Source organism: Rattus norvegicus, chromosome 1 (genome assembly GCF_021556685.1).
Source record: "Rattus norvegicus strain SHRSP/BbbUtx chromosome 1, alternate assembly SHRSP_T2T, whole genome shotgun sequence".
Classification (NCBI taxonomy): Eukaryota; Metazoa; Chordata; class Mammalia; order Rodentia; family Muridae; genus Rattus; species Rattus norvegicus.
Genome location: NC_141534.1, coordinates 166,530,879 through 166,674,052, shown reverse-complemented (window position 1 = coordinate 166,674,052; position 143,174 = coordinate 166,530,879). Strand labels below are relative to the sequence as shown.

Sequence of the window (143,174 nt, the reverse complement as noted above, 5' to 3'; positions counted from 1 at the left end):
TGGGGACTGGTGTCTGAGCAGGAAGCCTGGACCACGGCCAGGTGGTCACAGAAGCAGTGGTAGATGTAGGCGATGTTGTCAAATGCCATGTGGGAAGTCTGTACCACTGCTGGGATGGGCAGGAGGAGGGCGGTGATCCAGGCACTGGCTGCCAGTGCAGTGTTTGTCTGTGGGGTCATGTGGACGGGGTAGTGCAGAGGGCGGCAGATAGCCACATAGCGGTCATAGGCCATGACCACCAAGATGAAGGCTTCTGAGCAGGAGAAGCTGTGGAATAGATACATCTGCAGGAAGCAGGCAGGGAAGCTGAGCAAGCGGTCTCCCAGCAGGAGTAGGGACAGCATCTTCGGGACAGTGGTGGTGGTGAAGAGGATGTCTAGAGCTGAGAGGTTGATTAGGAAGAAGTACATGGGCTTGTGGAGGCTGGGCTCGGCCACCACAGCTACCAGGATCAGAGTGTTCCCCATGAGGATGAGAAGGTAGAGGAGGAGAAAGATGAAGAAGACAGGAAGGAAGAGGGATTTTTGCAGAGAGGGGATGCCTATAAGGTAGAAGCTGGTCTGAGAGTCCCCTGACCCATTACAGGCTATGTTCTCCATGCTGTGTTAAAGCCAGATGCTCAGGAGATTTCCACGACAATCTGTAAGCAGAAGAGCCCAAGGTTCTGAGATGAGAATTACATAATCTGGTCAAGATAAACAATTCATTTACTGTCAATTCCAGAGGAAGGACAGGGGCTCTGTCTTGTGCCAGATTCCTCAGCCTATGTCAAAACTCCCTCCTTCCTTTAAAATCAAGGATGGGTAAAAGCACTTGCAACTATACCTTATAGAATAAACCATTTACCATGTAAGAGCCACTGAGGTACCCTGTAATATAACAACCGCGTGCCATTCACTGAGTACACGGAGATGTGTTGATCAGGAGAGAGGTTTTAGCCCTCACAGGACTGAAAGTCCCCTGATACAGAAAGGCATGAAGGGAACAGTGACATCAGTGTGCCACTGCCGTTGTGCTCAACGCTACGGATGAACTGGGCTCCCCTTGCCATGCCCATTGTGATTCTTTTCGGAACGTTAGATCTCTCCAGTCAGTTAATTCATTTACTTTTTACTTGAGATTTGTCTCAAGGTTTTGGTTTTTGGTTTTGGTAGCTTTGCAGTTGTGGATGGTAGATGTCTCTTTTGTGGAAACATCCTGTCTTCTCAGTGTAACCATTAACCCACCACTGTCTTCCTTCTCTCTTGTTTGCTTGGTCCTGTCCTCTCCTTCTAAGCTGACACATCTGTCCCCCATCACAGTGTGAGGCTCTCTGTCATTGTAAGGAAAAGTGGTGACATTGAGAATGCTTTAGGTGCTCTGTCAAGTCAGGGTACCTGACGATGCTCCTCTGTTGATTCTGCAAGACAGAATCCATGGTAATCTCTCTCTGTAGGACCACTGATTGCTTCTCCCCAGTCCAGGAAGTACCCTAGTTAATCACTGTATGGGTTAGGTCACCACTCAGCAGGCCTCTCTGATCTCCACTCAGAAGGTGCCACGATGTCTTGGGATAGATGGGGAAGGGGTGATTTGTAAAGGAGTTAAGATATGCTTGCCGTATCGGTTTCTACAGAAACGAACTTTCAGATGAAACAAAACGGAACGTTTCAACCCATAGATGTAGGGACTTAGGCTAAAGACAAATACTGTTTTCCTCTCAGCCTTGGGCTTGTCCCCTGGACCATTGAGGCAGTGTGTCCTGACATTGATATCACTGTGTCTTGAGTCTCCGTGATCCCTTGACTTTTATTTTCCCATTTTCTAACAAAACATTTCTCATACACAAACAATTATATAATTTTAAGTGTTCTTTCCCAGCTATCCCATCCCCTGTAGGTCAGAGACTTTGCCCAGGAGGATGGGGGCTTTCCCAGGCCCCACACCAGCTGCCTGAAATGCCAGGAAGATTGTGCTGAGTGTCTGCTTTCTGGGGTTTTCTCCTTTCCATCTTCCCTGAGGAATCCAGACATCAAGCTTCCAAGCCAAAAATATTTGAGCAGAGGTTTTTACTTCCCCCTTTTTCAGTTGACAATATCAGAAAAGACTAAATATCAAATATTTTTCTGAGGCTCAATCTGGTAGGATTTAAATTGGTGTCTGGCAATACAAACACCTCCTTGACAATATGCCCTTGACTTAACAAGGTGTATGGCAATTGGTTCCAAATTGAGACTACATGAACCAGACCCCCACGTGCCAATAGATTCAGAAGTCTGGTTGCATCACACCCACAGGGACATCACCTGCCCTACTTGGACATTGCAGCCCTCAGTTAGCTTGCACTGCCTGTTTCTCAGGATCAGACTGAACTTGAGGGCGAGGGGTTATGTTGAGGAATGAAGCTGGGAAGGACACATCCAGAGGTGTCCCAGCTGCCCCTGCTTCTCTCTCCTCTGCCCGCTGTTTGCTGACAGACACATGGATGCTGAAGTCCTGGTGGGGAGCTAGCTTGTGGATTTTGCCTGCTGTGTGGTACTGGATTGTCTAATAGGCAGTCCAGACTTGGGCCACCATCAAAGCAGGGACACCAGAGCTGCTCAATTTCTTAAAGAGTTTGATATTTGGTGCCAACCAGTTCATCATAGGAAATGCCAACGCCCCTTAGGCTTACTGTATTCTCTAAGATGGGTTTTTTTTTTAGCCTGAATTATAGTCTGTGTTTAAGTAATATTGTCCATGCTTAGAACCAAAAATTCCAGCCCTAGGGAATCTTCTAGCACCAGCTCTACCACTGGAGAGAGAGAGAGAGAGACAGAGAGAGAGAGAGAGAGAGAGAGAGAGAGAGAGAGAGATGCATGAGTCGCCTGAATGCCCAACCTGCCCTTGAAGTTCGTCATCTCCCATCACAGAACCCTCCCTGCTGGCTATGCTTCTTAAAACTGAAGAAACTGGGCTGGCAAGATGGCGGGGTGGATAAAAGCTCTTGCTGCAAGAGTCTGGTAACCTGAGTTTGAACCCTGGATCCACAGTGGAAACAGAACCAAATCCTAAAAGTGGTTCTCACATTCACACTTGTGCTGGGGCACAGGTGGGTGAACTCATAAACACACACACACACACACACACACACACACACACACTCATACACTCACACTTATGCACACATACCTACATACACACTCACACACAAATACTCATAAATACACACACACTCATGTGGACACACACATACACATACTCACACTCATACACACATACACACACTCACACATATACACACACTCGCATGCATGCATGCACGCATACACATACACACACTCACATGCATTCACACATACACACACTCATACACACATATTCATGCACACATTCACACATATACACATACAGTCACACACACTCACACACATACGCACTCATACTTACATAAATACATATACACTAATAAGTCAAGTAAAAATGAAACTTATATACACAAAAGGAAATTAAGTAATTAAGGTTAAGAGAAGGACAGGCTCTCATCCAGGGCCACAGCATGAGGGGTGAGAGAAGAAGGTGCTCCTGGAGTCAGCCTAGCTGAAAGGTCTAAGCCCTACCTATACCAAGAGTTTGGATGCTGGGCCAGCCCTTATTCTTTCTTGCTGTGACCTCCATCACTGTTTATCTCATCGGTACAGCGAGGGTATTGATGGATAGATCTCTGAAGGATTTGCAGTTTAGTGAACTGCCTTCTGAGTGTCCCCTGTGTGTTTGGCAGAGTGGGGAATGAAAATACATCTGTCACATGGTCCATGCTTTAAGGGAGAAAGAATGTCTTCCCCCCAAAGCCACACTCTTTGCCTTCACAATGTCACACCTACTGTAGCAGACAAGTCTGTGGACATGAGAGGGGACAAGATACAAATGCCTGCTCACCACTAGCTCCGTGACCTTCAGCGAGTCACTTCTTTTGGCCTGCCTGTGCCCTTGTAAGCTTTCCTTTAGATAGTGCTTACATGTGCTCACAAAAGCTGGACCTCATAAGAGCTCAGTTTGTTGGTGTTTCCCATGGCTCTCCTTAGCCTTGTCCTTCTGTGGGAAAACCCAGGCCCGGATGGTTTGAATTCTGCTGTTGGCAGACCTCCTTGCCTTCACCTACCAGTGTACCTAACTCAAGGTCTAAGACCTAGTGCACGTACAGTCATTCTGGAGCCTTAGGGCCTGCCTCTGTTTACATCCCAACAGATCTATAATCCTGTTCTTCTCTTTACTGTGACTTTTTCTGCCTCTGTAAGGCCCCTCCATCTCCTGCAACACTCACTTGTTGAGTCTGCATCACATTGGTGTCTTCAATGGTTCTCCACACCAGGCTTTGGTGGAAGCGGCAGGCTGGGCTGAGCTGTGGCCCATTAAACCCTCAGCCCTCTCCTTTCAAGCAGGTCTCTTGGGTACTTCCCTTTAAGATGCATCTCCCATAGCTCCCCCACAGCGTCCCTAGGGACCTCTTCCTGGCATCTCCTACGTCGTGTGTATGATGGAGGTAGGCTCTATCCCTAGACTTCATTGCTAATGAGAAGATCATCACTAACAGTACTCAAGGGCCCAGGATTTCACATCAATGGTATAACCTTTGTCTTTGTCTCACCCTTGAGCAGAGGAGACAGGACGTAAGAGCAGGAAACAGTAAGAAGTCTAAAAGGACAGTGAACTGTAAGGTGTGGTATAACTATTTTAACAGCAATGGATGGAGGCAGTTGGTTTCCTGACCCAGAGATCTATATTCTCCTAGGGCCTAGACCACTATAGCAGGATTGCATACTGCCTGGGGAAGACCTGGTTCTTTAAACATTAAACAACCTCCTTGGTGTGCTGGCTTCCTGCTAACTTTCACTGTTGTTTCTGGAATATGGATATGCCTTTCTGAGACACCTCTGGTACCAGGATTAGTTCTCCTTGCTCTCACCACATGTCCACAAGTGTGTTTCCTCTTTAGGACCAAATACATGAGAAGTACCCTTCTTGGCCTGGTGAACCTGTGGTATAAGGATCTCTAAAATTTCAGGTGGCAACCTCAGCTTCCAGGCCACTGAATTATTGAGTCCTGGTAGATGTAGTCTATTCTTGTTTGTTTTTAGCTTTTTATTGATCCTTTGTGAATTTCATATCATGCATCCAAACCCCACTCATCTCCTTGTCCCTTTGTATCCCCCTTGACATTGCAACCCCCAAAACAAAACAAGCAAACAAACAAACAAACAACAACAACAACAACAAAATCTCACCGTGGAAGCTGTGGTGTGTCGCAGTGTGTCCATGCGTGTTACAGTGTATCCCACAGTATACCCTTTTGTCCATGCATCTTCATTTGCAAATGTTCATTGCAATGAGCCATTGGTCTGGTTTGAGGCCCTGACATCTGCTATACTATCAATAATAGATCCTCACCAGAACTCCTCTCCAATATCCTGATGTTGCCCTGTGTTGCAGCTTTGTGTCTGCAGACTGGCCCCATCATGAGGTCCAGCAGTTCATAAATGGGGTGGATGTTGGAGTGGGCCAACAAGATCTGAGCCTGAGTAGTAACTGAGTTGGTCAGTCTGCCAGCTCTCCTGTATCCATGCCACCAGAGCCAGCTCTATTGTATTGCTCAGGTGAAGTACAGGACCCAGTCTCTTGAGTGTTGCAGTTGGTGAGGGACAGAGACAGCTCTCTTGCACTCATGATCCTGGGGCCAGCTCTCCTACCCGGTGGTGAGGGGCTGTGATGGTGGGGGGAGGCATCTTTCATGTACCCATGGCAACTCATGGCAATGTATTCTTACTCTACAGAATGAAAACTACCAGCCAAGAGATCCCAACATTGAGGAGAAGACTCAAGTGTTGGAACAGGTTCTCAGGTTTAGGAGATGCTCCTACTTCTATCCTTGTCTCTCATACCTGTGTGCCGTCTAAAATACACCCAGACCGTGTAGACTGCCCTCCACAGTAGCTGTTGCTAAGTATGCACATTCTAACTTGTCAGGTAGCATCCTATGCCCTGCCAGCTGTTGTTACCCAGCTTGCACCTGAACCGGACCCCCAGTTATCCTTTCAGTCACCAGGCTACCTGCTTCTGAGTGATGGCAAACCTTCTAAGATCTGTGATTACTATGGGCACAGGACTCTTGTATTTCTTTTACCCCATTGAGTTCCTAGGTCAAAGGCAAGGCCTTATAGGATATTATCATAATGAACAAGGTGCTATGGTTTGGATCTAAAATGCCTCTGGAGGAGTCATGTGTTAAAGGCTTGGTACCCAGCTTTGATAGGCTTTGGGGGAAATGATTGGATTGTGAGGGTTCTCACTTCATTAGTGGATTAGTCCACTGACATGGTCATAATTTGGTGGTCTTGGGGGTAGGTTTTGGAAACTAGGAGGCCAGACCTAGTTAGAGGAAGTAAGTCACTAATGGTATTCCCTTAAGGGGTCTATTTTTGACCATGCTCACTCTCCCTTTGTTTTGTAGATGCCATAAGGTGAACAGTTGATATCTGGTGTCCCTTCTCTGGTGTTCTGTTTTAGCGCTGGCTCATAGAGATGGAGACAAGCAGCCCTGGGCTGAAACTCTCATGCTGTGGGCCACAACCTTCCCTCCTTACCACAGTTATTATTTTGCTGCAGTGACAGACTAACACTGACCAACTAAATTGGCTAACAGTGTTATTTTTTTCTTTACTGTGATAAAATAATATGACCAAAAATAACTTAATAAAGTATTTATTTTGGCTTATGGTTTCACAGAGCTAGATGTCTATAAGAGCAGGGAAAACATGGCAGTAGGAGCAAGAAGCCAAGATCATATTTCAACCACACACAGGAAAGAAACAAAGCAACCAGGAAGTGGAGTGAGGCTAAAAGCCCTCAGAGCCAGTTCCTGAGTAGCATTCCTCCAGCAAGATTCCATGTTCTAAAAGTTCCATAACCTCCCCAAACAGCAACACCAACAAGACATCAAATATCTAAATACATGAGCCTATGGAGGACATTTCTAACTCAAACTACAACACATACAATGCTTTTATTAAATACATAGAAGGTGTCACTGGCAAATGCATTGCGAGTAAGAGGGGCAAATCCATATTCAGAATAGACTTTTATTCTGCTAAGAAAAAAAAAACATTGTCCTAGGATGATAAAAGAGAATCCAGCGTCATCCACAGCTGGTTTCCTTGACCAGTGGGTCCTTCACATCAGGAGCTTAGTGTTGGTCCTTGTTGCTGGTATTTGTGATCTTAGCAGAAGATGAGACTTATCAGCCTTGATAAACTTATACTCAGTCTCCACTGATGGCATTGTAGTCCTCGCCCCCTCATGACTCTTTGGAACAAACATTGAGGTGTTCACAGACTCTCACTGGCCATGTGATTTTTTTTTTTTACTCTTGCCTGTTTTGGAGAGCTTGGCCATCATATATGTACTTTGGTAAACAGTCACATGGAGTACAGATATCTTCACAATGTGTGTCCATTTTAGAGATCTATCACCTTAAAGACTTCCTCTTTGTCATGTCCTTAGGCTGGTATAGACATATAGCTCTTTTGATTTACTTCCTAGGTGAGATGAACTTGTGTGAAAAGCATACATTTGCTATAAGTTCTGCCCATTGGTAACACTCATTTAGCTTGTTGGTCTCCTTGAAGGTCCTTAGTGACAGGCCAGTCTTGGCTGGTTCTAGCATGTTTCGGAGAACTATTTTCTGTTTTAGGCTTGAACTGTTTATTCCTGAGGGAATTAATTATAAAGAATAGAGGACTCCCCACGAGACCATAGTTAAGAGCTCATGGAAACATGTGGATGCCATGGGACTTTGGATTTATTTGAACTGCCTGCTCATGGGAGTTGTTTGTGTCTTCCACTGACACGGTCATTTAAGCCCAACATGACATCTATTACTTCCACTTGATGATGGGATGTTTTTACACAGGTCTTAGTTTACCTTTATATGTTCAAATGATGATGGGAAACTTACATGTGTCCAGTCTTATATATTGTGTGTTCTTTAACAACCAGCTCATAAAGAACCAGGGAGCTATGTTTGTAATGTTCCTCAGTCAGGAATTCACTTTGACCTGGGCCAGGAAATATCACTCAAAACAAGAAAAACTATCCAGATAGAAAATGAGCCAGCTCTAAAATCATAGGGCTCTGATTCTTCTATTCATAATGCATGTTACTTACCTCAAGAGAATTTTAAATTTGAGTTATAAGATAGTTTGAGAGTAGTTTCTTTGATGTTGGGGTGACCTTTCTTTACTTTGTATGAAGGCATGTCTCTGTATTTTTAATTGTTAATTCTGTACCACCAAAGAACTACATGCTGGCAGGATTTTGGTATTGTCATTTCTATGGCCGATCACTGGGTTTTCTATTTTGTAAATATTTTTCTTTTCTCACCTGCCTAAAGGCAATCTAAAGATGTATCAGAAGTTTCCTCATGCTTATTGGTTGTAATAAAGACCTGACAGTCATTAACTGGAGTAGGAAGTACTAGGGTAGAACTTCCAGGCAGAAGAGGACACAGAAAAAGAAAGCAGAAGCAGAAGAAGTGAAAGTGGACAGGGAGGGAACAGACACAAAAGGCAGTGGAGCAGATAAAGGTATAGAACTAGCCATATAGCGGGTCATAGACTAGATAGTCAGGTTAAGTTTAAATGGTAGCTGGAAGACTGTCCCAGAAAAGGCCTAAACTTTAAACTTTAAGCCTCCATGTCCAAGAAAACTCCTCAAAATTTGGCGCCCAACATGGGGCCTGGAATCCAAGCTTAGGCACTAGATTCAGGCTTAGACCAAAAGTTCTGGCACACTGCTCTGTGAGTGGCAGGTGGTGGAGACCTCGAAGAAGCTGAGGGGCAGCAGCAGTGTTAGTAATGGCAGCAGGTGATGCTTGTGGGTGAACAGGGCCCACAAGCAACTGGCACAACAGGCAGGTGATGGAGCCAAAGTGTATGGACATTTCTCTCTCTCTCTCTCTCTCTCTCTCTCTCTCTCTCTCTCTCTCTCTCCCTCTCTCTCTCTCTCTGTCTCTGGCAGGCTGCTGCAAACCCACATAACAAGTGGAAGTATGACAGGCAGACAGTGAAAAAGTCAGGAGCCACTCACCCTAATATGAGACCTGAGTCAGTACACAGGCCTGCCGCAGGAGCTATGGTATTCAAGAAGCTGAGGCCCAGAAATCCTGAGCAAAGCCAGAAGCTGAAGACCTTGAGCTGGTGATGTATGCATGGAACAGGCTACCCAGAGGACAGATTTTAGGGAAACTTAGATTAAAAGTGATAAGAGAGAAAGAGAATATCTTGTAAGTGTGCTTATATGTTTAAAAAGGGGGAAAACTGAATGTAGACACTCAGAAAGAAATACTAAGTTTAAAAATAATAAAGTGATGACTTCAAAGGAAGTAGAGAAAGAAAAATAGGTAGAAATGTTTTGCATATGTGCATAGAAAGAGAGTATAGGCAGTCATAAAAAGAAATGTTAGTTATATTCACAACAATAAAAGAACTTCTGGGGGAAATCACCATCCCTGACCTCAAGCCATACTACAGAGCAATAATGATAACAACCTAATGATACCAGTACAGAGACAGACAGGTAGATAGATGGAATAGAGTTGAAGACCTAGAAATAAATCCACACACCTATTATGGTCACTTGATCTTTGACAAAGAAGCCAAAACCATCCAGTGGAAAAAACCAAACCACCATTTACAGCAAATGGTGCTGGTTCAACTGGCAGGTGGCACCTGGAAGAGTGCCAATTGATCCATTCTTATCTCCTGTACAAAGCTCAAGTCCAAGTAGATCAAGGACCTCCACATAAAACCAGATATGCTGAATCTAACGGAAGAGAAAGTGGGGGAAAGTCTTGAACACATCTACATGGGGGAAATGTCCTGAACAGAACACCAATGGCTCAGGGATATCATAAAATTGAAAAGCTTTTATAAGGCAAAGGATACTGTTAATAGGACAAAATGGAAACCTACACATTGGGAAAAGATCTTTACTGATCCTACATCTGATAGAGGGCTAATACCCAAAATATACAAAAAGCTCAAGAAGTTAGACTCCAGAGAACCAAAGAACCAAGTGGGGTACAGAGCTGGAGAGATGGCTCAGTGGTTAAGAGCACTGACTGCTCTTCCAAAGGTCCTGAGTTCAATTCCCATTAACCACATGGTGGCTCCCAAGCATCTGTAATGGGATCAGATGCCGTCTTCTGGTGTGTGTGAAGAGAGCAACATTGTGCTTATATACGTTAAATAAATAAATAATAAATAAATAAATAAATAAATAAATAAATAAATAAATCTTTTAAAAAATGAGGTACAGAGATAAAGAATTCTCAACTGAGGAATATCGAATGGCCACACCTAAAAAAAAATGTTCAATATCCTTAGTCGTCAGGGAAATGCAAATCAAAATGACCCTGAGATTCCACTTCATACCAATCAGAATGGCTAAGACCAAAAACTCGGGGAGCAGGAGACACTGGTGAGGATGTGGAGAAGGAGGAACACTTCTCCATTGCTGGTGGGATTGCAAGCAGGTAAAACCACTTTGGAAAACAATCTGGCAGTTCCTCAGAAATTTGGAAATAGTTCTACCTAAAGACCCAGCTATACCACTCCTGAGCATACTCCAACATATAACAAAGACACGTGCTCCACTATGTTCATAGCAGCCTTATTTGTAATAGCCAGAAGCTGGAAAGAACCCAGATGTCCTTCAACAGAGAAATGGATACAGAAAATATGGTACATCTACACAATAGAGTATACTCATCTATTAAAAACAATGACTTCATGAAATTCATAGGCAAATGAATGGAACTAGAAAGTATCATCCTGAGTGAGGTAGCCCAATCACAAAAGAACACACATGGTATGTACTCACTGATAAGTGGATATTAGCCCAAAAGCTCAGAATACCCACGGTACAACTCATAGACCACAGGAAGCTTAAGAAGAAAGACCAAAGTGTGGATGCTTATTTAGAATGGGAAACAAAATAATTATAGGAGGTAGAGGGAAGAAGGGATTTGGGAAGGAGAAAGGAGGGAGAGGGGAAAAAAGGGGAAGCAGGATCAGGTATGGGAAGAGACAGGAGAGAAATACAGAGGGTCAGGAAAATGAGTAGAAATATGTAGCAGTGGGGAGTGGGGAACTAGGGGTAGCCACTAGAAAGTCACAGGATCCAGAGAAGAGAGAGGTTCCCCTGGACCCAAGTGGGATGAGATCAGCCGAAATACTCAACAAAAGGGAAATAGAACCTGTAGAGACCACCTCCAGTAGATAGGTACAGCCCCTAGTTGAGGGATTGGGCCACCCAACTAGGGATTGGGCCACTCATCTCAAAATTGTTAACCCAGAATTGTTCCAGTCTAAAGGAAATGCAGGGACAAAAAAATTGAAAAGAGACTAAAGGAAAGGCCATCCAGAGACTGCTCCATCTAGGGATCCCTCCCACCTGCAGACACCAAACCCCAACACTATTGCTGATGCCAAGAAGTGCTTGCTGACAGGTGCCTGGTATAGCTGTCCCCTGAGAAGCTCTGCCAACACCTGATTAACACAGATACAGATATAGCCAACCATTGTACTGAGCCCGGGGACCCCAAGGGAAGAGTGAGGGGAAGAACTGAAGGAGCTGAAAGGGATTGCAACCCCATAAGAACAATATCAACTAACTGAACTTCCCCTCACCCCTCCCCCTCGAGCTCCCAGGGACTAAACCACAACCAAAGAGTACACATGGAGGAAGCCATGGCCCCAGATACATATGTAGCAGAGGATGGCACTGTCTGACCTCAATGGGAGGGGAGGCCCTTGGTCCTATGGAGGCTTGATGCCCCAGCATAGGGGGATGCTAGAGTGGTGAGGTAGGAGTGGGTGAGTGGGTGGATGACCACCCTCATAGAGCAAAGGGAAGGGGGGATGGCATGGAGGGGTTGCAGAGGGAAGACCAGGAAGGGGGACAACATTTGAAATGTAAATAAACAATTAAAAAAAAAGAACCCATCCAGCAAGTATCTGAATTCCTGAGATGCCTCTCCAAGGAAATGAGACACTCCTAATACCTTAACTCCAGACAACAGCCATACCCAACCTGGAGTTCCCTACCCCATCCCCCAAAACTATAGACTCTTGATTCACCCTGAACAAAGCTGAGCTGCCTCTTTGAAGCTGATCCCAAAAGTCTGTCATTTCCCTCGTACTAACAGGCTGTCTGAACCCTGCTTCCCACCTCTTCACAGGCCAACAGCCCCCAGGGAGAAGAGAGGTCCACATCTTTGCTCGATTCTTTTTTGAATGGTTTCTGTTTTTGTCCTAATAGCAGGATAACTCAATATTAAAGTTCCCTTCATGGGAAATATAATTTTTGTCTTTCTCTAATATTGGGAATAATTTTTATCAATGTTCTGCTTCATTGGGGAAAAAAATTTAGGACAAGCTCAACTTTTAGTACAAAACAAAACACAATCAAAGCGTAAAGTACTAAGCCAATGCTGTTTAAGTTTCTGGAGGTATTAGTCATAAGAGTTGTCTTGCATACAGAAACTGCTGAACTTATTCCAGAAGTTCAGAATTTTTTATTTCTACAGCTATGGCATAATTTGAAACAGAGATCATCCATTATATATAACCCATTTTTGATCTCATACAGGTTTGTCAGAACCATTGGCACTAGGAAATGAGAAAGTAGATCAATTATTAATAGGAAATGTGTTAGAAGCTTGGAATTTTCATAAAAGTCATCATGTAAATAGTAGAGGTTTAAAGAAAAGTTTTTCTCTAACCTGGTAACAAGCCAAGGAAAATTGTCCTACTTGCTCTTTGTATCAAGCTCCATTGCCTACCCAGAAGTAATGCAAAAGGTACCCCCCGCAAAACGAAATTTGGCGGATGGATGTGTTTCATTTTGCAGAGTTTGGAAGATTAAAGTATGTACATCATAAATTGACAACTACTCACAATGCCAATGGGCGTCTGCCTTGAGTTCTCAAAGGACTGCTTCTGTAAATGCGTACTTATTAAAAATGATGGCTATCTTAGGGATACCTTTGCAGATTAAAATTGATAATGCTTTGGCATATATATCCAGTAAAATGCAACAGTATAAAAAACATTATAACACAGAACGTGTCGCAGGTATTCTTTACAATCATACAGGTCAAGAAACTCTGGAAAGATCTAACCACGCTTTAAAAGAAATGTTCATAAAACAAAAGATGGTATGGGATCTTCCAAAGCTAGATCACAGGATGATTTAACTTTAAATTTCTTCAATGTCAAAGAGACAGGTAGCACAGCTGCTGAGAAACACTGGGTTTTAGAAAGAACTGCTGAATTAAACTATCCTATATACTCTAAAGATGTGTCAATTTCACGATAGAAGTCTGGAAATGCTTGCCTTGGGGAAGAGGATATGCCTTTGTTTCTACAGGAAACAAAAAACTGTGGATTCCTTCAAAATTAATAAAGATTAGATTTCACTAGGGAAGACCTCCTGAAAAATTTGACTGGTGACAGGGATTAAGAAACCCATAAAAACAACAAAATATATGACATGAACAGCAATCCCCTTACACGGGAACAGCTCAGAGATCTGCTACCTGGTCCTCACAATTCATTATTACATGCTGTCCTTTCATACAGCATGAGTGGAGACTTGTATTACACTTTGGTTATGCTGTCCAAACAGATTTATTAAAAAACTGACAGTTGCCTTTCACCATCTCAAACATAGAGCAGAGAATCATCATTAGCTGATTTGTGCACATTGCACGTGCCACACATACGTGTTAATACCAAAATGTTCCTACAATATTATCTTTAAACATGTGTGTGTTTGCAGAATAAATGGTCCAGACACCAATGAAGACAAAGTAAGTGTCCCAGGTGGTGCAGCTTCACAGACTGCCTCAATTACTGTTTCCTCAAACATTGCATGTAGTATAGCTTGGAATGTGGCATTTCAGGTGTTTGAATAATAAAAGGCTTTCCTGATGGAGAGAGACATCATCTCCTGTATCCCCAGTCTACTTTGAAGATGGTTTGCACCAAAGAGCCTCCACCTGGACTTGGATTCAAATATGGCAATGCTGAACACTGAGCAAAAAACTGCCCTTTACCTTGGCTGCTGACAGCATGCTCTCTAAATTGTGGACCAGCAGGACACTGAGAAGTCAACTAACCCTTTGCCGAGACAGGTGGGGCAATCCTTTAAAATCTGGCTTCACAGAAAAGTCTGTCAGATTTTCTGTGCCTGGTGGCCAAAGATGATGCCCCACCAACCCAGACAAAACACAAGTGACTGCCCAGCTAGTCAGAAGTCTCGGTCATTTCTACAGGTATGGAAGCTTCTTGATCTGCACTTTGCTTTCTTCGGTAGCTTTTATCCTTCTCAAGTCTCTGATTGGGTCAAAGACTAGACTGTTATAATCTTACAGGTTTCCTTGCTATCAGATTCAGGAAAGAAAGCTCATGAAAGGGATGTAAGTTTATGAAGATTAAAGACATAAAGGATTAAGTTGCTTAGGATCTAAGGAAATGTTTCAGTGTCTAAGAAAATGTTTTAAAGTTGGTAAATGCAAGTTATGAGATGTAGAAAGTGATTTACATATTAGAACTGATTTAGGTACAAAACTTTGGACTCACCACGGTAGGATAGATAATGGGGTATGTTCTCCAAAGCTGCCAAAAGAAATCAAATGGACATTGTGAATGTAATCCTTACCAGAGAGTTCTCATAATTGTTCTTATTGAATATAGTTCACTAATGTTAGAGACAAAGCCCTCTCTCTCTCTCTCTCTCTCTCTCTCTCTCTCTCTCTCTCTCTCTCTCTCTCTCGGATATTTTAAAATTTACATTTCAAATGTTATTCCCTTTCCTGATTTCCAGTCCATAAACACCCTATCCCCTGCCCCTCCCCCTTCTCTTACGAGGGTGTTCTCCCTCCCCAACTACCCATCCCTTCCCCTCTTCCCCACCCTGACATTCCCCTACACTGGGGCATTCAGCCTTGGCAGGCTCAAGGGCTTCTCCTAGAATTGGTGCCCAAAAAGGCCATATGCAGCTGGAGCCATGGGTCTGTCCATGTGTACTCTTTAGATGGTGGTTTAGTCCCTGGGAGCTCTGGTTGGTTGTCATTGTTGTTCTTATGGGGTTGCAAGACCCTTCGGCTCCTTCAATTCTTTCTCTAACTCCTCAAATGGGGACCCCGTTTTTAGTTCAGTGGTTGGGTGGGAGCATTAACTTCTGTATTTGTCAGACTCTTGGCAGAGCCTCTCAGGACACCTCTATCAGAATCCTTGTAGCATGCACTTCTTGGTATCAGCAATATTGTCTGGTTTTGGTGGCTGTATGCTTATGGACTGGAACCCCAGGTGGGGCAGGCTCTGAATGGCCATTCCTTCTGTCTCTGCTCCAAACTTTGTCTCCATATCTCCTCCTATGAATATTTTCATATTTTTGGTTGTGAGCCTAGCCTTTAACGGCTGAGCCATCTCTCCAGCCCCTCCTATGAATATTTTTAAGGACTGAAGGATTTTTAAGAAGGCCTGAAGCATCCGTACTTGGGTCATCCTTCTTGAGCTTAATGTAGTCTGTGGATTGTATCTTTGGTAATTTGAGCTTTTGGGCTAATATCCACTTATCAGTGAGTGCATACTATGTGTGGGTTTTTTTTTATGTGTGTGATTGGGTTACCTCACTCAGGATGATATTTTCTAGTTCCATCCATTTGCCTAAGAATTTCATAAAGTCATTGTTTTTTTTTCTTTTTTTCTTTTTTTCTTTTTTTCTTTTTTTTTTTTTTTTTTTTGGAGCTGGGGACCGAACCCAGGGCCTTGCGCTTGCTAGGCAAGTGCTCTACCACTGAGCTAAATCCCCAACCCCATAAAGTCATTGTTTTTGATAGCTGAGTAATATTCCATTGTGTAGATGTACCACATTTTCTGTATCCATTCCTCTGTTGAAGGGCATCTGGGTTCTTTCCAGCTTCTGGCTATTATAAATAAGGCTGCTATGAACACAGTGGAGCATGTGTCTTTGTTGTATGTTGGAGCATCATTTGGATATATGCCCAGGAGTGGTATAGCTGGGTCCTCAGGTAGTACTATGTCCAATTTTCTGAGAAACTGCCAGACCGATTTCCAGAGTGGTTGTACCAGTTTGCAATCCCACCAACAAGGGAGGAGTCTTCCTCTTTCTCCACATCCTCGCTAGCATCTGTTGTCATCTGAGTTTTTGATCTTAGCCATTCTGACTGGTGTGAGGTGGAATCTCAGTGTTGTTTTGATTTGCATTTTCCTGGTGACTAAGGATGTTGAACATTTCTTTAGGTACTTCTCAGCCATTTGATATTCCTCAGTTGAGAAATATTTGTTTAGCTCTGTACCCATTTTTAATAGGGTTATTTGACTCTCTAGAGTTTCAGTTCTTGAGTTCTTTGTATATATTTGATATTAGCCCTCAATCGGATGTAGAATTGATGAAGGTCTTTTCCCAATCTCTTGGTCGCTGTTTTGTCCTAATGACAGTGTCCTTTGCCTTACAGAAGTTTTGCAGCTTTATGAGGTCGCATTTGTCAATTGTTGATCTTAGAGCATAAAGCATTGGTGTTCTGTTCAGGAAAATTTCCCCAGTACTCATGTGTTCGAGGCTCTTCCCCACTTTTTTTCTATTAGTTTGAGTGTGTCTGGTTTAACTGGAGGTCCTTGATCCACTTGGACTTGAGCTTTTGTACAGGGTGATAAGAATGGATTGACTTGAATTCTTCTACATGCTTACCTCCAGTTTAACCAGCACCATTTGTTGAAAAAGCCATCTTTTTCCCCACTGGATGGTTTTAGCTCTTGTCATAAATTAAATGACCATAGGTGTGTGGGTTCATTTCTGGGTCTTCAATTCTATTCCATTGATCCACCTGCCTGTCTCTGTACCAGTATCATACAGTTTTTATCACGATTGCTCTGTAGTACAACTTGAGGTCAGGGATGGTGATTCGCCCAGAAGTTCTTTTATTGTTGAGAATAGTTTTAGCTATCCTGGGTTTTTTGTTATTCCAGTTGAATTTGCAAACTGCTCTTTCTAACTCTATGAAGAATTGAGTTGGAATTTTGATGGGGATTGCATTGGATCTGTAGATTGCTTTTGGAAAAATGGCCATTTTTACTCTAATAATCCTGCCAATCCATGAGCATGGGAGATCTTTCCATCTTCTGAGATCTTCAATTTCTTTCTTCAGAGACTTGAAGTCATACAGATCTTTCACTTGTTTGGTTAGAGCCACACCGAGGTATTTTATGTTATTTGTGACTATTGTGGAAGGTGTCATTTCCCTAATTTCTTTCTCAGCCTGTTTAGCCTTTGAGAAGAGGAAGGCTACTGATTTGTTTGAGTTAGTTTTATACCCAGTCACTTTGCTGGAGTTCTCTGGTGGAACTTTTGTGGTCACTTAAGTATACTATCATATCATCTGCAAATAGTGATATTTTGATTTCTTTCCTTCCAATTTGTATCCCTTTGACTTCCTTTTGTTGTCTGATTGCTCAGGCTAGGACTTTGAGTAATATAATGAATAAGTAGGGAAAGAGTGGGCAGCCTTGTCTAGTCCCTGATTTTAGTGGGATTGCTTCAAATTTCTCTCCATTTAGTTTGATGTTGGCTACTGGTTTGCTGTACATTGCTTTTACTATGTTTGGTATGGGTTTTGAATTCCTGATCTTCCCAGGACTTTTATCATGAAGGGTTGTTGAATTTTGTAAAATGCTTTCTCAGCTTCTAATGAGATGATCATGTGGTTTTTTTTCTTTGAGTTTGTTTATATAGTAAATTACACTAATGGATTTCCATATATTGAACCATCCCTGCATCCCTGGGATGTAGCCTACTTGATCATGATAGATGATCAGTTTGATGTGTTCTTGGATTTGGTTTGTGAGAATTTTATTGAGTATTTTTGCATGGATATTGATAAGGGAAATTGATCTGAAGTTCTCTTTCTTTGTTGGGTCTTTGTGTGGCTACGGTATAAGTATAATTTTGGCTTCATAAAAGGAATTTGGTAGTATTTCCTCTGTTTTTATTTTGTGGAATAGTTTGGACAGTATTGGTATGAGGTCTTCTATGAAGGTCTGATAGAATTCTGCACTAAACCCATCTGGTCCTGTACTTTTTTGTTTTGTTTTGTTCGTTTTGTTTGGAAGACTTTTAAATGACTGCTTCTATTTCTTTAGGAGTTAAGAGACTGTTTAGATGGTTTATCTGATCTTGATTTAACCTTGGTACCTGGCATTTGTCTAGAAAATTATCCATTTTATCCAGATTTTCCAGTTTTGTTGAGTATAGGCTTGTGTAGTAGTATCTGAAGAAAACTTCCCTAACCAAAAGAAAGAGATGCCCATAAACATACAAAAAGCCTACAGAACTTCAAATAGATTGGCCCAGAAAAGAGATTCCTCCTGTCACATAATAGTCTAAACACAAAATAAAGAAAGAATATTAAAAGCAGTAAGGGAAAAAGATCAAGTAACATATACAGGCAGACCTATCAGAACTACACCAGACTTCTCAATGGAGACTATAAAAGCTAGAAGATCCTGGGCAAATGTCACACAGACCCTAAGAGAACACAAATGCCAGTCCAGGCTATTATACCCAGCAAAACTCTCAATTACCATGAATGGAGAAACCAAGATATTCCATGACAAAACCAAATTTATACAATCTGTTTCCACAAATCCAGCCTTGCAAAGGATAATAGATGGAAAACTCCTACACAAGGATAGAAACTACACCCTAGAAAAAGCAAGAAAGTAATCTTCTTTTAACTAGCCCAAAGGAAGATAGCCACACAAACATAATTCCACCTCTAACAACAAAAATAATAGGAAACAACAATCATTGGTTCCTAATATCTCTCAACATCAATTGATTCAATTCCCCCAATAAAAAGACATAGATTGACAGACTGGATACATAAACAGGACACAGCATTTTGCTGCATACAGGAAACACACTTCAGTAACACTACAGTAAAGACAAACACTACCTCAGAGTAAAAGGCTGGGGAAAATTTTTCCAAGCAAATGGTCCCAAGAAAAAAACTAGAGTAGCCATTCTAATAACAAATAAAATTGACTTTCACAAAAAGTTACCAAAAAAGATAAGGCAGGACACTTCATACTCATCAAAGGAAAAATCTACCAAGATGAACTCTCAACTCTGAATATCTATGCTTCAAATGCAAGGGTATCCACATTCATAAAAGAAACTTTACTAAAGCTCAAAGCACGCATTGTACTTCACACAATAATAGTGGGAGATTTCAACACCCACTCTCATCAATGGACAGATCGTGGGAACAGAAACAAAACAGCAAAACAGTGAAACTAACAGAAATTATGAACCAAATGGATTTAATGATATCTATAGAATATTTCATCCTAAAGCAAAAGAATATACCTTCCCGTACCTCATGGTAGTTTTTCCAAATCTGACCATAATTGGTCACAAAACAAGCCTCAACAGATACAAGAAGATAAAATAATCCATGTATCCTAGCACATCACCATGGACTAAGGCTGGTCTTCAATAACAACAAAAACAACAGAAAGTCCACATACACATGGAAATTGAACAATGCTCTACTCAATGATAATTTGGTTAAGGAAGAAATAAAGAAAGAAATTAAAGACTTTTTAGAATTTAATGAAGATGAAGGCACAACATACCCAAACTTATGGGATGCAATGAAAGCTGTGCTAAGAGGAAAACTCGTAGCTCTGAGTGCCGCCAAAAAGAAACAGGAGAGAGCATGCACTAGCAGCTTGACAGCACACCTGAAAGCTCTAGAACAAAAAGAAGCAAATACATGCAAGAGGAGTAGAAGGGAGGAAATAAACTCTGGGCTGAAATCAACCAAGTAGAAACAAAAAGAACTATACAAAGAATCAACAAAACCAGGAACTGGTTTTTGAGAAAATCAACAAAATAGATAAGCCCTTAACCAGACTAACCAGAGGGCACAGAAAGAACATCCAAATTAATGAAATCAGAAATGAAAAGGGAGACATAACAGCTGAATCTGCGGAAATTTTAAAAAATTATCAAATTCTACTATAAAAGCCTATACTCAAGAAAACTGGAAAATCTGGATGAAATGGACAATTTTCTAGACAGATATCAGGTACCAAAGTTAAATTATGATCATATAAACCATCTAAACAATCCCATAACTCCTAAAGAAATCATTTTAAATGACTCCTAGAAGCAGTCATTTAAAAGTCTCCCATCCAAAAAAAGCCTAGGACTAGATGGGTTTAGTGCAGAATTCTATCAGACCTTCATAGAAGACTAACACCATTACTGTCCAAAGTATTCTACAAAATAGAAACAGAAGAAACACTACCCAATTCCTTTTATGAAACCACAATTGTGCTTATACTTAAACCTCACAAAGACCCAACAAAGAAAGAGAACTTCAGACCAATTTCCCTAATGAATATGGATGCAAAAATACTCAATAAAATTCCCCAATAAAAAGACATAGAGTGACAGATTCGATTTCACAAACCGAATCCAAGAACACATCAAAATAATCATCTATCATGGTCAATAGGCTTTATCCAAGGGATTCAGGAATGGTTCAATATATGGAAATCCATCAGTGTAATCCACTATGTAAACAAACTCAAAGAGAAAAACCACATGATCATCTCATTAGATGCTGAGAAAGCATTTGTTAAAATTCAATACCCATTCATGTTAAGTCTTGTAAAGATCAAGAATTCAAGACCCATACCTAAACATAGTAAAAGCCATATACAGCAAAGCAGTAGCCAACATCAAACTAAATGGAGAGAAACTTGAAGCAATCCCACTAAAATCAGGGACTAGACAAGGCTGCCCTCTCTTATTCAATATAGTACTCGAAGTCCTAGCCAGAGCAATTAGACGACAAAAAGAGGTCAAAGGTATACAAATTGGAAAGGAAAAAGTCAAAATATCACTATTTGCAGATGATATAATAATATAATTAAGTGACCCCAAAAATTCCACCAGAGAACTCCTACAGCTGATAACTTCAGCAAAGTGGCTGGATATAAAATTAACTCAAACAAATCAGTAGCCTTCCTCTACTCAAAGGCTAAACATGCTGAGAAAGAAATTAGGGAAACTACACCCTTCACAGTAGTCACAAATAATATAAAATACCTTGGTGTGACTCTAATCAAGCAAGTGAAAGATCTGTATGACAAGAACTTCAAGTTTCTGAAGAAAGAAACTGATGATCTTAGAAGATGGAAAGATCCCTCATGCTCATGGATTGGCAGGATTATTATAGTAAAAATGGCCATTTTGTCGAAAGCAATCTACAGATTCAATGCAATCCCCATCAAAATCCCAACTCAATTCTTCATAGAGTTAGAAAGAGCAATTTGCTAATTCATTTTGGAATAACAACCACAACCACAACCACAACAACAACAACACAACAACAGAATTGAAGACCCAGAAATGAACCCACACACCCATGGTCACTTGATCTTTGACAAAGGAGCTAAAACCATCCAGTGAAAAAAAGACAGCATTTTCAACAAATGGTGCTGGTTCAACTGATGGTCAGCATGTAAAAGAATACAAATAGATCCATTCTTTTTTTTTTTTTATTAACTTGAGTGTTTCTTATTTACATTTTGAGTGTTATTCCCTTTCCCGGTTTCTGGGCAAACATCCCCCTAATCCCTCCCCCTCCCCTTCTTTATGGGTGTTCCCCTCCCCATCCTCCCCCCATTGCCGCCCTCCCCCCAACAATCTAATTCACTGGGGGTTCAGTCTTAGCAGGACCAAGGGCTTCCCCTTCCACTGGTGATCTTACTAGAATATTCATTGCTACCTATGAGGTCAGAGTCCAGGGTCAGTCCATGTATAGTCCTTAGGTAGTGGCTTAGTCCCTGGAAGCTCTGGTTGCTTGGCATTGTTGTTCATAAGGGGTCTCGAGCTCCTTCAAGCTCTTCCAGTTCTTTCTCTGATTCCTTCAACGGGGGTCCCGTTCTCAGTTCAGTGGTTTGCTGCTGGCATTCGCCTCTGTATTTGCTGTATTCTGGCTGTGTCTCTCAGAAGCGATCTACATCCGCCTTCTGTCGGCCTGCACTTCTTTGCTTCATCCATCTTGTCTAATTGGATGGCTGTATATGTATGGGCCACATGTGGGGCAGGCTCTGAATGTGTGTTCCTTCTGTGTCTGTTTTAATCTTTGCCTCTCTATTCCCTGCCAAGGGTATTCTTGTTCCCCTTTTAAAGAAGGAGTAAAGCATTCACATTTTGATCATCCGTCTTGAGTTTCATTTGTAAATAGATCCATTCTTATCTCCCTGTTCAAAGTTCAAGTCCAAGTGGATCAAGGACCTCAAGATAGAACCAGATACACTGAAACTAATAGAAGATAAATTGGAGAAGAATCTCAGAAACATGAGCCCATGGGAAAATCTCCTGAACAGAACAACAAAGGCTTATGCTGTAAGACCAAGAACCAACAAATAGGACCTCATAAACTTGCAGAGCTTCTGTAAGGCAAAGGACACTATCATTAAGACAAAATGGCAACTAAGAGGTTGAGAAAAGATCTTTACCAATCCTACATCTGATAACTAATATCCAATATATACAAAGAACTCAAGAAGTTAGACTCTAGAGAATCAAATAACCCTATTTTTAAAATGGGGTACAGAGCTAAACAACAATTCTCAACTGAGGAATATTGAATGGCTGAGAAGTACCTAAAGAAATGTTCAGCATCCTTAGTCATCAGGGAAATGCAAATCAAAACAACCCTGAGATTCCACCTCACACCAGTCAGAATGTCTAAGATAAATAACTTGGGTGACAACAGATGCTGGGGAGGACGTGGAGAAAGAGGAACACTTCTTCATTGTTGGTGGGACAGCAAGGGGTACAACCACTCTGGAAATCAACCTGGCGGTACCTCAGAAAATTGGACATAGTACTACCTAAGGACCCAGTTATACCACTCCTGGTCATATACCCAAAAGATGCTCCAACATTTAACAAAGCCACATGCTTCACTATGTTCATAGCAGCCTTATTTATAGTAGCCAGAAGCTGGAAAGAACATAGATGTCTTTTAACAGAGGAATGGATACAGAAAATGTACATTTACACAATGGAATACTACTCAGGTATTAAAAACAATGACTTCATGAAATTCTTAGGCAAATGGATAGAACTTGAAAATAACTTCCTGAATAAGGTAACCAAATCACAAAAGAACACATACAGTATGCACATATGGTATAAATGGATATTAGCCCAAAAACTTGGAATAGCCAAGATACAATCCACAGACCATATGAAGTTCAAGAAAAAGGAAGACCCAAGTGTGGATGCTTCAGTCCTTCTTAGAAGGAAGAACAAAAATACTCACAGGAGAAAATATGGAGACAAGTTGTGGAGCAGGGACTGAAGGAAAGGGACGCCCCAGCATCCAGAGACTGCCCCTCCTTGGAGATCCATCCCATATACAGTCACTGAACCCAGATAATATTGCAGATGCCAAGATGTGCAAGCTGACAGAAGCCTGATATAGCTGTCTCCTGAAAGGCTCTGCCAGAGCATGACAATTACAGAGGCAGATGCTCATACCCAACCATTGAACTGATAAGGGGGTCTCCAAATGGAGGAGTTAGAGAAAGGACTGGAGAAGTTGAAGGAATTGCAACCCCATAAGAACAACAATATTATCCAACCAGACCCCCGAGAGCTCTCGGGGACTAAACCACCATACCAAGAGAACACAGGGATGAAACTATGGCTTCATCTGCATATTTAGCAGAGGATGGCTTTGTCTGTCATAAATGGGAGGAGAGGCCCTTGGTCCTCTGAGGGCTCAATGCCCCAGTGTGAGGGAATGTCAGGGAGGGGAGGTGGGAGACAGTAGGTGGGTGGATAGGGGAGGACCCTCATAGAAGCAGAGGGAGATAGTGGGTTTCTAGAGCAGAAACCGGGAAAGAGGATAACGTTTGAAGTATAAATTAAAAAATAATCCAATAAAATAAAAAGTCTCAAAAAAGTAAAAAATGGCAGATGAAAATACCTGGCATACAATTTACTAAGCAAAAATCAATTTTGAAAAAGAGTTTGAGGGCCTACATTATATAACTACATATATTATATAGGTAGACTTGTTATAAAGCTACAGTAATCGAGATACTATGATATTTGCAGAAGAATCAATGCAACAGGAAAGAAAACTCAGAAATAAACCCACAATAATAGGCTTCAGTAATTTTGAAAAAGTACAAATGTGATTCAAAGCAGAAAAGACAGTCTTTTCAACAAATTGGACCTCCCCAAGTCCACAAAGTATATTCTAATAGTACCTCCAAAGGTATCATGGATTTAAATCCAATATGGAAAACTTAGAAAAATTATTCAAGAAGAATTTTCAGGAGTTAAGTGCTTAATATTCAACTCAAAAGCAAAATTTCACAAGAAAAAAAAAGTATTGGACTTCATCAAAATTAAAACTCTCTATTCTGCAAAAAAATTAAGAGCAAACCATGTAATAACTGATCAGTGAAAAGGATTTGCTTAAGACTTAAAAATGAGCAATACCAGTAGAAAATGAAAAGAGACATAAACACTCACTACCGAGGGTATGTAGCTGACAAGTAATTATGTGAATATATATTGAATTCCATAGAGTGTCATACACTTATCAGGACTGCTATAAACATAGTGAAAATACCAAATGCTGTTGAGAATGCAAACTAGATTTCTCATACACCAATGACAGGAAAGCAAAAAGTACAGCTACTGGGTAGAAGAGTTTGGAAATTTTTAAAAGTTAAACATACACTTAACATGACCTACCCAGACATACTGTCTTGGCTCAAAAACTTTTACAAAAGTTTTCTTGGCAGCTTTACCTGTGATAGCTGCAAATGAGAAACGACCCAAATTTTCTACAGTGAGTGATTGGCTAAACAAACCATTCTTACTATGGAATACTAGTATGTAGTAGAAAAGAACATAGCGCTAATAGTTTGATCCTTGGGCTATTATAGTAAACGACAAAATGCTGGTCTTGAAAGATCACTTACTGTGTGGTTGCATTTCTAGAGCATTGTTTAAATATCAGAAAGTGATAAGAACAGATTAACGATTTCCAGAGTCAGGGAATAGACATTGTATAGCATATGTATTTTTACTACAGTGTGACATAAAAGTTAATTTAGGCTGATGAAACAGTTTTGTACCTTAAATTTAGTGTTTGGTATATAAGTCTGTTCCTGTATATTATATACATATAAATCAATACCTGTAAAAATCTAGACATGAGCAGGAAGTAAGATTCCATTTTATGATATAGTTAAAGTGATGCAGGGGCCACATGCCTGCAATCCCAGTGCTCAGGAGGCTGAGGCAGGGACATTACAATTAGAGCCATCCTGAGGTATATAGTTCCCAGCAGGTTGGGCTACAGTGTGAGACCTTGCTTCAGAAAAAAATGTTCAGGGAGGGTAGATGATAAAAAGAAAACATGGGAAAAGGGATAAAATGCTTTGAGTATTCTAATAGGCCAACTATGAATACAAGTCTGGGCTTCACTTTCATGAATAAAATGAGATTATAGTAGATGACTGTCTTATTCGGGGTTTTACTGCTACGGACAGACACCAGGACCAAGGCAGCTCTTTTAAGGACAGCATTTAATTGGAGCTGGCTTACAGGTTCAGAGGTTCAGGCCATTAGCATCAAGGTCAGAGCATGGCGGCATGTAGGATGATGTCATCACGCAGGTGTAGGCAGGTACAAGATAGAATGAGGTCTGTCGTTGGATGAGAAGGAAGGGTGGATGGGAAAAAAGTTTTAGAGAGAGGAGACTGGAGGAGTAAGGCAGAGAAGCAGCAGAGAGAACATGGAGGCTGCTGTTAAGATTCCTCTCTGCACATTTACAGGTTGTTATGAATGTTCTTAAGGGATCGATGTGTACAGGGCTTTGTGTGTTTATGTGGGTTCTTCCATATGGGGACTCAAGTTCAAGAGAGTTTGTGGCAGCCGGAGACACTAGGCTGCCTTGGAATTGGGATGTGTATTTCTGGCATGGCGGCGACCTACCTTGGGAACTAGATGGGTAGAGAGATTGTTGCCAGGCTCAGAAAAAAGCCATCGGCAGTGTGATATGGGATGGAGCAGAGCGGGTGAGACGCTTTGCTGACTGAGATGAAGGTACCTACCAGATATCTTGGGGCACTGTGGCGTCAGATCTAGTGCAGGATAAAAGACAGCGTTTTTTAAAAAATAAATGTATAGCAACAGCAGCATCCAGGCAGGCGTGATGCAGGAGTAGCTGAGAGTTCTGCATCTTTATCTGAAGGCTGCTAGTGGAAGACTGATTTCCAGGTAGCTAGGGGGAGGGTCTTAAGGCCACACCCACAGTGACACACCCACTCTAACAAGGCCACACCTCCAAATAGCACCGCTCCCTGGGCCAAGCATATTCAAACTGTGACACTGACCATCAAGTATACCATTTAAAAATGTTGATTGTCAGAAAGAACAGTGGTGGGCTGGAGAGATGGCTCAGCGGTTAAGAGCACTAACTGCTCTTCCAGAGAGCCTGAGTTCAGTTCCTAGCAACCACATGGTGGTTCACAACCATCTGTAATGTCTGAAGACAGCAACAGTGTTCTCATATATGTAAAATAAATAAATCTTTAAAAAAAGAAAAAAATCAGAGGGTAAATAATGATCTTCCAAGAGGAGCAATAGCCAACCATGAAAACAGCATTGCAAAAAAAAAAAAATACTTAAAGGAATCCTGATTTCAGAAGAAGAAGAGGAAGAGGAGGAGGAGGAGGAAAAGGAAGAAGAGGAGGAGGAGGAAGAGGAGGAGGAGGAGGAAAAGGAAGAAGAGGAGGAGGAGGAAGAGGAGGAGGAGAGGAGGAGGAGGAGAGGAGGAGGAGAGGAGGAGGAGAGGAGGAGGAGGAGAGGAGGAGGAGGAGAGGAAGAGGAGAGGAGGAGGAGAGGAGAGGAGGAGGAGAGGAGGAGGAGAGGAGGAGGAGGAGAGGAGGAGGAGGAGAGGAGGAGAGGAGGAGGAGAGGAGGAGGATAATCGTAATTACAAAAGCATGAAAAATTTAAAAATTCACACCAGAAGAGTAGATGATCAAATGATAAGCAGGAGAGAATCAATCACTATTAATTCAGTAAACCTCCAAGATGAATAATGGAGAAAGAAATGGACAGAGACTCCTCAAAGCAGCCAGATAAAAACTGACCTGACTTCAGGAACTTGTCCATTCATTCGACAACAACGCTGAATGCCAATGGCCTTAATTATCCAATTAAAGATCGGACTGATTGAATTAGCCAACAAGATTTAACAATTTGCTTCCTGCAGGAAGTTTATCTCCCCAGTCAAGATGTGGCTATTATCGTGTGTTAAAAAAAGAACCAAACCAGATTTCATGCTAAAATCAGAAGAGATTAAGGTCACAATGCACCAATGAAAGAACAATCCACTAAGAAGAGTGCTGAATACTGAACAACCCAATCCTTTAAGGCAGATAGCCCTGGATTTAAGATAAAAATAGGCTCCCAAGATAATACTAAAAGGTAGTTTCAACTCCCTACTCTCATCAATAAAGATCAACAAAGAAATATTAGCATTAAGTTACTCTATAGATCAAATTAATTTAGCAGACGTTTCATTAAAAAATTTCACCTCAAAGTGGCATAATACACAATCTTCATATGAGTACATGCAACTTTTCTAAAAAGAGTCATATTAGTGTAAGCCTAAATTTTTCAAACCCTATTTTTAATAATGGTTCTTAAATGCTTTCACCTCTCTTCTAGCCCACCACCCACCAGAAGTAGTATTAGAGAAAGTTTATTAAGATACAAGGGAAGTGGACCTGTTTAGAACTTGTCCTTTAGAGCAAATCCCATCTGCATTGTCAGGAAATCAGCAGTTCAGTCCACATGATTCAGCAGAGGCAGCTCGATGCACTCACAAACACTCCACACATACACCAGCAATCCATCCAGTTCATAGGTCAGCAGTGGTGGCAGAACTTAGCAGGAACAGCCAGGCCTCAGCTGAATCAGCCTGGGTCAGCAGGAGGAAGCAGGACCAACAGGGACATCAGAAATTCTTTGCCATGCCTCTCTCAACTAAGTGAAGGAGAGTTGCAAAGCTAGCTCTGCAAGCCCCTGTCACTGTCTGTTGAGTCCTATTTATACTCCCTCCAAACATCATGTGTCCCATGAGGCCCATGCCTCACCATGTGTCTTGCCTTAGCACATGAGTCTTTCTTAGCAAAACTCCACATGAGTCTCCAGCTGACATCACTCTGCCAAGTGGCCTGAATCCAAGGAAATGGCAAGAAGCTGCAGAAACGTATCAAAACAATTTTTTGATGTGTTTCTCTCTATGGAGTCACGACAAATGGAGCTCAACAACACATGTTAAGGCAGACCGGTACATGCATGTCATTAGGGAAGAATCCTTCATCACGTGTCCTTTCATGTGTTTGCTTTAGCAGAACATCCTTTCTTCTGTGTCTGCTTTAGAAAAGTATCCTTTCACTTGTGTCCTCTTCAGGAAAACACTCCTTCACATATCTGCCCCAGCAAAACACAATCCAGCACAACAGCTTTTCAAAAGAAACCTTGTTTCCACTTCATACTTTAATCCATAAAATAAGTCTTAGCAGATATAAAAAAAGTGAAATAATGTCTTTCATTATGCCAGGCTCAATTCACATAAAGCATGAAGTTAACAGCAGGAGAAACTGTAGAAACTATACAAACACATGAAGACTAAATTGTGTACCATTGGATAAATAGTGTGTTGCTGGAGAAATTAAAGTGTTCACAGAGTCAAATGAAGATTCTATCCCTGCACAGCAGAATCTGTAGGGTATGACAAATGTGATGGGCATCTACATTAAAAAAACAAACAAGCAGAGAAGTCTCAAATGAATAGCTTAATGAAACAAGAGCAAACCAAACTCTAAGTTAGTGGAAGGGAGAAACAATAAAGAACAAAGGGAAAGAACTGTAATGCAGACTAGAAGTACAATACAAGAGAACAGTGAAACAAAGACTGTTCTTTCAAATATAAACAGAATTGATGCCCTTGGCCAGATTAACTAGAAGAAACATAGAAAGGACTCACAAGTAGAGAGGAAGGGGGGCATTACAACAGATACTACAGAAATTGAGATGATCATTAGGAAAGATTTTTATAACGATAGTACAATAAACCAGAAAACTTGAAAGAAATACATAACCTACCAAAATTATAAGAATATAAGAAATCTAAATATATCAGAAACAAACAATGAGACTGAAGAGGTAATTTTTTAAAAATTCCCTTGACGGGTTGGGGATTTAGCTCAGTGGTAGAGCGCTTGCCTAGCAAGCGCAAGGCCCTGGGTTCGGTCCCCAGCTCCGAAAAAAAGAAAAAAAATTCCCTTGACAAAGGATAGTGTATGACTAGCTTATTCACCGTTGAATTTTACTATGCATTCAATGAAAAATTAATACTGATGTTCCTCAAACTATTCCACAAAATAGAAATAAATGAACCCTTCCAAATACATTCTATGAATCCAAAATTATTCTGCTACCAAAAGGACTCTTCTACTAGATAGATTTCTGGCTTACCCATACTCTTTGCTGCTCTATTCACAGTATCTTGGGAATGGAATCAGCCCACTTGTCATCAACCGATGAAAGGAAAGTGAAAATATGATACATATACAGATGAAGTGTCATTCAACTAGGAAGAAAAATAAAATTTGCAAGAAAATGAGTGGAACTTGAAAATATATTGAATGAGATAGACTAGGTCCCTATAGACAAACCCATATGTCCTAACAGATCCTAACAATGAATCTTTAGATTTGTGTGTTTAATTTGAACTGCCTATAGTGGTCAGAAAGCTAGAAAAGACATACAGTGGGGGTATCCTTTAAGCAGAGGAAGGGAATATTAGAACACATGAAATATTAAAATAGAATGGGGAGTACTAGGGATGGGGAAAAATGGCAGCTGTAAGAGTTAATCCAAACAAAAGATATATGAAAAATGATTATACACATTTTGTATATGAAATTCATGTGGAAACCCACTCCTTTGTAAGTTAATTCAAACATGATTTTAAAAGTAGTTTCAATGCTGCTAGGGATTGGTAATAAATTTAAACAGACAACCAAAAACCCAATGCCATATCTGAGATACCTCCCTATGAGTTTTTAGTCAGGGACGTGCCTGAGACCCCAAAATATGATAGTCTATTGCCCTTGAGTTGTCCATTAAACTAGATAGTAAGACATTATTGCTGAAGACATCATAGATTTTGGTTGCATGGCAGAGAGAAATCAAGCTGAGACCTACTGGATATGTCCTCAGTGCTGGCTAGCCTTCAAGTGCTGTGAGATACTATGCAGGCTTCTTGAACAGAAAGTTATCAATGGTTTTACCTTATGGTCCCCTGCATGTCATAATTTAAACCTTTCATATTGCTTATTAGTGCAACAGTGGCACAATTGTTATAGAATTGTTTAAATTCAGCCTGAATTCAAAGCCTGTTCCACAGAAGGGAATTCATGCCTGGTGTTGGGAACATAGTCAAAAGTCCAAGACTGGGCTGAAGAGATGGCTCAGCTGTTAAAGGCCAGGCTCACGACCAAAAGCCCAAGACTGGGGAGGTCTTGGACACTATGAGGAACCTACTATTTTTGTTCTGCTAAATGGAAAAGTTTTCAAACTACATTTTGAATACTTATATTTGTTCCAGGTATTAATGTTTCTTTCAACCATGGTCAGAAAACCTTTTCGCAGTGGGAGTAGTGAATACAGAGACTTAACTGGTCAAAATGCTGAGAAGAAATGAGTGATGAGTATACGTGGCTCCTACATCACTACCACCCCCTTAGAGGTCAGGAAACATTGTAGAAGAGCTGACTAAAAAATAATTAAGAGCCAGAAATTGGGGAAAGTGCTACAAACTGCCATTTTCTGGTCATGAAATGTCCATTTCACTCATGAATTTATAGAAGCTATAGTTAGCTGCACAAGACCAGTCCACATTTCAGTGTGAATGGGAAAATTGCTGGTAAGACCTCTCCTACTAGCTGCAGAATTAACTAATGACTGCTAGGGCAGATATAACCCTACATACATACTCATGAAAGCAACTCTTATTAAGTTCAGTAGATCATAAAAATGTGAAAGTAGGAGTAGATTTTATTTAGGAGTATAATTTTCAAAACATTTGAACATGCACATACAAGAATAAGATATGATGGGACTGGAGAGATGGCTCAGCGGTTAAGAGCACCTGACTACTCTTCCAGAAGTCCTGAGTTCAATTCCCAGCAACCACATGGTGGCTCACAACCATCTGTAAGGAGATCCAATGCCCTCTTCTGGTGTATCTGGAGACAGCTACAGTGTACTTATATATAATAAATGAATAAATCTTAAAAAAAGAATAAGATATGATGAAGCCTAATGGACACATGAGAAGATAGTAAATGCTATCACTAAACACAGGAGTGCAAAAATCAAGCCACAGTGAAGCCGGGCACAAGGGGCTCAAACCTGCAACTCCTGTATTCAGGAGGCAGAAGCAAGAGAGTCCCAGGCTCTACATAACTTATCTCAAAAGCCAAAGCCAAACCAAATGAAGTCAGCACAAAGCTACTATGAGCTGTTACTCTGCAATCAATAGAATGGCTACAAGTCTGAGACGACACCAAGTACTGGGTATATGAAGTGACTGGAGCAACGCATTGTTTCTGGGAGTGAGGCACACTGGGAAGCTTTTGCAACATTGGTTTTAGATTAAACATACATTTACCACATGACCTACAACTTCCACTCTGAACTTATTTCCCAATAGAAATGAAGGTACATATTTACACATGTGTAAAACTGTCCTCAAAAGCTTTATTTCTAAAGCCAAGTATACCAAATAACCATAAACTTCAGAGTGAACAACTTCTCAGGCAACCCAGTGCACTTTGGAGTCACGCTCTTTTCAAGAGTGGACCTTTCAGTCAAGTTTATTCTTTCACACCCTAGAAACTGCAGTTGGTGGGGTCTGTACATTTTTTAAGATGAATTGAATGCATCTTTGCTATTGTTGAGACAGAACTCAATGTAGTCTACCCAGATCTGGAGCTTACCACATAGCTCAGGATAACCTTGAACTTACATTCTTCCCCTCTACTTCTGCCTGAGGGCCGAGATTTCTTTTAATACTGTTAAATCCTTTAGAAAGAATGCCTCCATTAACCTATTTTAGAGGGAATTTTCTGATCAAACTGCAAGCTTATCAAGTCTTTCTGCCGAGCTCCCTATTTCACTGTAAATCTGACTAAAACAAGCTATAACAACCATACCACAGCTTGAATTCTGGACTGCCTTGAAATTTCCTACTCCAGATTAATTCACCCATCATCTCTGAACTCAACCTCACAAAAAGTCTTAGACCATGAACAAAATCCAGAGAAAATCTGCCAGAATAGGACATGAATAATATCTAGAGTCCGGATCAATTGTGAAGAGACACCCCACTTGCAACCTCCTGAACACAGACTTTACCATCATCTACACTTCCATCCGGTTCTCCCATTAAACCCCTTTGCTGCATTTGAGCCTCTCCACAGCATGCTTCTCTGTGTTACCCCTTAATTAATCCTCTCTGAAACTGCCCTTACAGACATAATCAGGAGTTTACTAAAATCTTATAGCCCTCTCAGAGCAATCAACTTGTCAATTATTACTATCAAAAACAGCCAAAAGAAATGATAACATAGAGTCATACATTTAAAAATCTGGGGACTGGAGAGATGGCTTAGTGGTTAAGAACGTTGGCTGCTCTTCCTGTGGATCCAGGTTTGATTTCCAGTACCTACATGACAACTCAATCTTCTGGAACTCTACTCCTAAGGGATCCAATGTCCTCTTTTTGTCTCCACAGGCATTTCATGTGTGTGGTAATAGACATACATGTAGGTAAAACATGCCTATATGATAAAACAATGCATACACACAAAATTTTAAAAATTAGTAATATAAGAGAAGAGAGAAAAAGAAAATAAAAAAAAAACAGATTGACTAGGAAAAAACAGCTAGTAAGATGATGGACTGTAATCGGTAATTAGATTAATTGCCTCAACATACCAGTTAAAATGGAATGTTAGATTGGATAAAGAAGCAAGACCTAACTATATTCTTTGTGTAAGAAATCATTTTAATAGCCAGACGAGGTAGCATGCACTTTTTAATCCCAGCACTTGGGAGACAGAAACAGGCAGATCTCTGTGAGGTCTGGCCTACATATCAAGTTTCAGAATGGCCAAGTTTCAGAGTGAGACCTTGTCTAAAAAGCCACAAAAACAAAATCCCTTCAGGGCTAAGATAACATTGGATGCAGAGATGTAAAAATATTTATCATGTTGCAATAGGTGTATTAATGACAGAATAAAAACTATTTTCATAACCAAGGAAACTACCAGGCATTAAGAACGTGCCCTAAGTGAGCCCCTGAACATACAGGAAAAAAAACTGCAGAACTGAAGGAAAAGTGGGCAAATCTCTGATTAGGATTGGAGACTTTAAAACCCCTCTCTCAATAATTGCCAGCACAAGCTGACAGGAAATCACCTGAGGAACAGAAGGCACAGCATGAGTAGATGAGTAGATCTGAGTGAACGCTCCACAGAACAACAGCAGGACACATGTCCAAGCCACACAAACTGCCACGGGCAAACTGCTGCCAAGAGGGGCGGTACTTGGGGCTATTAAACAGAAGCATATTTTAAAAGTAGAAGGAAATTTTAAATGAGTATAAGACTAAGTTTATTATTCTCAAAGCACAATGGAATTCAGCTAGAAAACGCTAAGACATGGGGATGGAGATTGTAAAAGTATTCTAAACAAAACAGTCTTAAATAACCATGAACCAATTTGGAAATGTCAAGGAAAATTAAAAATCAGTTATGATGTGTGTGCATGTATGTTCATATGTGCATGTGTTTGCATGGGTGTGCATGTTTGTGTGTTTATATGCATGTGTGCGCATGTATTTACATGTGCCTGTGCATGTGTGTGTGTGTGTGTGTGTGTGTGTGTGTGTGTGTTATTTGTGTGCATATCTGTGTACAGGTTTTGAAGGCCAAAAGTCAGTGTCAGATTCCTTCATTCATTTCACCCTGTCTTTTGAGACAGATTCTCCCACTGCTGGATTTATTAAGTTTTCATCACCAAACCAAAGTTGCTTCCCTATGGAAAATAGTATGTTTCCAGAAATTTTTTTAGTTTTACATTTCCCATTTCAGTCTAATTTTGGATAAGATGTAAAGTTTGAGATTTTTTTTTGCATATGGACATCCAATTGTTTTGTGGTCCAAAGTCTACTCTTTACTATTAAATGCCCTCAATTTTCTTAAATATCAATGTCAACTAATATTTGTTTGTATCTATTTATGAACTCTACTCAATTTTACTGATGTATATTTTCTCGGGTTTCTTAGTGCTAGGATTAAACTTTGTTAGACAGAAGGATCCCTGACATTTGTGGGTCAGTCAGTGTAGCGTACTCTGTAAGCTCTAGGCCAGTGAGAGGCCCTGACTCAAATCTGAGGTGGTTTGTGACTGGGAAGGACATTGAGGTTGACCTTTGGCCTCCTGTCTCTCTCTCACATACACACAAGCACACACACACACACACACACACACACACACACACGCCTGCACCCACATGACATGAACATTCACGTACATGAGCACACCACACAAAATACAAAGATGAGTCACTGACTAGAAGAACCCTCTTGTTAATCCCATGTCTGAAAAGGGGCTTGTACATAGCACATGTAGAGAACTCTTAAAATTTAACATGAAAACAGGAAACCCAAAAGTTGAGAAGAGCCCTCACCAAACAGGAGAAGTGGACAAAAAAAAAAAAAATGAGCATGTGAAAAAATCAATCTCTTAACAATGTTTAAGAGTTCAGACACCATTTTTGTTTGTTTGAGACAGGCTCTCTCTCACTGAGTAGCTCTGACTGGTCTTGAGTTTACAGAGATCTGCCTGCTTCTGCTTTGTGAGGAACGGGATTAAAGTCCACAGTACCAGGCCAAAATCTCCTCCAATTTATTTCTCACCCATATGAATCTAATCTATATAGTCTCTTGCTTTAGGGATAAGAGTTGTCTAGAAACTAACTTTAGCACTACACATACCAAGAGAGTAACTCGGTGAGAGTCTCGGCAATGTCTGTGCTGGTTACAACCATGAGAGGCCATTGCATAGTTGTCAGACGTTCTAAAGTAAAAGACCACCAACAAGAGGGAAGGAAGGTGAGAATTCATCAGGCACACTCATTGCTAGTGGGAATACATACTCAGATGACCCCTCTCAAAGGCAGTCGGATGGCTTCTCCTTAAGCCAAACGCTAACAACACAACCAGTGTCACCACAGCCTTGGTGACTAGAGCAGATGGGTATCACTTCCACTCTGCTATGGCATGGTGAAACATCACCTACATAGATCTCTTCTATGGCACACGTCCACAGATGAGAAAATTACAAACTAAAGAATGCTAGACAAGACAGCCACTACTCTTAAATCAGCAAACTTTATGTTTCCATCAGTTTTAAGTTCACATCAAAATTAAGTTCTCATATGCAATCGATCTCCTCAGAAACATACCCCTCGCCACCCACTGCAGGCATCCGGTACCAGTGGATGGATTCTTTTGGTTACCTGTACTTATTGTCAGAATCTGCACAGTGCTGGTCTGTCTTTCTGTCCCAACACCCTACCACTTCCTTCCCCTTGTTGGTTTATAAGTTGAAGGGAGGATTTTTTCCAGAAATTTTAGGAAAACCTACTGCTTTTCCTAGGAAAATATATCTGCAGTTTGTTCTTAGTTAACAGAGACCAAGAATATTATCAACTTAGACGTTCAACAATATTTAATGAGTTTCTAGTCTGTGCTAAGCACCCCTGGTCAGTGTTCTGGGAATAGAACTAACTTGATTTAAAGGTTAATATCCCTATCACAGCCTGAATCTTGATATATATGATTTTAGTGATGGCTGCCTTGACATCTTTGTTCCTCAGGGTGTAGATGATAGGGTTGAGAACAGGTGTGAGAATGGCAAACACCACATTGCCCACAATGTGGAAGTCCAGGGCCAGGTCAGCCCTGTAGGCCACATAGGCTATGGCAATGGATGAGTAGTAGGTGCCCACCACCAGGAGGTGGGAGCTGCAGGTGGAGAAGGCTTTGGAACGCCCTTCCTTGGAGTTGATCCGAAGCACTGAGATCAGGATTCGCACATAGGAGAGGAGCACCAGGAGGAGGGGGAGGAAGGACACCACCATGGCAATGCAGAAGCCCATGAGCGTCTGGGGACTGGTGTCTGAGCAGGAAGCCTGGACCACGGCCAGGTGGTCACAGAAGCAGTGGTAGATGTAGGCGATGTTGTCAAATGCCATGTGGGAAGTCTGTACCACTGCTGGGATGGGCAGGAGGAGGGCGGTGATCCAGGCACTGGCTGCCAGTGCAGTGTTTGTCTGTGGGGTCATGTGGACGGGGTAGTGCAGAGGGCAGCAGATAGCCACATAGCGGTCATAGGCCATGACCACCAGGATGAAAGCTTCTGAGCAGTTGAAACCATGGAACAGATACATCTGCAGGAAGCATGCTGGGAAACTGAGGAAGTGGTCTTCCAGCAAGAACAGAGCCAGCAACTTGGGGACAGTGGTTGTAGTTGAGAAGATGTCTAGAGCTGAGAGGTTGATTAGGAAGAAGTACATGGGCTTGTGGAGGCTGGGCTCGGCCACCACAGCCACCAGGATCAGGGTGTTCCCCACCAGGATGAGCAGGTAGAGGAGGAGAAAGATGAAGAAGACAGGAAGGAAGAGGGATTTTTGCAGAGAGGGGATGCCTATAAGGTAGAAGCTGGTCTGAGAGTCCCCTGACCCATTACAGGCTATGTTCTCCATGCTGTGTTAAAGCCAGATGCTCAGGCTGTAGAGAGCAGACATTGTGAAATCACACCCATCTGTAAACAGAAGGAGCAGAAATTCTGGCGTGAGAATTGCATAACAATCAGATCATTATTTAATAATTATATTAATAATAATATTACTATTACTATTTACTACCATTTCTAGTCCCTCAGTGGGTAGAAGCCCTACCCCAGCTCTCTAAAGGCTGGTTCTTTAAAGCCAGTATCACCTAGACCTGGTCAGCCCCCTAGAGCTGGAGCAAGAGAATCAGGAGTTAGAAATTGTCCCCAAATTCTTTCTCTGGCACCAAAATACACTCTTTGCTTTTAGAATCAAGTATAGACAAACTATCTGCACCACTAAGTGTGTGTGATGTTTTCGAGGGCATGTTCTATTATTCTGAAGTCTTAATGGTAAAGAAAGCCATTACCCAACCTGTCACATGACCATCTCACTATGTCGTGGAACTTAGGGTGGTTGTTTTCATGTATCATATGATGATGGGGGGGGCATTAAATCCCCTACGCCAGGACTCTTTTTCTTCTCTTCTGACAATACTTCAAGATTTTTTAAGAGACTGACACCCTTGTCACCATCTGCTTGTGGGAACCAGATGTTTCTGAGGTTTGCTAGAACACACTGCCTCCCATCGCAATCGCTAACCTGGGACTGACTTCTTTCTCTCTTGTTTGTCTGCTTCTAAGCTAAAACATCTACATTCTGACCCTGGGGTCCCTGTATCCGGCTCTAAGTCAGTGAGTGGGGGCACTCTGTCATTGTGACAGGGCAACGGTGACTCTGAGGATGTTCAGAACAGGGAAGAATCATTCTCGATGGTGCTCCTGATGACGGTCCTCATTGTCCACAATTCCTCAGGAAGAAAAAAGAAATCTTAGCAGCCTCACTGACTGATCCTGTCTGGAGGCTATCTCAGATCAGCAGGTTCTCTGACTGAACACTGTCCCCCACCTAGAAGAACTCTTGAACCCTACTCAGGGATGCCAGGATACCCTGGGATGGTTCGTGGGCACTGGGACATACAATGGTTCCAATTAAAAAGGAACTTCTCAAAGGAATCAGAAGCCAATTAGCCTCAAATTTGGAGATACTGAGATGAAGACAAAATAATGACTTATTCTCAATGTTGGGCTCATCTTTTGGATGAAATAGCTGTCCCCCTACCTGGTGATTTGCGAGTACAGTATTCTTACCTGCTTTAGAGCCAACCCAATTTCCCATTCATCTAAGGAAACATCTCTCACCCTTAAACCACTAATGCAATAACTGGAAAGCTTTTTTATAATTTTAAGCTGCCCACATAGGGCAGTGACTGTGCACACAGGACAGAGGTTTCCCAGATGCCACCACCAGCTAGCTGCTCCTGCAGGACGCCTCTGCTGTGCCTGTGACTCCTGGGAAAAGGCTCATTCATTCACTTGTCCTTCCCAGCAAACCTAGGTGGTCAAATTTCCAAAGTCTGTCTGTCTCTCTGTCTCACTCTCTCTCTCTCTCCCTCTCCCGCTCCTTCTCCCTCTCCCTCCCCCCTCCCTCTCTCTCGATAATACCAGATAAGACCAATTCTTCTGATATCTGAATGGTAGACAGTTAATTTGTGTCTGTCTCTTATGCTCATTTTCAGTTGAGGTTGTTTTATCCTGAAGTAAATGCTAAGCCTGAATCCTGGGCTTAGACCAGCAGGCCCTGCCCTAGAAGATCTTCCAGACAGTGGCTGCCTAGTTACCTGTTCCAGTGTTGGTGGGGAAAGAAGAACCATGCATCGGTCACCTGAATGGCCAACCTAAATGTCTTGCCATCTCCTCTTATTACACAGCACTGCCAGGGAGAAACCATCCCTCTTCAAAACACAGGATCTGAATGTAAGAGAAGGAGAGGCTGTGTCCAAGGACAAGGTGGTGATAAGGCAGAACAGAGAATCGTTTTGAATCCAGATTCCAAGGACTAAGCCACACCTGTCAATCAAGAGAGCTCAGTCTCTCTCAGGTGGAGTCTTGGAGCCTTGAGCCTTGTTTTGCTCATTTGCACAGTGATGTCTGTGAGATAAAGATTTCCAAAGGATTTCAAGTACAGTGATCCACCTGCTGCGCGTCCCCTATGTGTTTAGCAATGGAAGGGCTGCAGAGACAGATGTGACACAGTCTGTTCCAAGTGACAGAGCCCCTCTTCCCTTCACGAATCACTGGCTAAGAGTCAAGTGTGTGGACTTGGGAGATCGAAGAGTGACCAAGTGTGAATCCCTGTTGTACCCTCCATGCATGGGGCCTTTACGTCACTTCACATTCTGAACCTTGTTCCCCTCATCTGCAACCTAGAAGGTTTTAATTTTATTTTAATGGAGAGACTGCTTAGACAGACAATGCTTACTGAGGCTAAACCACATAAAAGCTCAATATTTGCTGCAGTTTCATTCCCCACGACTTCTGCTGTTATCCGTTTTCCTGTGGGAGGTCTGAATCTTACCTGCAGGCTTATCTCCTTGCCTGCTGCTGGTGTCGGGTCTACTCCAGCATCCCACAGCTCGTGATCACACATTGGTTCCGGATGCCGAGAGCTTCTGTCTTTTTATACTCAGTCTCTCTGGCTTAAGTCTATATTCCCTGGACCCTGGGGTCTGTCTCTCCACTTTACCACTCTCTTCATATCTTGGGCTTCGCCATCCCTAGCAATGCTTACCTGTTGGATCTGGGCCACAGTGATGTCTGCTGTGGTTCTCCACACCAGGCCTCAGCAGAAGTAGCAGGCTGGGATGCTCATTAAAACAGCCCTCTCCTTCGAGGTCTCCTGGGTACTTTTCAGTATGATGCCTCCTCCCTTGTACAACACTCCATACTCTCAGGAAATCACATGCTGGCGTCTCCTATAGCGTTCATCCCAGGGAGGCAAGATGTGTCCCTGGGCTTTGTTAATAATGAGAAGATTGTCACTAACAACACTCAAGGGCCCAGAATTTTACACTAGTGATATAGGTAGAATATTTGTTCTCATTATCTGGTTCTCACAACAAGAGAAGAGGCAGGAACAATGGGGCAGGACAGGAAGTTCAAAAGGACAGAGAGACTTAGGGGATGAAATAGCTTGTTCATTTTAACAGTGATGGATGGAGGCAGAGTTGGCTCTCTGACCCAAAGCTCTATCTATTTCTTGCCCAGGGCCTTGATCACTGTCGCATGGTGGCATACTGCTCAAGACTAAGCGACCTGGAGCTATTCAACATGAATTCCCCCCTGCCTTGGTTTGCTGGCTCTCCCTTAACTTTCATTGTGGCCATAGGAATAGGAATCTGCCTTCTAGACAAGCCTCTGGTTCCAGAAATAGTTCCCCTTCCTCTGTATTTCCTCTTCAGAGTAAGCTGCATTAGCTGTGTTTTTCTTGGCTTATTGATTCAGTGGCACAGGGCCTCCCAATCAATCCTACATGACAATCTCAGCTTCTAGGCCAGTGAAATTATTATTCTAATCTCGGTAGAAGTGTGCACTCTTGGGAATTGTGGTATTTAGAGACACAGAACCTAACTCTAAGGAGAAGGCAGGAACTCTTTTGGTTCTCAGGGCTAGGCAAAGAGGCCCTCCTATTTTCTTCCTCAAATTCTAGATCTGTATACTCTGCACAGACTGGAAACTGCTATGCCTATTGGCTGCTTGTGAAAAGTATAGGTTTTAGCTTATCAGGCAATATGGCTATGCCTTTCCAGCAACGGTCAGCTAGCCAGCACCCACACTGAGTCTTCAATCTGTTATTGGTCCCTTCGCCCAGGTTGCTTCCTTCTGAGTGATGGGGCTTCATTATAAGATCTGTGACTCTTAGGTGCATGAGACTTACCACTTCCCTTCTCTTGCTATGAATTGTATACCTTCATCAAATGCAAGGTCATGCAGGATATCATTATGATGGCTAAGTTATTATGCTTTGCATAGAAACCATTTCCAGAAGGCTCATGTGTTGAAGGCTTGGCTGCTGGTCATTGTGATTTGGGGAAGTGGTTGGCTAGTGACAGCTTGCTTTCACCTCCTCCGTGGATTCATTCATCAGTGGCCACATAACTTGATGGTGATATTGGGAAGTGATGTAAAGTAGGAAGTGGGGCCTAATTTCAGAAAGTAAAGCCACTGGAGGCACATCCTGTATGAGTTAAGCTTATTTGTCCACCATGAGGTGAACAGCTTGGCTGTGCTCTACACAACCCACAGAACCAAACCAAACCAAACCAAATTGTGCTGTAAGCCTGTCTAAAGCCCACAGAACCAAACCAAACCAAACCAAATTGTGGTGTAAGTCTGTTTAAAGCTGTAAGCCAAATAGGTGCTTAGGTTGACTCTAACAGTCATTTTGTCATGATTATGAGAAGTGACTAAGACTTTGGGCAATGGCAGGTACACTGTGAGCAAGAAGGGCAAATCCATATCCAGACTGGGTTTCAAGTCTGTAAAGACAAACAGTGCCTCTCCCTTTGTGAGGAAGGAGATCCAGTATCATCCACATCTGACCGACTTCCTTGAGTGCTGGCCATTCATATCCTGTGTGCAGTGCTGGCCATTCATATCCTGTGTGCAGTGCTGGCCATTCATATCCTGTGTGCAGTGCTGGCCATTCATATCCTGGGTGCAGTGCTGGCCATTCATATCCTAGGTGCAGTGCTGGCCATTCATATCCTGCATGTGGTGCTGGCCTTTGCTGTTGGCATTTTGAGTTCTTAGCAGAAAATGAACCAATCAGCCTTGGTAGACCCATGTTCAGCCTCTCTCCATACTCCTGGAGCTTTTTATTCATGACCCCTTTTAAAATACATATACTTCATAAAATCTCCCATTATCCTTTCTCATCCCCCCACCACTAACTCCGAGTCCCTTTTTCCCAGCAAGTCCTCCTCTTACTTTCGTGTATTTGTGTTTGTTTGTTTGTTTGTTTTCTCTTTTGTTTTTGTAACCCACTGAGTTTAGTTGGGGTTGTTTGCATGAGCATAGGTGCCATTGATCTCTTGTGTAAAACCGAGATGTTGGCAAATTATCAAGCCTTTAACCCTTCTGGGCCAGGGCCATTTCACCTACTTCACGCTGCCCCATCCTGCTTATGGTGACCTTTTTCTATCATGGCTACCCTTTAGAAGCCACATGGAGTGGAGCAGGAACCTACCAGTCCCCACCCTGGAAAGTTTCACCCCTAAGCTTTATAAATCTCCAACCCTATACAAAGCCTGCCTTCTGCTCAGTTCTTTGCTGCTTCTCATCTGAGCAGAGGCAGCCACCCTCTCATGTCTTTCCCCAAAACTCTCTTGGATGGGGCTTATTGTTCAGTGTGAGTTTGTGGTAGTCACAGCAATGTCCTTTGTATCCGAGATGCCGGCTGGAGAGTTAATTCCTGTGTATTAAGTAAGATTTTTAAAAGAGAAAATAGTGAGGGGGGTTTAAGTCTCACCGAATGGACCTTTTTTTACTCATAAATAGCATTGTTAAATCATATCACTTGTTATCAATGAAAACCTAAGAACTGATTGGTAGTGTGATGTTGATTAGCAGGGTTGCAGTATCTACCTCTCTTCTAGGGAGGGGCAAGTTCATGGGCACTGACAAATTTGTGCATGAAGGTAGTTTATGTGGTTTAAACATCGCTAGCTGAAGACTAGACAGTCTGTGGCTTGTGGTTCTAATTGTGATGGCAAATACATGGAACCACAATTCTTAAGCCAAAGCCAGTAGCAACCAGTACAGTTACTTCTCTGACCTCAGTCCCACTTCCGAACTGATCATGAAAGAGGCCAGCCAATAGTTCATGTTCCCTTTGGTACAGTATTTTCTAGCTTCCAAAACATTAAAAAGAAATGCATGACTTTTTCTTACAGAAGTTTCACCTTGGAGAATGAGAAAGGTAAGGTTCCAGCAAAGGGACTGGACCAATACTCCGACTTCTGAAGAGGTTATTTGAAATCCAGCTTTTCCACAGACGAAGCCGGTCCTGATAAATCTTCTTAGAAGTTCACCAGATGTGGGACAATATACCGATGATTTGTGGACCAAACCGTGCTTAAGTTAAAGGTGCTACTTAATAAATATATGGAAACCTTAGTTTCAAAAACACAACAGTCACATGGGACATAAATACATCCACATTTATTTGCTGTTGTTACTGGGGTCTCCTTTGACAAGATAGAGCAATGGATCGGTAAAGGGTTCAGAGATAAACCACTGTGCAGACAGATTCAGAGAACAATGTCTGCTTTATTGCACAGGAGAAACTACTTATGTGGTGGAAGTCTATCAACTGTGATTGGTTAGCACATTACCTGGGAATGAATGATGAGTTTTCTCCTACCATATGTGGTAGAGCTCTGAGGGGAAAGATAGAAATGTTGCAGCTCTGAAGGGAAAGGTCTTCTGACAGTTTGGAGCCGAGAAATACCATAAAGTCTCGCCACACATCATGGCTAAAGGCTCAACTACATCAGCACTAAAATAAGCCTAAAGACGGGAAAGTTGCCTAAACAGAAGCTCTGTTTTATAGATTTGTTTTTGACATTAACCCTAAACGGAGCAGCAGCATGATCTAATCCAGTGACTACCACCGTCCCCCGCGTGTGGGTGGAGATGCCGCTCTGAGCTCCGAATATCGAACAGCATTCAGTGCTTTGGCATCAGTGTGCGGGCAGGTCTTCCCCACGTCTCCAGAAGAGAAGTTTCTGTGGAGATGAACGTCCCCGCCTTTCACAACAGTTCATCTCCCTACTCTTCCATTCATTAGATGACGCTTGCTATTTGACAGTCTCTGGTGGTACGGATAACCCCCCTCTACCATGCCACGCTGGAATTCAACTCTCTGCTAAAGTTTCTTTTGTTGCTCTTTTGCCTCTCTTTTAAAAGAACAGAAAATCCAGGTTCTCATGAGGCAGCTCAGGCTGGTCTGGAATTCCTGATCTCTGTTCTCCATCTTCCAAGTGCTGAGATTATAGGCTTCTTACAACAGCACTCAGCTTAGACATTTATATTGCCAGAGTTTTCTTTTGGAAGCTGGCTACTCATGATATCAATGGTTCCCTTACCTTCATCTTTATCCGTCTACACAACTTCTTCTAAAGGCATCTTTTGCTTCACTCTCCACTTCAGAGTCATCCAAGTATCCACAGAGTTGAGCCTGTAGCCTCCACAACAGGCTGCCTTCATCTTCTTCTGCATGACCATAAGACCAGGCACTGGCCCATAACATAGCGGGCTTCTTTTCCTCCAGCATCAGGTGAGGCCACAGAGGCAGCCAGCTACCTGATGCCGCCTTTACACTGCACAACAAACCTCACACAAGAGACTTATTGGGAAAGACACTAAAGGGTAGCGGCTGCCTCTGTTCAGGCAAGAAATAGCAAAGAACTGGGCAGGAAGGAAGCGTTATATAATAATGTTTCTTGGAGACAGAGATCTCCTGGGTGGGAGTTTCTAGGGTGGGGATTGGTGGGATTTCCAGCCCTGAGCTTGAGTGGTCTCTGTGGAGAGGAGGCACACTAAAGTACATGTGGAGAGTTCAGATCATCCACTGACCAGCTGCTCAGATCACGCTACTTCAGAATCCAGTGTTCTGACTTCTGGGAACACTCAGGAGCATGGTGGTGTGCCGTGCTTGTTATTTAGAAGCATAGAATGCCAAGCAGGCTAGCTGCCAGATCATGCCTGTGCTTTCTCCTACAATTATTGTCCATTCTGAGAGGTCACCACAGTAGCTCTTGTCTAGACCCTATGTTGTCATCAGTCCTTTCTCCCTGTTCTTTCCAGTGTCCTAAATATCCTAATGAAGCCATTAGCTGTTCCTGATAGACTGGCATGCATCCACATCTCCTTGGATATCACTTTTCAGGGGAACTAAACCTAGATGAAAAGTCAGAGAGCCTCTCATGGAATCTGCCCACTGATGGCATCCATTTTCTTTGTTGGTGACCTCCAGGACCCTCTTGCATAGAGTTGTAATGTGGCCCTAGGTCATTTTTTAAAAAGCCTCAGCATACCTCAAAGAAAGATTTGTAATTCCTTCCCCGAAGTCCACCAAAGTAATTGATTCTAGAGATTTTCCAATGAGGCCATAACTAGGCTGGTTGAAAACCATAAATGCCATGAGAGTGGATATCACCAGAGTCTGAGCTTCCTGCTCATGCAGCATATGCCTTCTGGGTCTGCCCGAGTCTAATATGACATGCATCCTACTTGATCATGTGATGATTTTGTACAGGTCCCATTTTAAAGTTTGTGTGTTCGAATTAATAACAAAATCACAGGCGACAGCTGGAGGCATGTTAGATTTGAATTTGAAATATGCCTTACAGCTTGTGTGCAAATTCTGTCGGTTGGGGGAAGTTCTAGAAACTTCCTTTTTGGAGGAGGAAGGTCATTGGATGTGCGCCTTTGAAGGTTGTATCTTGTCTTGATCCTTTCATGTTTCCCCTGTCTGCTAAGAGGTAAGCAACCTTGTTTTCCTCATATTGCCACTGCTCCGCTCTTTCACCTAAGTGCCCAGAGCAGAGTAAGCACAGACTGAGCCTTTGAAATCACGGGGAAGAGAAGTCTGCCCTTTGTGCTGTTCTCTCAGGTGTTTAGACTAATACAAATGCAGAGGATTTGCTCTACCTGAATATGATCATGTGGTTTTTAAGCCTTTGGAATAGATTGGTGGGAGGAGTTTGAAGAGTTTGGAGATGTGGATTAGAGAAACCATTGTGTGACAGAAGCTAAGCTTAATGGGTGATTTCTGCTCTTCCACTGACCTACATCCCCAGTAACATGTCTTTTCTTTTGTATTTTTCTGACAGGATGTCTTTTGCCATGCATATTTTTTAAATCTTTGTGTGTACCTGATCTATGTGCATTTTCATGTTTCTCTGTATGGTTGCAGGCTTGCCATGTCGCACCCGTGAAGGTCAGAGGACAATGGTCACATGTCAGGTTCACCTTCCCTTGACATGGGAGCTCTTGCTTGCTGTGTATGGCCTGCTCTAAGCTAGTTGGCCCCAAGGAATCTGCTGTCTCCACTTCTCATCTTGCTGTAGAAACACTGAGATTACAGATGGTGGCTACCACATTTGGACTTGTATAGATTCTGAGATTACAGATGGGGGCTACCACATCTGGACTTGTGTGGATTCTGGAGATCCAAACTCAGGTCCTTATGATTGGATGGCAAGTGATTTATACACTGGGCCATCTCTCTAGCTTCCAACTTTTAAAATATACTTTGCTTGGCTGGACCATGGTGGCATGTGCCTTTAATCACAGCTCAGGAGGCAGAGGAAGGTGAATCACTATGAGTTAAAGGCCACCCTGGTCTACAGAGTGAGTTCTAGGACACCCAGGGCTACTCAGTAAAGCCCTGTCTCAAAAACAAACAACCCAGAAACAACAACAATAAAACTCCAACAAATCACACACACACACACACACACACACACACACACACACACACACACACAAACACACACACACATTACTTATACAGAATTTTTTTCTTTATTGGCTTGAAATTTTTTTCTTTAGTAAATGTTTTTGAATTATCCAGTAGTGAAATTTTTAGACAAGCTTAGATTCTTATAAAACATAAAGGTTAACATTATCTCACTGCACAGAGGAAAAGCCATGAACCAAGTTATGAAGATTGAAGAGAAGCCTGTTCGCTTGAGTGAATTTTTTATTATACAACATTACATTCATTAATTTGGCCATTTTGTAGTATTTACTGAGTTTCTACTCTGAGCGCTGGACCACTCCAAGTGTTTTTCTCTGAGTTAAACATAGCTAGTTGGAATCCTGGAGGCAGAGTTAGCTACATTGAGAGGTCAAATATTCACATCACACTTTTGAGATAAACAATTTTGGTAATGGCCGCTTTGACATCTTTGTTCCTCAAAGTATAGATAAGAGGGTTGAGGATTGGTGTGAGAATCGAATAGACCACATTCCCCATGATGTGGAAGTCCAGAGGCAGATCAGCCCTGTAGGCCACATAGGCTATGGCAATGGATGAGTAGTAGGTGCCCACCACCAGGAGGTGGGAGCTGCAGGTGGAGAAGGCTTTGGAACGCCCTTCCTTGGAGTTGATCCGAAGCACTGAGATCAGGATTCGCACATAGGAGAGGAGCACCAGGAGGAGGGGGAGGAAGGACACCACCATGGCAATGCAGAAGCCCATGAGTGTCTGGGGAGTGGTGTCAGAACAAGAGGACTGGACCAGAGCCAGGTGGTCACAGAAGCAGTGGTAGATGTAGGCGACGTCATTATATACCATCTGAGAGGTCTTTACTACTGCTGGAACAGGCAGGAGGAGGGCGGTGATCCAGGCACTGGCTGCCAGTGCAGTGTTTGTCTGTGGGGTCATGTGGACGGGGTAGTGCAGAGGGCGGCAGATAGCCACATAGCGGTCATAGGCCATGACCACCAGGATGAAAGCTTCTGAGCATGTAAAGCTCTGGAATAGATACATCTGCAATAAGCAGGAAGGGAAGCTGAGGAAGCGGTCTCCCAGCAGGAGTAGGGACAGCATCTTCGGGACAGTGGTGGTGGTGAAGAGGATGTCTAGAGCTGAGAGGTTGATTAGGAAAAAGTACATGGGCTTGTGGAGGCTGGGCTCGGCCACCACAGCCACCAGGATCAGGGTGTTCCCCATGAGGATGAGAAGGTAGAACAGAAGGAAAAGAAAGAAGACAGGGAGGTAGAAGGGCTCTGGCAGGGAGGGAATGCCCACCAGGTAGAAGACAGTAGAGCCATCTACTGACCCATTGCAGGTTGTAGTCTCCATAGTAGAACAGAACCTGAGGTCTGGGTCATGGGTGGCTGGAACATCTGAAAACCAGAAAAACAAAGAGCTCTGTGATAATAATTCCATAATGTCCATTCTTAATTAATTGCGTACAGTTATTTATAACCAACTTTGGAGGATTGGCTGTAGGCTGTGGGATTGGCTCCGCTGAGTACTAATCCACAGTCTACCAAACTGAAGTTAGCCGACAGCGCTAGTGAAGAAGGCAGGCCTAGGCCTCAGGCTCCCCTGGGAAGGTCAGAGGTAAATGGTTGATCATTGATTCACTGTCACAAATGTTCTTTGGAAAGATGCCCTCCAGATGGTACCTCAGACTCCACACTATGTGATTCAGTTTGTTGGATCTCTGACATCAAGTTCTTCAACCTGTGCCCTACTTGTGCACTCACCTAGAGTTCCAGCACACGGCTTTGCAGGGACAAGGTTCTCGATAGCGTATTGCAGTTCACACATTCATCAGGCCTCCTTCTTTGTGCTCCTTGACCTGGGACTCTTAGACTTCATGCAAGCTGGGCATACTGAGCCTTTGCTCCTTAGTAAGGTACTGTAGACCATGGTAGACCAGCACCCCACTGTCACAACTAGGAAATCCTGGATAAGTGACATAAATCATCATTTCATTGAATACGGTCTCATGTAGGCTAGCCTGGCTTTGCATTCATCATGTAGCTGAGGCTGATCTTGAACTCCTGATCTACCTGTCTCAGTTTACTAAGTGTTGAGATTACTACCAGCATGCACCACCACATTCTAAAAATCAAATAAAGAAGCACAGATGCTGAAAGGGTGGAAGGAACTGGACTTCCCCAGGCCGGGGGACCTTCCAGAGTGGAAGTGCAATCACTGGCTCTTTTTGTTTCTCCCTCAGAGTCACCTATTTGATTTGGTGACCATCATGGGGCTGGCTTGAACTAGGCAGGGAACTTTGATATGAGAGAAAGCAGTAAGCTTTTGTCAATCCAAAGAGGCTTACAACGTGGATTAGACAGTTAAACCACTCTGATTGTATAACTAGTGTTTCCATAAGTCATCTGGATTCTGGGTCTCTGCTAAGAAGCCTGGACGGGGGGGTGGGGGGGTGGCTAAGCTTCACTAAGATCTCCCAGGAACCATTGGTACTTAAAAGGCCACAGGAGAGGGCTTGCCTCACATGTACACTGCTCTTCTCTTAACATTTCCCAAAGATTTGAAGTTGTGTTTATATGGGAGAGCAGGATTTGTAGGTGGGTGGGAGGGACAGCTAAGAACCCTACCCATACCCTCCAAGATGGAGCAAATCTCCCACAGTCTGTCAGCACTGAGGTGATAAAGAACTATAACCCAGGGAAGGTTAGACTCTTACTGCGACCGAAGCGACCAGAAACCTAATTCCAAGACCAATTGGCCTGAAGTGCTCAGTACCTGACTCTACCTGCCTGAGAGAAAAATGGGAAGTGTGTCTGGTGAGACTGGTTATCCACAGTGTCCAATACATCTATTGTTATTAGTGTTCAGCCCACAATGAACGTTATTAGATATGCAAAGTTGGGAGAATATGACCAAAGGGGGAAATATACTGTAAATGATATACAAATGATCTAAGGTTGGGGAGGGGTAGCCTCATGGTAGAGCATTCACATTGTACAAGGCCCTGGATTCAATTCCCAATACTACAAAACAGAAGTAACATGTAAAAATAAATCAGTTAACTTTAAAAGTCTAGATCCCTAAGTGAGTAAATAAGGACATTAGTATGAAGGTTCACATTCTATAGCGGAAAATGCTGTGAAATGACTAGAGAATTCCAGCAGAAAATTGGAATCTATTTTTAAAAATACCCCAGAACTAAAGTGTCCAATATTTGAAATTAAGAACTTGAATATAGATCAGGCCTGATTCCAATGGACACCAATAGTCAGCCACAGAGTTAGGACAGAGCCTGGAGCCCTCCCCACCAACCCTGTGTTTTGTCTTGCTTTCCTTAGGGTGTCCGGAAGCCCAGGTGTCGTGAGAGAAGGGATGGGGTAAGGCTTTGCCTCACTTTTTCTATTTCTGTGGCTGACAGTGCCACCTCGTTGGCACCTCAGAGGACGTTTGTCAATCTCTTAAATGTGAAGTGAAGATGTGCCTGCATCTCCATTAACAGTGAAGGCTGGTGACATGTTTATCTGACCCTCCACCAACAGAGCAGAAAAACAAACAGCAGAGAATTAACTCACGATGACCCAACCTGCCGGTGCCCACCACCTCATTACCTAACTACGAAGACATACAAACTTCATTTCCCTGAATGTCTAGAAAGGTCAAAGAAGTCATTGTGCATTGAATGCCATGGGCTTGGATCGAACTGGGACTCGAAGGACAGAAGTTCAAAGCCATCAAATCCAATTGCATCCTCTTCCCCTCCTCTGCTTCATCTGTTAAACAGTGAGACAGGATGGTGTCGAGGCTCAAGGCCAGAAATAGAGGAGCCAGCAAACTCCTTGCAGAGATGGGTCTTGAACCCCAAATGTCCCAGCTCCTTGTTTTGGCTACCCGTAAGCTCCTCCTCTTGCCCGTACTTCTGTGATCCTCTCTCAGACGTTCCCTCCTCCGAGAAGATTTCTCCAGCTCTGCTTGGGTCATGAAGTCCCCATACTTCCTTCTGTAACCAACACATTACTAATGTGACTCTGGCTGCCCCAGCCAGGAGCACTTTCTGGGTAGTAATAGAGTCAGAGTGTTTCTATTGACTAACCCCCCTCCCTGCTCCCCAGTTCTCCCAGGAACTGTCACTTGCAGTCAGGAGACACCATGTGGCTTCTCCTTCAGCTTGCCTCACTCTGATGGTGACCATGGAACAGCAACATCATTAGTGATGAAGTCAATTAACTTGGTTTATCCCTTTCACCGTACAGAAGGGGACACAGAACGAGGCTCCAAAATGGGCTGTGATCGTCCCAAGGTCACAGGGGAAATGGACTCTCAGTATCAGAAATAAACTATCAGCAGCAGGTCTCAGTGGTCAGCCCCCCTGGGGCCAGGCATAAGTCTGTCATGAGCCTGGCTGCCCGACAGGCCTGGACCACTGTGGAGCCTAACATGGCTTTTGTGCTCACCCCCAAAGCACTGGATGTATTTGCTCCCCTAAGCTGCTGCTCCTGTGGAGTGTGCTGGAGCGATCACAAGGGCTGGGAGCTTTAGCCTAAGAGCAGCAAGACAACGCTTCTGAAAGAAGTCGGTATTTGATACTGTATTTTAGAAAGCCATGGCCCTGAGTTACAGCATTAGATTCCCTTCAACTTTTATTCTGTAACCCGGAGGTGAGCAATGTTATTCTGAATTACAATTTCGAAGGCATGTTGAATGCTTCCAGCTACTAAGGGTGTGAAGGGTCCTGGTAGGGTTTTTCCTGTTGGAATGCCCTACCAGTCCAAGAGTGAGCCAGAGGGAGGAAAAGAGGAAGCGGTCACCCAAATGTCCAGGCTGAGGCTGCACTTTGCAGACAGCATCCCTACCACACAGTCCTGCCAGGGAGCAGTTACACTTCCTTAGCAAATGAAGGAACCGAGGGCCAGAAGAGATGAGGCTGTCATTCAAATCCATGGCAGGAGAGACTGCTTCTGCAGCCAGTCAGCCACAAAGAACTGAACCCACCTGGCAAGCAAGAGTCCTGCCTGCTGGACCAGCCTTCTGCCTTGATTGCTGTGTTTGGGCCTCTGAGCTCATCTGCACATCTGTAAAATAGGACTTTATAAAAAAGACCATCTCCTCTAATCCAATACATATTTTCGAGGTCCTCTGTGCATCTGGCTGAAAAGGAGGTTTAGGGGTGGCTGTCTCATGGCCCACACCCCTAAAAATAGATATCAAGAACTGTCCCAGTTAGTGTGTGTGTGTGTGTGTGTGTGTGTCTGTCTGTCTGTCTGTCTGTCTGTCTGTCTGTCTGTCTGTGGCCAGAGGCCCTCAGTCACTCTCCTCATGTTTCTGAGGAAGGGTCTCTCACTGAATCTGGAGCTCACTGTTCAGCTGCCCTGGCTGCCCAGGGAGTTCTGGGGACCCAGCTGTCACCTCCTGCCCTTCCTCTAGCACAGGGGTTGTAGCTGAGTGCCTGGCTGCTACCATTCCCTGTTTTTATGTGGCTGCCGGGCATCTGAATTCAAGTCCTCATACTTATGCTGCAAGCACTTTACTGACAGAACATTTCCCAAGCCAGGTTCCATTTTTAAGCCCCAATGGCAAGCTTAATTCTGGGGCATTGCACTTCTCTGTAACCTGAAACTCCACACAAGCTCTCACAAGGCTGATTGCGCTATTCCCACAGAAAAGGTAGGCGTGTGTGAGGCTTGGAATGTAAGTATATTAGCTTCCAGCATAGACCTGGTTTCTATCTTGTCTCCATACCTAAGCCTCCCCCTCTCTGACCTGAAGTTTCCCTACCTTGACTCTGAATGTTGAAGGGTGTCTCTGTTAAGTAACTCCAGGTCTCTAGTGTCATAGGCTTTGCCTCTTGGCAAGTCCTTCTCCCAGACCTTCAGTCTCCTACAATCTCTGATTGGCCTACCACGATGTCTGATGCAGGGTCAGTCATGCAGACCAGGTACACAGCTTATGTGACTCCAGGAACCAGGACATCTCCCCTAAGGTGGGTGACCTCAGACTGCACTATGGCCCTACAAGTTCCCAGTGCCCTGGACCTTATCTTTCACCCTAGCCTTTGCCTGCTTCTGGGTCCTCCATCCACAGCCATCTTACCTGTCAGATCCGGTCTATCCAGTGATCTATAGAGGCATCCCACCTGGAGTTGGTAGAAAGAGCCAAAGAGGAATTGAACCATGGCTCATTAAAGCATCATCGCCTCCCTGGAGTCAGGCCCTCTGGGACTCATCCTTCAAGCTGGCTCTTGGGACCACAGAGCTGGCAGTCAGACAACAACTTTGTGGAGTAAAGCAGGAATCCTGGCTCTGAGGTCTGCTGATAATGAAAATGGATATCATTAACAAGCCTCGTGGGTTCCAGACTCCATCGCCTGAAACAGTTACATTCTTAATTTCCCATCTCAATTCCATAACCACCAGGGAAGACATCAAGACTGTCTGGCCCAAAGGAGGGAGTTGGCGATGGTTGTCTCATGGCCTAAGCCCCTAAAGACAGATAGCAGAACTACAGAAGAGGAATCATGCATGCAGGCTGTCATGGCAGTCTCATGGTCCAAGCCCCTAAAGATGGACGGCAGAACTACAGAAGACTCTGCAAAAGTACAGAGCGCTGAGGTCAGGGTTTGGACCAAGGCTCTCTGGGCCAGCAACTCTGTCTTCTATAGCTGAGACCTGAGCTCACTGAGTCTATAAATCAACGATTTCATGACTTTTACACTGGATTCCTTAGAACTAGAGTCATGTAGAGTTGTGAGACACCGTGTGGTGATGGGAATAGAAGCTAAGGCCACACAGAAGCACATCCAGTGCTCTTAACTGATGAGCCATCCTTTCAAATTGCCCTCATTGTAGACTAATCAGTGTGGAGCTTTGTCAAGTGAAAACTCCCTCTTTCCCAGTCCCTTTTTTCCACACTTTTCTAGGCATTTTTGTGCCCCTTGTCTTTCTTTTAGCATAAATCAGATCAATTTGAACATATCATATAACATGCTTTGGCTTGTAGTAAGGCTTGGAAGCTTTTTTATACATATTTTAAGTTTTTATTAGATAATTTTTAGTTATCATACAAAATAACTAGTTGCATCGTGTAACCTCACACATGTGTGTCATTATTCTCTGCTCATAGCCACCCATTACCCTCTGCTGTGTCCCCTTTCACTGGCCGCTCTCCTTCCTCCAAATGTCCCTTCTCTGCTTTCATGGCACATGTAGATATGATTCTGCACGAAAGGGAGAATGCATACATGTGAGCCATGTCTTCCCTTTGTTCTCAGCGACTCTCCCACTTACTGCTCCTCCTCTACCCAGCCAACCAGTCCCCTTTTGACTTTCATGGCATTTACATATAATTTTTATATATGATAAAATATACTTATTTGAGTCTGGCTTGTTTTACTTAACCTGACAAACTCCATCTTCACCCATTTTCCTTTTGGTGGTGATGCTTGGTTTTGAGTGTTTTTTGAAACAGGGTCTCTCTACATTATCCTGGCTGTCCTGGAACTCACTCTGTGGATCAGGCTAGCCTCAAACTCAAGAGATCCACCTGCCTCTGCCTCCCAAGTGCTGGGATTTAAGGCATGCGCCGCCATGGAAGCTTCATCCATTTTCCTTAAACTGTGTGATTTCATTTGTTATTTATTGTCACATAAAACTTCAGTGTGTGTGTACCACATTTTCTCGTCGGCTTATGGACATCTAGGACAATCCCATATTTTAGCTTTTGCACATAGTGCTTCTATAAGCACACACACACCGTTGTCTCCATGGTGTGGGATTCAGATTGCTTTGGGTACACAGCAAAAGTAGACTGTATGGTGGTTCTATTTTTAGTTTATATTTTCAGGAACCTCCTTACTAATTACTATATTAGCTGCACTAATTTCCATTCCTACCTTCAATGTACAAGGGTTCCTTTCCCAGAGTTCTTACCAGCACTTTTTTGTTTGATTTCTTCTCATTTTTAGTGTGTGGTGTGTGTGCACGCGTGTGTGCGCGCGCGCGTGTGTGTGCGTGCGTGTGTGTGTTCGTGTGTGTGTATGCGTGTGCGTGCGTGTGTGTGTGTGTGTGTGTGTGTGTGTGTGTGTGTGCGTGCCATCGCGTGTATTGGTTCTCTCCTCCCCCATGTTTCGGGGGTCGAGCCTGGGTGGTGGACTTATATGGCAATCACTTTTGCAGGATGAAACATCTTGTTGGCTTCTGGATGATGTTCTGACAGGTGAGATGGATGGGCTCCCCAGGCTGTTTGCTCTGCATCTCCTTGATAGCTAGGGATGTGAACCCATTTTCATCTGTATTTCTGCTTCTGAGAACTGTCTGACCAATAAATTCATTTATTTTTATTGGATTATTGGAGATATTTGATTCTTTAATCATTTACAGATGCTAGCTATTGACTACAGCTGTATGCACAGCTGGCGGAAATCTCTCCCATTCTGAAACCTCTTTGCTCCACCAACACTTCCCTTTTCTGTCGTCACATGCAGTCTCACTTGACAATTCTTGCTGTTACTTCTCGATATTAGAATCTTTTTCAGAAAGATAAGCAAATTATTCCTGGACCTTGAAGTTTTTTCTCTAGTGGCTTCAGGATCTCTGAATTCCACTGAATTCTTCCATTCTTTTTAAATTGAGTTTTGTATAAAATGAGAGGTAGGAATCTAGTCCCATTCTTTGAGATATGAACACCACATTTTTCCTCCACCATTTGTTGAATAGGAAGTGTTTTTCTCATGTGTTTTTCTGGGCCTCTTATAGAAAACCAGATGGCTTCTATTCATTTGGTCTGTTGGCTATATCCTTTCCCTTTCTCTGTGTGTCTTTGCTAGTGAGGTGTGTTTCTTCTGGACAATGAACAAGTCTTTTCTTTTAAATTCAATCTCCTAGTTTGCGTTTTCCCACCACAGTGTTAAGATTCTTTGCATTAAGCATTATTACTGAAACCTCTGTAAGAAAGATTTGCCTGGCTCCTGTAACTCTGTTGATCGTCTCATTTCCTTGCATGATTAGAATGTTGTTTCTTCCTCTTCATGTTAAATCTGTGCCCTGCTGATTTAGACTCTTCTCCCCTGCCATACTTTTTAAAAAACTTATAATTTATTTTTAAAGACATTCATTTTAATCTTATACACATGGGGAGTTTTGCCTGCATGTATGTATATACCTCATGCATGCCTGGTCCCTGTATAGACCAGAAAAGGACATTGGATCTCTATATGCTCAGGCACAGGCAAACATACCTGTGCACTTGCATGTACCATTCACACTGAATAAGCAGGAACTGCAAACATTGCCTTATTCCATACATAGCAGCTCATGCTTCCATGAACAGAGATTCTTGGATTTGAGATAAATTCATGCACACAGCTATTTGTTTTGGTGTCACAAAGGTAAATACTGAGCCCTATTTCAGGAGAGTTTTAGTTACCCACAAGTTAAAAATAATTCCACAGATTTACCAGACTGATGATTCTCTCACTCTGTTTCTTGTTTCTCAGACACTACCACAAAGATCCTTAGTAAGCAGTAGAAAGCCACCAAGAACTGGAGGCTCTTTGGTATGATTTACTGAAACTAGAAAAATAGCACAGACTAGAAGACCCACAGGAAGGCAGCAATTGTAAGTAGAAAACAAATAAACAAAAACAAAGGTTTATACTGTCCTTTAAATGCTCCTTATTTTATTCTGTCTTTCATAAAATAGTAAAAACATTAGAATGATATTTTTTAAAAAAAGCCAACATCTTAACACTGACTGTTTTTAGATTTTGAAGGAGCTTAAAGAAGGCAGAATAGCCGAGAGACTGACTCCAACAGACTACAGTGTTTACTTCAAACATCAAGGAGCAGACACAGTGGAAAAGGGTGTCTGCCAAGGGAAAGGGCTACACTTGGGATTTATATGTGAGGTTTGGGAGACAGGAAGTTAATTAAGCAGCTTCAGGGAGCTATGTGCCAGTCCAGTTAGTCTCCTGAAGTTGTTCGTCCAGACAATCCCCTACAGATATACCCACATGCCAAACTGAGCTACAAGATTTCTCTCTTCTTGGGAGAGTCTAGATTGTAGCAACTTGTCTTTAAGACTAATGGCCACAAATAATGATAAATCCAGTCTTATTTCAGACACTGAACAATGGTACACATTTCTTATTTATTTTTATATACTCAATAGTAATGCCTCTGTTTCACTTTTTATTGTAACACTCTTTCTTTTTTTTTTTCTTGGTTAGTCTAACTAAACGTTGATGTATCCAAAGAGCCCTCCTAAGCTTTGTTTTCATTCTCTGTTTCATGTATTCCTGCTCTAATTTTTATGATGTGTTGATTATTGTATATTTGAGTTTAGTTTGCTCTGCCTTTCTAATTTCTTTTTTTAATTGAATATTTTTAATTATTTACATAGCAAATGTTATCCCCTCTCCTGGTCTCCCCTCTGCAAACCCTCTATCCCATCCCCCCCTTGCCCTGCTTCTATGAGGGTACTCACCCACCCACCCACTTCCTCCTCACCACCCTAGCATTCCTCTACACTGAGGCATCAAGCCTTCATAAGGACCAACGGCCTCTCCTCCCATTGATACTAGATAAGACCCCTTCAGCTCCTTTAGTCCTTCCCCTAACTCCTCCATTGGGGTGCCTGTGATCAGTTTGATGGTTGGCTTTGAACATCCACATCTGGATTGGTCTGGATTGGTCAGGATCTGTATTGGCAGAGCCTCTCAGGAGGTTCCTGTCAGCAAGCACTTCTTGCCATCAGCAATAGTGTCTGGGTTTGGCATCTGCATGTAGGATGGACCCAGGTAGGGCAGTCTCTGGATGGCCTTTCCTTCAGTCTCTGCTCCACTCCTTGTCCCTGTATTTCCTTTAGACAGGAGAGAGTCTGGGCTAAAATTTTGGAGATTTTTGAGATGGGTGGGTGGCCCTATCCCTTAACTGGGAGCCATGCCTAACCTCTGGATATGGTGTTGGCAGGTTCTCCCTCCCCTTTATGGGAAATTTCAATTAATGTCATCCCTGTGGGGTCCTGGGAGGCTCTTGCCTTCCTGCCATCTGGTACTTTCTGGTTGCTACCCCCAGTTTCCCATCCCTCATTGCCACACACCTCTGTTCAGTTTCCTGACCCTCTGTACATCTCCCCCATCTCTTCCCCCTCCTCTATTCCTCCCAAGTCCCTCTCACCCTCTATTTGATTATTTTGTCCCCTTCTAAGTAGGACTGAAGCATCCACTCTTTGGTCCTCCTTCCTGTGAGCTTCATGTGATCTGTGAATTGTATCATGGGTATTCCAAGCTCTTTGCTTAATATCTACTTATCCATGAGTATATACCATGTGTGTTCTTTGTGACTGAGTTTCTTCTAGTTAAAAGTCAAGCCATTTGAGTTTTTTCCTCATTTGAGTGTAAGCATGTCTTTCTCTGTATCCCATGAGTTTCTGTTCTCATGCAGACTGTTCTCATTTTCATTCTTATTAAAATAGTCTCTAATTTCTTTGTGATTTTCTCTTTGATCCATCAATTGTTTAGGACTGCCTTGTCCAGTGCCCACATTTGTGAGTGCAGCATCTAATGACTGAGGTTTTATTACTTTGATGATACCATTCAACCCTGATGGTACACACATGTGTGGTCACAGCTACTTATGAGTTGAGCCAGGAGCACCATGAGTTCTGGACAACCAGAAAGTCGTCATCTCAAAAACCAAACAAAAACATACCAGCAACAAAACAAACAAAAAAAACAAGCTCCCCCAACCCCCACAGAAAAAACCAAAACACCCCAAACCCTCAGAAACAGCGAACAAGTCGTTTAAAGCATATGTTTCTCAAAACCAAAGAAAGTGTTTGAAGTAATAGAGGTTTCAAAGGAGAAGCAAGATTTTCCTAGATACAAATCTGGGAGCATTTTATGGAGAAACAAAGGAGAGAGTAAAAATTAAAGTGAACCATACTATTTGAAGTAAAAAGAGAAAACGCGATATGAGAAAATCTGATATTTTCATCTGCTATGGAGAATACATACTAAAGAAACAGAATCACTACTGACATCATCCTTGTAATCGAGCAAAGCCTTGCAGCTTCAAAATGACTGATGAGCGTTTTAGCCAGATTCCCATTACTGAAAAACACCCGAGCAAATCAGTTTACAAGAGGAAAAGTCTCTTCCTGACTAACAGTTTCAGAGGCTTTGCTAGGAAGGTGTGGAAAGGAGAGGTGGGAACTGGCTGGAGCTGTGCTTTTGCAGGCACCATGTGAAGGGCGTACCTGTCAGCCTGCAGTCACTCTCTGCTTCCTGGCTTCCTTAGGCTGAGCAGCTTTGCTCCAATTTGTCTGTTCCCCTGCCACCATGATGGTCCACCACACAATAGTCTCATTACAATGGAGCCAGCTGGTCATAAACGTCTGAAATTGTGAATTGAAATAGATCTTCCTGCCTTTAAACTATTCCCCTCAGGCATTTATCACAGAGATGGGATGTCTGACATAGAATAAATAATGCAGTCACATATCACAGTGATGTAAGATAGCCATGGTTGGACTACTGGGACCGCAGCCTTTAAGCCAGTTTAATTATAAACACACAGAGAGAGACACAGACACACACTCACATACAGTGTGCACGTATGTAATTTTCATTCTGTCAGTTCTGTTTCTTTAGAACCCTGACTAAAACACAGTATATGGCTGTAGTTTAGATCTGGAGTACAGGGCCCTGAAACCTGTATGTTTTAGGCTTGTTCCTCTGCCTAGAACCATCAAAGATTGTGGGGAACCTTAAGAATTAGAGCCTTAATGAGAGGAATTAGAGATCTGTCCTTGGTCTCTTCCTCTGCCTTCTCCTTTACCCTCCCTCCTTCTCTTTTTTTTTTTTTTGAAACTCAAAAGTCAGGAGTTTATATAGGGAAAGCTAGGGGGTTTGGCGTGGTTACACACGATTGGCTAATTTCTGGCGCGGCTATAAGTGATTGGCTCATTTAAACATGGCAATGAGATTACAGCACAGCAGGAGAGTAAGTATTGACTGGAGCGTACAGGATTTTAGGAGCTAGGGGCGTATCAGGGTTTGAAGGACATCTGGTTAAGGTGTGACTCTGAGTAAGCTGGGGGAGGTGCCCTTCTGCCAGATGGTTTGAGTCAGTCCTGATAACTCGGGATGGTTCCTGCATTCCTTTTCTTTATCTTTATGGTCTGTTAGTCCTAGCGGCAGGGCGGGGCTGCCTGGACTTGCTTTTCACAGTGTTTAGTCCTGAGTCTGAATTTTCTTTTAACTTCATATTTTTAAACCTTAAATCTGTATAATTTTCCTTTCATTCCCCTCTTCTTCTACTAAGTAATTCTAATCTTAGAATTTTGATATCAAGTCTCGTATTTGGTCTCACCAGTTGTCCTAACTGACTGGTACTGTTGTCTCAGAAGCATCAACCGCACAGCACCCACTCGATTTTTAACAAAAGCAATTAACCTGTTTGTCACGCAGGGTCCAAAAACTAAAACCAAGAAAATTACTAGTAATGGCCCAGTTATATAGCAGAAAGTAGGGTAGTCATCCAGGAAGACCGAGTGAACCAAGACTCAAACCAACCTTGTTGAGCGTCTCTATCTTTTTGTAGGAGTCAAACCTATTAACTAGTTTCTTTAACACACATGGACCTATAATCAGAAGCAGAAGCAAAACTAAGAAGGGTCCCATAAGGGAAGATATCAGAGTAGTCATCCAAGGAGATCTACTAAACCAGCTCTCGAACCATCCCTGATGTGCTTCTCTGTCTCTCTGTCTTTTGTCTAACCTTTCTCTAAGTTTATTCATGGAGTCTTTAATTACTCCTGAATGGTCTACATAGAAGCAACATTCTTCTTTCAGTGTAGCACACAGACTCCTTTAAGGAATATCAGGTCTAATCTTCTATTCTGAAGGACTACCTCTGAGAGGGAGGTTAGGTATTCTTGGAGGTCAGCTAAAAAGTCTTTCACTCTTTTTATGTCTGAGTCAATGGCAGTTCTGAATTCTCTATAAGTCTTGCATTGCAGGGCAAGGGCAGATGTCCTTGTGCTGCCCTTGTAGCACCTAGATAGCCTTAAGTAATTCTCAACTCTTTTTTTTTTTACTAAGTCTTTAGCATCAGGATTCCAATCTGGACACTATCTAAGCCTACACACCAAGGTCATGACTAGCTTTTAGAACTTCTAAACTTATACAGATTGTGATCCCTGAGGCACAGTCCCAAGAAGTGTTAGGAGTACTAACATATGCAATGTTACATCATTTGTAATGGAAATCAAGCCTATCCCACACCTATCTTGATAGAACCCAGGACAAACATGACTGAATTTCCCTCTAGGTCCCAGCTCTCAGCCCCAACAGCTAGTACACAGCTGGTGAGGGCTGAGAATTGATGGCTGTCAGGGTGGTCAGCAGCACCAGGTACAATCCTTTCCAGTGAGGCTCGAGTGTCTGGGCTCAGTGTATCTGCAATCTCCGACCTGGAACTGATGGGATGTCTCAGGGGTCTCCGGGGCATAGGCTGCTGTCAGCTGTGAGCAGATTTCTTTCTGTATCACCTGTAGGTCTTTTAGCCTGGCACACAAATCATTATTACTATAGCACTATGACATGTTGGTTCAGTAACATCATCTAATACAGTCAGGGGAGCTGAGGCCCCATATAAGATCTCAAAGGGGGTAAGGCTGAATCTGGAAGGGGTATTTCTTGCTCTGAAGAGAGCAAGAGGGAAGGAGTGTCACCCAGTCTGCGCCAGTCTCCATGGTTAATTTAATTTGGTCAGGGTCTCTCTTAGAGTTTTATTTACTCTACCTGTCCTGAACTTTGAGGTCTGTAAATACAATGTAATTTCCAATCGACCTCTAAATACTTGGCCACACCCTGGCTTACCTTGACAACGAAAGTAGGGCCATTTTTTGACCAGATTACCTTGGGCATTCCAGACCTGGGGAAGATTTCTTCCAGTATCTTCTTGATGATTGCAGAGGCCGTCTCTCGTTTGGTGAGGAAAGCTTCTATCTATTCCTGAAAAAGTATCTACAAGCACTAGGAGATACTTGTGATTATATTTTTCTGGTTTTATCTCAGTGAAGTTCACTTCGACTTTTCACTAAACTCTCTAGGTCTCTTTGCTCTGTTTGCTTGCTAAGCATTCACTTATTGACATACCTTATACTTTTTACTGTCTCTCTGGCTAAAATCTTAAAGTCTATTACATACACCTTAACTATTTGGACAAACTTTTTATCTAAGTGAGTCCATATCTGTATTTGGCAAAGTGAGTCCCCCCCCCCCCGGGGAGTATAGCTTTCCCCTCAAGTGTGCCATTGTCTTTTTTTTTATTTCATTTAAGCAATTTGGGCCTTTTCTTCTGTTGTACATTCTAAGTGAGGCCATCCCTTAGTCCAATCCCAGTTCCCAGTGGCTGTCTCTTGCAGGCCTGTAACCAGGATAGGCTCCTGCATAGCCATTTCCCAAGCCACTTTATCTGCTTTGTTACTGTCCAATGCCACTGAATCTCTTCCCTCCTGATATCCTGAGCAATGAATAGTACTCACAGTTGTTGGCTTCACCAGGGCATCCAAGAGATGGCAAAGGCATCTGCAGCACTGATGTGCTGGGGGGTTGAGGTTCAGCCATCCCAGATGACATTGTGTTGTCCACCATGACAGCACCCACTTATCTCTGACCTTCATGAAGAGAACTGTTCCCGTCTGTAGACAAGGTAGCCTTGGCTTTCAGCAGCGGTCAATCAGCCAGTCGCAGAGGTCTTTCCTCCACCCATGGGCTTCTGCCAGTGCTTGACACTCATGCTGTGGTGGCTCCAGGTCCGGACTGGGCAGCAAGGTGACCAGATTGTCCCCAACCAGTGGAGAATCTAGTCCATGGCAGTGGTCCCATCTTTTGGGACACTCTATTATCACAGTTTAAGTCCTTCAGGGGTATTGAAGTCAACAGTCAGTAGTGAGGGCCTTCCACCCATGTCTGGAACATTCTTTCTGGCCTCTAGTAGGATCCCGCCTTTCCTCAGTGGTAAAGAAGACCTCTAACAGTTACTAACAAGCATCTCAAACGGGATGGTGAGAAAACAAGAGAATCTCATGAAGAGGGCAAACAGCATTTAGTCACACAGCTAAACCAGGAGGCCTTCTTGGGCCAAAAAGGCCATTGTACAAATAAGCACAAGCTTAGATTTTCCCTCAAGGAGTATCTCTCTTCAGTGTCAGCTCCATGGCTTTGCCTCTCAAGAGAACCAGCTTCCAAATGACACTAGGCTTTTAGTAACAACTCCAAGTGGCATTCGGGGTTCCGGGGGGTCACGCTCCGATCCCGGACGAGCCCCCAAATGAAAGAGCGTACCCCAAAACAGGGAACTGCGTCTCTCGCTCCGATCGCGGGGTGGGGTGCCCCCAGGAATCACGAGTAGCCATTCTTGATGTAAAAGCACGAGGTAGCTTTATTAACGAGATCCCGGGTCTTAGCGGGATCCTGGGTCGACACGTATCTCACACAGGAGACAGAGGAATCGACCACCCTCCCTCCTTCTTTCTGAGATGGGGTTTCACATAGTCCAGGGTATCCTAGAACTGAGGATGACCTCGAATTCCTGACCCCCCATTCTTTACCTTCCAAATTCTATGATTACAAGAGTGTATTGTCACACTAGGCTCCTGTCTTAGACACTATTCTATTGCTATAAAAAGACACCATGGTCAAGGCAACTCTTTTAGGGAAAACATTTAATTGAAACTGACATTCAGAAGCTTAGTCCATTATCAGCATAGCAAAAAACATGGCAGCACACAAGCAGACATGGTGCTGGGGACAGAGTTGAGAGTTCTACATCTGGATCCACAGGCAGCAGGAAGAGCAAAGACTCTGGGCTTGACATGGGCTTTATGAAACCTTGAAGCCCACCCCCAGTGACACACTTCCTCCAACAAAGCCACACCTCCTAATCCTTTCAAATGATGTCACTCCCTGGTGACCAAGTATTCAAATCTGTGGGCGCCACTCTCATTCAAACCACCACAGCTACTCTTTTCTTTTCAGCTCCTGGCCTTATTTAAAGTGAACAATTTTCTCTTCCCATGACCTTAAGTGTTGTTGCAGACCCAGAGCAATTGAGTGAACCCATTATGGAATCAATTTCCAAGTACTGTGAAGTAAAACTAAGGCCTTCCTCTTAGTACGTTACTTACCTCCAGTTTTTGTTATAGTAACATAAAGCTAACAAGCACACATCATTCTGAGTCTTATTCCTTTTATGAAACACTGTAAGACTGGTCCATGCTTGAAGTATGTAATTACTTCATTTAAAATCATTATAATTGTGTGTATGTTCATGAGAGTGCAGGTGTCCATGGAGGCCAGAGATGTCATATCCCCTGGAGCCAAAGTTACATTATAGTTGGTTACGCTGCTCATCATGGGCAACAAGAACCAAACCAGGATCCTCTAGAAGATCAGCAAATGCTCATGACTTCAGAGCCTGCCCAATGTTTTAACTGGTATGTTTTGTGAACATCTGATAAGTTGAAAAAGTTCTATTATACTGGATCAAAGAGTACCTGACTTCAACATGACAGAATCATGTTCTCTCACGTGATTGGACCAATTACGTCTTTCAGAAGCATCGCCCTGAGGATCAAGTCTTTAATACATGGGCTTTTCAGGGACACTCAACAGCTCAACTATTTAAAAAAAATGCCCACTACTGGAAGGTGGTAGGTGCAGGTGGAGAAGATTTTCAAACACCCTGGACTGGAACTGATGCAGTCACCAAGGCTGGGATTCAGACATTCGAGAGCAACACCAGGAGGAGGAGAAAGAACCGTCATGGTGATACAAGGCTCATGAGGGTCTGGAAAGTTCCTAAGCAGGAGACTCAGGCCAGAGCTAAATGGTCACAGAAGCAGTGGTAGGTGTAGGTGACGTTAACCATATACTTGGGAATCTGAGAATTCCAGAGTGGGCAAGGGGAGGATGAGGTTCTGGGCATGGCTTCCACTGCAGTGTTGGTTTGTGGGGTCATATGCATAGCAGAGAATCACAAAGCAGTCATGGGCCATGGCCACCAGGAGAAAGGCAGAAGGAACTGTAGGTATGCCAGAAGAGGAAGTGGAGCCCAAGCATGGCCCCACTGTCTTTAGAGAGCAATTTTAGCACAGAATGGTCTAGCTCTGAGAAGTTGATGATAAAGAATTATGTGGGTGTCTTCGGGTTTCCATTGCTTTAACAAAACATCATGAGTAAGTAAGTTGGGTAGGAAGGGGTTTATTCAGCTTACACTTTGTATTGCTGTTCATCAACAAAGAAAGTAGGGACAGGAAAGCAAACAGGAGAGGAATCTGGAGGCAGGAGCTGATGCAGAGGCCATGGAGGGGTGCTGCTTACTGGCTTGCTCCCTGTGGCTTGCTTAGCCTGCTTTCTTATAGAACCCAGGACCACCAGCCCAGGGATGGTGCCACCCACAATAGGCTGGGTCCTCTCCTATCAATCACTAATTTTAAAAATGCCTTACAGTTGGATCCTATGGAGGCACCTTCTCATTTGAGGTTCCCTCTTCTCAGGTAGCTCTAGTTTGCCTGTCAAGTTGACATAAGAGCAGCCATCACAGTGGGCTTGTGAACTGGGCTCTATGAACAAGATCAAGTATTACTCACCAGGAATTATAGGTAGGTATGGAACGAGTAGATGGGGTATGTGGCACTGGCCTGAAAACTCAATGCTTGGGAGGCTGAGGCTGGAGGACAGCAGGTAGATTAGGAGTCCTCTGGTCTGTCACGGTTCTGCTGTTGCATGAGCTCTTTCATAGCTGATCAAAAAGGACTCAGGGAGTTTGTTAGGGCTTGCAGTCTCAAGGTGCCAGCCCATCACTGCTGAGATCTTTGTGCTTAAATAGGGTGACATGGTGGTGGGAGCAAAGTCTTGAGCTCCTTACCCCCTGGAGGACTGGAAGCGCAGGAGATAGGACAGCGGGCCATGTGCAATCTCTAAGGCACCCTCCTCATCACCTGCTTTCTCCAACAAGACCCCTCCTCCTAAAACAGCACCACTAGCCCATGACCAAGCATTGAGGAAGTGACCCTTTGCTCGACCCATAATAGCCTTCCATAGTGTGTCAGAGCTGGGTGTCAGCAGGTAGAATTAGGAAATCAGGACAAATATGGAAATCAGAACAACGGGGGATGCTTGAAGGCTTTGAGTAGAGTACACATTGGTTTGTTTTGTTTTTTTTTTCACCCAGCATTCACTGTTATCCCAACATTTTCTTTGTGTGTGATGGGGTGGTGTGTGTGTGTGTGTGTGTGTGTGTGTGTGTGTGTGTGTGTGTGTGTGTTTGTGCAAAGAGACCATAGGTTAATGGTGGGAAGCTTCTGCAATTGCTCTCCACCTTAGTTTTTGAGGCCTAGTCTGTCACTAAACCTAGAGAAACTAGAGCTCACCACTTAGGCTACACTGGCTGGCCAGCAACCTCCAAAGGTCTCCTTCTCTCCACCTCCCCAGTGCAGGGGTTAGAGGCACATGCACTGCATGGCTTTGTACAGGGTTGCTGGGGATCTAAACTCAGCTCTCACACTTGCATGGAAGCAGTTCTCCAAATGAGAATGAAATGAAATGTTATCACACAATGAAGACTGTAATGTTTATGGAAAACCTAACAGCAATGATTGAAAATACTGGTCCTATTTAGTGGAAAAGAACAACATTTGCAAATATCTGGGCCTATTAGCAGCAGCCTCAGGGGCCTGAAATTCAGTTCCATGGAGGGAAAAAGTATTTCAATCAGCTTATCTCATAATGCAAAAGGTAGGCTTGAAACTTAGCCACTTTCTTTGAATAATATGTATGTAATAGTGTGGTCCTCTTAGACAGAATGACCAGAGATTTAGGCGTTAGACTGACAACTTCAGAACAGCTTTCTAACCCTACATCCTTTGGTTCTAAAGAAAGAAAAGTAGCAGTCAAAAACCAAACCAAGAGTTCAAGGTCAGAGGGTAGATGGCATCTGTCTGAGAGAAAATAGAAGCTCCTGGTCAATTGCTCAGACGCCCATAAAGAACTCAAGTCATTTCTTTAAGGACATAGCTAGGCTTTCTGCTAGTTCCTGTTGCCATGGAGGAAGGGACATTCTGGGCATAGCTATGCGGACAGATCCATCCTTTATACATAGTTCCTGGCCCATCCAGTCTACGTACTTCCTGAAGAGGAATCTTCAAGCTGGGGTTTTCTGAAGGCAACAGTCACTGGGTAAGAGTGAATGAAGTAAGTGTGCATGCGTGCGTGTGCGTGCATGTGTGTGTGTGTGTGTGTGTGTGTGTGTTGATGTTCTCTCTCTCTCTCTCTCTCTCTCTCTCTCTCTCTCTCTCTCTCTCTCTCCCTCCCTCTCTAGTTTTTCAAGATAGGGTTTTTCTGTGTGGCCCTGGTACTTACTCTGTAGACCGGGCTGACTTTGAACTCACAGAGATCCGCCCGCCTCCCCAAGTGCTGGGATTAAAGGTGTGAGCCACCACTGCCTGGCAGTCTCTGAGGTCTTCTTAACCATATCTATGAGCCCAGAGGAGTGGCAGTGGCCTCAGTAAGGACTCAGTTCAGGAGATATAAGTGACACGTTCCCCTCTGCTCCACACTGGATTCCAATTCTCTTCTGACCTAACTTTCCTCTCCCTCCATCTGGGTGGGAAGATGCTAGCCTGGCCTTTACCTTGGACTTGTCCCCTTGGCCGCTGTCCAGGGTAGGTGATGCTGGCATGTGGAGCACGGCTCCTTCCTCTTCGGTGATGTTAGAGCTGCCTCATGGCTTCTCCAGCATGGCCGCCAGCTTCCTCTCTTCTGATGAAGCCTTTACAGCGTAAGAGTGGAAATGACCCTGCAGGGAGTTGTGTCTGTGCCCTCTCCCATGACTGTAGAAATCAGACTGCGACAGGGCGGCAGAGATGTGTCACCTCTGGGTGAGAGTTGGGTCAATGTCAGATCTTGGCTAGGAACCAGACTTCCCAGCAACATCACTGGCTCCTTCTCCAGCGAACCAGTCTGCCTGAACAACACAGATGTTGTCTCTGGTGTCTACCCAGAGAGAAATGAGGCCGAAGGTTTTATTTTTTTCTCAGTCTCTCGGGCTGGAACCCGAGACAGGTATAAATTTCAGTTTTGCTCTGAGAGAATTTAAAACAGGTTCAGATGGCCTGGGTGATAAAGAGAGATGCTCTAAATAGTTAGGGGGAAAAATGTTCTCAAATGTGACTTAAAGAAGAGAGAGACTAGTCACGTCTTCCTGAAGAAAAGTCCCGGCAGCAGCTGCTTCACATCTGGAAGGTGAAAGCTTGGCAGCCACGGCCCAGGTCACCATGAACCTGTGGCAATAGTTTTGATTGGTGAGTGCATTGATAAAAATATCTGACAGGAGTTTAGCTGAGCTCTCCCCCAATGAACCAGTCAACGGAGTTGTTGTTGCATCTTCTTAAATTTCCTCTTTTGCTGTTCTCATCCCAGGAAACACAAATTGGTATTTTCTCCAAACGTGGCAACAATTCTGGAAAGCAGCTCCCACCGACGGAACCATGTGCCAAGTTTTCTGGGAGATCCTGGAACACCAGCGCCAGGGTTTTTGGTTTGGTTTTCATAAGCAAACAGTTTTGTATAATATACAGCTGGCATTTTTCCCTTTACCCAGCGCCCTCCTTTCTCTCAAATAAAAACGGTTCAGAGAAGGGAGTGACTTGGTTGAGGTCACGCAGGCAGTTGATGGCAGATAAATCTGAAGGTTTCTGCCTGCCCAGTCTCCCTGCGACCCACTGTGGAAGAGGTGCTGAAGCCCATATATCTTGGGATAGCTATGCATCCATTGCTCTTGCCATCCTTGGAGGTTCTGGAACAGTCTCCTATAAAGTCAGCCTGTCAGTGGCGCTCAAACCTCTAACTTCTCACAGCAGCAATTGGGCAGTGCCGTCTTAATGACTTTAGAGCTGCAGGGCAGTTTTGCTATAAAATTGGTGGTCACTAAACTCTGTAGAGAGCCTCTGGTCTGTTCCCTTGTTGCCAAACGGATAAGGAGGCCCCAAAGGGGCTAAGACACTTGATAGACAACTTCAGAACAGAGCCAGGCACCTGAAATAAATCAGAACAGGAGAGAGTAGCCATCTCGCTCCTCTGAGAGTCCAGATCCCTCACTTTCTGCCTCCCTAGACATGTTCTTGCTGGCTCTTCCTTGAACTATATATGCACCTAGCCCTGGACACGTTATTTTGTTTGTGTGTATGTCTCTTGCCTGCATGTGTGTATGTGTACCATGTGAATGCCTGGGCTCAGGGAAACTGGAAGAAGCCATCAGATTCCCCGGAACTGGAGTCCTGGGTGGTAGCACACCATTTTTTAGATGCTGTGTAACTGAGCCTGAGTCCTCTGCAAGAGCAACAAGCCCTGAGACACCTCTTCAGCCCTAGAGAATTTTAATTCTAGCTTTCCCGTCTCGGACCTCTGTAGCTTGTCCTAGGGCAACCCCCACCCAGGGTGCTGTAGCTGATTCTCTCCCGTCCAGTGCTGCCTCATTACAAATGGACCGCTTGAGGACACTATCTGTCTCCTAAGCGCTAACCCCAGTGGCTCCTGGGATTTGGGTCAAGAGGGTTCTCTTTTCCTGAGGCTCTGGTTTGTTTGGGGGGCCATTCTCAGGTGGCTTGTTAGCTGCTACTCCTGGGCTCTGTGTGAAGAACAACAAGATTAAGCGTCCTCACTGGGGCACAACATAGTGTCCTCTGGGGTTCCCCCACCCATGGAGCAATGCTGGTATCATTACCTAAGGACACCGTAGGTCTGAAGTCCCACGTTCGTAATAATCTGGGTAGTGTCTGTGTCACACAGTGATGCCATGAGCAACAGTGAGAGAATTCATTCTGAGGGTGTAAAGTACCTGCGCCCTCGGTCCATGAGGACCCTTGGGTGTTCTGAAGCTACACACGTGTGACAGACTAGAGGGTCACTCGGTCCCCAGGCTACGCTTTCTTCCACTCACTTGCCTGTTCTCTCTTGCCCACTCCTGCTCTTTCTCGCCTACGGCATGAGTAAGTTCAGCCTCTGCCAGGGAGCCCTCCGTGACCTCATCTTCCTCCAGCTGCCAGTGTGCTTCTCTTCCCTGGAGTAACCAGGCCCAGCTGTGGATGCTGCCATTTTAAATCACAGAGAACTCTGGTTCCCAATCATGCTGTCCTGAGAGAAGCTGGCTTGATCATGAACTGGCAGTAGAGTGGAGTGGTCAGTGTCAAACCTGGCCACTGCGACCTGTGCTCTGGGGACAGTGCACGGTTGCCTCCTGGAAGACATAGTTCCAAAGCAGAAAGTATAAGCAGATGTAGGGAGCTTGGCCAGAAAGAGATCAGCAAAGCCAGAGGGCAGAAGCTTAGAGGTGAGTTAGAGAGATGAGGAGGCGTTTGGGATGCAATGTATGTGTATTTTATTACCATGTGTGGCCTCATGTGGACCGGGCTGGCCTCCAAATGACTACACAGCTGAATATGACCTTAAACTGCTGCCTTAATCTGCCATCACCTACCCAAGTGCTGGGGTTATAGACGTGTGTTTTCTCCCTCCCTTTCTTCCTTCTTTCTTTCCCTCTATATATTCTCTCTCTCTCTCTCTCTCTCTCTCTCTCTCTCTCTCTCTCTCTCTCTCTCTCTCTCTCTCATGACAGAGTGGCCCTGTATAGCTCAGGCTTGCCTGGTACTTGCTACTGTAGCCCAGTCTAGCCTCACTCCATCCTCTTGCCTCAACCTCCCCGGGCCTGAAGTTGGAGGCCTGCACTAGCATAGCTGGCTATCTGTTATGCAGTTGAGGGCCGGGGGAGAATCTGAAAAGATGAGAAGCTAAACAAGCCAAAGAGAGAACGGTCTCTGATTCCAGGCTCGGGATGAGAACTCAGCATGGGGCTGTTGGGAGCCAGTCCCATCTTTAGTGAAACTGACACGGCCAGCCGCAGATACCAAAAACTCTTGGCCTCTGCCACAAGGAGAGTGGCTGGAACAGGAGAGGTTCCAAGCAGGAAGACTGGCAGGATGCGTGGTAGTGAAGAGTGGGACAGGAACACGAATGGCCCCCCTGTGTGCTTGCTACAGTTCCCCAGTACTCGCGTACATAATTTAATACGAGACTTTGTTGTATAATATGATTTCTGGGGTGGGCTGAAAGCTTCATTGGTAAAATGCTTACCATGCAAGCATGAGGAGCTGGATCCCCAGTGCCATGTAAGAGCTGAGCACAGGAGAGCGTGTCTGCAATCCCTCCCACTGATGTGGTGAAGAACACAGAGACAGGTGGATCCTGTACGTCATTGGCAGAGTTCAGCACTACAAGTTCAGTCAAAGTTCTCATCTGAAAAAAATAATAATAAAGTGGAGAATGGCCTAAGAAGGTACCCAGCATCAACCTCTGACCTCTGCATGCAAACACACAAACATGCGTTTGTGCACTATGTGTTGGTAGTCTGTATACCCATACACACACGTATATATATACATTTAATATACACACACACACAGACATGCACACATGCAATAAACACATGTACATGACAAGAGAGACACAGAGAGAATGTTATGTTTTCTGTGTGGCATGTTCCACAAAAAGGCTTGGATGGAAAGACAGACAATATTGACAGTGAGTGAGACAAAGAACATGGTAGTGTAGCAGGCAGATGAAGAGAGATAAACATTTTAGAAAAAGATGGTGAGGACTGGAGAGATGGCTCATGGTTAAGAGCATCAGCTGCCCTTTCAGAAGTCCTGAGTTTGATTCCCTGCAACATGGTGACTCACAACCATTTTTAATGGGATCTGATGCCCTTTTCTGTCTGATGCCCTCTTCTCTCGTGCAGGCATACATGCAAATAGAGCACTCATATACATAAACTAACAAACAAGTAAGGAAAGAAAGAAAGGAAGGAAGAAATGAAAATTATGATGAATTAAGCTTGGGACACATTGTGTTTGACAAGCCTGAGGGATATCCACGGGGAGGCTCTGGATCTAGAACTCAGAAGAGAGCACTGAGGTATAGGTGGAAAGGACAGAACCCTGGGGAAGCCAACTCGAGGCTGAGACAAGGCAAGAAGCATCCGCACACAACAGTGAGAAACACTGGGGCCAGAGAGGCTGCTGTAAGTGAAGAGGGTACTAGCTGAGCTGAATGCCAGCGGACAGCTGCGCTAACAACACTGCACAGCACAGATAGAGACAACCATGTGGGCACACGGTTGTAATCCCAGTACCGAGGAAGCTGACTCAAGAGAGTTTAGAGTTCAAAGCCAGCCTGGCTACACATCAAATTCAAGGCCATCTTGAGCTACATACCAAGACCCTTAACTAGCAACCAACCAATAAACAAAACACTACTAGCGACGGAATCTGAATGTGCTTGTGAGATTCAGCCGAGAGGTCCCTGGTGACCTCAGTGTGTGTGGGTAGAGTAGAACAGAAGCTGTGAAGGTTCATCAGGTGGAGAGGGAGTAGGTAACAGCTTCTAGATATCTAAGGTAAGTATCTACCTGGGATCAGAAGTATCTAAGTGCACTCCAGTTTCGATATCAAAAGACTTCAACCAAGGTAACGGACAGATGACAGATCTGAGATGTTCAAGATCAAGGTGCCTGTGGACTCCTCAGCTTCTGAGGATTCACTCTGCTACATAAATGGCCTCTATTCACTGAGCCCTTGCATGACGGGACCAGACAAGCTCTCCCTGGCATCTCTTATAAGGCCACTAGTCCCATGTGTAAGGGCTCTGCTCTTCACGCTGACACACTGGAGGCTGGCTTCCAGTGTCTGATTTTGTGGGGAATACTTTGGGGTTGAAGGTTGATGTAATGGCTATTCATGGTTGTCAACTTGACAGCATCTGGAATTAACTAAAGTCCAAGTGGCTGGACAAACCTCTAAGGGATTTTTTTTTCTTAATTAAATCCTTGCAAGTGGGAAGACCCACATTTAATTAGGATCTCTGGGGTGGAAAGACATTTCTTTAATCCAGACCTTTTGAGGTGGGAAGATCTACCTTTAATCCAGGCCACACTTTCAGCTGGCAGCCTGTATAAAGGACATAGAAGGAAGCTGCTCTCTGCCTGTTTGCTCTCAATAGCAAGTCCATTCCTTCACAGGCAATAGAGTCCATTTTCTCAGTATACTCTGAAGACCAGTTGAGACATCCAGCCTTGTAAACTGAACAACTACTGGATTCTTGAATGGTCAGCCATTGTTGGACTAGCTGGACCACAGCCTGTAAGCCATCTTAAAAAAAAAATCCCCTTTCTGCTGTTTGTTGGTGGGGAACCATGAGCAGAGGGTGAAGGGGGAATACAGAGGGGTGTCAGTTGCTTTTCTCATTGCTGTGAAGAATACCTTAATATGTTAAAGAAGGAAGGGTTTATCTGGGCTCTCAGCTTGTGGGTGCAGTCCTCCATGGAGGGGAAGGAAGGTGTGGTATCAGGAGCCTGAGGTAACCAGTCATTCTGCATCCACTGTCGGGAAGCAGAGAGCAACGGATGCTGGTGCTCAGTTCACTGTCTCTGTTTCAATCAGTCTGAGACCCTAGGCCATGGGATGGTATTGCCATATTTAGGGTGGGGTCTTCCCATGTGAGTTAACTCAGTCCAGGCTCCAGGCGCAGGCGAGACAGACAAAAACAGAGAGAACTAAAGGATTCTCATGTAGGTTGGGGTGAGGGTTGAGAAACAAGGCCCCCTTAAGACCTGAGTGGGCTCAGAGGCTGTAGGTACACTTACTTGATCACCACTCAGTAGGCCTGAGGACAACAGAGTAGACCAGGCTTAGATCTCGGTGCTGGGCTGATTTAGACCCAGGCCTTGCACATCTGACAATCTGTTTCCCTTACTGTAAAACAAAGGACTGTTCATCGGGTGAGGATTTAAGTGTTATCTCTATGCTGATATAGTTTGGGTTAAAAAGAGGTGAAAGGTGCCAGCAGGCACCACAAACACATCTCAGCCATGTGGCGTAACCATATCTCCCCCTGTCCAGGACCATAGGAGGTCCACATGCTCACTGTCCCTTCTCTCCCAAACTGTGAAATAGAGAGGTCCCAAAATGTCTCCAGGAGGAGTCCACACATCTCAGGAGCACATACATGCTCATATCAGGAAATAACCGGGGCGGGGGGGAAGGGTCAGCAGAGAGAGAAATCAAAGTATAAAGGGACCTGCTGCTGCTAAGCCTGGTGACCTGGGTTCAAACACTGGGACCCTAATGTAGGAAAAGAACCAAGTCCCATGAGTTTTCCTTTGTCTTCCACATGTCACAACACACACACACACACACACACACACACACACACACACACACACACACACACACACACAAATGAAGAAGAGAAAGGAAGGAAGGAAGGAAAGAAAGAAAGAAAGAAAGAAAGAAAGAAAGAAAGAAAGAAAGAAAGAAGAAAAGAGAAGAGAAGAGAAAAGAGAAAAAATAGAACAGCCCTCAGCCCAAACAGAGGCCAGCTGGCCAGCTGCCCATGCCCTGCGCCTGGACACCACTCTGCTCTGGGAGAGGGAGCTGAGGATGGTGACAGGCTGTCTTTCTCCGTCTGGCTCCCACCGCTCCTCTCCATCACCTCCACCCCCTTAGAGGTGTGAGGCTCTGACAGACATGACAGGGGAAAAGGAAAGTGTCAAGGAAGAGGAGTTAAAATTACATCTCAGGAGAGAGCCTGGGCTCCTTCCCAGCCGGGGCAGGAGGTCCTCGGTGCTCTGTGGAGCAGATCAAGCTCAGCACCTCATGTCAGGGCCTCTAGTGTGACTGTCCTTGTCATCCTAGCTTCCACCAAGAGACAGTGTGACCAGAGCAGAAGCCCATTTGTCTCTGTGGCTAAATGTACCTGGGTTTGGATGTGAACACCACCAAGCAGCTGTGCGTCCTGGATAGGTGGCTGTGCTTCTCTCTGCCTTGGTTCACCTTTCAATGAGGGTGATGAGACAATCCATGTTGGCTTAAGTGACAATGTAGTGAGGCGCTGTGTGTGAATAACTGAACAGCCAACCGGCAGCCCTCATACCACCATGCATATGCAAATGAACATGCACACCCCTCCCTCTGAGGCTTTGTTCTAGAGAGCTGAGATTCCCCACTTGTTTTTCTTTAGGATTATGCTGCTCTGTGGTAAGTGACCCTGGGGTTCCTCTATCCTTAGCCTATGGTCTTAGATGAGGAAGAGTCATGAGAACCCTATTGGACCCAGAGGGAAGGCAGAGGAATTGGCTCAGGAGGCTCTTTAGTCAAGGACCTTGGAACAGAACAAGAGCCTGGTCACATCCATGTTCTTTCAGAAGCTTAGAAAACATTAGGTGTCTGGAAGTTTAGAGGCCAGTGAAGGATTTGGGAAGGCCATTTGATCAGAGGAAACGCTCAGACTCAGGCGTGGAGACTGGGGTGCGTGGAGCTGCAGTGAGTCCAGGAGGGAGGTTTTGCTTTGGACGTGGTGAACACTGGGTGTTGGCTTATGGAACGGGCTTTGCTCCATGGAGAAGACTAGGCACGGGAAGCTGGGGGTTTGGAAGGGTCTTCGGCAGGGGTGGAGGATAGACTGGGATCAGGGACAGTGGAATTAACGAGAAGGGAGATGGTAAAACAAGGGTCCAGGAAGCAGTTGGAGTGGGCACTGGTTAAAAGGTGAGGCAGGAACAGACAGGAAGGGGAAGGACGTTGCCGCACAGGCTGAGGGGAGAGACACTGGTGAGAGATAAGTTCTGATTGGACTTGGTGCTTCATTTGTAAAGATCAGTCTCCATGTGAGCCTCCTGTACCTGAGGTCTCCACAGAGTGAGGATATGCACAGTTCAGGAAGGGTCTGAGCTGGAGCAAGAACCTTGGAGTCATTAGCTGGGGTTCGAATGGTTTCTGTCATATGGGGAGAACTGAGATTTAACAAGCCAAGCGACTAGCCACAACCACCCAGACAGTCTGAAGTGGATCAAGTGGTCCCCTGTCAACAGCATTAACTCAGTACCCAGCCCAAGACCCGGGGACTAGCGGCTGGGGACCTAGTTCATGACTGGCCTCTGACTCAGTTAGAGATCTGACTAGGGATGCGGCCACACTGCCTGGGCTTTGATCCTGGCCTGTCCCTTGCCGGTTCTGTGACCTTGAGCAAATGCTTTCTCTGTGCTTCGACTTCCTCATCTAGAAACTGGAGATTCTAGGAGGTGGTTGGGAGCATTAGCTGAGCTAATCCCTGTACTGAGAACAGAGGGTGATGTACTGTTAAGTAAGTCTTCATCAATGTGTCCGCTTTTATTATTTTGCTTATTTGGGTGATTTTTTGAAGCAGGACCTCACAATGTAGCCCAGGCTTCCCTCAAACTTGTTATGTAGCCTAGACTGGCCTCGAACTCAAAGTGGGAGTCTTGGCTCAATCTCCTGAGAGCTGGGATTTCAGGTGTGTATACAGAGACATCTGGCAACACATCTACTTTATAGTCAAGGAGACAGAAGCTTAAGAAAAATTTAAGAAAAATTAAATAACTGCCTGATTCCAGGCAGCTAGGCATTGGCTGATCTCAGGCCTAAACTGCTCCAAAGACTACATTGGCTTGTTTATGTGAGACCATCTCCCCTTGCTACCCAGTTCTAAAAGGTAGTTTCCCATCTTTAATTCAAGAGACTTTGTGGCTAGGGAGATGGCTCAGTGGCTAAGATACTCGTGATGCTAGCACAAGGACCTGAATGTGGATCCCCAGTGCACGTGTAAAGCTTGGCACAATGGGGCACATCTGTAATCCCAGCACTTCTATGGTGACCTGAGTGCAGAAAGCAGAGCATCCTGGGAAGCTCTCAGGCCAGCTAGCCTGACATACTGGCATATGCTGTAGTGAATGAGAGACCCCATCTCAAACAAAGAGGAAGCTAAGGATTAACAGTCCACCACTAACACACACACACACACACACACACACACACACACACACACACACACACAGATAAATAGGAGTCCCTCATCCAAAGGCAGAATTCTGAGACCCAGTAAACCCCCGTTTTGGATGCAGCTCTCATCCTACCACCACCCTCAATCCTGTTTTCTGGGGGAAATCTACCCTGCCCTTGACTTTGGGAGGCCACTCCATTCGAAAGACCTGAGATCTGGTCTCTTCCCTTGCTAGCACACCCAGATTGCTCTCCCTAAATATCGAAGGAAGCATAGCATTTGCATAAGGCCAGCATTACCCAGACATGCGTTCTAGAACCTAAAGAGACCTTGTGTGCTGAATGGAGGGCATGTTCTGGAGTGACGGCTGTGGGGCAATCTCCAGACGCAAGCTGACAGAACCCTGGGTAGACAGCTGTGATGGATACAAGAATGCTGGTCCAGGTTCTCTCCTTCTCCCCCTGTAATGTTGGCAGCAGCCAACAGGAATCCTACCTAGCCCAGCCTTAGCCCTGATGCCAGGCCAGCCCTTCCAGAAGTGCCATGTGAGCCAGGCCCTCTGAATGAGCATCCCAGAAGCCTCTGCAGCTGTGGGTCACGGGTATTCCTGCCTTCCACACTCAGACTCAGTCCATGCGGGAGGAAGTGACTCATCTTCCAGAGGAAGCTGGTGGTGTGCTTCCCTGAAGTTGTCATAACTTCTAAAAGCTGGTGGTAAGTGGGCAGCATCATGGCCATGGGTTTCTGGAGCTCACTGCTTGCTTTTAGAGAGGAACTCGGTATGGGGTTGGATGGACACCCACCCCTTGACAGTTCCACACACAGAAAATTTACTCAGTGTCACCCAGTCATCCCCCTAAAAGTGAGCAAGGTGAGACCAGCATGGCACACCCGAAACCCCAGCATTTGGGAGATAGAACTGAGAGTTCATTCTCAGCTACATACTGAGACCAAGGCCAGCCTGGGCTACACAAGACCCTGCCTCAAATAAATAATACTGACAACAAAAAGGTGGGGAGCAGGGAATCATGGTAAGCTAGATGTGGAAGTTCAAGCTCACACTTGTAATCTCATCCCTTGGAAGTCTGAGACAGAAGACTGGTTGTGAGTTCTGGGCCAGCAAGGCTACAATATGAGACTGTCTCTAAAGATGAAAGTTAATTAACCCTGTGAGTCCTTCTACTATAAAAATGAAGTAAAACGCCTGGCAAATAGAAAAGCCAGGACTCACACAAACAAAGCACCCTTGTTTGTTTAGCATGGGTCCTTCCAAAGGCCCCTTCAGTCCTTACTGGGATCTGGGAGCCAAGTCCAGGGTGCAGATCTCCTCTCTGCCTCCAGGGGGCAATGTTGAAAAATCTTTCAGGGAGCCAGGATTTTCCTCCAAACTGTTCCCTCCTGATCTACTCTGGTTCCCACTGTTCACCTGACTGTCTGCACCCTCACTCCCACCTTGTGTTCCCTCCAGCTTCGCTGTGCCCGTCAGTGTCACCTCCCCAAGGACACCCGGTATTAATAACTGTAACCCCATTTGAACACTTCAGCTTATGCCGCCCTTCCAAAATGGGACCTGTCCAGCCATCTCCCCATTTTATTATGAGGAAACTAACAAACCAGGCAGAGGCAGGACCTGACCAATGCCAGCATAGAGTTGGCACAGTGACAGCTGGGGGCTCCCAGGCTAGCCAGTACCCAGCCTGAGTCCCATAAGAGACCCCCTAAAGTACCCACAGGGCTTTAGCTCTCAACAGTGATCACCCAGCCTGTCTGCTAAGCTCACAGTTTGCCCTTGAGCTTCCTCCTGTCGGGGAGAGGGGTTTTTCTGGTGATTTATTGCCTTGGGGCTGTCAGTCAGGTCAGGCTGACCCGATGCTCACCTGCTGTGATTGACTTCCTCCCCTTCCTCTGCTCTCAGAATCACAAGTCATCATCATCACCATGGCTGCCGTATTAATAACGGGCCGGTGTCTGCTCAGCTCTCAGAACTTAGCAAGCACTAATCCATCCATCAGCTCATCCCTGCCTTGACAGCTCTAGAGAGGCGTTTCACAGACAAGGGCACGGAGGATCAGAGAGGGCAATCGACTGACTCCAAGTCATCCAGAGAGTTCTCTCTAGAAAGGGAGTTCTGTCTCCTTGGAGAGAAGCTACCCACCCTCTAAGAGATGGACCAAGACAATGATGCTCTGTGTGGTCCTCTATTCTACGGAGATGGACCAAGACAATGATGGTCTGTGCAGTCCTGCCAGGAGGTTCCTTATCTTTTTAACTACAGAGGACACTGGGCCCCAGAGAATTCCGACTGTGTCAGGATTGAAGCATCCCGTGAGTGAAAAGCATCAGGTGATGAAAGTCCAGCTCTCTGGGAAACAGGTCTGTACCTTCCAGAGGAGGATGCTGTTTCTAGCCCAACATGGAGTCAGTGAGAGCCGGGGGACAGCTGTGGAGACAACAGAACCTGGTGTGAGTGCCACCGCCATACCACAGTCTGTCAGGTAGAAGGAACCGAGTTCCTGCAGCAGCAGTGAGCCTAAGTGGTTGAGCCAAAGGGTTCGTGGCACAGCCCCTCCTAGAGAGGTGCCTCCTAGAAAGGTGACAGAGAGGACCAGCGAAAAGGGAAAGCCCTGGCTCTTAGCAGGACAGAGGCCATTTCTTCTCTACTGGCCAGGGTAAGAAACCCAGGGCGAGGTAGACAGCCACTCCCACACTCTACATAAAACTTCAGTCTCACAATCTGAAGAAGAGACATTTAATTAAATGTGCCACATTGACCACAGTACAACATATCTGACTTTGATGTCCTTAACTCATAGCCTCCCTCCTGCTGTAGAGAAACGTGTGTGTGTGTGTGTGTGTGTGTGTGTTCGTGCGTGCGTGCACACACACATGCACACGCAGGATGGGATGGGTTAGGTGGGTTCAGGCAGGGGTGGAGGGAGGAAGGGCTCTGAGCAAGTCACCTTTCTGAGTGGCAGTGCGAGGCATGGCAGTGAGAAGAAACAAGCAGGGTGTTGCCTTCCCTGGACAGAGCTAATGATCTTGCAAGGAGCCATCTGTACAGCAAGGATCTGAGCCCAAGGCAGTGGCCCAGGCTAGAACCACCCAGGCTCACCGAAGACCCTCATTTGCCACCCAGCGAGCCCAGAGCCCATTTACAGATATCCGCTCCCTGACTGACAAGCCAGAGGGAAGTGAGACTGGAAGTGCTGAGGGCGCAGTTTGAAGTGTTTGGGGGGGAAGATGTCTCTGACTACCCCTTCTTTATCTGCTGAGCAAGGTCACAGTGACCAGCAGGCCCTCCCTGCAGGTTGGTGGTTTAATGCCATGATCACTTAACAGATGGTAAGACTGAGTCCTAAGGAGCAGAGGATTTGCCCAGTGTCCTGCAGCGGGGTTGTGACAGACAGAGTCGGGACCAGCATGGAGCTCAGCGATCTAGTTCCCTGCATTCTTCTTGCAACCTGAAACAGATGGCTCCTCAGATGAAGTCTCCTGCTGTGTCAGGCTTACAGAAAGGCCCAGTCTCTGCGTGGGCTACTCAGAGAGAAGGGCTCCTGCTCTGCCAAAAGCTCAGGGTTTTACAACAGCGTCAGGCTTGGCGTGAACCATAGGACTATGAGGATATCAGGGATGCTGGGAGCCGCAGAGCTTTGCAAACTATGCCAACAGCAGGAGACAGACACTAAAAAAGGCATCAAGTTTCGCAAACAATGGGAATCTGCAGATGGTGTTGGGATCCACACAGCCCATGGGGCTGTGCGGAGTGCACAGGCTGCAGCAAACACCAGCGCTCTTGGGCCACTAGGCCAAGGAGCAAGGCCAAGGTCACAAAGCTTAGGGCTCCTGCAGATGGGACCCTGCTGAACTCCTAGTTCGGGAACTGGTCTGAGGACCTGTGAGCTCAAATTTCATAGGCTGACCTTTGCTCCGCCGAAACACGTCAAAGTCCATGAACATTCTGGTTTCACACAAAGAAGCTCTGCTCCTGAGGCTAAGCCAGTGATCAGAGAGTTTCTAGGAGTCTAAAGGGATGCTCTGTCTTGCAACTGTGCTCCTGCGATTTCATATCTTGAAGGTTCTCTGTCTTCCAGTCTCTAGGAAGACTCACTGCTGACTTTGGACTGAAGGGCTGAGAGCCCAGGTCTACTCTGGCTTCCCAATTAGGACTAGTGTCTTCTTTCTGTCCATCTGCCACAATTGCTGGCCTTCATCCATTGTCACGTGCTCATATTGCTGGTCCTCCAATGACACCTTCACTCAAAAGGTGTTGGGCATCCGACTGAATGCCTAAGTTCCAGTCAGATCTGTATCTCAGATGTCCCAGCATTCTACAGCCACGTGGACTAAAGGAAGCTCTCTATCATTCCAGAGGAAGCTAGACTCTAAACCCACATCCCCATTTTCTCTGTGCAAAGGTCCTCTTCTGGAGATGAGGTTGGGCTCCTTTCTGTATCAAATTGGGGCAAACGGAGCTATCCCCTGAGAAGACAGGCTGGGTTGAAGGGCATACCTGGTTCTAGCACGGTGGGGGTGGGGAGCGGCAAGACATGCTTCCCCAACGAGGGTGCTCTGTGGCAAATGACTCAGACTCTGCCTCCTCTGTGAAATGGAGGGCTCCAAACCTGTTGGATGAATGGGCCCTAGGGTGCCTCATGCAGGCTCTGCAGTTTTCTCCCCAGCTTGGTGAAGGCCCCACCTCTTGCCACTCCCTCCCATTCAGCCTCTGGGCCCCAGGCTTGGCTTCTTTATTGCCTTACTATTCACACAGCAGGGACTCTAGTCACCCACCTCCCTTGGCTAGGGCCAGCACTGGGACAATCTTCCAGCTGTTTAGAAGGCCTCGGTCCAGACATTTCTTAAGAATTTCAAATTTACTGTTTTGTTTTGCTTCTTTTCTCCCTCCTTTCCTTCCTCTACCCTCTAGGTGGCACAGACAGGAAGGGACAGATATTGGTGAGGGATGAAGGGAACAGGGGACAAAGGCTCAGAGGAAAGCAAGGACTTGCTTCTGAGCTCCTAGGGGCCTGGGAGACAACAGCCCCATAGGAAAAGTGATCGGGACCGCAGCAGAGACCGAACATTCTAGATTATTTGTCTCTAGGATGGTTCTGAACTTAAGAGTCATAAACAACTTCTCACTCTAGCCTCTGCTGCTCACACAGGGAAATCTGGAGGCTAGGAAATACCATCAGCCTCAGGAAGGGACCAGCCTCCTCGCAGCATGGGGGCTGGACCTAAACAAACCCGCCTCCTTTGCAACTCCTGGCCCTGGGTTGTCCCAACCAGAGATCAGAGGGATTCATGGAGCCAAAGAAACAGACACTGCACTGCAAGCGTTGGGGGCCCTAAAGCCAGACAAAGAAGCAAGTGCCTAGAAAAATCCTCAGGGAGGGGTCAGTTTGAGCAGGGCCTCTACCACACCTGACTTGAGGGCAGCTGCTGTTCAGTGTGGCCAAATAAACAGCCTAGTGAGGGACGGTCCTACCTTGACCCTCCCTCTGCTGCTGCTCTCTCAGAAGCTGTCTCCAGTTGTCCACTGACAGGCTCACTTCCTCTCTGCTAAGCTCCAGGTTGGACTGGGGGCCACGACTCTCTGCATTCCCCAAGCCATGGGGCCCAGAATAGGTAAGTCTAGGGGAAGGAACGGGAAGGAATTGGGAGGGAGCCTGGGGACCTCTACAGCCACAGGAAAGGGGAGATTAGACATAGCGCCTCTGTGGTGTGCTGGGGAGACAGAGGCTCAGTTTTGCACAGAGCAAGCCCCTCTCTCCTTGTCTGTGGAACTCAGAGAGGGTATATGAGTTAATGAGAGGGGCAGAAAGGGAAGCCAGCTTACTTGGCTGGAGCCAGGGAGCCAAGTCAAACCACTCTGCTGAGCTAGAGACCCAAGACCTTAGAAAGGCCAGCCTGGCCTGCCTGCCCAGCTGTCATCAAGCTAAGCCCCAACCCTCATCCCCCAGACCCAGTGTGAGGGAGGCAATGTAAAAGTGGGTGGACAGAGTAGAGAACCACAGAGGAGAGAGAGAGAGAGAGAGAGAGAGAGAGAGAGAGAGAGAGAGAGAGAGAGGACACAGGAACCAACAAGTGTCAGCAGGATAAAGGGACAGAGTAGGAACAGGACAGAGAGATAGACAGAGCATGGCTTTAAAGGAGGGCCACAGCAAGGACATGGAGGGACAGAGGGGAGTGTGAGTAAGGCAGGAAACCACCAACCCACAGGGACAAATGCCCAAGGGAACTGACTGACAGATTTCAGACATAGTCCACAGGATCCACACAGAGAGGGGACTCAGAGAGACCTGATGACACTTACCTGGAGCAGGTAGTGGTGGAGTCTGAGGAGGCTAGAGGTCTGGAGGCTTTCTGAAACTAAGTTCGGAATGGTAAGAGGAAAGCACCAAGTGGCCAGGTCGGAGTGACAAACCCACCTGTGACAGTGGTGGAACAGAAGGTTGTCTAGGCTGGATGCCCCACAGTAATAAACCTTGGCTCCCTTGCGCTGCCCGTCTGCTGCAGTGTTGGCTTCACACCCATCCAAGCAAGGCCAGGCTTGCTCACAGGCCAAACAGACTCAGCCGTGGGACAGATACAGCTTGGGGACCCTGGGACACCAGGAAGGGTGGGGATGGGTGCTTCCTCTAAGGAGGCCTTATAGGAGAGAGGAAGACGAGGTCAGGTTGAGGGGAGGGTTGGCATTTATTTTGGGTTTGGTGCCACAGGATTTGCTTGTAGCCCAGGTTTGCTGTTCTCTGGCCTCTGCCTCCAGGGTGCAGGGACTACAGGCAGGCATCACTGAACCTGGCATAGTAGGATGATTTCGCTGGGTTTATGGGCTGTGGACAAACAAAATTCCTATTTGCCTTTTCTGTATGAATGTGGGGATTAGAGATCCCGTGGCAGAGGATAAACTCGCACCCTTAGTTCTGCACCAGCCTTCCCTCCCTGTGAAAGCTTGACACTGGGTTCTCCAATTGATCTCTGACATGTGTATAACAGGGAGCTGGTACGAGTTCTTGCACTGAGACGCCACCAGAAGCCACCTCGAGCTGTGCTTCCTCAGCCTCCCTCTTGCTGTCAGGCTGTCAGGCTCAGCACAGTGGACAAGATAAGGGATGCAGATGACTCTCCATCTTCCAAGAGTCCAGAGCCAGCTGTGGACAGCTGTACTAGAGACAGACACCCAGGGGCTGAGAGTCAGATGTGTCTCCCACAGCGCTAGCCTGACAATGTGCATGTGCCCTTAGATAACAGAGTTCCCTTGTCTGTGCAGAGAGGAAACTAATGTCCCCAAATGGTCCCTACAGTGAGATCCAGGGAAACCACTCTCTGGCCTCTACACTCTGGTTCAGGGAGTCCTTGCCCATTGCTTTTTCTTGAGAAAGTTGACATTTCCGACACCCCCAAATGAAGCCTACCTGGGGGCCTTCATCCAAACTAGAGGAAGCCCCTGTCAGCCACCAAGCACAATGTTAGCCACGGGACACACACCCCAGTTCATCCTTACTTACTCTAGGTGTGGCCAGTGTGGCTAGCTGGCTGTGGCCCTCTGTTTAAATGAGGTCTTTCCAGGGCAGACAGAGTTAAGGGAAAGAACCATCAGCCACCTCATGTCCAAATCCCAGCTCCACCCCATGGACTGTATGAGAACTCATTAAAATCTTCCCTCCTTTTTAATAAACAGGCAAGGGCAGACTTGTCCAAGGTCACCCAGCACCTAACCTGTAAAGTGAGGCCAGAACACTGATCTTCCTAATATTAGCAATCTCTCCTCTTTGTCACTTGCCTGGGGCTTTCTCTTCCTCACTCTGTACTGATGGACTCTGGTCTATCTTGTGTACTTCTCCACTGGCTCTTCACAAAACAAATTATTTTCTGGGTGCCACTGACTGGGGAGCAGACATGGAGGTGTTACTTCTCCCATGACTGTTCTAGGAAGTGTCAGATGGCGAGGCGGCCTTGACCTTAGCATAGGATCATGTAGTCAGTACCCAGTCTGCCTGCCTCTATTCCTTTCAGGGGCTCCATTTCTCTACTTTCATAGTAAGTGACATGAATGGTCCCTTGGTCCCCTGTTGTGTTTATAAACTTGGTCTGTGGATGGAGCAGCAGGGCAGAGGCCTCTCTGCAGGGACTGACTGGGCCCTTACATCAGTATGAGGTATTGAAGCATATGGGAGTCGTGAGAATGGTGTTGCACCTTATAGGCTGCAGTCGAGGCCTGGCAATTCCTGAGGCCTAGGACCCAGCCGGGACCAGACAGAGCAGGGATGATGGGACCATCTAGTGAGTATATGGTTCTGTGTCCCAGGTCCCAGCCCTGTGACACCCATCTGGGGAGTCAGAAACACAAGCTGTATCCAGGAAATGCTAAAGCTTCTGAAGCCCATGGTACAAGCCCGCCATGCCAGCATCCAGTTGGCTGAGTCAGAAAGATTGACAGCTCAGCGTGGTGAAATATCTCAGTGGTAGAGCTCAAGCCTGGCATGCTCAAGGCCCTAAGTTCAATGCCCAGGATCCCAGAAAAGAAAAAAGGAACAAGAGAGAGAGAGAGAGAGAGAGAGAGAGAGAGAGAGAGAGAGAGAGAGAGAGGTGTCAAACTGAAATATAATCCTCATGGAAGAGAAGATGAAGCTACCTTATTTTCTTTTTTTTTTTTTTTTTTTTTTTTCAGAGCTGGGGACCGAACCCAGGGCCTTGCGCTTGCTAGGCAAGCGCTCTACCACTGAGCTAAGTCCCCAACCCGCTACCTGATTTTCTAATTTTGACTGCCATGTTTTTCTTTTCTTTTTCTTGTGGTGGAAAGGGCATCAAAAGTGTAATTGGTAGTAACTGTGTAAAACCCCAAGTGAAGCTCCACGACTTCAGAATAGCCACCTTCAAACCACGTAGACGCTCGCTGAGATGTACAGGTTGGGATCGGGCAGTGTTTGAGCAACTTCTTTAATCTCTGTGATACGTCTATTTATAATTTCACCACAATAAAGGCATTTTTGGTTAAAGGGAAATAATAATGAGAAAGAAGAAGAAGAAGAAGCCAAGGTTTGAAATAAGTTTTATAAAAAAGCTGACCAGCATTGGGGGAAGGGGTATTTACAACCAGAGAGGGTAGAGGGCTGGATTCTAGGGGAAGGAATACCGACTGTCAAGGTGCAAACAGAAGGTACATTCTAGAAGGGCAAAAGAGCTCGACACGTTTGTAAGCTCAGCGAGCAATCAGGTTAAGGGAGGAGGCTGCTGGGAGATAACTGAGAAAATTAGGCCAAAGCCAACAGACTCTGTCACAAGGAGCCTACAAGGTTCCTTGAGCATAAAGACCAGCTTAGAGTCCACTGGGGCTCTAGAAGGATGTGAAGGGCTAAATGGCCAGGCCTCAGTGTTCTGTGCCCTGGGAATACTCATTGGCATCCTACTTGTGTATCTCGGCTTTGTGAGTTCAAGTCAGATTTCTGTCCAGTTTACAAAAAAGAAAAGTAAGCCCAGAGGGTCCAATGACCTGTGACCTCAGGCCACACATCTGAGGCAGACCCAGCCACGCCCAAGCCCCTTGTGGAGTCTGAGCTCTTAGTGGCTTTCCTTTGTTCTCTTTCTTCAGAATCACCCTGAAGGTGCCCAGGGTCCAGCCTCTGCCTGGTGTCTCCCCCGGGGTGACAGCTGAGCCTTACTAAGGCCCCCAGACTCACACTGTGATGTAAAAATGAGAAAACCAGTGACTTGTGACAACAGTTTAAACATAGAGAAACTGATGAGCTCTCTTCCAGTGCAGAGGAAGGCAGCGTGGCCTTAGGTCAATGGCTTCTTGTTTGGATCTAAGGAGACTGTCCTGCTTTCCCAAGGCTCAGGACCCCTCCCCCACCCAGCCTCCCCCATCCCCCCCCCCCCGTACTGTCTAGTCTTTATTTTTAAGGTTATCTTGGGTTTAGATGGGGTAGTCAGGGCCAGAACTGGGAACAGAAAGTCCCAGCACTTGGCCCCTGACACAACTGGGAAACTACCAGAGTGCCTGCCCCCACCCTCCATCCTAACAGAGCTCCATCAAAACACAACTAGACCTTGAGGTCATTTTCCTGCTAGCAGACCACCCAAGGGTCCTTCCAAAAGGAATTTCCCAAAAATGACAGCCAAGCCCAGTTGCTGTCTGGAGACTCCCTCTGCACTTTCTGCCTCGGACTCTTTCTCCTTCACCATGCTAGACTAGGTCACACTAGGAACTGGAGCTTGAGGCCCCACGGTCTCTCTCTGTCACCATGGCCACCCCCAACTATAGCCCAGGCTCCAGTCTTGTCTGCTATCTCACTTGGAAGAGCTCTCCTCAGTCAGCAAGCTTGTTCTTCAGCTCGCTGAGCTGAGACTTGAGAAGCAATGGCTGGGGGAGGAAGGACAGTTGGTCAAGGGTATGGCATGGATGAAGGCTGAGAGGCATGATTAATTTGAGGAATGGCTGGGGTCCATTGGGGCTAGAGGACTATGTTCTACAGGAATGGATAGATGAAGCCAGAGGCTCTCAGGGGCCTTGAACTTGAGGCTGGGAGTCTAGACCCCTGGTGCAAAGGAGTATAGGGAGAAGGAAGGGACTTCGCCACTGAGGTCTGCAAAATATCAGGTCCAGGGCATTTCCTATGAGACTGGTTGATATGTTTCATAATGCAGTGGCATGATGTGGAGGGAGAGGGTGCCCTGGTGGGCCCATACTCAGGCATGCACACACACAAGGGTACACACACACACACACACACACACACACACACACACACACACACACACCCGAGGTACCAGTCTAGTAGAAAGTGACATTTATTGAGGGAATGAGAAGGAAGGTTGAGAAGAGGCAGAGAAAGAGAGGAGACAGAGGAGGACAGAGAAGGAGGGAGAGAGAAGGAAGCCAGAAAGAGAGAGGCCAGAGGAGAGAGAGAAGCCAAACAGTTCTTTTATAGCAAGCCAGGCTGGTACCTGGTTGTTGCTAGGGCAGAGTCTAGAAGAAATGCTAAGACTGGCAGAGAAGGAAACTGAGGCTTAGGGGGAAAAAAGCCATCTAAGGTCAGGCCATGCTAATGCTGTGCTGCACAAATGTTTGTATCTGAATCTGGAGCGATTCAGCAGATTTACAACCTGCTCTATCTGGAAAGGCCACAGCCAGCAACTGCTCTGGATTTGTTTACCAAGTCAGGCTGATAAGAAGGAGGGCGTGAGTAGCAAGACAGTGGCCAACTGACTACGACTCAAGGGCTGTGGGAACTGCCTCGTGAAGGAAAGGGCTCCCGAAGGAGAGAGACCAACCAGTCTGGAGGAGGCCGGGACATCTTAGGAGGTAGGGCTCAGGAGATGCTCCCAGCTCACACCTCTGGAAAGGGTGACAGCACCATCTCAGTCACTATCTGCCACCTAGATGTCACCCTCCCCAGGCTTAGACACTGCCTTTGGTATTGGGAGCTAGTAGTTTTCCCAGTGACATCAATCCATTATCCTCGAAGGTCTATGGTGGCGGTCTCCTTTCTCTCTGCTCTCAGTTTGGACACAGGGTAGGACAGGGTCAGACACCGGATGGTTAACATCAGCCTCACCTGCCTCTTGGACCCCTGGATGTGTCTTTACCCGGAGGCATGATCTCCTAGGGAGCCCCCTCCCCCACCCCGTTCAGGCGGCTATAGTACTCACCCAACCTTACGTCCAATACTGAGCACAGTCTTTCTGTCCTCCTGGCTCTCAGTGGCCAAATTTACCATGACAGTACACCAAGATTGGAGTCAGAGCTGCCCCCAGCTTCTCCCGCCCCATCACTGGGTCCCTCCAACCTCTCTAGCCCTACGCCTCTTCTGTGCCTCAGCCTTGCCATTCATCTCCTATCAACCTGTATACTTTCACAGCACTGCTGCCTTCCTCCTCTTCTTCCTCCCCCCCTCCTCCCCCCCCTCCTCCTTTAAGAAGCCTTCCACTCCAGGCTAGGTTATCTCTGCTGTTTGCCAGACTCACTGTCATAATACTGGGGCACCATCCCCTACTTGGAGTTTAAGGATCTTCTTTTATTACATTTTATTAGTGTGTGTGTGTGTGTGTGTGTGTGTGTGTGTGTGTGTATGTGTGTGTGTGTGTGTGTGTGTGCAGGTCTTTATGCATGTGTGCACACACACCATGGTACATTTGACTGGGCACTTCTGGAGATCGGAAGACAGCTTGGAGGAGCCGGTTTTCTTCTCCCAACAAGTGGATCCTGGAAATAGAAAGGCAAGGGCTTTCTGTACGGAGCCTTCTGCCTGGCCCTCGAACGAATCATTACTCTCATTTCCAGAACCAAAGGAACACCAGATCTGTGCCTGCCATGGTAGTTCTGGGTATGCTTGGGTCTCCTTTGGCCTGTTTCCTCACCTTCCAAGTGTTTTACCTAACCCAGGAATCCTGTCCAGGTGGCTCCCAGGCCCTTTGTTCTGGGGCAGATAAGGAAACCCACAATCAGGTGAAAGGGGCCCAGGAAATGTGCCCTGGACACCCCCTGCTGAGGCTCCACGGGCAAACCGCTCTGAGCAGGCGCAGTATCAGGGACAGCTGAATCTGTGCCAGATCTGCTGATTTTTCAAGACAAAAACAAAAATCTGCAGTTTGATGTGAAAGTTTCTGGTTCTTAAAAAAATGCTGGCAACTAATTGGAAAACATTCAGCAAGCCAGCATTTTTCAGGCTTCAAAACAAATCCCAGGGCCAGAAGCGCCTCCAGGCAGGACAAGTCCAAAGGATGCCTTTTGCTTCAAGAACAGTGTTGAATGGAAGCCCTGGGCTAGGGTTTCCCTGTCACAGCCTCTGCCTTTTCTGTGTTGTGTGGGGGTCCTTTTACGACCTGACAGAGTGTGTATGTGAAAGTGGCACTGTGTGTGTGGAGAGTGTAAGGGCTGGGTGTGGCATTTCTTCTTATACACCGAAGTTAGGAGGAAAAATAAGCAAAAACAAACAAATCCTGGGATGTAGCTGAAGAACACCGGAACTTGGGGTTAAAGGCAGTGCGGAGACTGTGCAGTGGGGAGAGACAAAGATTCTGGTGGGGGTGAGGGTAGGGGGTGGGGGTGGCTTCCAGTGGGGTCTGTGCTGCTTCCCAGAACAGACAAAAGTAACTAAACTGGGCCTCCCATAAGCAGGAAATAAGTTATTCTGAGGCCTGAAGCCACACTTGCAAACACACTCAGGGGTGAGTTTGGGGCCAAGGCTGTGAACCTTTAAAGTTGGCCAAGCCCTTAGCCCACACATCCTCCTGGCAGGCAGGGTGGGAAGCAAGGTTCACTGTTCTTACAGAGGCCAGGGGGAGCTGTCTGATTGCCAGCCATAAAGCCATGGTCCTAGGTTTTGCTTTCTGAAAGGTACTGGCTAGAACATTCTACATAGAGTATCACGTCTTGACTCTTTCAGATACTGCCTTGGTATTTCTTGACAGCTGTTGCTGTAGTTTTCCAGAAGGTTCCAACCCAGGCTTTGGTTGTGGGTCCCAGAACTTATCATACTGTGTATTGGATCCCTGGGCTGAGGCCCTCTCAACTTTCTCCCCACTTTTCCTTTCTTAGCCCCTTCAGGCCACAGAAAGAAACACCTGACTGACCAGTGAGGTGATCCACAAGCTACAGAAAGCTACAGAATGGGCTAGTAAAATGACAGCAATATGGCCACCTTTGACAACTCACAGAAGAGAAGCTGGGCCAGAATAAGAAATGACCACCCAAGGACTGTCACTATATTTGTTCCAAGGCCATCAGTGTAGATCTGATGGCTGACATCAGGAGCCCAGCAGTCAGACAAGTCTGAGCTCATGTCTAATCTCGTCCATTCCCCAGCTCTGGGATTCTGGATGCCATTTCTTCTCCAAGCTTGTTTGCTCCACAGGCACCCCAAGCCCTGGTAGCAGACTCTGAGGATGTGAGGAAACATGGGCACCCACTAAAGTCCTGCATTCGGTGAAGACCGCTCTCCAGTAGCCCCTGCTTCCCCAGGATCGAGATGGAGCACACTAGCTGTGTGTGTTGACACATGTCGAAGCTCTCAGGAAGCAGAGACAGCAGATCTCTGTGAATTTGAGACCAGTCTGGTTTACATTCTAAGTTTCAGGCCAGTCAGGTCTACATAGTGACACCATGTTTCAAAAAATAAAGGACACAAGGAAGGAAGGAAGGAAGGAAGGAAGGAAGGAAGGAAGGAAGGAAGGAAGGAAAGCAGGCAGGCAGGCAGGCAGGCAGAGTCCAGAGACCACTGTTTAGTGGGGCCCTCAATGACAACCCCACCACTGCCCAGAGAGAACTTTCACCCAGCTTCCTGGTTCTGGTTCTATATGCAGCAATAACCCATGGCTTCATCTAAGCAGACTTCAGTAGAAGCTGGACAAAGCTGATAGCAGGGTGGACTCTCCACCGGGGAAAAGAGTGCCATTTAGAGAGCAGCACTGTAGATTCTCAATGAGGTAGTATTTATCGTGAGCCCCAGCCGAGCAGTGAGTGCTTCTCTGTGCTTTGTCTGATCACAGACGAGCTGAAAAACTGGAAATCTGTTTCGAAACCTTTCACTGCGGTAGGGAAGGGTGGCCAGAGACCTGAGGTATGAGCCATAGTGTGGCAGGGCAGGAGGGGGGTGGGAAACTATATAAAGGCGTGGACCTTGGGCAGGAGGGACCAAAGACTGAAGACGATAGGCATGAGAGTGCATGCAGGTAATTCCGGAACTCAGGAGGCTGAGGCAGGAGGCTTGCAAATTGGAGATCATCTTGGACTACATAGTGAGACTCTGTGGATAGGAAAGAAAAGGGAAGGGAAAGGGAGGCAGGGGAAGGAGAAGATAGAGAGAGGAACAGGAGGGAAGGAAGAAAGGGAGGCAGAGAGGGAGGGAAGAAGAGAGGAGGGACTGGGGTAGGGAGCAGGATGGGAGAGAAGACCCTGAGGGCCACTGTTCTGTTGATGGTTCCCTTCGCAGAATGGATTGGATTAAGGAAGTCCCATTTTGAACAGTTTAACCACTTGTTTGGACTGAACAAACTAAGGAGAGGGAAAGCCATGCATGAAGAACAGTAGACTAACCTGCAGGGCCACGCGAGTGGGGACAGGCGGTGACTCTAGAGGCTCTGGTGTGCAGGTCCAACGTGCAGGTAGGCACACTGGACAAATAGGTAGGTTGGGCTCTCGTGGGTGCCTTCTGCACCAGGGAGGAGGGGCTTCTGTCCCTGTGCTGGATGTGAGAAGCCAAAGGGTCCTGAATCGTAGCCTGTGTGACCGAACTACATCTTGTGCTCTGTCTTAGCTGGGGTTACCATTGCTGTGACAAAACAGCGTGACCGAAAGGCAAGTTGTGGAGGAAAGGGTTTATTTGTCTGACACTTCCATATTGCTGTTTACCATCGAAGGAAATCAGGAGTTCACACAGGACAAGAAATCAAATAGGACAGGAATCTGGGGGGCGGGAGCCAATGCAGAGGCCATGGAGGGATGCTCCCGACTGACTTGTTTCTCATAGCTTGCTTGGCCTGCTTTCTTATAGAACCCAGGGCCACCAATTCAAGGAAGACACCACCCACAATGATCTGGGACCTCAGTCGTCAATCACTGATTAAGAAAATGTCTCCCAGCTAGATCTTATGGAGTCATTTTCTTAATTGAGGCTCCCTCCTTTCAGTTTGTGTGTCAAGTTGTCATAAAACCAGCCGGCACACACTGCAAACCTGGGTCATTGCCTCTAGGGCCATTGAGTGTATTTAGGGAGAAGAATTAGGTTCTCAGGGTCTTGTGATTGACTGGAGCTTAGATGTAGGAAGGAAAAAGGTGATCTAGAGACAGTCCATGGATCTGCCAGGACCAAGAAGAGAATTTGGAAGCAGGAGATAGCTCCAGCTAGGATGTGTTGTCTAGGACATTTTGGAAGGTTTATCTGGAACTAATGGAAAACGGCTCTTGGAGGGTGTCAGTCAGAAGGCCAGTCCTGGTAGATACTTGCCTCGTGGGCCTAAGACAATGGAACAGAGATTTTCTGTCCCTCACTGATTCTGGCTTCATTCCTGAAACCCTCTGATAAAAGACTGATTTGCAAGATAAGAAACACACAGCATTATTTAGTCTAAAGTTCATAAGACATGGGAGTCTCCAGTAGAAAACGCGGAGAAACTGCGTGTGTTTTTATGCTGGATCTGATGAAGTATCTGATTGTGGAGGGGCACAAGTGGATAAATGGGGAATGACCTGGTGGTGACAAACTGAGGGAGGGCGACTTAGCCAAGCCTGTTTTGAAATGCTTCGAGGAGAGGGTCATTGAGTAACTGCTTAGGTCACTGACCTGCCGCAGGGGAGGGGGAGGGGAAAAGTACACAGACTTCTGCTGTTTTCTCCATCACTAACATGCCATATGGAGGACCAGTGTGTCCTAGGCCCCGACTGTAAATATCGTTACCCATAGCTGTAAGCTGAGGGAGATGGGGCTCAGAACGATCAAGAGACATGTTCAGGCTCACCCTGGAGGCTCGCGGGAGGCTAGGTCCACTCTGGCTTGAGAAAACCTGTATCCAGCTCTACATTCGCATGCACTGCCTTTTGCAATCTGACCCTGGGAGGTACTCTGGGTTGGAACGTGGTACTGGGCCTTTCCGGGAAAGAATGATCAGAGAGGGAAGGGCCAAGCCAGTCTCTGAAGTATTCCCCCCTTGCCATGTGGCTGCGGCTAGACTGAGCGCCAGCTCTTACTCGTGAGGGGCAGCCTTGTACCACAGGCTCTCACTGACCAGCTCCTAAGGAGCCATTTTGGATGGCAGATGTTCAGATGTTCTCAAAGCCCAGAGCATATTGCTGGGTTTCTTCCCCCACCCAAAGAGTAGAGCTTTGGACTTTGTGCACCAGAAACAGACATTTCACTAACGGACAGAATGAGCCAGGAAGACTTTGAGCCTTGGAAGAGGAGGCTGAGGTGAAAACATCGGGAAGGACCAAGAGTGAAGCCGCAAGTAAGCTCACCTGAGGCAAGTGTGTGACCCTTTGGGAAGAGCAGGTGAGAGGGGATGTGACTGTCATCTAGGGAGGATTGTCCCCAGTGTGCTCAGGAACCCAGGCTGAGAGTCCAGGGTCTAGCCTTGGGCTGGGGGATGCATGTTCTGAGCTGGCCCACACTGACTTTTCTTCCCGTCCCTCATCCATTCCTTGCATTTCTCTCTGAGAAATTCCTTCAAGTCAGTGACTTCAGACCTTCCAGCTGGAGCTCCAGACCTGCTGTCTGGTTGACCAGGTTCTGGGGTATGCTGGCACTGCTGCCAAGGTGACCTGGCTAGGTTAGAGTGTGCCAAGACAGGAAAAGACATGTGTGCTTTCTCTCCCTGTTTGGATCTATTCAAGGAGGGCTGTTGAGTTTAACATCTGGATTGGGCTTCCAGGATTCCTTCTCAGAGGCTTGGAGATGCAAAGGACTTAGGACACAGAGCTCTGAAAATCATTCGTGTGCTGTGGATTATCAAGACCTAGACCAGGTGACAGGCTTCTGCTGGTGAGAGGCACTGAGGTTCAGAAGTGGTCCCCTCCGTGTCTCTGGGGGCTTTTGCTTTGCAGGCCCACAACCCCTCTTCTTCAGTGATCTTAACAGTCTCCTCTTTTCCCTTCCCAGTGGTGCCCCTACCCCCATCTCCTCCCTGCCAGGTGTTGCTCTCCTCTATTTCCTCTGGATGTTTGTGCCCCAAAAGGAACTCCTCCCAGACACACGCACTTCCGTTTCCTCAAAACTTTCCAATTACTGTCTACACAGTTCTCTGGAGAGTTATAGAAATAATAAATATGAACATAAAAAGATGCCCGCCATGATAATCAAACCACCCACACCCCATCACGCCTACCTGGGTGGCCATCACTGAAAAGGCTGACCGTGACATATCAGAGAAGGTATAGAGAGAGACTGGGATGTTGCTGGTGGGCTTGTGAAATGGTTCATCTCCCCATGGTCTTTGAACAAGTCTGACAAGGGGAGGAAACACAGTGGCCTTCTCCATTTGGACAAGCTCAAACTTAGCCAATCACCCCTGCAGCAGTGCCAGCATGCCCTAGGTCTGGGCCAACCAGATGACGGGACTGGAGCTAAGCCCAGAAGAGCTGCAGCAAACAGTCAGATGGTTTCTCAAATAGGCAAACACAGACCTGTCACAGGACTCGGCAATTCCACTCCCAGACGTGTGCCCAAGTGAACTGACAGTGCAGGTCACATGAAACGCTGCACTGACTGTTCACAATACTCCAAACCGCCCAAGTGTTTATCGGTTGGTGAAGGTGTAAACAATGTAATCTACACTTACGAAGGAGTGCCATTCATCCGTAGAAAGGGGCGGAGAGTTGACAGAAGCTACAGTGTTCAGCACCCTTGAAGATATTACAGAATTTAAAAAATTAGTTACAGGTGACCAACTACATATTAGATTATTTCGTCTAGGTAACGTGTCCAGAACAGGAAACCCACAAAGCCAGGGAGTAAATTGGGGTTTCCAGAACCCTGCTAAGGAGGAATAGGAAGTGATTGCTTATAGTGCCAGGCTTCCTGCCACGGAATGAAAGAGTTGTGGAACTGGACAGTGGTGATGGCTGTACGATTTTGTAAACATACAAAAACCAAAACGTACTTTATCCCTTGGCGCTGGATCGTGAGCTTTGAGAGTTTTATGGTATGTGGATTATATGTCTTATCGGTCATTTCACTAGCTGGAGTCAGATACCTGATCATAAAACAACCTAAAGTGTTTGGACTCATAGTTTGTGGGTACAATCTGTCACCATGGAGACACAGGACGTCCGATTACGTTCCATCTACGTTCAGCAGACGTGGAGAGGTGAATGCTGGTGTCCTGGCGCTTCACTCGCTTTGTCCGTTGTATTTAGTGAGAGGCTACAGGCCAGCGGATGGTGCCACATCGTTCTAAGTGGCCCTTCCTCAGTTAAACCTCTCTGGAACCTACCCTCCGACGTGACCAAAGATATGTTTCTCAGGTAGTTGTAAATCCCATTAAGCTGACAATCGCAGTGAACCATGATATGTGTTGATAGGTCCCTAGGCAGGAGGGGTGGCTTTTAGTGGTTAAGGGAGTGTCCTGTTCATATGGGAGACCTGAGTTCATTCACATCCCCCACACCTGTGGCTCACAAATGTTTGGAGCTCCAGCTGCAGGAGATCCAGTGCCTCTGACCTCTATGGACATTTGTGCACACACCACACACACATTTTACAAAACAATCTTTGGAATGTGAAGGGCGGGGGGAGAGGATTCTGGAGAGATGGCTGGGTGGTTAAGAGTATGCACTGCCCTTCCAAAGGCCCTGAGTTCAACTCCCGGTACCCACATGGCACCTTACAACCGTCTGATGCCGTCTTCTGGTGTGCAGATATACATGGGGACAAAGGACCCATATACATAAAATCATAAATGAGTAAATCTTAAAAACAAAAACAAAATAGACCTCAAGCTCAGAGGCATCTCATGTGAGGAGCACAAAACCTTGGCTTGTGGAGGTTCAGGGTCTCAGTCGCCCTTTTTGAGTTTTCCTACGGGAATGGAGATGGAATCCGTGGCCTCAGAGGTGTTCTTAGGTCTCCAGCAGGCCGTGAAAGGAGGGGAAACTAGCCTGTGGTGAGGGGGACAAGGAACAATAGAGGACACTTCCCACAGGAAGTGGAGGAGGGTCACGCAGGGGAAGCTCTGGTCTCCAGCTGAAGTGTGCTGTAAGCGGTACTTCTGGGGTTTCCACTGGGCAGGAGGTCCCAGGAGATAACAAGGGATGTGTTACCATAGTTACTATGTGAGGATGCTACCATGGTACTGACATCAGGGGTCCCAAACAGAGTCTATTTGTCTAGGCAAAGGTTCTGTGACATGCGTTCTGAGTAGCTGTGGGCTTTGATGTATGACTTGCAGACATGACTGCTTGGCTCTGTGGCCATGTGCATGATGTTGGCCTCTCAGGGCAAGAGGTGTCTGTTTGATAAAAGGAAAGCCTTTATCCCTTACCTCTAAAGTCAATCCTGACCCAACCCTAGTCTAAAGCCCACTCATACTTAACATGTGAGTGGTTGTTCCAGAGCTTGCTGTAGGGGAATGGGAACTGCTTCTCTTTCAGAGGCGTGTGCCTGGACCAAGCAAAAGTCTCCAGCAGGAACACAGGGGACCCATGGTCTCATAAGAAAGTCCCTCCCTGGCGGGGGGGGTGTCTCAGAATCAGAAAGGCTGATGAGACTGACTCTCAAACCCCCATAACCACCCAGGTCACATTTCCTAGAAACAGTTTGCTACTGAAGTCAACATGGGTCAAGGGCTGCTATTATCTGGATTTTATCTCATCACTGGGTTGGATGTCCTACTGGGCCCACAGGTGAGGGGCCCCAGATGCCAGACAGGAGCACCAAGGCCACAATGGGTGCAGAAGACATACATGAAAGGAAAGTCAGCATGGAGCCTCGGGACTCACACCAGGATGCACAACCCCGAGGGATGTTCCAGAACATCAAGGTATACACTGTCAGGGAAGGGCAGGGCAGAGCAGGGCACTGTCAGGGAAGGGCAGGGCAAGGCACTGTCAGGAAAAGGCAGGGCAGAGCAGGGCAGGGAACCCCCAAGCCTGACTTGGTACCACAGACCAAGTGTCTGCCTTCTTACTTCTTTTCCTTGAGGTTGAGTCTGTGGGATAACTCAAGGAAGCTCTGAGCTTGGTTCTGGGCACAAAGAAGGCAACCAGGCTCTCCTTGCAGAGGCTGATAATGTTAGCCTACAGACGATGGGGGTTGGAGGATGACTCCCCTTGCTCTCATTCCCTTGGCGAAATGGAGACAAACCCCACAATCCTAAACCTGTGTAAATACTGAAGTTCTGGCTTCACAACAAGGGCCCCAAAGACTCACCCAGTTGGTGTCAGACCCTGTGTAAGGTGCTACACACTGAGTCTTCTCTGTTATAGCTTTAGTGACAAGGATGAATGTCTAGACCTTACACTTACTAGGCAAGTCTTCTTCCACTGAGCACCACCTCAGCCCTCAAGATCTGAATCATCTCAGTGATCCTAGGAGGTTGGGCCCTTGCCCTTGTACTAATGATGAAATTGAGGCTCCAAAGTACTGAGAAAATATGTTAAGCTCTGGCCTAAATTCTCCTGGATTTTGGTTCTTAGAAGCAGGCTTTTCTCCCTCTAGGAGATTTGCCAGAATTTTCCCGGAAGGCTAGGTTGTTTGGGGTGAGGTGGGGTGGGACAGCTTGGAGAAGTCAGAAAAGGGAGTGTCCCCAGAGCATCCCTGGGAAAATGGGTGCAAGTGGGCAGAGAGCTTTCTGGGAGAGGCGGGTAGTGCTATATAGAGAGCAGAAAGGAAGGTCTGGCCCAACCCCTGGGGAGATCAGAGGGTCTGAAGGGCTCTGATGCTTCTGTGGTTTTAGTCAAGTGTGTCTCTGGTAGCCCCCACATCCCCAAGTTCTACCTTAGCTTGTTAACCTGAGTGAGACTCCATGGGTTACTCCAGTTAACTCTCTCTCTCTCTCTCTCTCTCCCTTTCTCTCTCTCTCTCTCTCTCTCTCTCTCTCTCTCTCTCTCTCTCTCTCTCCCCCCTCCTCTCCCCTCTCCCTCCCTCTCTCTCCCTCACCTCTCTCTCCTTTTCTCCCCTTCCTCTCTTCCCTCCCTCTTGTTCTCTCCTCTCACATCTGCCTCCCCTGACTCTGTTTACCCATCTTCTATTCCTTGCTTATCTTTTGGCCACACTCTCCTCTCCCTCTGTCTCTCCGACTTCTGATGGTGTCCGTTCACCTGCCACCATCACTGCCTCTCCTATAGTTCTTTGTCCTGTGTCACAGTATACTGCAGCTGGCACAGCTCATGATCTCTGGCTACCTCAAGAGCTCCATCTCCACAGTGGAAAAGCGCTTTGGGCTGTCCAGCCAGACCTCAGGGCTGCTAGCTGCTTTCAATGAGGTATTGTTCCTACAACCCCCATCAGGAATGCATGCTGAGGAAGCCCTACACACTACCTCCACTAGCCCCCTTTCTTATACCCATAAATATTTCCTCCCCATGCCCACATGCAGCCCCCAACACTGCCTGCCCCCCACATCTTTCACAGCATCCTGGCCCAGGGTCAAAGCCCAGAAAACCCTCCTCATGCCTTCATCATCCTAGTAGGAAAAAGAGACCCAGCCATCATGCCCTTAGAAGCCCTTTGCTAGAGAACATGAGACTTTTTCTCACTTGCCAGAGTTGGGTAAACACCCACCCTTCTTTTGGCTTATTTGTGTCTTGGGCCCTGTAGCTATTGTCTATCCCAGGAAGGATTCACAGAGTCACTTCTGTCCCTGAGAGAGGCTCAGGTTATCTCCAGGACACCCTCTAACTAACCTTGAAGTGACAACAGGGAGGGGTGACACTGCAGTGGAGGTCTGGCCCCAGGATGCCCAGGATCCACAGGCCCCGTCTGTGGCCCTCAGCCAGTCAGGGAGAAGCTAAGCGATGCACTTGGATTCAGTGGGAATCAGTTCTGCTGGACTTCAGCCATCTCCCACCAGATGTTGCCTCTCTCGGGGAAGGGAAGGCTCTTCTCTCTCAAGCCCATCAGACTTCTGTGAAATGCTTTTCCTGGGTAATAAGCCACACCCCCTAGATAATGTGCCCACCAGCTGCACAGCGCCTCTTCCCAGATGGGTCTCAGAATGATGCTACTCTTAGATCTCACATGTGGGAAGGGAAAGTCAGTCCATTTAGTAGATGGGAAGAGTCCCTCTACTCCACAGTCAGTTCCCCACAAAACCCTCCCTATTGATACAGCCCACTCCCTTTGTGGACCCTGGAGCTCACCCACTCTACCCTGAGCTCCCTGAGATTCTGAGTCTAAAACTTGAAATTCCAAGCCTTAAAACCCCCTGTTTTCAGACTGTATTTGTATCTTGCATTCTTGAGGCCCGTGAAGCTCTGAGTCCCCTCTCTGACCCCTCCTCCAAAGTGAACTTGACCAGACAGCTCTATTCTCATTTTTCTCCTCTAAAAAAGGCAATGAGATCTTCCCCTTCCTAGGAAGACTCAAAATCTGCATGCTGTTGTCAGTTTTGCATTCCGGTTGTTGTTGAGATGGGTCCTCTCTACATAGCACAGGCTGGCCTTGAATTCCCAGCTATTCTCTAGCCACACTTATTCTCTGGAGTACTGGAATGGCAGGCGTGAGCCAACACGCCTGGCTTAGAATCTCCATTCAAAACATATCCAGATGGTTCTTGCTCAAACCAGCCATCCCAATGTACAAACAGCAACACTGAAGGTAGCCACAGAGGGGATGGTAGAGGCCCTCGGTTTCGGACTCTGCCATGTTTTAATTGTCATTTCACCCTTTCCAGGTAGGGAACATATCCTTGATTTTATTTGTGAGCTACTTCGGCAGCCGAGTGCACAGACCCCGGATGATCGGCTGTGGGGCTATCCTGGTGGCAGTGGCGGGCCTGCTCATGGCACTCCCTCACTTCATCTCAGAACCATACCGCTACGACCACAGCAGCCCCGGTAAGAGTCTGGGCAGGAGATGACTGAGGGATTCCAATCCTGAGCATGGAGCCCATCCCAAGCCTGCATCCAAGATGGGCATCACCGTCTAGAGTACCCGATGGTCCACCCTAGTTCACCCCAGTCTCTCTGATCCCAGTTCATGTTAGGAAGGGTGACTGAAGGGCAGAGGTGAAATCTAGTCTTCCCTGGGCGAGAATCTGCTCTTATGTCTCTGTGGGGTTTCTCGGTGGGAATGAATTTATAATCCAGCCTGCTTTAGGGCCTGGCACACAGAAGCTTCTTGGGAGAAGTCTACAGAATAAATTAACGGCATCCTACGGTGGTTCCTGGATGCCACACATAGTTTGAAGCATTTTGTTTGTATTTGTGCATTTAATTGGGAGGTAGAAACAGGAAGATAAGTTCTAGGCTCTCCTTGGCTACATATTGAGCCAAGGGCCAGCCTAGGATGCATGAGACTATGTCTCATAAAAGAGGGGGAGGAGGAGAACCAACTTGAATGGGTAGATGAATATAGCAAAAAAATAAAATAAGAGGTAACAGGATTTTGCTGAGGGCCCAGTTGTCTCTTAGAGCAAGCAGCCCAAGTGATCATTTTCCTCTCCTCTTGCATCCATCCATCCATCCACTCATCCATCCATCCACTAATTCATCCACCCAATGATTCATGAAACACATCTACAATTCTGCCCACTCTGTACCCAACCCCTCAGAGCACTCAGCCTTCTCTCCAGGAGGCTCCCAGCCCTGGAGAGGAGGCAAACAGACAGAAACCTTAGCATGCCAGGTTCATCTCTGAAGTGCTAAGACCTGGAGGTGAGATCATGAAGCAAACATCCTGGAAATTATGGGCGGAGTGAACACGGCTGCTCTACACAGCACCTGACTGCTTAGAAGACCGGGAGAGGAAGCCACAGGAGCCCTGGGTAGGGGATGTACAGCAATAGCTGGAAGGAGCTACCGAGGCATAGGGGGAGAAAAGATGAACATTGCAGGGAGTGGGGTGGGGCATGAACAGGGTCCCCCAAAGTGACAAAGTATAGAGAACATGGAGAAGGAAGAGAACCATGCTTGGTGGTTCATGCCTAAGGTCCTAGCACTCAGAGGCAGAGGCATATGGATGACCACACATTTGAGGTCACCCTGGGATAGGTTGCCCAGGCCACCTTGTGAGCTCTTGTCTCTTAAAAAATAAACAAAACCAAAAAACTGCTGAGTAGGTTTCTAGAGGTGAGAGGACAGTTGTCAACAGGGCATCTTAGGATGCTGCAAAGAAGTGCCGTCCTCATGGCTTCTGCTCAGAACTTCCACTTCAGCAGAGATTTTTCTGTGCAAGGTTACACTTTGTCATCCTACTGGCTCCGAGCTCTTCTCATGTCTGAGCCTTGGTGTTCACAAGATCGGCTCAAAGGTGGCCACGACTGGAAGCTCCAAGCCCTCCTCCTGCTCTGACAACCACAGCTCTCCTCAGTTTATCTGTTCTGCAGTAATTGTACAGCCATGTCACAGGCTAGGCCATCTCCAAGATCCTGGAGACCCAGGAATAGTAAATGTGACCTCTAGGGTGACTATCTACTGGGAACTAGACAGGGACACCTCTCACCACCTTGTCAATGCCCCCATAGGGTAGAGATTACCACAATTGCCTCAGGACCCGGAGGCCAAAGAGGGAGATACAAAGGCCAGGCCCACAGCTGGAACCATACCTAGACCCCACCCAGAACTGTTCTGCATTCGAACTTCTAATGTCTAGAGAACATCTGTTCTGGGAGACTCATTGGAGGGGTGAGGACCAGAGAGGCAAGGGTTACACAGGATGAGGGACAGCCACTGAGGACAGTGGGACAGTCAGTGATGACTTTGGTTGCATGGCTCTTTCCAATAGCTGGGTGTGGCTCTCTTGGTTGGTTTGGCAGCTCTGGGTCCCTGCTGTCACAAAGAGAAGGCCACTTCACCATGTTGGGGATAATAATAGAACAAGGGTCTCCTTGTTTGCTCACCAAATATTGGTCAAGGAGTAAATGTCTGGAGCTAAATTAAGAAAACACCCTTTTCTGCACCCTGTGTACTGAACTGACACAGCTTCTTCCCCAAATGAATGTCAAGGTCACCAGAGCCCTCCATGGTCTGGGGTCTTCCTGCTCCTCCCAGCCCTGCCTGCTCCTACTCTGTGACTTGCTGTTTGGAACATCTCCTTCCAGCTCTGTGCCCTTCTGAGGCCCCAAGTTTGCTCTACTGTGACTCTTCCAGGAATATCCTCTCCTCCCCTCCTTTCTGGAAAAATCTTATTTGTTATTCTCCACCCAGTTCAAATTCTACCTATGCTGGTCACCCCTGCTCCTCCACCCAAGAGCCACCACTGTCATGACCCTTCTGAATGCCCCTGCTCAGAAAGGTGAACCGTGGCAAGCTAAGAGCAGGGACTGTGTGGTTAGACGGTAGGGCCGAGCTGGTTGGCGTGTTTCTGTGTCTGTGAACCCTAGGTTTGAGGAGATCGAGTGACTTACACCCAAGCACTCAGAACATTTCCTTACGTTCGGTGAGTATTGTTTACCTTAGTTATGGTCATAGTTCTTATCCTCTTCTCTCAGAAGATAGGTCACAGGACTTTGAAGCATCCCTGTGCCTGCCCACGACTATGGCTCCAGCCTCTGCCCTGTCCAATGACAGCTGTTCCAGTCGCACAGAAACCAAGCATCTGACTATGGTGGGGATCATGTTCACAGCACAGACCCTGCTTGGCATTGGCGGTGTGCCCATACAGCCCTTTGGGATCTCCTACATCGACGACTTTGCCCACCATAGCAACTCACCCCTCTACCTGGGTAAGGATGGTCTCTTCCCTTAAGCTCTGAGAGGGGAGCCAGGCCCAGGAAGGGGGAAGAAAGGCCAGGTAGAAGGATGGGCCAAATAAATCTGGAGAATCCTAGAGAGCTCCCCAGTCCTGACTAGGAGACACGATGCTATTGCCATGTAAGATTGGGTAGTGAGAGGCCCACTCAGGGTGGTCCAGACCTGCTGAGGTAGCTAGGGACCCACTAGGTGAGGAATGCAGGGTATGCAGGGAATCTACTGATGGTCAGTGGTGAGATTCTGATGGTAGATGGTACCACTGGATTCTCACCAAGGCTTTGTATTACAGGAATCCTGTTTGCAATAACCATGATGGGGCCCGGCCTGGCCTATGGGCTGGGTAGCCTCATGCTACGCCTTTACGTGGACATTGACCGGATGCCCGAAGGTGAGCCTCTGGGGGCTCAGGGGTGCATCAGGGGCACGCATGCACACTCTAACTGATCCCTAAACTTTCAGGAGGCACAAAACCAGGAACCCATAAGGCAGCCTCAGCAGAAACACTGACCATGAATGAGTCTTTTCCTTCGACTCTCTGGGTCTCAGTTTCCACATGCTTGAGACAATCTCTATCCTCCTGTCCCCCGAGGCTATCACCAGAATCTGGTGAAATATCAGAGATAAAATGTAAAATGCCATCTTTTGAGGCATTGTGCCCTTTGTCACCACCAGACCTTACCTGATACCCTCCCTCCCCCAGGCACAGACACACTGTTGACAGATAATAAGATATACCCTCTTAGCCTGTAAGGAGCACTATCCCCAGTGGGGAAACTTCCTAAGACCCGGGCCATAGCATCTGAGAATTTAGAGCAGAGTTCGGTCACTTGTGCTTTTCCTTGGACCTCTCCCTGCTGAGACATGGCCTGGGGGAGCTGAAGGACCCTTTTAGCCAAGCAACTACCTCAGAACCTGAGAAACTCCTGGAGGTCCCATTTGGGAAATTGTATTCTCAAAATCAACTAGAGGTCAGAGTGGGCCAAAGAGTCTGGGTAAACGTTGGTCTGAAGGTGGCCAGGAAGGTCTGTAAGGGCCCAAGAGCCCTAGATCCCTGCATGTGCAGGGGGATGGAGGGTGGGGGATGGTATCCTGTTAGAGCAGGTTACTGTGGCTTCTCAGTTGCCTGCTTGTCATACCAACATATGAGTGCCAGGTGTGCCTTCAGCCTTCTGCTGCTCAGAAGTCCCTCACTTGGAGATTTTTCTAGCAGGTCCTAGAAGCCACCAACACCACATGTCCTCTAGCTTTCTTTCGTGGGTTCCCTGAGCCAGGACAGGTCTGGACAGTTCTGTAAAACCATCACAAGTGGCAATACTGCCTATCTCTCTTCTTTCTAGAACACTGGGCTCCAACACCAGTGACTAAGGGGCTCTGGTAGCAGCCCCTTGATGCTCTGAGGGAAAGGCCCTGAGAGTCAGGGTAGCCTAGGTTTTCCCAGATGCCTCTATTTGGGAGGGATTATATGTTTTCTATCTGTTGATATCATCTTGGCACACAGGGTGAATGTTGCCTCCCAGGTCATTTCTTCATGGGGGATTTGAAGGGTGGGCGGTTCCTGCCTGCTGCAGGCATGGACTAGCATATGCTTGAAGAGGAACTAGACTCTCTGGCCCGGCATGAGGCCAAGGCAGACGAGAAACAAGGAAGGCATTGAATTCCATCAGTGGAGAAACCACACCTATCCACGACCTGGAACCGAATCTGCTAAGTGCCAACTGTGCACCCTAACCCCTGCCCAGAGAAGCTCAGGACCCAACACCCGGAGAACAGGCTGTGAGAGCTGCCGCTGGTGCTAGTGGGGACTTGTATTTTTATAAAGTGCCTGTGATGCTGGGGTGTTGTGTGACTTCTCCTGGAGAGAAGTGAGTAAACGTCTTTTCACCCCAGATAGGGCAACGATGACAGACCAAAGAAACAATTCCACCTGACACTGCTGGTGTCACTCTCAGGAGCCTGGGGGACTCAAGGGCACCACTGAGTCCCACTGCATCATGAGTGACAGCACACAGAAGCTGCACCCCTAGAAGTTCCTACACAATGATCCCACCAGAGAGGCTTCTCCTGCCCAAAATTGCTTACTGCTGTTGTAACCTTAGAGAGGGGCTCTTTGGATCTGGTTAAGTTTCTCAGCCTCCTGATGATTCAGTTCAGAGAAATAGCTACCCAGCACGGGGAGGCTAAGGGAAGGTGTCCGCTCTTTAACCTTTTGTTTTAGAAGCTTTATGTGCAGTTGAGCATTGTGTTCTAATTAAAATGCATAAGGACCACACCCACAGGATAGGACTTGTGAAAGGAACACATTTGTTAAGCGCCTTCCCACACAACTCTATGGGCATTTGAAGCAGGTCTTCGATAACTCCAAACGGTTCTACTAAACATGGTCTAAAGACAGCAGCAACCCCACCTTCATTCGATTCAGTAATAATGCTTTGTCTAATAGTGGAAAATGCAATGGGACTAGAAATGGGAGAGGAGGAACACAGGACGATAAAACTCACATCCCTTGAAGTGCATCTCCTGTCTGTCTTTCATAGACTTTGTTTGTGTTTTTGAGACAGGGTCTCCTGTAGCCCAGACTGGCTTCAAACTTAGTGGTTACTTAGCCAGGGTGACCTTGGATTTTTTGATTATATTACTTCCACTTCCCAAGTGCTCAGCTTAGATGTTTAAATTTTTAATTAAATTTACTTGTTTTAGCTATATATATATAATGTTTACTGTAACATATTTTTTCTGTAATTCTCTCAACAACCCTATGACATATAAAACCTTGATTCCCGATGCTACTAATATCTATGTGTCACAGTGGAAGAAACTAAGTCACAGAGACTAAGAAGCTGGCCTGACGTTGTAGGTTATCACTGGCTTCCGGGCATACCCCCGCCCCAGTACTGCATTGGCCCCTTGGTTGAAGGTTCTCAGAGCCAGAGATGACGGCTAACATCATCATGGTTTTCTCTTCCAGGAGGCATCAACCTCACTACAAAAGACCCCCGATGGGTGGGTGCCTGGTGGCTGGGCTTCCTCATCTCTGCAGGCCTGGTGGTTCTGGCTGCCAGCCCCTACTTCTTCTTCCCCAGAGAGATGCCCAAAGAGAAATATGAGCTTCACTTCAGGCAGAAGGTCTTGGCAGGAGGGGCCTCGATTGGCAGCAAGGTAATTACCCTCTGTGTACCAGCCCCAAATCAGGCTCCAGAACCCATCGTAATGCTTCTGAGGGAGGCTTTATCCTTCCTGAGCAAACTTCACTGCCTCCTCTTAACAGGCATCCACAGTCTGAGGCTATCATGGGTCCCTCCCATGATCCAGGAGCTGGGGGGTCCAGAGGGAGGATGAAGTGATTTGCTCAAACTCAATGAATAAGTCCAGGAGCATCGGTCACTTAGCAATGTTGGGGATCCTGACCATGCGAGAAGATGCTGATGAGTGGAAGGTATAGAACTTGGGTGTAGGGAGAGCTCCTGAGACTCTTCCAGGGATCTGAGAGAGACATGAGGACACTGGCAAATACAGAGAGGACAGCTGAGGAGGATGCTGGGTGCAAACGACCTCAGCATAGTGTTCCCCAGCAGACATGAAGCTGGCCTTGCCAGGCCCAGTGATGGAGCTGAGTGTACATTGAATACTCTGAGTCAGGCATTGAATACTCTGAGTCAGGCTGGTGGGAGGCTTTGCCCAAGATCACATGACTGAGAGGCCAGGAAGCATAAACCACAGGGCAGGATAGATGATTCTAAGACAGTAAGTTGCTTCCAAATTGAAAAAAAGAAGACAGACAATAACCTTATATATTTATATAACCTTATATATTTATTATATATATTATTATCATATTATTACTACTATTATTATTATTAGGGTCTGAACCTCTCAGAGGTGGCACATGCAGTGGCAGGGGCTCTACAACTAACCTATGTATGTCTGGCCCTGGAAAGGAGTCTGAAAAGTCTATTTTGACAATGTAATTTCAATTTCACTCATAATTTCTATTTGACGGCTACTTTTAATACATTCAAACTGGACCACAGCATGAAGCTTTATGCATTATGTTTTCTCTTTTCCCAAGTACGTGAGCTGCTTGTTAAGGGCTCAGCTTAAAAGTTAAGTAAGGTGCTTGTTGTTATGTAATTCTTTTTTTTTTTTTTTTGGTTCTTTTTTTTCGGAGCTGGGGACTGAACCCAGGGCCTTGCGCTTCCTAGGTAAGCGCTCTACCACTGAGCTAAATCCCCAGCCCCACTATGTAATTCTAATAGCAAAAGAACAATTCATTTAAAAACAATAATCCTTGCCGGATGTTCTTGCAGCGAAAGGAATCTACTTCCTGCATTGGCCTAGTGCTTCTGAGCCTGTTTACTGGCATGTGGGAGAGCGCCTCCTCCTTAGAACAAAGTTTGACCTAGCACAGTAGACCTGAAAAGGTCATTTCTTTTTTTTTTTTTTTTTTGTCGTTTTTTTTTTTTTTTTAAATCGAGGGTCAATTTATTAGAATATGTGAGTTCAAGTTTGTCTAAGCTCCAGGTCCATCTGCCCTACTGAGCCTTCTCAACCACCTCACCCCAGGGCCAAAGACACCTCAGGTTGGGACAGCCATCAGGGGCCAGAATCACAAAACCTTTGCTGGCTTCAAAACTCAAGGGCATACTTGGAGGGACAGGAAGCAAGGCTCTTCAGCAACTTTACCAGGTGCTGGGTGAGTGGAAGCCAGGAAGAAGCCATGCTGCCCGTGCTGGGGGCAGGCAGCAGAGCACCAGTGGGCAGGAAATGGTATAGGCACTGGCTCTGCTGTCCTGGGGTAGGGCTTGCCCAGGAGTGATAACTTACTCTGCAGTGTGGTTCTCAGCGGATGGCTGGGCTAACAATGCCTGTGTTCGCTCTGGAGGCAGGGCGCGGGCTTGGAATCTCATTTCTGCCTAGCTTGGGCAAGATTCAAATTCCCAGAACCTGAAGAGGAGTCCTTGGAAATAGGAACTGTCACTTAGGAGGATAAGAGGCTGTGTGTCTGGTGACAGATACTCGGAGTTGGGCTCTATATTTGGACAGAGAACAATAGGCGTGGGTGGCTGTCTACTGGACTGGGTAACAGGTCGGCCATGAACCTTTGCAGCAAGTCACTTCCCTACACTTGCTGCTGTGTTTGGGGCATATATAGTGCAGAGGTCAGATTCCCGGAGCACTACCCAATTTCCTTGGGTTCTGAGAATGTGCAGTCCTGCCTGCCACAGTTCCTGGAGTCGGCTTTTGAGAACTATATGCCGTGAAGCCTTGTGACACTGGTCGAGATTGTGTGCCTGTCTGGCTGTCTGCGTCTACCCCGTCAGCTCGTACAGTTCTGGGAGGAGGGGAGCTAAGAGGTTCTTAAGAAAAGACTGAAGGCTGAGAACATGGTGATCTGCTTCCAGCAGCTCTTGGGCAATAAATATTGATGTGGGATCTTCCGCCTCCGCCTCTGCCTCTGCCTCTGCCTCTGCCTCTGCCTCTGCCTCTGCCTCTGCCTCTGCCTCTGCCTCTGCCTCTGCCTCTGCCTCTCTGCCTCTGCCTCTCTGCCTCTGCCTCTCTGCCTCTGCCTCTGCCTCTGCCTCTGCCTCTGCCTCTGCCTCTGCCTCTGCCTCTGCCTCTGCCTCTGCCTCTGCCTCTGCCTCTGCCTCTGCCTCTGCCTTCTCGAGGCTTCCAGGACCAGCCAAGCTCTTGCAGTAAGGTTGGCTGGCCTGGCCCACTGGGGTCACTAGTGAAGAAGCCTGGAGAAGGGGTCCCACTGGGTGAGATTGGCTGCCACATCCTGCATGTGTCTCTCCTGCAGGGAGGGGGATGGGTAAGAAAGAAACAGTCAAAGTCAGTCTGGGAAATCTTTTCAAACATCTTCTCCCAGACTTAGGGGGAACTCCCTGAGTACCCTAAAAGTAAATGCAGCCATTAAAGCCAATCTCTATGAGACAAAAAGATCGTAGCACATAAAATAAGGCTTGTCTGATCTTGAGTGGGTCTAGCCAGTGGATCCATGTGTGGGCAGCAGATTAGACAAGAGCAGCCAGATCTGCAGATTGAGGCTGTGTCCTCTAACTGGCTTCACGCCGCTCTGTTGTTTGTTCGGGGGAGTTGAAGGAGACATCCCACACACCCTGCCTTGAGGAGTGAAGGGAGGCCAGGTGTGGGGAGACACAGGTACCTTTGCAGAGTCTCTTAAGGGAGGGCTCTCTGACAGATTCCTGGGTGCATTGCCCGTGGGGTGGTGGTGCCACCCACGGCACTTCTGTAGTGTTCACTGGCCCCCCTGAGAACCCGTTCTTGGAGCTGAGCCAGGAACTGGAAGAGGCCTGGCCACCTGCTTCCTGACAGGCCTCTTGCCTCTTGCATCAAGAATGCTGGCCATGCCCAGCCTCTGAGTGCCAGTGGGTGCCATGGCCTTCTATTGGGTCTGTTATTCCTAGAATAATTCTAATATTCCATAGGTCTCATCTTAGTGTCTGTTTCTTTGTGTTTGCTGTTGACTGAGCGGGGTTTAATTCCTTAGACACTTGGGCCTCAATCTGGGCCAGACTGTAATTTACTATGTAGCTCAGGCTGTTCTCAAATTCATGATGATCCTCCTGCCTCACCCTTCCAAGTGCTTTATTGACAAGTATGAGCTACCACGCCCAGCTAAAGTTCAAATAGCTGGGTATTTTTAAGTACTTCTCTTCTCTTCTAGAATCATGTGTGTGAGTGTGTGTGTGAGTGTGTGTGTGTGTGTGTGTGTGTGTGTGTGCGTGCGCGATGTGCTTATGTGTGTGTTTGTGTGCCTGTACATGTGTGCTTCATCTATATGGCCTGTGAAAGCACGTATGAGTTTGTGCCTGTGCATGTATGGGCACCTGAGCATCTGTGTGTGCCTGTGCAATCATGTGTGTGCATACACTAGCATGTATGTGTGTGTGGGGGTATATGCAGATGTAAGCACATGTGTATGTGCATGACAGTGGAGGGCCAGCCTAGGGTGGGTTTTTTTTTTTCGTGACTTTTGAGATAGATCCTCTGTAGCTAGAGGACTTGGCCAGAGAGACCTTGGTGCCTACCTGTCCCTACCTCCTCTGTGCTGGGACTACATGTGAATGCCACTGTACCCTTGGACTTCTTGGAGCTGTAGCTTCTTGGAGTACACGGCAACACAGACTTTCCTTGTCATCTGTGTCTCCTCTAGAAGCCCCCTGTGTCTCCCTTCTCACCCTGGCAGTGCAGGACTGAGGCTCCAGTCTCACATTCCCCCTAAACTTCAAGGCTTGAGTGATCATGCAGTCCCTTTCCCATCTCACAGAAGGAGGGACTGAGGCCTGTAGAGGGGCCCAAAGGTGTCCAGAGTGTGCTGGCCCTGCATCTGTCTACAAGCCCAGTATCTGTTCTAATAAGAATCTCACTTTCCTCACACCAGAACCAGAATTCTTTGTGGGGTGTACTTGAGTGGACTTCAAACTGTTCCCCCTCACAGCAATCTGACTTTTCTGTTTTTATAGCAGCATTATTTGTTTCCATTTGTTCAGTGCTGGTCCTGGTCTCATGCACACTAGGCAAGTGTTGTAACTGAGGGTGTCACGGTCTTGTATCAGACATCACGATGGGATTTCAAATCGGTTCAAGGTCTCTTTCTGTTGCTAAGTCTAGACATACCACAGCTAGGCAGAGAAAAGGACCCTGGCTAAAAAAGAGATGGAATACTTATGGCATCCAAGCACTTGAGAAGCTGAGGCAGGAGAATGACCACAAGTCTGAGTCCCAATCCTTACTGGGCTATAGAAGTAAAACTGTCTCCAGACAGACAGACACAGACAGACACATACAGACACACACACACACACACACACACACACACACACACACTGAACAACAGAGAGGAAGAAAGAAGAGGGGGTGTGGAGAGAGAGAGAGACAGAGAGAGAGAGAGAGAGAGAGAGAGAGAGTGTCTGTGTCTGCTTTGGTCAAGCAGGCCCCATGAAAGTTTCCCTGGTATCTGAGTGGCTGGGGGACACCCGTGACGTCTGTGCCATACTGCCTCAGCTCTGTACTTACTAATGCTGGCACCTACCCAGCATCTACATTTTTGGACTTGCATTAGAATAAATGAGGCAGAGTGTAGAGTTAGGAAGCTCCAGGCGTGATGCAGGATCAGTTAGCAGGGGCCTAATTCTCATTCTCAGTCCTTTTCTTTTTCAGGACAGATTTTAAGGGGGAGAAGAAAAAAGCAAACAGAAAACTACCTTTTCTAACATTCTTAAATACTTTGTTTCCTAATTTAAAGAAATTAGTTGGGTTTTTTTCCCTTCAAATTCATCTCTTAACAGGCAAATAAAATGTGTGCACAAACATTTTGACCTATGTGTACAGGAGGCCCTGGCAACATCAAACATCCAGCTGATGCGTTATCTCACGTGATCGCTTTCTATTCTTTCAGCGGTTCCTGTTTCCGGGACCAGGTTAGCTCGCTGTTGACATCACAGGGTAGAGTAGTCCTCTTGAACCTGTTCCTCCTGTGGAGCTGTAGTTCGTATGTCCCCTGTAGCAGCTCCCTAGTTTCCCACCAGCCCCTGGGAAGCAGCACTGCACCCTTGCCTTCCTGAGTTTCAATTCCTTAGACTCCACCCACAAGCATGTCTCCTCTTAGACTCCACCCACAAGCATCTGTCTCATCTTAGACTCCACCCACAAGCATCTGTCTCATCTTAGACTCCACCCACAAGCATCTGTCTCATCTTAGACTCCACCCACAAGCATCTGTCTCATCTGGCACTTACACTTAGCATAGTGTACTTATTCATCCACGGTCCTGAGAAATGAAAGATGTCTGTCTGGTCCTTGTTAAGAATAGTACTCACTGCCTGGAGAGATGGCTCAGCAGTTAAGAGCACTGACTGCTCTTTCATCGGATCCAGGTTCGATTCCCAGCACCATATAGGCCAGTGCACAACTATCTGTAACTCCAGTTCCAGAGGCTCGAACACTCTCGCACAGACATACATGCAGGCAAAACACCAATGTGTGTGTGTGTGTGTGTGTGTGTGTGAGAGAGAGAGAGAGAGAGAGAGAGAGAGAGAGAGAATAGCTCTTACATGGTGTTCATCCATTCACCTGCTAATGACTGTTGTGAGACACTTAGGTTGCCTGTGAATCTCAGTAACTGTGAGTAATGCTTCAGTGAACGCAGGCGCTCAGCTTTCTCTAACGCTAGACATCGTCGATGCTCCTGCCTGTTTACTTTTGTGATTGTAGGAGTTAAACCTAGGCTGTCCCATGCTAGGCAAGCACTGTACCTCTCAGCCAGATCTCCAACCTTATTCTCACCTTTCTCTTTTTGAGACAGGGCTCCGTGTATAGCCAAAGAGGATTGTGAGCTCCTGATCCTCCTACCCCAACTTGCTGTGTGCTAGGAAGACAGGCTTGGGCCACCGTACCCATTTTATGTGTGGTGGGGATTGAACCCAGGACTTCATGAATGTTCTACAAGCACTGCATTAACTGAGCTGCATCTCCGGCCATTTTTAGTTTTGGGGAAGCACCTCCATACTTTCTGACTTAACGACGGCATGAATTCACATTCCCACTAGTGGTGTGCAAGGGTTCGCTCTCCTACACAGCCTCACCAGCGTTTGCTGCCTTGTTTTCTTTTCACCAGCCATTCTGACCACTGTGTTTCTTATTTGTTCTTCAAAAACCTTCCTTCCATTTTATCCTGAAGAGAGTTGCGGTAGCTCTCACCAAACCCAGGTCTGGTACTAAGTAAAATAGAAGGAATTAAGCTAGCGTGTATTATGTTCTTCCTGTCCCTCTGCTGGGTCCTAAGTGTGTATTATCTCACTTAATCCCTACTGCCTGTGTGGCAGATACAGTTTCTCTGTTCTGCTTGTGCCTGCGGGATTTGAGTTGCAGAGATTGGATAGCATGATCACATGGTTTATAAATGTCACTGAGGCTCAGTTCCAGGAAAACCCATTCCCCAGGCACTCTCCCAATTGATCAATCAATCAATCAAGGTGAAAGAATGGCAGAAACATGAATAGGATCGATGAATAATGAGAGAGCAGCATGTCAATACCTGAGTGGAAAGATTCAGGGAAGGACAAGTGAGACACTCATCTGACTCAGCGCTTCTGATGGCCTGCTGCAGGACCCCTCACCAGGAGAAGCTGCAGGCCAAAATGCCCTAGCTCTCTGCTCTAACCCTCTGCCCCGCCCCCTTAGACGGCCACCAGCTCTCAGAGATGTAGTGTCTGTGACTACTCTATGATGACAGAGGGTAGGGACTGAGAGCTGGCAAGGAGTCCTTATGAGCTGGCAGTCCAGCTGTGGCTTCAAAGACTGGGACTCAGCCCCAGGATGAAGCTGTCTAGGTCCTCAGCTGTGCCCAAAGATAGCTTCAGGATGGCTAGACGCCCACAGAAAGTCCTGTTTCACAGCATGCATGTCCTGTGGGCTTGCAGATGTCAGCACCAAGCCCCCAAGGGAGGAAGTTCTACCAGGCTTGCTGACCTGGGCAAACCGCAGGCCAGATGGGCCACCCCAAGCCTTGCTTTGAACAGCACAGTGCTTCCTGCCTGAAGAACCCACTATTAGTCAGCGGCCTTCAAAACAGATGAGGGATGAAAGGTAGAAACAACTTGGGGTATAAGAACCTAGGGCAAAGAGGACTCTTGATACCCAGAATTAAGTCTCCATCCCTTCATCTGGCCATTTACCTCCAAGGTCTGGCCACGGTCTGTCACTTGTCCCCAGTTGCTTCCCCTGGGAGTACTGGCTGTAGTCAGGTTGCAGTAGTGCCCACAGTCTGTCCCCGATGCTGGCTCTGTCTACCTCTATGCTTCAGGTCATGCTGTACCCTGCTCAGTCCTCTCCTTCCCAGCCACACTCCTCTCCTGACAGCCTCTTCCCTGACAGCCCCTGTAGATCTGTCTCTTCTCTCCTGTTCCCAAACCCCATGTCCTTTTGCACAGCATGCCGGGGTACCGAGGAACCTGACTGTGATGGCCTCCTCTATCATGGAGATGTTTCCCACTCTGTTGTTCCCCTGAGTGCACTCAGATGGCACCTGAACTGAACCACCAGGGCAGAGGTGAAAGAGCACCAAACTGACAGGGATGTGCATGCAAGGGGAAGGTCACACTGGGACCTGGACACGAAGCTCACCAGATTCTGCTTGCTCTCAAGGGCAAGACTGCCCCTCCCTGGTGAGAAATGTGAAGAAGTTGTTAGCCCATCTGTGACATCTGGCTTCTCCTACTTTCTTCAACTCCTACCCTGTTTCCCTCAACTGTCCAGGCTTTTACCCTAACCACTGTGGCTAGGGCTAAGACCAAGTACCATGGTCTATGACATCATGTCCAGAAGAGGTGTCAGCCAAGTCATGCCGGTGATGCCAAATCTCTAGTAGCTACACTCAAAAGTCAATTAAATTTATTTTAATGATAGATTTAGATTGGGCATCATGTCACGGACTTGAAACCTCGGCCCTTGAGAGGCAGGAGGATTAGCAGTTTGGAGTCAGCTGTATGTGATAGCTCATGCCTGTAATCCCAGCACCCTGGCAGCTGAGGCAGGAGGACAACCATGAACTTAAGGAATGATAAGCTCTAGGCCAGCCTGAGCTACACAGTGAGATTCTGTTTCAGAAATTTTAAAAGGATTTGGAGGTTACCTTCAGTCAGCGTGGACCTCATGAGACCTGTTTCGTAAACAAAATAAAATAAAATAAAAAAATAAATCCAATTTGGGAATATAATAATGTAAATGTTTATTTATCCTGAAAATAGAGTAGATATTTTCCAAGTGTGACATATTTTGGTTGGACTAGCCATATTTTGAGTGTTTAGTTGCTACATGTGACTGGCGGCTGCTGCATTAGGTCACAGAGCTCTGGCAAGCGTGATGCACTTGCAGCCCGAAGGTCACACTACCTCTGGATAGCTGTGAACACAAACAACGGAATCCTTGGGTCTGAGTTGTGCCACTTCTAGCTGTGTGTCGCCCACCCTCGCATGTGAAGAAGCTCAGGACTCCCCACCCACTGCTCTCTGCAGGTCCTGAGGAGGATAGCACAAGCTCACACATGCTCATCCGAGGCCCCTCATCTTCTGGCCTCTCTCTCGGCTCTCCCAGCCCCTGAGGAGCTCCGTAATTCACTGCCTGACTGAACCATCCTGGCCTGAGGGCTGCCTCCTACTGCAACGACATTTCTTGCTGTTCTGGCTTTTCTTCCAAGAGCTTGGTGTCGGCTTCAGTAGGCGCCCAGAGCCATTTCCAGTTCTTCCTTCAGTGAAGATTTATCAGATACGATTTTGCTTCAGGCTCCTGTAATGAGCGCTGTAGTTCAAACAGAGAAGGAGACAAACGCAGTGCCTGCTTCTGCAGAGCCCTGTACAGCAATGAGCAAGACAGACCCAGAAAAAGTCTTGACTCAGACCTATGTGTTTGTAAAATAGATATTTTATTTCATTTCTATTTATAAAAATCTATTTAACTTCCATTCTGAATTCCCAGTCTCTGAAATAACTCCGAAAGCCTACCTTATTCTTTCTTAGGGCTCCACCAAGGTAAAAACAAATCCTGATATAGGCTTTGACTATGCATCAGAAGCCCCAGCTCTGCCTACAAGGCAAAGCATCCGCCAAGCCTGTCCACTAGGGCCCATATAATTCCCTTGGCATGCTTGAAACAGAGTATGGCCAGGAGTTTGGGAAGCCTTCCTCTATGTGCCAGGTCTCTGAGATACATGGCTCCCTGCTACTGACAGAAGCCAAAGGCTGCTTGTTATCTGCCTCAGACTTATTTCCTGCCACAGTCTTGTTTCTGTTCTTTACCTGTTGGTGCTTTCTGCCCTGTCACCAGCCCACCCCAGGCCAGGAAACCCAAAGCTGTGCCCAGCTATGATGTAAGGAGTTAGAAAGGCAAAGCCCAGGGGAGAAGCCATGCCTGGGTTAACATCTGAATGAACTGCCTGCCGAGACAGGTCAGGCTTTGGCAGCCAGTGCAGGGAGCAAACTGTGGGAACCTGAACAAGGGTTCTGTGATAGAGGGCCAGCAAGGTTCTGAAATGTGGAGAGAAGAGTCTCCACATTTTAGTCTCGTGGAAACTGAGATGGGAAGCCGGGCACAGTGGCTCTGGCCTGTGATCTTAGCACTCGGAAGCGGAGCAGGAGGTCAGCTTGGTATATGAGGCAAGATCCTGTTTCAAAAGGAAGAAAATAATTGAATTGAGAAAGGGGTGTTTATAGCAACCACTCAGACACCTACTCTCTCCATCCACATAGTTCCAGGGAACTGGTTAATCCTGACAGTGGTCCAAAGTCTTTTCCTCTGAAGTTGCTGGCTGCTGACTCTGGCCTCAGGCTGCATAGAAAAATGTAATAACGTCAGACCCACAGGCACCATAGAGTGCTTATCATGTTGGGTAATAGGAGTGGCAAAGATGTTGCTAAAGGTGATGGTGACATTGATGATGGATGATAGTGGTGGTGGGATCAATACCTTTGGTGATCTGCTCCAATTTACTTTCCTGTTGATGTGATAAACACCTCAAACAAAAGCAACTTGGAAAGGTCACAGCCCATCCTTGAGGGAAGTCAGAGCAGAAAACCCAAGGAGCTCAGTTCCAATGGGAGAACTTCCTGAAGAGATGTCATGAAGAATGCAGCTCGTGGGGCTTGCTTCTAGGCTCGTGTTCAACTACGTTCTTATGCAGCCTTGGCTCACTTGCCTAGGGAGAGTGCCGCCCACGGTGGGCTGGGCCCTCCTACATCAATTGGCACTAAAGAACATGACCCACAGACAGGTCCATAGGCCAATCAGATGGAGACATTTCTTCAGCTGGAATTCCCAGGTGTGTCAAGTTGATAACCAAGATTAGTCATCACATAGTGTCAGTGATAACGATGTCAGCCACGGAAATATTACTGGCGGCTGCGGTGGTGGTAGGACTGTGAGTTGATGTCCCTTTTGGTGACAATTGTCATGTGTCGATACAGATGAGGTTGGTGACATTGATGAAGATGATTGTATTAAAGATAAGGGTGATGATATTATAATCACAATGTTGACAATGATTCTGAAGATACAAGTAACAACAATAATAACAGATTATTGGCTAGGACAGAGGCAATGGTAATGGTATTAGGATAGTATCACCATGAATAAATTGGTCATCTAACTGGTTGTGAAGAAAGTGCTGAAATGCATAGGATGACAGCACTGATAATAGCTGTATCTGTAATAATAATTCTCAGTGACATCCTGTTTAATTATGTGGCCTGAGGTCAGAGTATGTGAATGGCAACATGTTACAGTTTAACCTCAAGAGTTTCATTCAATCTTTAAATCCTCTGGAGTACCTAGAGGGCCAAGAACCAGTGAGATACCAGTAGTCTATGTTCCCGATGGGGCGCCAGAGCTTAGCCCAGAGTGCCTCTGCCTATCCCACTGCCATGTCTGAACAGGCTGTCTTGCATCCAGCTGACCAGGCCTGGCTATATGTCTTCTCAGGGTGAGGAGCTCTCCTCCCAGCATGAGCCTTTAAAGAAACAGGCTGGATTGCCCCAGATTGCCCCAGACTTGACTGTGGTCCAGTTTATTAAAGGTAAGTGAGCCCAGATGAAAATGGAGGGAGGAAACCAGAGGTGATTTTGAGACCATCCAGAATGCAGTCCTCTTAAAGCCTTTCCGTATTACTTAGTCTGCTTCCACAGGCCTCTGGTGAGCTCAGACAATCCTGATAAGGTTGGTCACAGACCCCTCTCCTCAGGGGTTCTGATGTTCATCACCATCTTTCCTGTCCTGCTAGCTCATGTCCTAGAGCCCTTCTGTCCTTATGTGCCTGGATCCCACCAGGATCCCTCCATCCTCTGGGCTCTCAGCATCCTTGGAGCTTCTGCTCAGCTCTGCCTGTCTTTGCCCATCCCCCGCCATAAGTAGTGAACCCCTAAAGGACAAAGCTTGTGTTCCACTTTCCCCTAAGCCTGCAAGCAGGAAGCCCTGAGTAAATTCTCATTAAATCTCCCGGATGTGGCAAGGGTAGAAAGCCAGGAGCCTTTTTAGTTCTTGGTCCTGGCTTCTCTGTGGGCCTTGGTTTCCCAGGTCACTTTCTCAGTATAGTAAAAAATAGACTCACTGACAGAAACTTCATGCTAACCTGATCCTGACACAAGGAAATCAATCAGTCAGTTACGGGAGCCCACAGTGGGACTAGGCAGAATTTTCTAAAGAACTCGATCCTGTGGACATTGATTGAGTACCAGCTGTGCCAAGCAAGTCGAATGGCCCTGATGTAGCAGTCCTGCCGTCATACAGTCTTAGGAAGTTATTTTCTGCCTCTAACCCGAGCTTCCACTTATAAAGATTGGGTTGGTGATATTTGTTTGCCTTTCTTGAGGATTAGCATGTGAAGTAGGACGAGGCACGCACAGGCAGCACCTGTCTACTGTTTTAAAAACCGCCTACGTAGGTGTAGTTTTTTTTCCTTACGATCGCACCTACCTTTTTGTTCTTGTTCGTGTTTGAACAGTAAGTGGATCTGCTGTTTAATTCCATTTAGAAAGGCGTTATTCAAAGGGATCCTTTACCCTTCACCAAAGACATGTAGAGCAGAAAAAAAAATTGAATCCAATTTTTCTGCCAGTTTTCTAAGATTTGGTGTTGGGCATATGTATAATCTAGCTCCCAAATTTCCAGGATTCCCAGGAGAAGGGAATGTCTAAATTCCACGGGGCTGGGCCTAGAGACAGTGGCCTACACTGACAACCTCAGGTCACCCTCAGTTGCTGGAAGGCCTCAGCACACTATAGCATGGAAGGACATATTAATCCCCACTCTGCCTCCTGCTCAGGGAGCAGCTGGGGCTGGTTGTGCAGCTTAAATCCCAGAACTGGTGGTCTGGGCCAGCTCATCTCCGGACCTTCAGCTTCTGTAGGCCTTGTGGCTGGTTAGCCAACTTGGCCTCTGAGCAGCAATGCTCTACAAGAACCTGACTTTGAGCACCTGTAATCATGGGGAGGCCGGGGGGTGAGGGGGCATGAAGGAGAAGAAATTCTTGGAGAAGACAATCCCTGGCAGAGGAGGTTCTTATCTGATGGGGGGAGGCACATTCTCTCACAGTCTACAAATGGAGGAGGGAGCTATTTGATGAAAGAGAGCAGCCCAACATGATAGAGGAGGTCCTCATTTGATGGGAGCGACGTGGTCCAGGAGTTAGGAGAGGGAGGAAGCAGCCCTAAGCTGGGGGGCACGCTTGGCCAGTGCCTGGCCTCTGAGCTGGGCAAGGCTGTGGAGGGAGACAGTCCCTGAGTTGAGGAAGGTCCGTTGGCTGACAGGGAGACCTTGTGCTGAGTGAGGAAAGCCCTGTGTTAAGAGGAGGCTGAACCTGAGCAGGAGACAGGCCCTGGAATTCCCCTTCAGGTAGCTAAGGGAAAGGCATGGCCCTGCCCTCCAGGAATTTTCCATCCCTGGTGGAGAAGGCTGTAGCTGCTGAGAAGTGGGGGATGGGCTCACTGTCTGCTGCAGTGGTGAGTGAGTACAGCAGAATGAGCAGGGTGGAGAGAGGAGCCCTCTGGAGCCAGGCTGCCAGAGAGAAAGAACAGGATCCGAATGGGAGGGGCAGAAGGGAGACCATTCTGTGCCAGAAGTGAAGAGAGCCTGGCCTGGCCTGGCCTGCCCCACCCTCAGGGGGTCTCTGCGGTGAAGACCAAGTAATATAAAAGACCGGTTCCTAGGGAGCTTCAGATGCCCTGGGCAATGCACGGAGGGAGGGAGGAGGAGAAGAGAAGGAAGGGAAGTCAGGAGGAGGGAGAGAGAGTGGGAGGGACAGAGGAAAAGGGCTGCAACAGCTACTTGGAGTGAGGTCTAGGGCCACCTAACTCAGCCCAAATACTAGCTGAAGAGGTGGTCTGGAGGTGAAGGACCAGGCACTTGAAGGAGGCATTCCATGGCTGTAGGCCCTTCTCACCCCTCCTGAGCTGACTTTATTTTCTGACTCTTAAGGAAGCAGGTTCAGGCCTTGAAGATAGGGACCACACTAGTCTGACTATGCTCTGAAGGCAGATAGAGTGTGTCTCCTATAACACAGGGATGCAGGCTTTGGTCTGACAGAACTCGAAGGTTCTCTCGCCTGACCTCTGTGGCTGTCTCTCCTAACTAGCTCTTGCTCACACTGTCTGATGGTGGAGAACCCCATATGTCAGAGAAGAGTGTGCCCTCAGACATCCCTGGTCACCCTACTCACTGGAACACTGAACCCAGGAGGGAAGGGACTAACATACAATTCTGAGCTCAAAGGTTTAGCGCTTTCAGGGAGGGCAGCCTGACCTAGGCACTGAGGTAGGAGTCAGGATCTACCCAGAGCCTGGGGAGGTCCCCAATGCCAGAACAGCCATAACCACTGCCTGTCTCCAGCCTGGTCTCCTGCCCACACCCCATTGGAATTCCTTTCCAAGTCCCCTCGCTCTCTAGCTCCTAGCTCTGTCCTACATCGAGGAAGCCTCCTGGCCCACGGCTGCCCTGGGGTTCATTTTCTCTGGAGACCTGAGATTCTTCTGCCCCAGGCGTTTGGACATTTGATCTGGTCCTCATTCATTAAACAGTATTTACAACGTTTTTACAAAATGACTAGTGTGCCCTGGGCTCTAGAGATAAAGCAACTGATAATGTAAAAATTACTACCCTGAAATAAAATGAGGATGAGCTGGCAATAAAACGGCTAAGTGAATAAAATGTGCAATTTGTTAGGTACAGTGCTCTCAGGAAACACACTAGCTGAGAGGCATCAGAGCAGCAGTGGGCATCTGAGTTAAGGACAAAGAAGGGAGGATCCAAGGCCAGGCTGCCATAGAAGGAGCAAGACAAGCTGGAAAGGACCCTGAGGGAATGGAGAGAGGGAGAACAATCCAATAGAAATGGGGGAGGGGGAGAAATCTGAAATGAGATGGAGTGAAAGAAATAGACTCAAATGAGATGGTGTGAAATAGACTCGACTCCAACAGACCTGAACAGAAATAAACGCGTTAAATAAACCCCCATGCAACTCAGTGAACTGAAAGACATGAAGAGAATTTCAGAACTGGAGCAGGACAGAAAGGAGTCAAATGTAATGCGATAGCATGGGACGCGCTAGAATTAAACGGAATGGAAGAGAGAGAACGGAACAAAAGGGGCGGGGTAGACAGCCATGGATGCTGTGGCTGGCTGCCCACGCTGACCTTCTTCCTGCTTGTCCGACAGTCTTCCCCAGGGTGCTGCTGCGGACGCTGCGCCACCCCATCTTCTTGCTGGTAGTCCTGTCCCAGGTGTGCACCTCATCCATGGTGGCGGGCACGGCCACCTTCCTGCCTAAGTTCCTGGAACGCCAGTTTTCCATCACAGCCTCCTTTGCCAACCTGCTCCTCGGCTGCCTCACTATCCCCCTGGCCATTGTGGGCATCGTGGTGGGAGGTGTCTTAGTCAAGCGACTCCACCTGAGTCCCATGCAGTGCAGTGCCCTCTGCCTGCTCGGGTCGCTGTTGTGTCTGCTACTCAGCTTGCCGCTCTTCTTCATTGGCTGCTCTACCCATCATATTGCAGGCATCACGCAGGACCTGGGGTGAGTGGGCATGCGCATGGGAAGGTGCGTGGTGAGGGTAGGTCAGTGAGCCACCTACTTCTCCCTCACCTGTGGGAACTGTCTCCCCCCCCCCTCCAATGCCTACAAAGCCCTATGCAAACCCCTCCCTGGGCTCATGTACATGCAAGCGGTGGTCACTGGAAGGCACCAAATGCCACAGAAGAGACATGAATGGAACATCAAGGACAGGAGGCCTAGAAAGAGTCAGAAGTTGAGTCAGGGTGCAGTCAGCTGCGGGATGGTATTTCGGGGGGCGGGGAGGAGGCTGAGACCTGTGGGCCCACGGAAGTGGTATGGAGGCCACGCACAGAAGGCAGGATCCAGCATAGCCTGAGGGAGGCGTTTGCTCCCAGCTGAAGTTAGGTCTGCCCAAGAAGGGACAAGCTCTATGCCATAGAGAAAGAAAGTGAACACGGAGCTGGGCAGTCCTCCTCAAGGAGACAGAAGAGATTAAAAACCCTGTCTCTTCCTACAATTGCCTCATTTTAATTGGAAGATGTACTGAGTTTTGTTTGGCCCAGCACCCAGCTAGAATTCCCCCTTGGCACAGCCTTCCTCATTCAAGTGCCAGGTTCCCCGACCCAGGCTCTTACACATGCCGTGTCGAAGCTCAGGGCCAAGGCACCTGGGGCCCCACCCTCAACACTCAGCTCCCTTCCTTCTCCTTTCTCTCTCCTTTTCTCAAACAGCCAGAATGTCTGGAGTAGGGCCTTCCGTGTGCAGGATGTGTCCTGTGTGTCCTAAGGAAGTCCCAAGCCTGAGCAGTGATGTTTCAAGTGAAGGCAGTGGGGATTTTAATCCACAGGGCCATGATAGAACCCATTACAGAGGAGATCACATGGAGACTTTCGGAAGCACCCAGGGGGTGGAGTGGGGGAGTCAGCTGGGTGTGTAAGAGACCCTGGCTCTGGTTGTACAGGAAAAGGGAATTTCCCCCCAGTCACTCAATTGGTTTCAGGCCATCCTGCCTGCCTATGTCTCCTTTCTCCCCTTCTCCCTTGACATGGCATCTCACCCATATTCTCACAAAAATCTTATAATTGATGAGTTCTGAGTTCTAGTTCACTGAAGCTTTCTTGAGGTCAATGGAGTTTCCCTTTTGGGTTCCACTGAGTCTCTATGAGATCTCTAGAGTGGGCTGGTAGCTAGACCCACTTTACTGATGATGCAATGTTGCCTGGCAGGGGTGCTGTGTTTCCTCTTGGCAAGAAGCCAGGTCACAGCCTAGGCCCCAACACCATCCTCTTGCCCACAATCCAGGGTATTCATCCCTTTAGACTCAGTCTCTCTTCTAGCTCCAACTCCTATCCACCCTCAGTTCTCCAGCTAGGGCAAGAGCACCCCTGGAATCCTGGGGTAGGTCCTCTGGTGGGGGCGCTTGACAGGGTAAGCAGGACAGGAGAATGACCACAGAGGTCATGAGACTTCAGGAAAGCAACAGTGAGAAGGAAGCCCCAACCCAGATTACAAAGAAATTAAGGTCCCAGAGGGAGGAAGGCATGGGTTAGAGGCCCCACAGCTGGTCCGACTCCTTGCCAGGGCCGCACCACAGCTGTACTTTGCTGAGACAAAGTAGCAATTCAGCTCAAAGAGAAAATGGTCCCTGCATCACTCACTCACTTCTGGGAGGGATTTCTCTTGTGTTCCATCCAAAGACAGGAATATTTGCAGAAGTTCCCAGACGTGTAAAATCCAGGGTTGAAGGGCACTCCACAGCCTCTGGCCCAGACTTCTCACTCCCCCATTAGAAAGTTCATTGAGCATCAGCATCAGCGTTTCTCCCTCAGGGAACAGCTGCAGCTGAAATCACTGGCCACTCCTCTCTGAGTAGGAGCCAGGCTTCATCAGAGGGCCTGAGAGAGGAGAGCCCAGCCAAACACATTTGCCTCCTCTCTGTCTAGTGCCCAGCCAGGGCCAAGCCTGTTTCCTGGCTGCTCAGAGCCCTGCTCCTGCCAATCAGATGACTTTAACCCTGTTTGTGATACCAGTGCCTATGTGGAGTACACCACACCCTGCCATGCAGGCTGCACAGGTCGTGTGGTCCAGGAAGCTCTGGACAAAAGCCAGGTAAGGCCAACCTCCCATGCAATCCCCACTCCAAACCCCTACCCCTCCTCGCATGTGCCGCCTGTCACTCTGAACCTCTCAGCTCTCACTCTTCCCTCTGTCACTGCCTTGTTCCTCTGCTTTGGCAGGTGCAGAGCACCATTCTGTCAACAAGTTTCATGGCCAGCTAGGGCTCAGGGAGGTGAGCCAGAGCGCCCAGCTGCTGGTCTGCTCAAGGAAATGACCCACAGGAATTCCAGGCTGAAGATGGACAGACGTGGTCCCTACTAGTACACACAAGAGTGGAGGGGACACAGCCCATCTGGGAGGGTCCAGAAAGGTCCAGAAGAAGCATCATCTGTGACAGATCTTCCAGGATCATTAGGCAAATAAGGGCTTGGGATGGGAGGGTAGGCAGGATAACAGCAGAGGCAGAGATTTAAAGCACACGCGCGCGCGCGCACACACACACACACACACACACACACACACACACACACACACACACACACCAGGCCCCGTAGTGAATGGTTTACTGGGTGAGTTACTAACCCAGGAAGCAAAGATCCACAGTTCCTGGGAGATGTTAAACAGTCACTTTTATTATGCCCATTGTACAGATAAGAAGTGAAGGCCTGGGAAAGGAATAAGCAGTGCCCAGAGTTTTACACCAAAGCTGGGACTAGAATCCAGGTCTCTGATCCCAAGCCCAGCCTGCCCTAGATAGAGGATCCACCACTTAGAGGAGGGATTCTTTCCAGCCTGGGATTGGTTGTCTCCTGCTATGCCTGCCTCCTTGGTTCATTATGAGAACCTGGGTCTATGCCCGAGGTGCTCTCAGGTAGTGACAGAGTAAGACAGGGGATCTAGGTCTGACTGTACCTCAGGTTTATAAGGCAAGATCAGCCCTGTGGGAAAGACTGGGGACATCTGTGAGCACTTCTCACCATGGACATTGATGCCTATGAGGGAAGCTTGAGGAGGAATCTAGAAAGCAGTGTCCAGCCTTGGTGTCCATCCACCCCAGCTACCCCTGCAAGTAAAGAAGCAGCATTGGTACTGCCTGCCAGTCCTCTGCTTTGGCCTCACTCCAGGGTGTCTGCAGCTCAGTGGGCTACTTGGGGTCACTGAAGCCTAAAGGACACGTGTTAGCAATGTGCAGTGCTGTGAGGGCTTAGGGTTCTGACAGTACGGCCTGGTCATACCCAGCAGCTCTGCGTGGCAATAGGTAGATGTCTTGGATACCCATCGATCCAAGATGCGGTGCCCCCCCCCCCCGCCATCCTATCTTTCTTCTTCCACTGATTCTATCGCCTAAATACTTCACCTCAGCGCTCTTTTCCCACGCACCCTGGAGATCGGAACTTCTGCTTGCTCATCCCAGGAGCCACTGAGCTTAAATCCTTCCAAGTGGTCGCCCTGGGTTTCTCGGCCCTTCTCATATTGGGAATTATCAGGGTGTGGGTTTTTTTTTCTGTAGTAAGAAGTAAGAGGTCCAGGGGGCTCCAGGTACCCCAGCCAGCAGTACCAATCTGTGCACACCTGGCTGAGGCTTTCAGTAACTGTCATCCGTTTGTCAAGGTCTGACCTGGTACTGCAAAGATGGATCCATGTTGAAGAGTGCATTGTTCTGGCAGGGGACCTGGGTTCAGTTCCCAGCATCCACAGCTGGCAGCTTGCAATCACCTGTAACTCCACTCTGGAATCTGACACATTCTTCTGGTCTCTGAGCATACCTACACTCACATATGCATGCATGTGCATGCGTGTGCGCATGCACACACAGACACACAGACACACAGACACACACACAGACACAGACACACACACACACACACACACACACACACACACACACACACACACACACACACACTGAACAATAGGAAAGGGAAAAGAAGCCATAACTTGCTGGCTTGGACTTACTCATGACAGGTACCAAAGGACAGTGGTAGTCAGACCACCTCTTAGTTGATCCCTGGCTGGAATTTCTGCAGGCTGCCCTCAAACACACAAGTACTGGCCCAGGGACAGTGAATCCAAGCACAGCCAGTCTGCCTCCAGGCACCTTACTTGACTCAAATGATCACAGATCATCCAATGGTCAGAGCTTGGGACTCCAGTCAGTTCTGCCTTGTTGGCTGTAGAAACTTGGTGGGCCACTACCCTTGGAGGCCCCTGAAGGCTCTTCTCCTTCTCCTCACCCCAGGTCTTCTACACCAACTGCAGCTGTGTGGCAGGGAATGGCACCATATCTGCAGGTTCCTGTGAGTCAGCCTGCAGCCGCCTGGTGCTGCCCTTCATTCTCCTCATCAGCCTGGGAGCAGCAGTGGCCAGCATCACCCACACACCTTCCTTCATGCTCATCCTGAGGTGACAGCAGAGCAGGCAGGGTGGATGGGTATCCAGGAGCTCCTACGGACAGCCAGGATAGGACATTCGAGGGAAGAGGTGAAGGAATGAGGTCACTCAAGTGTCCTAGGTCCCCAAGACAGCCAGGACTACATGGAAAAGACCTTGTCTCAAAAAAGAAAAGAAAGGAAGGAAGGGAGGGAGGAGGGAAGGGAGGAAAAAACAAAAATAAGAGAAAAGAGAAAAGAAGAAGGAAAGAAAGAAGGAAGGAAAGAGACAGACAGACAGATATTAGAAGTTAGAAGATAGAGATCATAAAACAGGTTGGCATGAGGGAGAATGTAGAAGGAACAGATGCTTACAAGGAGTTGGGTGTGTGGGCTGTGGTAATTTGATTCTTCAACAGTTGCCAGTCCCCTTATCTGCAGAATAGGGCTGGGGACATGCCCACCTCACAGGGGTGAAGTGAGCTGAATGTAGGACTGATTTATAGGGAGCTTCCCTTAAGTGCCAGCTGTGGGCACTGTTCAGAAGCCAGTCACTGCTGGATATCCCAGGTCACAGGGTTCCAGTGCTGGGGAAGCAAGACTCTGAGTGTAAGACTTGGAAAATTCAGTGGAATTACAGGAGGTGGGGCGAGCAGTGCCTGCGACCCCGGTAGTCAGTATGTGGGCCTGGGATGTAGGAAAGTGGTGTCTGTAGGTTGTGGAGTGACAGATGTAGGCTCTGAGCCTTCCCCACCGCCTGGCCTTCAGCCTGGGAGGAGATTGGCATAGAAGGTGGAACCCACCTGTTGAGACCCTGCTGCTGCTTGGTGCTGGGGCTGAGTCTCTCAGTCCATCCTCACACAACCATGTCTTTCCTGGCAGAGGTGTGAAGAAAGAAGATAAGACCCTGGCAGTGGGAATGCAATTCATGCTCCTGCGAGTGTTGGGTAAAGTGCTTGCCCAGGGACCTCAGTGGTGGTGGTGGGCATGCCGATATCTTCTGTGTGCCAGTCCTGGGATACACAGGCATGCGTGGGACCTTAGGATTTCTAAGTGGGGGTGGGGGTAACAAGACCTCACCCTGTGTTTGGAGGTGGTGTGTCTTGGCAACACCAAGCTGTGATGGAGGCTCCCTCTAAGAGACCCAACACCCTTGTGGCTTGCATGTGTTGAGTGTGGGGATTGGGGAATGGTGACCCTCTGCCCTCCTCTGAGCCTTCTGCTATCTCCTTCCCTAGCCTGGATGCCCAGTCCTGTGATCCATGGCAGTGCCATCGATACTACCTGTGTGCACTGGGCCCTGACCTGTGGACGGCGAGCTGTCTGCCGCTACTATGACCATGATCTGCTCCGAAACCGGTAAGCACCAGGGTGGGAAGTCCATGACAGGACACACCTGTCCTACAAGCCAGAGACTGCCTCTAGAGAGGTCTCATCTAGCTGGTCTGGAACTCACTATATAACTGAAGCTGGTCTTGAATTCCCAACCTTCCTGCCTCTGCCTCCCAAGCACTGGGATTACAGACTTGTGTCACTAAACCCTGGATTTTTTTTTGAGTCATAACTTTATTTTATGCCTAAGCTGTTCTTGAACTCACTAGAGCAGCCAGGCTGGCCTTGAACTCATGACAATCCTCCCACCTCAGCATTTGAAGTAGGGACTTCCTATATAAGTTTCCACACTGGATAGCTCCCCTATGAGGAAAATGACAGCTAAAGAGGCCCCAGGCTCTTAGAAATGACAAAGCCATATCTCTCCTCTAAGCTATCAGACAGCAGAGTCCTGACCCCTCCCCTGGGGCTCAGTCTTCCTATCTGTACAATGTAGAGCTAAGAGGAGACCGCAGGCAGACATGGATAACATAGGTTGGGTGGGTGTGGAAGAACTTGCAACAGGACAAGGGCCAGCCAGGGAGTGGTTGCCTCTGTCTCTGAGCCACAAGACACAGTTCCTGTAGTCTGGGGCTGTCTAGGGAGGCTTCCCTGCAAAAGGAAAGCTGAACAGGGGCCTTCAGGAGTTAGGTGGGAGAGGGCAGTCATGCTTTCAGATAGGATATGCAGGGCTAGCCTGGGTTATCCACCTGTCAGTGACAGAATAAGAGGGATATTTAGTTTCTCCCTGCAGAACTTCCTCTCCCCAAGCCTCAGTGTGTAATTCCACCCCATCAACTGACTCTACCATCACCACCCTGGGGCTAACCAGACCTGGGGTGTGGGCTCCTGAGTTCAAGGTTTCTCGTTCTTCCCTCAGATTCATAGGCCTCCAGTTCTTCTTCAAAAGCGGATCCCTGGTGTGCTTTGCCTTAGTTTTGGCCATCTTGAGGCAGCAGAGCAGAGAGGCCAGCACCAAGGCCACTGTAAAGAGCTCAGACCTACAAGAACTGTAAGCGTCAGGACCAGAGAAGGATTCCAGGAGGTCGACAGTCCCAGCCCCACCAGGAAGGCAGCCACAGCCATGCATCTTCTGAGCCTTTGCCAATGATGGGTAAAGCAGCAGCCACAGATAACAGAAGTACCACAGTCCAATGCCGGGTCATCTGCTAAATCGTGAAGTGACTCTGAAGGAACTTCTGGCTTTGCTTGCTCTTTGGAACCAAGGAGTCACTGTGTTGGCCATTTCTCAAGCAAGAGGGTCATCCTCCTTCCTCCCCTAGCCAGATGGCCAACCCAGAACCACGCTTAAGTGGCGGGGTGGAGCTGTACAGCATCTCTCTCCCCTGATTCTAGAAGAGGGAGTTAGGCTGACTAGATAATGCTGCACCCCACACAGAGCCTCAGCCTAGCTCTGCCACTTGTGGAGACCCTCTCCATGCTTAAGCAGAAGGGGGTTCCAGCTCTCTGGCTCCAGCTGTGCACATCAGTGCAGTCAAGGTAGGTATAGGCCTCCTCCCCAGGCCCAGGTGGCCTTTGAGTAGTGTCTATTTGGCGCCCCCTGGAGGCAGAATCCAGAGACGAGATTAAGGAGATCTCCAAATGCAGGAGGGAGCAGGACACCACAGTTGATGAAGTGTGTGGGAGAGGGGCTCTTTGATTCAGAATGTTGCAGTTTTTATGGTTGGGGAGCCACGGCTGGGAAAGGAAGGTTTATCCTTTCCTTCAAAGGCCTTGTAACTTCAGAGACCACATTATATTCAGACCCATTCCTACTTAATGTGTATTGTCAAGATCTCGTACATTTGACCAGGGACCACCAAAGCCACTCTAGCTTTTGAGAATAGAATCCTAGTCCATATTCCCGGGGCTTTGTAGCTAAGACCTGATACTGTCATAGCCAAGTCATGGGTGACCTCTGTTTCTCTGAGGTCTTTGGACCAATGTGAGGTCTCTGGGCGGAGAAGAGCAAAGCCAACCCAATTCCTCACAGTGAGCTGTGGTGTAGTATTCTAGGGTCAGATTCCCTGGAACCCCAGTCTTTTCCAAGACAGACCTGGTCCTGCTTTCTAGACAATTCTGTCTGGCCTAGTTGCTTCCGGGCAGCAGAAGAGAAACCCCTGATCTGCTCCCAGGCTGGCCTGTTAACGCTACTCCTCCCTGTGTAGCCATGAAGGGAGGTGAGGAACTACCAGCAGCCTTCCAACCTGTGTGCCAGCTCTTAGCTAAGGGACCAGGTATTTGTCCTCGGTGCAGAAGAAGGGACTACAGAAGCTCTCATTCCTGTCAGGCATGGTGGCTTGGCACACATCTGTCACCTAGCATTTAGAGGCTAGATCAGAAGTTCAATCAGTGAGTCTCAGCTCCATAGTGAGTTTGAGTCTAACCTGGACTACATGAGAATGTCTTGAAAAATCTAAAAAGAATAAAGAGAAGGAAAGAGGAGAAGGGGAGGAGGATGAGGAGAAGATCCTGGTCGACGATGTCAGTCCTACAGTTGAGTAGTTTAACCAGTGCCTGATCCTACACTAATCAGTGCCAAGACTTTTGAAAATCACTTTCACCAAGATGAGTCTGTTAGCGGGTTTCCATTCTGTCTGTTCTCCTGCTCCCCGGGCTGTACAGGAATAGCCTGGCCGTATACATACAGCTTATTATTAAATTTGTCTCTGCATAATGCCTCTCCCACGACAAAAATTTATCCTTCTAAACTGCATTAGAGGTTTGCGTCAGCCACACCGCTTCCAGTTATTTCAGCTTCAGCCTTACCCGGCTAATTCACTCTGGCATCTTGCATTGTCTTCCGCCTTTATATTCTGCTCTAATTTTTCCTTTGACTGGCTTGTTTCCTCTTGTAATTGTTTCGAAAATGGAATGCAGTCACGAGGCTGTCCAGGTCCTCACCTGTCCCAATTGTCACTCACATTTTACAGAAGAGAAAGTGCCTCAGAAAGGTTAAGTGACTTGCTTGGGACTATAATAATTTATATGTGTGTGTGTGTGTGTGTGTGTGTGTGTGTGTGTGTGTGTGTATCCATACACTCAATGGTAGGGCCAGAGCTGGATCCAGATTTGTGGGAAGCGAAGCTAACAGATCTCACGAGTTCTCTTAATGAAAAACAAGCACAGAAGACTGAGGCAGGTTGAATGTGTAGACCACATTTTATCAAAATACCTGAGAACAGAGTATTTTGGACTTGAGATCTTTTCATATTCTAAAGTATTCGTATCATAATCATGAGTTCTCTTGGGGATGAGACTGTAATCTAAACACAAATTCCCCTGGGTTTCATACACACCTTATCCATGCAGCCTGAAAGCCATCTTATGCCATGTTTAGTGTTCCTGCGCGTTCTGCGAACGTGACACCTGAAATCAGGTCTGAAGTATCCCCTGCATGTCACATTAGCGCTCAGGAGGTTTGCACATTGGCACCTTTCAGAGAGTGGCTCTCGTATGAGGAGTGACCAGTCTTTACAAAATTAAATAAGGAAGTAAACACCTAGAATGAGGAAAAAACACTCCATCTAGAGAAAATGGCATATTTTTAAAAATTAAATAATTACACTGCATACCTGTAATCCAGCCATACACGCCTACCTTTATGATTGGAACTTTCCAGACTGGCCTCTGCTCTGTATGCATTCATATTTCTCTTTTTCCTCCTCCACTTCCTTCATGTTTCCAAGGCCACAGGCCACAAACAGAAGCCATTGCCAAATGAGGTGGGCAGTGGCTAGGAGGCTCCCCAGATGCCATTCTTTATGTAGAGATGACCACAGTGACTTTCCTCTGCTTAGCAGTACATGATGGGGAATCCCGGTTCCCCCTTGACCAGGCTCTAGAAGCCAGAAGCCACTTTCTGAGCCTCAAAGGAGGCTGCAGAAGGAAGAAGTGGGTTCAAGTGTCTTCCCTCTGCAGGCTTCCCACGCTGAGAATGGGCAACATTGCTGGACTACCTTATTGGGCCTGAGGAGAGGCTCAGATGCCCGCCAAGCACCCACCTCAGTCAGAGCTGGGCTGTGGGGGAACTGAGGGAGGAGACAAAGCCTTCATTCCACTCTGGGACCCGGCCTTGGGGAAGCTGAGAGATGGAAGCCAAGCCTTTGTCTGTGAATGAACGCTTCTGTCTGGTCAGGTGAAGAGGCTTAGGCATCCCTGCAAGAGGGATGTACAGCCACGTGCCAAGAGTAGAGCAAAGAGGGCAAGAAAGGCCTCTCCAGACTGTGAGAGACAATGCAAACACAGGCATGCATACACATGGTGCAGACATGTACATGCTCACAAATACATGCATACATATTTATACATGCAGGTACATACCTCCTAACACACATGCATTTAGCCAAATGTGCATACATGCAAACATGTATGCATGCACAGACATTAAAAGCTCCTACAAGTGCCTTTGCATCCACTTACATGCACACGTAATAATTCACAAGATTATGTGCACATATACTCACATGTACATTTACATATTCACATATCAGACACAGATTCTCACACACATGCATACACTCAGAAAACACAAACATGAACATACACAGAAGCTACACATTCCTACACACATGCATTTGCATACTCCATACACTCACATGCACACTTGCAAACACATAATCTTGGGCTGGAGAGATGGCTCAGAGGTTAAGAGCACTGTCTGCTCTTCCAGAGGTCCTGAATTCAATTCCCAGCAATCACATGGTGGCTCACAAACACATAATCTTGTATGTACATACAATTGTGCACACTCGCACTCCTGCACACACCAGCTCACACTTAGAGTAAAACGCATACACATTCATGCACACATGCAGGCATTATGTATAGCAGGCACACACAAAAATGCATATACACACATTCCCATGACCATATACACACGCATGCAGGCACACAAGCATGCCTGCAAATTCACACACATGCACACCCGCAAACTCATGCACAGAAAATCAAATAAACACATAAGCACATGCCTAGTCTCCTGTCAGTGAAGAGCCACGAGCATCTGTGTGTGCCAGCCACCGGCTCTGCCCTGCACCAGGCTCTACCGCGCCTCACTGCTGGTGAAGAGCAGCAGCAGATGGGGCAGGCACCAGAAATAGCATCTCAGTGTTTGGCCTTCCGTTCCTTTTGCTGGAGAAGCTGGAAAGCTCCAGGGCCAGCAGATGCCCCTTGGGACCTGGCTCCAGGAGCCACGGTCAACACACACCACGCTTACCATTCGTCACCTGCACATGCCGAGCATTTCCCCTGGCACACCCAGCTGCCTCCTGGTCCCGAGTCCAGCCCTCTTCATTAAGTCCTCTCTCCCATCAAAACCCAGCTCAAAGCCACTACCTCCAGGAAGGCAGTGCAACATGACAGTGAGGGGCAAGTTGGGGAAGTCGCTTCATTAGAGACATAGACACCATTTTAAAAAGTTATAAACTAAAGCAGATGTGGAGTGCATGCCTGGAATCCTATCCCTTGGGAAACAGAAGCAGGAGGATGGTGAGTTTTAGGGCAGTCTGGGCTACACAGCCTCAAAATCCAAAATAAATAAAATCCAACCCCACTCATCTCTTCACACACATACAAAGATACACAGTTGTGCATGTGTGTGTGTGCACAGTTGTGTGTGTGTGTGTGTGTGTGTGTGTGTGTGTGTAATTTCAGAGGTGGGGAACCCTCTAAAGCACAGTACAATCTTCCTAAGAGGCCAATGTCTCGGGTCAAATCCCTTTATAGAGGAGCTGCAGAGACATCAGACTCAAGTTCAGAATTAAGGCTTAAATTTAGAATACATGGAGTCTGCCATGTATTCGCAGTGTGACCCCTGAACAACTGACCACTTCCCTCCACTCCCAGCTCCTTACCTGTAAGGCAGGTAGATTTGCCCTGCCTCATTTCCCACGGTTGTGGAGACAGGTAAGAGACCAACCACCCTGGGCTCACAGGCTCAGCACCTGATGATTCATAGTTTCCTTCCCTTCTCCTGTCTGGAAGGATTTAATAAGCACCTGGAGCAGAGCGCAGGAGGGGCCAGCGGGACAGACAAGGCTCACCTATGCTCTGGCCGGGCTGCAGCTCCCTTGCTCTCTAATCTCTTCCCCACTGTCAGTGAGGATTCAGCTGGCCCAGTCTTATCTCTCCCCACAGCCAGCTTGGGACAGCTTTTCACCTCCAGATTTACATTTTTATTGATTTTCTTCTCCCTTCAGAGCTGCCCTTCCCTTCTGCCTCCCTTTTGGCTATAAAATGGGTCTACTGTGGGAAATAACAGTTCCGGGGCCAAGCAGAACTGTGTGATGGCTCAAGTACGCTTCGGCCCCATTCACTTACTCAAATCACCCACCCACCCAACCAACCAATTTATCCCGCGGGGATCTGGGGACACAGCCAGGGGCAACGCAGCCTGCCCTTAGGAGAACGCCCGAGGGCACCATGGGTGCAGGGCAATCAGGCTTTGAATGTCTTCCTGGAGGGCAAGGAGGAGCCCTTGAAACATTGATTGATGGATTACTCCATTGACTGGTTATTTTAAGCAGAGAATAACAAAATTGTATTTTACAAAGGGCCGGGGCTGCCGAGTGGGGCTTTAGGGTGGGAAACAGAGAGAAGCTAAGTTTCAGAGCTCAGGCAAGAGGCTAGAGCGGTAACCAGGAGAAGCCCTCCAGCTGCGTCAGAAGCAGCGCTCTAGAAGTGGGACAGCCAGGATGGGTTTTGAAAGATGAGCAGGGACTAGGTAGAGCCGGGGAAGGGTGCTGGGCGGAAGAAGCTGCAGAGATAAGGGGAAGGTCGGGAGAAAGCTCCTGACAGGCTGAGGAAATTTCCACTCGTTCTGAATTCTCAGCAGGACCTAAATGGGCACCCAGAGGGGCAGGGGCAGAAAAGCGGGTCAGGGCCCTCGGCCTCTCATGCTCGCTGTCCCCTGAGCCTGGACACAGCTGGAGGTGAGAGGACACAGAGGGAGCTGGGCTGGGCTCTGAGTCTCAAGTTGGGGATCTCCTTCCTCAAAACAAACCGTCCCTGCCCACAACACTGCACGTTTTGTAGAAAGGAGGATAGGTAAGGGTTGTTGTTCTCATGGAATAGTTAAAGGAAACAGGCCCGGGGCGAGCACTAATTTGTCAAACCAAGGACCATTACATACGCCTGTTGGTCCCTGCACGTGGAAGGTAAAGGCAGGAGGATCGGAAGTTCAAGATCATTCAGATCATTCTCTGCTATGGAGACTTTGTGGCCAGCTTGAGCCTAGATGAGACACTGGCTCCACCAAAGAGAGGGGGGAGGGGAGGGAGAGAGAGAAGGAGAGGAGGAGGGAGGGAAGAAGAGAGACAGAGAAGGAGGAGGAGGGAGAGGGGGATGAGGAGGGGAAGTAGGGAGGGAGGGAGGGAGGGATCAGCAGTTGGGACCCAAGTTCTGTGCCCAGCACATATGCTGGGCAACTCACAGCTGCCTCTAAGTCCAGTTCCAGGGAATCTGACGCCCTCTTGTGGTCCCCTTGGGCACTTACACACACACACACACACACACACACACACACACACACACACACACACACACAAATAAAAATAAAATCAAAAGGCTTTAAAGAAAGGAAGCGGAGGAGTTTGTCCCGGTCATTCAAGAGCCCAGGTGCCCCATTTTAAATCCCCATGTATGTTTCTGAATCTCCACACATGGTAAGTGGCAGAAAAGGCAGAGGAGAGAAAACCACATCAAACAGAGTTGGGGTCTTTGTTGGGTTTCATTGTTTTGATTTTTTTTAGTCCCCATATTTTCTTCTACTTTTATACTGGATATGAGCAAACTAGCCAGTGCCGTCTGTACTTTGGAGAGCACCTCCCAGCTCTGTCACTGGATAAGTTACGCCACCACACACAGCTGTGTCTTATTTTTCCCCACCTTGTGAATAATAAACTCCAATCATCAAAACAACTGAGGAGGGAATACTAAGTTGTAGCAGCATAGTGCTTATATCTATTACTGGGCAGTGAAGAGCCCCAAAATGTATCAGCTTAAAGCAACAAGTACTTTTTATCTTATACATGTTGCGGACATCAAGATTAATGAGTTAAGTGGAAGCCGCAGCTCAGGGCCCTCACTGAAACTGTAGGTAAGTATCTGCAAGGGCCACAGTCAGCCAAAGACTCAGTGAGGGGCCAAGCACAGGAGTGCATTCCTGAAATCTCAGCCATCAGGAGGCAAAGGCAGGGAGACTGCCACAAGTCGGAGAGAGGCTACAGAACCAGGCCCTTCCTCGAAAATAGATATAAAGAACAGGTTTGGTGCACACATCTTCAAGAACAGCTCTTAGGAGGCAAAGACAGGAGGATCTCTGTGAGTTTGGTTTATGTAGCTAACTCCAGGCTAGCCAGAGCTACAGAGTAAGACAGACAGACAGAGAGACAGACAGACAGACACACACACACACACACACACACACACACACACACACACACACACAGCCAGTCAGCAAAGTTGCTCAGCGGATACAGACACTTGCTGCCATGCCTGATGACATCAATTGCATCCCTGGGGCCCACGTGGTGGAAGGAGAGAAACTTTTCCGACAACTTGTCCTCTGGCCTCTGTATGTATGAGCCATGGCAAGTGTGCGCCCACATACATGTGCACACAAGACAAACAGACAAGCAGTCTCAACTGAGGTTGGAAGATTCATTCTAAACCCAGCAGTTGGATAAAGGCTTCTGTTCTTTGTACATGGCCCTCTCTCCCGAGGGTGCTCATCCCACGTAAGCCAAGTAAGCTTCCCCGTCTGTGTGCTATGTAGGTGGAAGCCTTGGTGCTCTGGAGGTGACACGCTGCAACCTTTGCCATATTCTTTTGGCTACCAGACTAATCCTACTACAGTGTAGGCAGAGAAGACAAAAATATAGGACTATCAGGAGGTGTTGTGTGTGTGTGCTGCCGGGGCCATTTCAAAGGTGTCACCCATGTGCCCAGAATGACAGATGGCACGCAGTAGGTGCTTATTCCTTAGTCTCACAGTTGTCACAGCTGGGCTGAGAGGACAAGATTGACATGAGAAAGGAGAAAGCAGGGCAATGGGGAAACACTCTAATTAGACGATGCTCAGTTGCAGTAAGAAAGGATGTCTACATGAAGGGGTACGGCAGGGGAGACTTCCTAGCAGAGGTAAAGAGCAGTCCTGAGGGAAGAGAGGTGAGCAGGGCAGGCCGGTCGCCACGTGCCACGGCTTGGGTGTGAAACCCTCTCCCACACACAGCTCGTGTGTTTGAATACTTGGTACTGTAAGGTGGCACTGCTTTAAGGAGCCTGCGGAATTTGTGAGAAGTAGCACTTCCTAGAGGAGGCAGCCCACTGGAGGCTGAGCCTTGAGCTTTGGAACCCAGCTCCAGTTCCACATGGACTTCTCTGCTTCTTGACAGCTGATGTGACGCAGACTTTTCACGTGCCTGCCACAGACACGAGCCAAGTACGTCTGCCTCCGTGTCTTCCCCACCATGGTGGATGGGATCCCTTCAAACTGTGAGCCAAACAAATGCTCTCCTCTCTTTAGTAGCTTCTTTTCAGGTACTTGGTTACGGTGATGAGGAAAGACACCAGCTCACCATCAGACTCCTCTTTGATCCAGTAGCCCAGCCACAGGGATGACCCAGGTCCTCAGAGAACATAACATGCCTTCCTGTCTGCCAGAGTGAAAGGTCACGTGACTCGCTTTGATGGACAGGATGAAACGATGGTCTATGGGAAATCTGTGTTCCTGGGTGAGAGATCAGGTGGGATAGGAAACTACCTTCCTTACCTTCCTGACTCCCATACTCTTCCTTTGGTTGATGCCACATCAGACATTTGTGACCACAGGGGGTGGGAGCTCCCACACAGGGCAGAAGAGGAAAGCCTACGTCATCAGAGAGGCGGTTCAATCACCAGGACAACCCCAGGACCATTTCCCTCTGGGCTCTTTGTTAAATAAGCATGCTTCTGTAGGGCAGGTTCTTCTATTCCTTCTAACTGATCCTGCCTCCCTCTGGGGTTTTCTTTATCCAAGGCAGATATAGTGAGGAGTGGGGCAGTGAAGGACCCTGGACTGGGAGACAGAAGTCCTTGGTCTAACCCCAGCCCTGCATTTGAGATGTTCTGCAATCCTGAGTAAGCCCCTACCCCCCCGCCTCCAATAATTATAGCTAATATTTATCGACTGCCTGCTGCGTGCCAAGCACTCTGCTAAGAGCTCCCCTTGCATTATCCTGCTCATCCTCCCAGCAGCCCTTATGCTCACATTGCTCTCTTTATCTCGTGGATAAGGAGGCTGGAGGCTGAGACCTGAGATTGCATGGAAAGTTCATGGCAGATGTCAGGATTTCAAATCCAGGTTTGCCTCTCTGAAACCTCAGGCTCCCAACCATACACACTATGCTTCCTAGCAGTAAAAGGACATCCATGTTCAAGGTGACCTCTGAGGGACTTTCCAGCCCAGATATCATTTGATTTGTTGTCCCATTTGTAGCTAGATGATCAACAACCCCGCTTAGCCTAACAGAGGAGAGAAATAAAGGCTGCCTTTAACCATCCCAACAGCTGTCATGTGAGTGGGGATTAGATTTGCTCAGTGTGGATCAGAGGACATGATTGGGGCCAGTGTGGAGATGAGAGAGAGAGAGAGAGAGAGAGAGAGAGAGAGAGAGAGAGAGACAGAGACAGAGAGAGAGACAGAGACAGAGAGACAGAGAGACAGAGACAGAGAGACAGAGACAGAGACACAGAGACACACAGAGACACACAGAGAGACAGAGAGACAGAGAGAGCAACTTGCATATGGGGAATCTCTCCAGCAGCCCTTTGGCAATGGCTAAAGCTGTACCCAGAGGTAATGGCTCCCCTGTCAAGGAAGTTATGCAAAGCTTTGTCAGAAGTCTGGCACGGAGTGGAGACAGAAGTGAATGACTTAGGGTTTATTGGAGTTAAACAAGACAACATGCTCTCAGCACCTCAGTATATAGAGTTAAAAGAGGGGATGGGGATCAATAAACTGGTTTCTCCTTTTGACACTGAAACTCTTACACTTTTAAGATTCTCTAGTATTTTTTTTTCCGTTATGGCTCTAACACCCTGTAGTTCTGTAATTTTTAAAATGCCCCAATTCTTCCCTGTAAGATGCTATGGATTTTAATACTTTAGCCTGCTGTGACTGGGACTCGAAAAGCTGAGAAGCCTGTGATTTTTTGATTTAATAGCCTCTAGCTTTAACGATTCATTAAAGTGCCTCTCGTCAGTTCCAGACACTAGAGGGAATTGCTCCAGATGCTGTGTTTTGGCAGCCTGGACACGGGCTGAGCTGCTCTCCCCACCACCCACCCTGTCACCCCCACCCCAGCCTCAGCTCTCTCTCCCAACCAAGAAATGGTATCCCCAATCCCTCCCCCGATCCCTGCTCTGCTGCTGTGTCATATTTGACCAGATGGGTACTTCACTCCCTTCATCCTGGATGGCTTGTTAGACAAGGAGCCTTCACTGAAAACAAGTTTATATTCCAAAGGGGACTAAAGAGAACAAGGGGACTTAGCAAATAACCCAAATCAGGAGTGTGAAGCTCCATCCTCTCTGATTAGTTGCTGTGCAGGCTGGACATTTATCTGACTGTTTTGTCTCCCTATCAATGTATGAAATTTCTCTCTCGGCCCTCAGCTAGGTGGGGAACTTATCTTCCTATCAGAATGGAGGCTCCAGATAATCAGAGCTACACCTCCCTTATATTATACCTGAACTATAATGAAAGGTTGATTCCTTTCACTATATTGAAAAGTTCTCCCCCAGTTCAATACATTGCCAAAGGCAAGCTGTATCTCTGCCATTGAACTGAGGACTACATAAAATTAGAAAGCATGGGTCCCTTTAAGATAAGGAAGTCCCCAAGGTCAAGGGCTGTGTCTCCACCCTCAGACTGCACCAGAAGTCTAACTGACAGCAGGAAATCTAGGACTCTTCCAAACACTACATAGTCCTTCCATCTCAGCCCAGAACTGGACACAAGAAGGGGTGCTTTTCTTAAAGCAAACAGACATAATTTTTAACTGAAGATTTAGGAAGTAATATAGGAACTCAGCATCTTTAGACCCTTTCTAGGGTCTTTTCTGCACCCTCTTTTCTAGAAGTTGGGGTAGTCCTCTCCCGACTCCTCCCAGGAACTCGGAGCGAGTGAGATGTCAGCACGTTGGACAGCGCCCAAGCCATTACAGGCCTCCTGTGCCAGAGGAAGCAGAGCTCTCCAACTCCCTCCGCCTGTGGGTGATGGATTTCCTCATTCCTCAATTTGATTAAAGCCCAGTAGATAACCAGAGCGCCTTGTTCCTTTCTCTTCTCCCTTCCTGATGAACATAATTAACTCCGTTAAGCTGGGGATACTTGCTCTCAAACGCTGCCTCCCAGCCCCCTCCCAAGATGAATCAGTAGGACACAGCCAGGACACTTGAAAGGTTCACAGGCTTCTACCTGGGCAGTGCAGTGGGAAGAGGAAGCTTGCCTGAAGATATACAGAAGCTGCATGTAGAGGTTGGGATGTGGTGGTTGGATAAAGGTGTCCCTAAACAGGATGTCTGAAAATTAGGGGTTTGGCCCTGACTTTATCACAATCCTAGCTAGGGCTAACCATGTGTCTGTTCTTTTTGAGAAGACATTGGACTTGACAACATAAAATATTACATTTGATGCTAAGATGCTATGAAAGGAAGCCTTTAAAATAGAAGAAAAGAGGCTTGTCAAGGTCACATGGAAGCTCATGACAAAACTGGACTCCTGGCTTCTTTCTACCCCAACAGAATTTCTCATGAATAGAACTCATTTCTTTATCTGCATCACAGACTTCCTTGCCAGAAAATGGAAGCTTATAAAATTGAAGACAGGTAAGAAAAAGAAAGTAACACTAAGATGTATAGAAATACCAATGTCTCTAAAGAGAATAGAGTACCCCAAGTCAATAAGATTGAGAAGAAATGGTAACCCGAGGTTCAGACATTCAACCTTAGGCGTATATCAACCCAGAAGTGTTTGGGATTTGCCAAGGCCATCCAGAGAGGCAGTTGTAGACTGTAGAATTCCCTTCTATATCTTCTTCTCCTTCTCCTCCTCTTCTTCCTCCTCTTCTTCCTCCTCCTCCTTCTCTATCCCTCCCTCCCACTTTCTCTCCCCCTCCCTCTTTATTTTCTTCTCTCTGTTTTATGCATTGCCTCACGTATGCCAGGCTAGCAACAAACTGACTCTGTAAACAAAGGTGACCTTGAACTGATGATTCTCCTGCCTCCACCTCCATCATGCTGGACTACAGATATGCATCACTCACCCTGTTTATAGAGTGCTGAGGACCAAAGCCAGGGCTTCAAGCATGCTAGGAAAGCCCTATCAAGCCAGCCATTTCTCATCCCCTGGTGAATCCTCTACAAAAAAAATTATCCCAATTAAACATCAGGATTTCCATCAGAGAAAAGGGAGAAGATATAAGCCAATATGCAAATGCAGCTTAGGTGTCCGTACTGTGCCCAGCTGCTTAACTGTCAGGTATAGATAGAATGACACATGACTCATGTTCTCTAAGGACACATCTTTGATGTGTCACTTCTGCTTGGAATTATACTCGGTGCACCTATGCATCTAAACTGCTGTCCCATCAAAGCCAAAACCAAATGTCTCCATAGAGAAGACATCCATAGACTCATTCTGATGGTACTTCTTCCTCTGACTCTCCAATGCCTTTAGTTTCTGTTTTATTATTCAGCACCATTTCTGTTATCTACTTCTACGAGAGAGAGAGAGAGAGAGAGAGAGAGAGAGAGAGAGAGAGAGAGAGAGAGGCAGAGAGACAGAGAGAGACAGAGAGAGGGGGAGACTCTAAGATGAATGTATTTCATTCAACATTGAATTCCTCAGGATCCTCAACACAATATTTGACATGTAGTGGGATCTCAATGAGTACAGGAGGGAAGGAGAATGCATTGACAGATAAAGTTCAGGTAGATAGATGATGGGGTGGATACATACATGATGGGTGGATAGATGAGTAATGGAGAGATGAACAGAAGGTACTGTGTGGGCACACAGATAATGGATGGATAGGTAATATGTGGGCAGATAGATGATGGATGGATAGGTAATATGTGGGCAGATAGATGATGGATGGATGCAAGACAGACAGATCAGTAGGCAGATGGATGATGAATGCATAGGACACAAGAAAGTAGAGACATTGAAGAGCTAAGTATGCAGATTGGATGCGTGAGTATTTGAATAGGTTTGTGGGTGAACAGATGGATAATTGGGTAAGGTGGAAAATGGGCTGAGAGTAAACTCTTCGGTAGATGGTTGGTGGAAAGATGGCTGGCATCTGGGCGAGTCTGTGGGTAGATTTAGAGAAGGGTGTTCATACAGCAGATGGAAAGGCTGCTGTGATGGTTGGGTCTTGTCAACTTGACACAAACCTAGACATAGCTAGGAATAAGAAACCTCAGTTACAGAATTTAGCCCGTGGGCACATCTGTGAGGGCCTTCCTCTGATTAATAATTGATGTGAGAGAACCCAGCCTCGTATGGGTTGTTCTCTTTGGGTCTGGTGGTCCTGGGTGGCAAAAGAAAGCAAGCTGAACACGCCATGGAGAGCAAGCCAGTAAGCAGCACCCCTCCATGGTTCCTGCCTCCACTCTTGCCTTGAGTTCCTGCCCTGCCTTCCTTCCCTCAAAGATGGATTGCAACTGGAATTTATAAGCCAAACAAGCCCTCCCTCCCCCAACTCAGGTTTGGTCAGTGTCTTATCACAGTAACAGTAACCTAACTACACCAACTGCTAGATAGATGGAGTCGTAGATAGCTGGACGGCTAAGTAGATAATCACATGCTACACAAGGAGATAAATGTTAGGGTATGTGGAGAGTTAGATATACAGAAAACATATAGATGTACTTAATGTCACAAAAGTCTTTTTTATTAAATTTAGTGTGTGTGTTTGTGTGTGTGTGTGTGTGTGTGTGTGTGTGTGTAACTGTGCACCTGCATGCCACAGCACTGAGAGTTGCTTCTTTCCTTCTACCATGTGGGTTCTAGGAATCAGACTCAGGTCGTCAGGCCTGGTGGCAGTCACCTTTACCCACGGAGCCATTTTGACAGCCCACAGAGGTCTTTTTCCTGGAGAGTTTCCTTTGCTATTCCAAAATGATGATGGGAGTTTCTGACTCTGCTTTGCTGAGTCAGGAGTGGAAAGTTCGCAGGTACCAATGGTCTCAGGCTGTATCAATGGGAATGTAATAATGAGATTAAAAAATAATAAGACAGATGGTCCTGCCATGCCCTGCACTGTTCACACTGCCCTGGAGTCTGTTGTGACACCCATGGGAGAGACAGGAGGGAGTAACTGAGAAAGATCACCAACTAGAGCGCTGATAAATGAGACAGGAGTGTTCGTCCCAGAGGGGAACAAACTCAGGAGAGGCAATAACCTTGTCCCAAGCTCTGGCTGTCCTAGGACCCGTGGGGGTGTGTCCTGTGTCTTCAGAGACAGAGTTAATTTCAAAGAGAAACCCAAGACTGATGTCTCTGCCCCATATGAGAAAGAACTTCTCCTAGGTGGTTCCCACATAGAGAAGGACTGTCCTAGGGGTGAACTTCCCGTCCCTGAAGGCATCTAGGGAGGTCTGAACATCCTCTTTCAAGGAAGCCACAGAGTGCAGATGTACTCATTGCAGAAGGTAAATTAAGGTCTCCCCCCCTCCTACACCCCCTAAATTAAACATCTGTTCATCTCTTCATTCCTCAACAAATTAGGTTTCTCTGTATCCCATGCTCAGAGCAGAATGCAAGGAATTTCTGTCCAGGACTGGAGGAGATCTGAGAGGGAGACAAGAGTCTTATGGGATCGCAGCTTCTCTCCATGGAAGCCTGGGACTTGAGGAACGAGGAGTTGCTGAAAATGCCCTTTCATGCACCCCAAATGACTAGAGAGGAGGATCAGCGCTACTAAGAGCCAATCCATGACCCAGTTTCCCTGTAATGAGTGTGCCCATGTCACTGACGTGTTGGCTCCTGATCAGTGCTATCTCTTCAACCCCGGCCTCGCTCTCT

General features: G+C 46.7%; 4 protein-coding genes and 2 long non-coding RNA genes across 51 annotated transcripts in view; 1 reads left to right on the top strand and 5 right to left on the bottom strand.

Annotated features, from left to right (window-relative positions):
* The window catches only part of Or2at1 (olfactory receptor family 2 subfamily AT member 1), a 966-nt gene extending 367 nt beyond the window's left edge, over positions 1 to 599 (bottom strand). Inside the window, 1 exon segment of the mRNA NM_001000504.1 lies at positions 1 to 599. This exon segment is cut by the window's left edge and continues 367 nt beyond it. Within this exon segment, the coding sequence (NP_001000504.1) occupies positions 1 to 599 (599 nt within the window).
* A 35,485-nt stretch (positions 600 to 36,084) lies between these two features.
* Positions 36,085 to 37,065, bottom strand: Olr36 (olfactory receptor 36). Its single transcript, NM_001000935.1, is given in 1 exon segment — positions 36,085 to 37,065. A coding segment is annotated over 1 exon segment (981 nt).
* Positions 37,066 to 46,543: 9,478 nt separating this feature from the next.
* Positions 46,544 to 57,826, bottom strand: Olr35 (olfactory receptor 35). 5 transcript variants are annotated; one of them, XM_087656849.1, is made up of 4 exons: positions 51,484 to 57,826; positions 50,103 to 50,491; positions 48,258 to 48,459; positions 46,544 to 47,891 (listed from the first exon to the last, which is right to left on the bottom strand). In XM_087656849.1, exons 3-4 carry the CDS (start codon positions 48,319 to 48,321, stop codon positions 46,897 to 46,899), a joined length of 1,059 nt encoding a protein of 352 aa, XP_087512975.1. In that variant the 5' UTR covers positions 48,322 to 48,459; positions 50,103 to 50,491; positions 51,484 to 57,826; the 3' UTR covers positions 46,544 to 46,896. The 5 variants fall into 5 exon arrangements, with proteins under 5 accessions (XP_087512975.1, XP_087512983.1, XP_087513006.1 ...); XM_087656857.1 differs by having other exon boundaries at positions 50,409 to 50,491; positions 51,484 to 52,797; XM_087656880.1 differs by lacking the exons at positions 50,103 to 50,491; positions 51,484 to 57,826 and having other exon boundaries at positions 46,544 to 47,532; positions 47,825 to 47,891; positions 48,258 to 48,519.
* A 7,983-nt stretch (positions 57,827 to 65,809) lies between these two features.
* Positions 65,810 to 82,978, bottom strand: LOC148007766 (uncharacterized). Its single transcript, XR_015647297.1, has 3 exons — positions 82,719 to 82,978; positions 70,685 to 70,846; positions 65,810 to 68,590 (listed from the first exon to the last, which is right to left on the bottom strand). It is a non-coding gene; the product is annotated as an uncharacterized LOC148007766 (long non-coding RNA).
* Slco2b1 (solute carrier organic anion transporter family, member 2b1) lies at positions 81,697 to 129,780 on the top strand. Of its 42 annotated transcripts, none has more exons than XM_087597811.1 (16): positions 90,742 to 90,966; positions 91,339 to 91,510; positions 93,246 to 93,393; positions 96,741 to 96,877; positions 98,184 to 98,321; positions 99,731 to 99,893; positions 102,488 to 102,721; positions 103,039 to 103,137; positions 105,715 to 105,905; positions 117,243 to 117,336; positions 120,969 to 121,326; positions 123,249 to 123,414; positions 125,603 to 125,766; positions 126,615 to 126,679; positions 126,971 to 127,091; positions 127,984 to 129,780. In XM_087597811.1, exons 4-16 carry the CDS (start codon positions 96,755 to 96,757, stop codon positions 128,117 to 128,119), a joined length of 2,052 nt encoding a protein of 683 aa, XP_087453937.1. In that variant the 5' UTR covers positions 90,742 to 90,966; positions 91,339 to 91,510; positions 93,246 to 93,393; positions 96,741 to 96,754; the 3' UTR covers positions 128,120 to 129,780.
* Positions 114,474 to 123,155, bottom strand: LOC148007765 (uncharacterized). Its single transcript, XR_015647298.1, has 2 exons — positions 122,968 to 123,155; positions 114,474 to 115,929 (listed from the first exon to the last, which is right to left on the bottom strand). It is a non-coding gene; the product is annotated as an uncharacterized LOC148007765 (long non-coding RNA).
* Positions 129,781 to 143,174: the final 13,394 nt, after the last annotated feature.

What these genes read in the sequence shown, in the direction of transcription:
- Olr35 (XM_087656849.1), bottom strand. Translation starts at nt 48,321, where the DNA reads ATGTGTGAACTGCAATACGCTATCGAGAACCTTGTCCCTGCAAAGCCG. An exon ending in GCCGTGTGCTGGAACTCTAG is followed by an intron (nt 47,892 to 48,257) that starts GTGAGTGCACAA and finishes TCTGGTTTTCAG; the next exon opens with ATGTTCCAGCCACCCATGAC.
- Slco2b1 (XM_087597177.1), top strand. Translation starts at nt 91,423, where the DNA reads ATGAAGAACAGTAGACTAACCTGCAGGGCCACGCGAGTGGGGACAGGC. An exon ending in GGATGTTCCAGAACATCAAG is followed by an intron (nt 96,878 to 98,183) that starts GTATACACTGTC and finishes CCTCTCCTATAG; the next exon opens with TTCTTTGTCCTGTGTCACAG. An exon ending in TGTGGTCCAGTTTATTAAAG is followed by an intron (nt 117,337 to 120,968) that starts GTAAGTGAGCCC and finishes CTTGTCCGACAG; the next exon opens with TCTTCCCCAGGGTGCTGCTG.